This window comes from Pseudophryne corroboree, chromosome 9, assembly GCF_028390025.1.
Source record: "Pseudophryne corroboree isolate aPseCor3 chromosome 9, aPseCor3.hap2, whole genome shotgun sequence".
NCBI classification, from domain to species: Eukaryota; Metazoa; Chordata; class Amphibia; order Anura; family Myobatrachidae; genus Pseudophryne; species Pseudophryne corroboree.
Genome location: NC_086452.1, coordinates 17,472,527 through 17,616,705, shown reverse-complemented (window position 1 = coordinate 17,616,705; position 144,179 = coordinate 17,472,527).

Below are 144,179 nucleotides of genomic sequence, written 5' to 3'. Positions count from 1 at the left end.
AGCTTGAGTCTTTTCAGTTTTCTAGCGAGAGGCTGAGTGCTTCCATCCTCATGTGAAGCTGAACCACTAGCCATGAACATAGGCCAGGGCCTCAGCCGTTCCTTGCCACTCCGTGTGGTAAATGGCATATTGGCAAGTTTACGCTTCTCCTCCGACAATTTTATTTTAGGTTTTGGAGTCCTTTTTTTTCTGATATTTGGTGTTTTGGATTTGACATGCTCTGTACTATGACATTGGGCATCGGCCTTGGCAGACGACGTTGCTGGCATTTCATCGTCTCGGCCATGACTAGTGGCAGCAGCTTCAGCACGAGGTGGAAGTGGATCTTGATCTTTCCCTAATTTTGGAACCTCAACTTTTTTGTTCTCCATATTTTATAGGCAGAACTAAAAGGCACCTCAGGTAAACAATGGAGATGGATGGATTGGATACTAGTATACAATTATGGACGGACTGCCACGGTTAGGTGGTATAAAAAAACCACGGTTAGGTGGTATATATTATAATAATAATACAATTATGGATGGACGGACTGCCTGCCGACTGCCGACACAGAGGTAGCCACAGCCGTGAACTACCGCACTGTACACTGGTTGATAAAGAGATAGTAGTATACTCGTAACAACTAGTATGACACTATGACGACGGTATAAAGAATGAAAAAAAAACCACGGTTAGGTGGTATATATTATAATAATAATACAATTATGGATGGACGGACTGCCTGCCGACTGCCGACACAGAGGTAGCCACAGCCGTGAACTACCGCACTGTACACTGGTTGATAAAGAGATAGTAGTATACTCGTAACAACTAGTATGACACTATGACGACGGTATAAAGAATGAAAAAAAAACCACGGTTAGGTGGTATATATTATAATAATAATACAATTATGGATGGACGGACTGCCTGCCGACTGCCGACACAGAGGTAGCCACAGCCGTGAACTACCGCACTGTACACTGGTTGATAAAGAGATAGTAGTATACTCGTAACAACTAGTATGACACTATGACGGTATAAAGAATGAAAAAAAAACCACGGTTAGGTGGTATATATTATAATAATAATACAATTATGGATGGACGGACTGCCTGCCGACTGCCGACACAGAGGTAGCCACAGCCGTGAACTACCGCACTGTACACTGGTTGATAAAGAGATAGTAGTATACTCGTAACAATTAGGATGACACTATGACGGTATAAAGAATGAAAAAAAAACCACGGTTAGGTGGTAGGTATATAATAATAAATAATACAATTCTGGTCGGACGGACTGCCTGCCGTGTGCCGACACAGAGGTAGCCACAGCCGTGAACTACCGCACTGTACACTGGTTGATAAAGAGATAGTAGTATACTCGTAACAATTAGGATGACACTATGACGGTATAAAGAATGAAAAAAAAACCACGGTTAGGTGGTAGGTATATAATAATAAATAATACAATTCTGGTCGGACGGACTGCCTGCCGTGTGCCGACACAGAGGTAGCCACAGCCGTGAACTACCGCACTGTACACTGGTTGATAAAGAGATAGTAGTATACTCGTAACAATTAGGATGACACTATGACGGTATAAAGAATGAAAAAAAAACCACGGTTAGGTGGTAGGTATATAATAATAAATAATACAATTCTGGTCGGACGGACTGCCTGCCGTGTGCCGACACAGAGGTAGCCACAGCCGTGAACTACCGCACTGTACACTGGTTGATAAAGAGATAGTAGTATACTCGTAACAATTAGGATGACACTATGACGGTATAAAGAATGAAAAAAAAACCACGGTTAGGTGGTAGGTATATAATAATAAATAATACAATTCTGGTCGGACGGACTGCCTGCCGTGTGCCGACACAGAGGTAGCCACAGCCGTGAACTACCGCACTGTACACTGGTTGATAAAGAGATAGTAGTATACTCGTAACAATTAGGATGACACTATGACGGTATAAAGAATGAAAAAAAAACCACGGTTAGGTGGTAGGTATATAATAATAAATAATACAATTCTGGTCGGACGGACTGCCTGCCGTGTGCCGACACAGAGGTAGCCACAGCCGTGAACTACCGCACTGTACACTGGTTGATAAAGAGATAGTAGTATACTCGTAACAATTAGGATGACACTATGACGGTATAAAGAATGAAAAAAAAACCACGGTTAGGTGGTAGGTATATAATAATAAATAATACAATTCTGGTCGGACGGACTGCCTGCCGTGTGCCGACACAGAGGTAGCCACAGCCGTGAACTACCGCACTGTACACTGGTTGATAAAGAGATAGTAGTATACTCGTAACAATTAGGATGACACTATGACGGTATAAAGAATGAAAAAAAAACCACGGTTAGGTGGTAGGTATATAATAATAAATAATACAATTCTGGTCGGACGGACTGCCTGCCGTGTGCCGACACAGAGGTAGCCACAGCCGTGAACTACCGCACTGTACACTGGTTGATAAAGAGATAGTAGTATACTCGTAACAATTAGGATGACACTATGACGGTATAAAGAATGAAAAAAAAACCACGGTTAGGTGGTAGGTATATAATAATAAATAATACAATTCTGGTCGGACGGACTGCCTGCCGTGTGCCGACACAGAGGTAGCCACAGCCGTGAACTACCGCACTGTACACTGGTTGATAAAGAGATAGTAGTATACTCGTAACAATTAGGATGACACTATGACGGTATAAAGAATGAAAAAAAAACCACGGTTAGGTGGTAGGTATATAATAATAAATAATACAATTCTGGTCGGACGGACTGCCTGCCGTGTGCCGACACAGAGGTAGCCACAGCCGTGAACTACCGCACTGTACACTGGTTGATAAAGAGATAGTAGTATACTCGTAACAATTAGGATGACACTATGACGGTATAAAGAATGAAAAAAAAACCACGGTTAGGTGGTAGGTATATAATAATAAATAATACAATTCTGGTCGGACGGACTGCCTGCCGTGTGCCGACACAGAGGTAGCCACAGCCGTGAACTACCGCACTGTACACTGGTTGATAAAGAGATAGTAGTATACTCGTAACAATTAGGATGACACTATGACGGTATAAAGAATGAAAAAAAAACCACGGTTAGGTGGTAGGTATATAATAATAAATAATACAATTCTGGTCGGACGGACTGCCTGCCGTGTGCCGACACAGAGGTAGCCACAGCCGTGAACTACCGCACTGTACTGTGTCTGCTGCTAATATAGACTGGTTGATATTTAAAGAGATATTAGTAGTATACAACAATACTATACTGGTGGTCAGGCACTGGTCACCACTCCTGCAGCAAAAGTGTGCACTGTTAATTAATATAATTGTACTCCTGGCTCCTGCTAGCAACCTGCAGTGCTCCCCAGTCTCCCCCACAATTAATTATAAGCTTTTAATTTATACATTGATGACTGTGCAGCACACTGGGCTGAGCTGAGTGCACACAGACTGAGTCACACTGTGTGACTGACTGTGCTGTGTATCGTTTTTTTTTTCAGGCAGAGAACGGATATAGCAGAGAGAAGTGAACGGATATATTATATTAAATAAAAGTTAACTAGCAACTGCACTGGTCACTGACTGTGGTAAACTAACTCTGTCTGCGACTCTGCACAATCTCTCTCTATCTAATCTATCTATCTCTATTCTAATGGAGAGGACGCCAGACACGTCCTCTCCCTATCAATCTCAATGCACGAGTGAAAATGGCGGCGACGCGCGGCTCCTTATATAGAATCCGAGTCTCGCGATAGAATCCGAGCCTCGCGAGAATCCGACAGCGTCATGATGACGTTCGGGCGCGCTCGGGTTAACCGAGCAAGGCGGGAAGATCCGAGTCGCTCGGACCCGTGGAAAAAAAAGTGAAGTTCGTGCGGGTTCGGATTCAAAGAAACCGAACCCGCTCATCTCTAGTCTATATATTAGCAGCAGACACAGTACAGTGCGGTAGTTCACGGCTGTGGCTACCTCTGTGTCGGCACTCGGCAGCCCGTCCATAATTGTATATACCAGTGACCTAACCGTGGTTTTTTTTTCTTTCTTTTTACATACATACTAGTTACGAGTATACTATCTCTTTATCAACCAGTCTATATATTAGCAGCAGACACAGTACAGTGCGGTAGTTCACGGCTGTGGCTACCTCTGTGTCGGCACTCGGCAGCCCGTCCATAATTGTATATACCACCTAACCGTGGTTTTTTTTTCTTTCTTTATACATACATACTAGTTACGAGTATACTATCTCTTTATCAACCAGTCTATATATTAGCAGCAGACACAGTACAGTGCGGTAGTTCACGGCTGTGGCTACCTCTGTGTCGGCACTCGGCAGCCCGTCCATAATTGTATACTAGTATCCAATCCATCCATCTCCATTGTTTACCTGAGGTGCCTTTTAGTTGTGCCTATTAAAATATGGAGAACAAAAATGTTGAGGTTCCAAAATTAGGGAAAGATCAAGATCCACTTCCACCTCGTGCTGAAGCTGCTGCCACTAGTCATGGCCGAGACGATGAAATGCCAGCAACGTCGTCTGCCAAGGCCGATGCCCAATGGCATAGTACAGAGCATGTCAAAACCAAAACACCAAATATCAGTAAAAAAAGGACTCCAAAACCTAAAATAAAATTGTCGGAGGAGAAGCGTAAACTTGCCAATATGCCATTTACCACACGGAGTGGCAAGGAACGGCTGAGGCCCTGGCCTATGTTCATGGCTAGTGGTTCAGCTTCACATGAGGATGGAAGCACTCAGCCTCTCGCTAGAAAACTGAAAAGACTCAAGCTGGCAAAAGCACCGCAAAGAACTGTGCGTTCTTTGAAATCCCAAATCCACAAGGAGAGTCCAATTGTGTCGGTTGCGATGCCTGACCTTCCCAACACTGGACGTGAAGAGCATGCGCCTTCCACCATTTGCACGCCCCCTGCAAGTGCTGGAAGGAGCACCCGCAGTCCAGTTCCTGATAGTCAGATTGAAGATGTCAGTGTTGAAGTACACCAGGATGAGGAGGATATGGGTGTTGCTGGCGCTGGGGAGGAAATTGACCAGGAGGATTCTGATGGTGAGGTGGTTTGTTTAAGTCAGGCACCCGGGGAGACACCTGTTGTCCGTGGGAGGAATATGGCCGTTGACATGCCAGGTGAAAATACCAAAAAAATCAGCTCTTCGGTGTGGAGGTATTTCACCAGAAATGCGGACAACAGGTGTCAAGCCGTGTGTTCCCTTTGTCAAGCTGTAATAAGTAGGGGTAAGGACGTTAACCACCTCGGAACATCCTCCCTTATACGTCACCTGCAGCGCATTCATAATAAGTCAGTGACAAGTTCAAAAACTTTGGGTGACAGCGGAAGCAGTCCACTGACCAGTAAATCCCTTCCTCTTGTAACCAAGCTCACGCAAACCACCCCACCAACTCCCTCAGTGTCAATTTCCTCCTTCCCCAGGAATGCCAATAGTCCTGCAGGCCATGTCACTGGCAAGTCTGACGAGTCCTCTCCTGCCTGGGATTCCTCCGATGCATCCTTGCGTGTAACGCCTACTGCTGCTGGCGCTGCTGTTGTTGCCGCTGGGAGTCGATGGTCATCCCAGAGGGGAAGTCGTAAGCCCACTTGTACTACTTCCAGTAAGCAATTGACTGTTCAACAGTCCTTTGCGAGGAAGATGAAATATCACAGCAGTCATCCTACTGCAAAGCGGATAACTGAGTCCTTGACAACTATGTTGGTGTTAGACGTGCGTCCGGTATCCGCCGTTAGTTCACAGGGAACTAGACAATTTATTGAGGCAGTGTGCCCCCGTTACCAAATACCATCTAGGTTCCACTTCTCTAGGCAGGCGATACCGAGAATGTACACGGACGTCAGAAAAAGACTCACCAGTCTCCTAAAAAATGCAGTTGTACCCAATGTCCACATAACCACGGACATGTGGACAAGTGGAGCAGGGCAGGGTCAGGACTATATGACTGTGACAGCCCACTGGGTAGATGTATGGACTCCCGCCGCAAGAACAGCAGCGGCGGCACCAGTAGCAGCATCTCGCAAACGCCAACTCTTTCCTAGGCAGGCTACGCTTTGTATCACCGCTTTCCAGAATACGCACACAGCTGAAAACCTCTTACGGCAACTGAGGAAGATCATCGCGGAATGGCTTACCCCAATTGGACTCTCCTGTGGATTTGTGGCATCGGACAACGCCAGCAATATTGTGTGTGCATTAAATATGGGCAAATTCCAGCACGTCCCATGTTTTGCACATACCTTGAATTTGGTGGTGCAGAATTTTTTTAAAAACGACAGGGGCGTGCAAGAGATGCTGTCGGTGGCCAGAAAAATTGCGGGACACTTTCGGCGTACAGGCACCACGTACAGAAGACTGGAGCACCACCAAAAACTACTGAACCTGCCCTGCCATCATCTGAAGCAAGAAGTGGTAACGAGGTGGAATTCAACCCTCTATATGCTTCAGAGGTTGGAGGAGCAGCAAAAGGCCATTCAAGCCTATACAATTGAGCACGATATAGGAGATGGAATGCACCTGTCTCAAGTGCAGTGGAGAATGATTTCAACGTTGTGCAAGGTTCTGATGCCCTTTGAACTTGCCACACGTGAAGTCAGTTCAGACACTGCCAGCCTGAGTCAGGTCATTCCCCTCATCAGGCTTTTGCAGAAGAAGCTGGAGGCATTGAAGAAGGAGCTAACACGGAGCGATTCCGCTAGGCATGTGGGACTTGTGGATGCAGCCCTTAATTCGCTTAACAAGGATTCACGGGTGGTCAATCTGTTGAAATCAGAGCACTACATTTTGGCCACCGTGCTCGATCCTAGATTTAAAGCCTACCTTGGATCTCTCTTTCCGGCAGACACAGGTCTGCTGGGGTTGAAAGACCTGCTGGTGACAAAATTGTCAAGTCAAGCGGAACGCGACCTGTCAACATCTCCTCCTTCACATTCTCCCGCAACTGGGGGTGCGAGGAAAAGGCTCAGAATTCCGAGCCCACCCGCTGGCGGTGATGCAGGGCAGTCTGGAGCGACTGCTGATGCTGACATCTGGTCCGGACTGAAGGACCTGACAACGATTACGGACATGTCGTCTACTGTCACTGCATATGATTCTCTCAACATTGATAGAATGGTGGAGGATTATATGAGTGACCGCATCCAAGTAGGCACGTCACACAGTCCGTACTTATACTGGCAGGAAAAAGAGGCAATTTGGAGGCCCTTGCACAAACTGGCTTTATTCTACCTAAGTTGCCCTCCCACAAGTGTGTACTCCGAAAGAGTGTTTAGTGCCGCCGCTCACCTTGTCAGCAATCGGCGTACGAGGTTACATCCAGAAAATGTGGAGAAGATGATGTTCATTAAAATGAATTATAATCAATTCCTCCGCGGAGACATTGACCAGCAGCAATTGCCTCCACAAAGTACACAGGGAGCTGAGATGGTGGATTCCAGTGGGGACGAATTGATAATCTGTGAGGAGGGGGATGTACACGGTGATATATCGGAGGGTGAAGATGAGGTGGACATCTTGCCTCTGTAGAGCCAGTTTGTGCAAGGAGAGATTAATTGCTTCTTTTTTGGGGGGGGTCCAAACCAACCCGTCATATCAGTCACAGTCGTGTGGCAGACCCTGTCACTGAAATGATGGGTTGGTTAAAGTGTGCATGTCCTGTTTTGTTTATACAACATAAGGGTGGGTGGGAGGGCCCAAGGATAATTCCATCTTGCACCTCTTTTTTCTTTTCTTTTTCTTTGCATCATGTGCTGATTGGGGAGGGTTTTTTGGAAGGGACATCCTGCGTGACACTGCAGTGCCACTCCTAGATGGGCCCGGTGTTTGTGTCGGCCACTAGGGTCGCTAATCTTACTCACACAGCTACCTCATTGCGCCTCTTTTTTTCTTTGCGTCATGTGCTGTTTGGGGAGGGTTTTTTGGAAGGGACATCCTGCGTGACACTGCAGTGCCACTCCTAGATGTGCCCGGTGTTTGTGTCGGCCACTAGGGTCGCTAATCTTACTCACACAGCTACCTCATTGCGCCTCTTTTTTTCTTTGCGTCATGTGCTGTTTGGGGAGGGTTTTTTGGAAGGGACATCCTGCGTGACACTGCAGTGCCACTCCTAGATGGGCCCGGTGTTTGTGTCGGCCACTAGGGTCGCTAATCTTACTCACACAGTCAGCTACCTCATTGCGCCTCTTTTTTTCTTTGCGTCATGTGCTGTTTGGGGAGGGTTTTTTGGAAGGGCCATCCTGCGTGACACTGCAGTGCCACTCCTAGATGGGCCCGGTGTTTGTGTCGGCCACTAGGGTCGCTAATCTTACTCACACAGCTACCTCATTGCGCCTCTTTTTTTCTTTGCGTCATGTGCTGTTTGGGGAGGGTTTTTTGGAAGGGCCATCCTGCGTGACACTGCAGTGCCACTCCTAGATGGGCCCGGTGTTTGTGTCGGCCACTAGGGTCGCTAATCTTACTCACACAGCTACCTCATTGCGCCTCTTTTTTTCTTTGCGTCATGTGCTGTTTGGGGAGGGTTTTTTGGAAGGGACATCCTGCGTGACACTGCAGTGCCACTCCTAGATGGGCCCGGTGTTTGTGTCGGCCACTAGGGTCGCTTATCTTACTCACACAGCGACCTCGGTGCAAATTTTAGGACTAAAAATAATATTGTGAGGTGTGAGGTATTCAGAATAGACTGAAAATGAGTGTAAATTATGGTTTTTGAGGTTAATAATACTTTGGGATCAAAATGACCCCCAAATTCTATGATTTAAGCTGTTTTTTAGTGTTTTTGGAAAAAAACACCCGAATCCAAAACACACCCGAATCCGACAAAAATAATTCGGTGAGGTTTTGCCAAAACGCGTTCGAACCCAAAACACGGCCGCGGAACCGAACCCAAAACCAAAACACAAAACCCGAAAAATTTCAGGCGCTCATCTCTAATGATAATGCATGTTTTACAGTATGTCTACACCTTCCATGGAATCTCGTCAATCTGACCGCGCAATTCAACTGGATACTGCGCAGTTGCATTGCATGCAGTTAAGTGCAGTCAGGTGATGAATACAGTAATACAACAAAGATACTTATGATGACACAGTCTGTGTCATAAATATCTTCTTTACATTATTCTAATCATTTTAAGACATTAAATTAGTTTGGGAGGCACTAATAGCAAGTGCCTCCCATTGACAACGGTAACGGGGATAGAGCGGGTGACAGGGACGGGCTTCCCCTGCCAGCGAGGCACTGGTCCAATCACAGGCGTGCTCGGACCGTGTGGGGGGCGGGCCACGGCGGCTGCGTGATGTCACTCGCAGCCGCTGCGACCCAGGACACAGCGAAAAGTCACCTACCAGCGTAGCGATGCTATGCATGTAGGGACTTACTCGCCGGGGCGTTCGGACGCCATTTTGGGGGCGCAGTCCGGGCAACGCAGGCGTGCCTGGACCGTGCGGGGGGCGGGCCATGGCGGTTGCGTGACGTCACCCGCAACCGCTGCGACCCGGGACGCAGCAAAAAGTTGCCTACCAGCGCAGCAATGCAGGGACTTACACGCCGGGTGCGCTAGCATCGCCGCCGTGTGATGCTATCGCACCCATGCGGCGGGGGGGAGTGCCAGACATGCGGGCGGACTAGCCCTGTGCAGGGCGTCCCCCCGCATCTCAGGGTGGCTGATCGTAGCCGTGCAAAATTTTGCACGGCTACGATCAGGTCTGAATTAGGCCCTTGGATCTTGCCACAGAGCTGGTTAGAGAGGCGGTAACGTACTGTGCAGGGACTGTAATTATGCTGCCAGTGCTATAAGTGCCTATCTTGCCCACAAAAGCATGTGGTATGTTTCATAATATAGCATCATCATTTACTGTAATCGTGCATAAAAACTGTTATAAACATTTCATTTAACTGGAAAAACCCAGAGCAGGCTCGCTTCCAAATTTTTCGACGATATATTTTATTTTTAAGCGAGAATTAATTTTGTCTGGGAATAATGCACACAGTATTAAATAAAGGAAACTCAAGAGCTGAATATCAGACATTTTATCCATCCGCTTAATGTTCTCAATCACAGTAATTTTTATACAGGGTTACGTATATCGGGGGTAATTCCAAGTTGGTTGCAGCAGGAAATTTTTTAGCAGTTGGACAAAACCATGGGGGTCATTCCGAGTTGTTCGCTCGGTAAAAATCTTCGCATCGCAGCGATTTTCCGCTTAATGCGTATGCGCAATGTCCGCACTGCGACTGCGCCAAGTAAATTTGCTATGCACTTAGGAATTTTACTCACGGCATTTTCATCGTTCTGGCGATCGTAATGTGATTGACAGGAAATGGGTGTTACTGGGCGGAAACAGGTCGTTTAATGGGCGTGTGGGAAAAAACGCTACCGTTTCCGGAAAAAACGCAGGAGTGGCTGGAGAAACGGGGGAGTGTCTGGGCGAACGCTGGGTGTGTTTGTGACGTCAAACCAGGAACGACAAGCAGTGAAATGATCGCAGATGCCGAGTAAGTCTGAAGCTACTCAGAAACTGCTACGAGGTGTGTAATCGCAATATTGCGAATACATCGTTCGCAATTTTAAGATGCTAAGATTCACTCCCAGTAGGCGGCGGCTTAGCATGAGCAAATCTGCTAAAATTCACTTGCGAGCGAACAACTCGGAATGACCCCCTATGTGCACTGCAGGTGAGGCAGATATAACATGTGCAGAAAGAGTTAGATTTGGGTGTGGTGAGTTCAATCTGCAATCTAAATTGCAGTGCAAAAATAAAGCAGCCAGTACTTACCCTGTACAGAAACAAAATAACCCACCCAAATGCCTAACTGCTAACAAAATTCCTGCTGCGATCAACTTGGAATTACCCCCATTGGACAAATGATACCAATAAAATTGTCATTTTTTTTGGGGGGGGGGTGTAAAACTCGTGCACCTATGTAGAACCCGTAAGCCAGCAGTAGACACCTGTATATAGCCTGATGGAAGTTGTGGCCGGATTGCTGCTACCTGTACGCTTTGTTTCGTAGTCATCATCGTCACCAACGTGCTTGCATCAGCCCAATTCTTGGTGTAAAAAATCCATCTGAAAACAGGCAGAATTATGTGTATGCGCAATTCTGTCACCATGACCACACTTTGCCTAAGTGATTACGCCCCGTTACAAGTTACACCCAATCAGTCATACGAAGATGGCACTGAATAGTATACACCTATGCACCACCTAAAGCTGCATTCACTTGGTGCATACATGGATTTATAACACGCATGATACTCTCTGCAAATGGACTTGCATTTAACTTTGTAATATCGCCATAGTGTGTCGTATTTTAGAATCTTTTTTTTTTTTTTAATTATCACAGTAGTCGGTTATATGGTCTGAAAACCCGGAGCAAATGCTGACTGCATAATTTAATGCAACTTTTTCCCAAATGTTCAGCTTGGGTCTCTGTGAGGTGGGTGAACACTGACTGATCTTACCTACCGTATAAATATTTCTCTCATTATTTTAGAGTGCATTTGGCACTGGAAATACTTATTTCAGTTACTATAAATTGTGCATACTGTTCTGTTCCTGTGAAGGATCACTGGGTCTGATTCTGATTAGGGATGGCCATCGGCCATAGATGATTCCTATTCATCGATGGTTTATGGCCGATGTCGAATGCTTTTGCTGTGGATGGGAGAGAACCAGATGGTTTCCCTCCATCGATGGCACAGCATAAACACATATATATTTTTTTTGCAAGGTGACGGGACTCGGAGCATAGCTCCGCCCCCAACACATGTGAAGCCCTGCCCCTGGGCTGTGATTGGCCCACGGGTCATACACTGGAATAACAGGGATGCCCATTGATGGGTGAAACCATCGATGGTCTCCCATAGCATAGTTAGTAACCATTCATGGCCACTCACAGTTTACCATCGATGGCGAGCACACAGATGGCCATCCCTAATTTTGAGTTGGAAGTACAGCAAATAAAAAACAAATAAAGACAAGTAACTGTGCACCTGGGTAAAATAATGCTGCACAGCACTGTAGGTGAGGCCAATGGCGTAACTCCAGGAGACAGTGGAAGGGAGGCACAAAGGAGGAAAGACCGAGGGGGCTGCTGAATTAGGATAGAGTTCTCTCCACTCATTTCATACCTAGTGATTTGCTACAGTCACTGCTGGCTGCTGTCCTTGCTTAGAAACCCCCTTTGTAGCCCCCTTGAGCTGAAGTCCTGAAATGTGTGACTGCAGCAGCAGAGTGCGGCACATCACAGTGTGTATATTGGGGGTTATTCAGGTTTTTTAGCAAACCAAAAAAGCACACTAATGGAAAAACCATGTGCACTGCAGGTGGGGCAGATGTAACATGTGCAGAGATAGTTAGATTTGGGTGGGTTATTTTGTTTCTGTGCAGGGTAAATACTGGCTGCTTTATTTTTACACCGCAATTTAGATTTGTTCTCCCAGATGTACCATTGACGACTCGCTGGAACAGGGGCTTCAATAAGAGCAAATCCTGGCGACCACTGAGAAAGACTGCGTAGGTCATGAAATGTGGCCGAAACAGCATAAACTCACCGGCTGGGCTTGCTGCACGCCTCTTAATGCATCACTCTGGCACGGAAAGGGTTACAGTTTTTGTGGGAGGAACGTAAGGAAAACTGCCTGGATTGTGATTGGCTGGATTCTGTATAGGGGCTGGTCTGACATACATATAGTCTTCAGACCTAGGATATCCTGCCTCTTTCCAGTTTTCTCCGTGACACAGCAAGTACACTACTTTACCTACTACCACCAGTGTTTCCTTTAATAAACACTTCTTTTTCTTTCATTCTATCCTCTTTCTCTCTACCCTCCTGATCCATACTTCCTCTGTATCTTCTACTTCCTACCCCTGTTCTACCTCCTTCTATCCTATTTTTCCCCCTTTTACTATTTCTCCAACCTATTATAGCCTGGGGGCAGTGACCTTCTGGGTGTTTAACAGTGGCGCCGGGCGCAGTGCGGGCCTACCTGCTCGGCAACTGGAAACCTCCGTGGTCCGGCCGATTCGGGGCAGGCCTGCTGCGCCTGTGGCGCGTGACTCTCCGGGCATTCGCCGCACTTTCCTCTGGGCACAATTTTGTCTCCGGCCCCGCTGCTGTCTGCGGCGGAGGGTGGAGACGCGGCGCCGGAAGTCCGTGGTTGGCTGAGGCGGACTGCCCGGCCGTGCTTTCAGGCGTCCCTGCTGCGGGGGGCGGGCGCTCCCGCCCAGCAGCGCGGCACTGTAATTCTGCCAGGGGGGGCAGCCCACACAGTGGAGCTCGGTGGCTCAAGAGCCTAATGCAGTAGTCTGCGGTATAGAGGGACCTTGGTGCCCAATGTCACCTAGATGGTTTCTAGTTATTACACAAAAAAAAAAAAGCCACACAGGTGCTGCTCACCCACTCCATTGAACGGACGCAGGGTCGCATGGAGGCCGGCCATGATGGGTTCGGCTGCCGCGCACGCCCTAATGCGTCTTGGCCAGCATCATCGCTGGTCCACGCCAGGGAAGCCCACATGAGGCCTAGTCAGGCAGTGCACGCGTGGATCTTTATGTCCAGGCGCAGGGCTGCTCTGCGGCCACCCACGGTAGGACGGGGCGACGCGCCCATTCTGCTGCTTCTGGGCTGGTGACGCCATCTGCCCTTGCTGAGAGGTCCCTCAGGGAACACGGTCCGGTTGGCCACGCTGGGGTTGATACTTATGTCTCGCAGGGTCGTGGTACGGGTCAACGCGCCGCCCCTGCCGTGGATGGTCCCGTGGCACCAGCCCGTTCTGGGGGTACCCGCACGGGATATGCCGGCCACAGGCTGGAGGCGCAGTTGCAGGTCGGTACACCCCCTAGGAAGCCTGAGTGCACAGGCAGTCAGCGCATTAGCTAGGCCCAGCCGGGGGCGGCCTTCTACTCTGGACGCTGCTGCGAACAGCCCACAGTCAGAACGTGCGCTGCGTCTCTATAGCAGTGACAGAGCTTGGGATAGGAGGAGGTCGCGGCGCCAACGTGCCAGGCTGAACTTGTCGGAGGGGGACGAAGACGCTGCGATAACCGACAGCGAGGGCTTGTCCGGGTCCTTGCCTCCGACGGGTGGTTTGCTAACCTCTCGTCGGTAGCGGGACTCACGTGCAGCGTCGGGGCTCAGAGCGCCGCCAACGGCAGCCGCACCTTTTGTGGATGCCTCCGTTTGTCCGCCGTTTGTGCAGCAGTTGTGTCCGCTGTGGCTCCCCTGTTTTCCACCGTACCCGGTGGACAGGGGCCGGCCACCACATCCTTGGCGTATAACATCACACAAACTCTTACGCCGCTCTTGTCTCCTGGTGTAATGGCCCGACCGCTTCCCCGCTGCTCGCTACGTCTGCGGGTACGGTTGGGGTGCATGGGAATGTCTCTTTTGTCTCCCCAGCCGCGGACGTCAGGACAGGAATGGAGACAGCCGGTACCTCTGCAAGTCGTCTGGAGGGTGCAGGAACGGACGGTGTAGCCTCTCGGGCTGGTGAGTCTTCCTTGGACCCCCACTGGTGCCGAGGGAGTGCGGTTAGCCCCGGTCGCAGATTGGGATCAGGTGCGCAGTCCCACTCCTCTAGCGGGGGTGGAAGTACACGTAGGGGCTCCAGCAAGCGTAGTAGATATGGCGTCGGCGTCGGGGTACAGACTCTTCCCTTGCCTCCGCATCTTCAGAAGGGTATCATCCGACGGCGGAGTGCACAAGGTCAAACGCCGCGAATGGCGCGAGCGCAAGTGTTAGTTCAGTCGGACACCGTTCACTGCGCTCAAATGGCAGTGCAACATGATCTGAGGCCCCGGGACCGGATTCGCAAAGTTCACTACGTCCATATTTTCGCACTCACTAGCGCTGATTGTAAAGCCTTGCTTGCGGCTAGAAACATAGGCCAGGGCAGCAGGGACGCTTTGCGTTCCCATCCGAATTGGGTTAATGACAATGGGCGAAGCAACCTGTCTCTCGTTCTACCGGCTTTCGAGCAGGGTCCGTCGCGCGCGGGGCATGGGAAATGCTTCGCGTTCAATAATGCCCTATGTGACTTGGGAGGACGGTGTCGTTTTCGTCACTCCGGTAATAGGTGTGGCCATGGGATCAAGGACTGCAACAGACCAGGAACAGGAGGTGATTCTGGCCCGCAAACCCTGCAAAGCCGCGTTCCCGGGTCCTAGTTGCTGGCCTCAGCCCCCCCAATTAGACTACCGGCGCTTATACCCTGGCTGCTAGGTTACCTGCGACGGGTGGCCGTGGATTTTCTGCACTCGGGTTTCGTGTCTGGCTTCCCATTATTTATATCTGGTCTCGTGGGTCCCGGTGCGGGTGCGAAACTGCGCTCGGCTCGGGAGTTTCCGGACGTGTTGCGACAGAAGGTTGAGGCAGAGGTAACGTCGGGGAGGATGATAGGCCCGTTTAGGAATCCCCCCTTACAGGACTTAGTGTTGTCACCCATCGGAATAGTACCCAAGACGGCCGCTGGAATATTTAGAATCATGCAACATTTTTTCTGTCCCCTCTGGGCATCGGTACATGATGCTATACCTGAATATCGGTGTAGGGCCATTTACCTGTCTTTCGATTTGGCCATAGCCACCATTAGGTCTTTTGGTCGGGGGGCCTTTATGTGTAAATTGGACATCCAGTCGGCATTTCGTCTTCTTCCGTTGCACCCTTTGGCCTTTAGGTTTATGGGTTTTAATCTGTATGATGGCTATCACATCGATAGGTGCCTCCCTATGGGTTGTTCTATCTCTTGCGTATACTTCAAAAGATTCAGTTCTTTCCTCCCTTGGTGTCTGTAGTATGCATCGGGCGAAGAGGGTATTTCGCACTATTTGGACGATTTCCTATTGATCGGCCCTCCGGACTCCAATCGCAACGCTGGTTTGCTCCAGAGGACATTGGACCTCTTTGCGCACTTCGGGGTTTCCTGTGGCATCTGAGAAGACAGAAGGTCCGTCGGACACCTTCGTTTACTTCGGAATTCCAATTGATACTGTCGCTGGTTTATGTAGGCTCACGGAGGACAAGGTGATATGGCTTCACGATGGTATCCTGTATGCGCTGGCTACGGCCAAGCTTACACTTAAGCAGGCTCAATCGTTATTGGGTTTGTTTAACTTTGCGTGCAAATGGATCCCCATGGGCAGGGTTTTTCTGCAGGAAACTGGAGCCGGCGACAGTTGGGATTTGTCGCCCGCATCATTTTCTTAGATTGTCACTCGAAATTCGGAGAGATTTACGTACATGGGACGAACTTTTACCGATAATGGTCGCATTTGAGTTATGGTGCGATACCCTGCGTACCACGGAGGTACTTTTCTGGTGCGACAACTAGGCAACAATGCACATCCTTACCGGTCCTTCGGGTCCTTGTGCAGATAGTTTTTCTATGCTTGGTGACCAACATTACGTTGCGAGCCAAGCATGCCCCGGGCCTGCGTAACGACATTGCTGATGCCCTTTCCCGTGATGAATGGCAGCGGTTTAGGCGCTTGGCTCCTGCAGCACTGATCCAAGGGGAATTGTGCCCTGATTGTGTGGTTATCCGCCCGGATTGGAGGACTTAGCCTGCAGGTCGTTGGCTCCTGCAACTTTCGCGGCTTGGGAGTGGTGGAGTCGCTACCTTCTGGAGAAAGGCCGTGGTGGTAAGACCTCTCACCAATTACTTATGTCTGGGCTTTTGATACCGACAGGAGATCGCGAGCGTCTGTCGGTCGTGTGCTAGCGGGTATATCATACTTTCTGCGACTTCGAGGGAAGGGGATTTTCCCAAGTCCTTTTTCCTCCGGATGGTGTTGAAGGGATGGTCTTTGTTGAGGCGGATTTTAGGATCCCTGCGGCGAATTTGCTCTTCGGGATATGAAGTATGCCTCTTCATGACGGCCTTTTGCTGGCCTTTCACGGTGCGTTCAGGGTGGGCGAGCTGGTGTCCGTTTTCTCGGACTTCTGCCTTGCCCATGCTGGCGGCCCACGTTGTCATACGCTCCGACGGTTTGTGGTGTAGGATTCAGCGCTCTAAGACTGACGTAGACGGCTGTGGTCAGTGGGTTCGGGTGGGCCGGGCTCGTGTGTGAGGCTTTGTCCAGTTACCGCGGTCCGGTCTTATTCGTCCGTACGGCCTCCCACGCCTGACGGGTGGCTTGTCCATAGTGACGGTTCCCCGTTGACCAGATATCAATTCCGGTCGGTTTTGGGGCGTTGTATTTTATACCTGGGTCTATCTCCGGCCGACTATGGGACTCACTCTTTTCACTTCTTTTGCAGGACGGCGGCTAGATCCGCACTTTATATAGTTTGTCGGCCTTTCCTACGTGTACTGGCTGTCGGTGTCGGCTCTGGCTTGCGACACGATCCGGTTTCCGGAGCTGCAGGCTGTGCGCTGGTTGGGGCATAGAGGCCTCCGCTGGGACGGCCTGCGGGATTGGCTGAGGTCGGCAGTTGGCCGATTCGGGTATCCGTTTTTTTTTTTTCTGGTCCTGCATGTGGGTGGCAATGGTCTGGTATGCCGGGTCTTGAGGTCTGTTTAGCTTCGTGTTCTGTTTTCTTTAGTTTGGGTTGAGTTGAGTTTTCTTCGTGTTATGCTTTGTTTGGTTGAGTTTAGTTTTCGGTTCGGTGGCGGTGGCAGGTTGGTAACCTGGCAGTTGGCCGGTTTCGGAACGGTTATTTTAGTTTAACTTAAGGAGTTTATTGTTAGTAAGTTCGGGTGAACTTTTAGGTATTTTTATAGTCTTATTATTTATTGATGGGCACCACCATACCTGGTGGGCCCATATGATAGATCATGAACATACGTGGATATCGAGGCCGGAGGCCCAATTTTTTACCCCGTAGGGGCGGAGCGTACCTCCGTCCCTACAACTGTTGGCAGGCAGTGGCAGAAGGTCAACCCCTGGCCTTGGAGTTTGGATTTCCGATGTCTGGGATGGAGGCAGGAGACCGATCCAGGAACATCTGGGGCAGAAGGCCCCCTCACACATGTTTTTATTTCTCGGGATGGAGGCAGGAGGCCGATCCCAGAACATCTGGGGCAGAAGGCCCCCTTACACACATATGTTTATTGCTCTATTTTGTCATATAATTATTAAGTTGTTTATCATGCTTAACCGTTCTTCTCCCCGCCACCTTAGTTAGAGAGGGAAGTCTGCATTTTTAGTTTTAGTATTAATAGGCCTCCCTCTCAGTCAAAATAAAAAGCTGACCCCTTTCACGCAAATTACGGTTGTTGTGTCTTTATTTACTAAGATAAGTGTGCTTGAGTGGCGTGCGAATGCATCTGACGTGTGAAGTTTATTAAAGTGACTTCTTCCTCTGCCCCAGATGTGCTATCGCACCTGTTCCGATGGCACCAACTATTGGACTGTTCTTGCCCATACAGAATATAATTGTAGAGCAGCTATGTAAATTGGGCTGATTTTCCAGGGGATGCAAATTATTCTGTAAAATGTTGGCAAATTCTGAATAATTTGCTAATTGATACAACTAATTTAGATTAGACTATAGACCGACGGGTTTATTTGTCACTACACAGTAGATCCTGATTCAACTTGAGAGCAGCAGCATCTACGCCAGTGTCTTTTGGCGGTCGCACATCTGCGACTTTATGCAAATACCACTACAAATTCCTCTCTGGTGTCCACCCGTGAGTCCGAATGTGCTGGGACTGAGACGCTGTATCAGCTTTCATATACGCTGAAATACCTCCTTCTTTTCCTATAGACCTCACCGTCAGACATTTGCAAGGTGCAGATTATGTGTCTGAATATGCGCTCCGATGTGAACGATTCCTCGTCTCTCTACGCAACCCCTATCAGTGACACGCCCGCGACACTCCATGCGTCTGCATTGCCACCTCCCTGTCACCGCTCATCTCCCGCGTGCGGAGAATCTGGATGCGGCGCAGTGCGACTTAGTTGCATGCGCAGAAGAAAGAATCGCTCCATTGTGTCCGACAACACTGTGGCGTCGTGTCAGAATCAGGCCCCAGGTGTGCAGTTGCTGAAATGGTCAGAGTGTGTCTCACGCAACCCGTCCCTTAAAATACCTGTCCTGTTCATTACTGATCTTCACTCTGTTGTAAATTCTTATAAAAAAAAAATTCCGACTCGGATAAAGCAGGAGACACATTTTCATTTATAATAATTGGGACTGTTGCAATGTACTGTATTTGCGGAGTGCGCCTTGTGTGACTCTGCACAGCGGATGAATGCGTCCGCAGCTATGCTAACCCGCGTGCATTGTGGGAAAGGGGTGTTCGCAGGTTGACAAAGTTCTCCACCGTCGCGCATTAATGTAATACAGTATATGGCCGTACAGGTACACAGTAGAACAGGAGCCATAAATAATTTACAAAATAAATAGGATGGGTACAAAATCCAGGCAGTCGGCATTCTGATAGTCAGAAGCGGGGCAGTTGAGAGCCGTGCTGGGCCAAGGTACTTTTCAGTGGGCGTTGCCTTACCACAAGAGGCGTGGCCATGCACCCTTAGAAATAAAATACAGAAAAAAATTGTATTTTAAGCGCCTCCCTGGCCACACTGCAGCATAGCACACAGCGGCGTGTACTGGGCTGAGGGGAGGAGCTGCAGCTGCTGTCAGATAAGGAGGGGGGGAATGTGGGTCCCTCCATCGGACCTGGGGCCCGAGTAATTTGTACCCTCCCCCCATTCTCGGCCCCACTGGTCAGAAGACCAACAGCAGGATCCCAACAGATCGTTCCAAGTGTATTCACCCTATCGTAATCCTAACCCTACCCACCGGCAGCCTAACCCTAACCTCTCCCACCCCCTCAGCCTAACAGTAACCTCTCACACCCCCACAGCCTAACCCTCTCCCTAGTGCCTAACCCCAATCCCAGTACTTATCTCCAAGATCCGTCAGGATTCTGACCATTGGGATCCCTCTGTCGCTCTTCTGACTGTTGGGGTCCTGACTGATGAGACTTTGACTGTATCCCAAATAAACTGGTAATGATGATAATGATGCGAGCAGATAAGAAGTTGTAGTAATGGGATGCAGTTAATTTACCGGCTGTCGGGATCCCGGCGATCGGGAGACCAACACCGGAATCTCGACAGCTGGTGAAATTCTGCTGGTCGCAATCCTGACCACAGCAGCCAATTCCCACTTGGGTAATATAATAGTGTGACGAGCAAAGCAGGCCAGTGAGGGGACACACTGCGCTCGCTGCAGGGATTCCATCAGTCGGGATTCTGGCATCGGTCTCCTGCCTGCTGGGATTCCAACTGCCGGTATTTCATACCGGACCCCACGTGGCAGGGAATGCCAAGGGACAAGTGACATATACACAAGTCTCTGGAGCTTAGGTGTTGCAGAGTAAAACAATGATGAAAAGAGGCACACAGCAGGAAATCCGGTATCCGTTCACATGGTCGACCATGTTATGGTCGACAGTCATTAGGTTGACCACTATTGGTTGACATGGTCGACATGGACACATGGTCGACACACGAAAGGTCGACACATGAAAAGGTCGACATGAGTTTTTTAACTTTTTTTTCTTTTGGGGAACTTTTCCATACTTTACGATCCACATGGATTACGATTGGAACGGTAAAGTGTGCCGAGCGAAGCGGTAGCAGAGCGAAGCACCATGCCCGAAGCATGGCGAGCGAAGCGAGCCATGCGAGGGGACGCGGTGCACTAATTGGGGTTCCCGGTCACTTTACGCGAAAAACGACACCAAAAAAAGTAAAAAAACTCATGTCGACCTTTTCATATGTCGACCTTTCATGTGTCGACCATTTTCATGTGTCGACCATGTGTCCATGTCGACCATGTCAATGTCGACCAATAGTGGTCAACCTAATGACTGTCGACCATAACATGGTCGACCATTCATACCGGAACCAGGAAATCCACAGGGTGAAACAATTCAGTAAAGCAGGAATGCAGGTCCTAGGAATCACAGAGCTGCGTCCTGAAAACACGGAACTATGATCAGCACGTGTGTGGGAGACGCAGCGACACTTAGATATGTGCGGTTCTCCAGAAATCCATATCCGTGCTTAGTGGACCCAAACTATTTTTTATTAATAATTATAAAAAATTTTTATTGATTTTAAACAGAGCCAAAATCCGAATCTGAACCGAAACACTAGAAAATTATGATGAATTAGAACCAAAACTAAAATACAGGGGTCCACACACATCTCTATAAATCATACTTACCGATAGGAGCAGCCAGGTCAGCTCAGCTGGGGGGCGGTGCTGGGGTGTGAGCATCATAGAGGGTGAGTTTGAGGCGGTATGAGGGCGTGGAGACCGCAGCATGTCATTGTAGTCACACCCCCTGCTTTACAATGGCGAGTTTACCGGTATTACACAACAATGGTCGTGGCTACGATGACCCGATTCACCCAGAATCGCATAATCAGCCCCAGACCGCCCCCTTTCCTCACTAAGTGGGTGCCAGGCAGGAGGGTTCTTCTCAATTCGGGAGACTTGCCTGTTCTTCCAGGGGTCTGGCAGGGCCAGACGATTTTCAGGAACCCCCTAGCCATTCCGGGAGAGTAGATAAGCATGCTATAAATACTCCAAACACATACAGATGTGTCCTCATACATCTAGCCTCAATACGCCACACTGCGGGAGATGCCTGGCGTGAGTGAGCGGACAGGTCCCGTGCAACTCCGTTAGCATCGGGCGTCTTTTTTGCTGAAAATGCATCTTATTCGCATCACTATGCGAATATGACACAGACGCTGCTCAATAAAATGATATACAGCATGCCTATATTCTGTGTGTAACTCCAGCTGTATCTGCATACGAACTGATTTCCAGGAAAACTCTGTAACGTACCATTCTGTATGCAGATACAGCCGCAGCCGCACACAGACCTTGGCCCTCATTCCGAGTCGTTCGCTCGGTATTTTTCATCGCATCGCAATGAAAATCCGCATAGTACGCATGCGCAATATTCGCACTGCGACTGCGCCAAGTAATTTAACAATGAAGATAGTATTTTTACTCACGGCTTTTTCATCGCTCCGGCGATCGTAATGTGATTGACAGGAAATGGGTGTTACTGGGCGGAAACACGGCGTTTTATGGGCGTGTGTTTGAAAACGCTACCGTTTCCGGAAAAAACGCAGGAGTGGATGGAGAAACGGGGGAGTGTCTGGGCGAACGCTGGGTGTGTTTGTGACGTCAACCAGGAACGACAAGCACTGAACTGATCGCACAGGCAGAGTAAGGTTGAAGTTACTCAGAAACTGCTCAGTAGTTTGTAATCGCAATATTGCGATTACATCGGTCGCAATTTTAAGAAGCTAAGATACACTCCCAGTAGGCGTAGGCTTAGCGTGTGTAACTCTGCTAAATTCGCCTTGCGACCGATCAACTCGGAATGAGGGCCTATAGGCATGCCGCATACAGTATCATTTTAATCAGCAGAAGCTGCTTGTGCATCTGATGTACATAGCAATAGGAATAAGACGCATTTTAATGGAAAAAGTGGCACACAAAGGTGCTCGGCACTACCGAGTCACGCCATGGCATAACTAGAAGGGATATTTAATTTAACATGACTGCAGCAAGGATGTAGGAGGACACATCTGTAAGTAGCAATTAGAAACTGAGGAGCTACGGTGTTACCCCTGGTCTGGATGTCCAAGAGGCTAATCTTCCTCGCTAGAGGTTTATCGTCTGCAGATCCGCTCTGTCAGTCCCTCCATTGGTTACCTGTATTCTACCGTATTAAATATAAAATACTTTTACTGACATACAAGGCTATTAACCAAACTGCACCAACATAAATCTCCTCAATCATCTCATGATATCTCCCAACCCGACCTCTCCACTCTTCACAAGATCTGCTTCTCTCATCCACACGTATTACTTGCTCACACTCAAAATTACAGGACTTTATCCGGGCTTCACCCACTCAGTGGAATGCCCTCCCACGCACAATAAGACTCACCTCTAGTCTCTAAACCTTTAAATGTTCCCTGAAAACTCACCTCTTCAGACAAGCCTATCAAATTCCAGACCCACCCACATAACCTTCAGTGATTCCCTATCTAATTACATCCTCTCTGTACAGTATACATAACATCACATATTTTGTCTTTCTTTACTTTCACACCCTCCTGACACTTGGCCAACATTGCGGGGTGATCATATCATACAACTAGTGATGTGCACCGGAAATTTTTCGGGTTTTGTGTTTTGGTTTTGGATTCGGTTCCGCGGCCGTGTTTTGGATTCGGACGCGTTTTGGCAAAACCTCCCTGAAATTTTTTTGTCGGATTCGGGGGTGTTTTGGATTCGGGTGTTTTTTTCCAAAAACCCCTCAAAAACAGCTTACATCATAGAATTTGGGGGTAATTTTGATCCTATAGTATTATTAACCTCAGTAACCACAATTTCCACTCATTTTCAGATTATTCTAAACACCTCACACCTCACAATACTATTTTGAGTCCTAAAATTTGCACCGAGGTCGCTGGATGACTAAGCTAAGCGGCCCAAGTGTCTGGCACAAACATCTGGCCCATCAAGGAGTGGCACTGCAGTATCAGACAGGATGGCACTTAAAAAAATTGGCCCTAAACAGCACATGATGCAGAGAAAAGAGAAAAAGAGGTGCACTGTGGTCGCTGGATGGCTAAGCTAAGCGACACAAACACCTCAATATCACAGGAATTATTTGTTCTGATCAATGGTATTATTGGTCCAAATCACTGGAAGAAAATGACAAAATCACTGGAATTATTTGCCAAGATCACTGTAATTAATAATTATAAATCACTGATATTAATTGGTAAAATCTCGCTATCGCCTGCCTAGTGAAGTGGAATCTAGATGGGATTTTGTACCGGGGACACAATAACTTTATTAATTGTCTAAATCCCAATGAACTAATGGCGGAAAACGGGCGCACGTCTAACAGCGCACTGATTATACTGATCACTGATGAAACTACGGAGAACTGACCCTGAGCAGCGAGAACAGCACTGGACTATTGTACTGTAGTATACTGGTAACCACAATGCAGCACTGACACTGAGCCAGATATTAAGCACTGATCAGGATACTAAAAGTGACACGGCGCAGCAAGATAATGCTATGGCCTACTGTACTGTACTACTATATACTGGTGGTCACCACAATGCAGCACTGTACTACTATATACTGGTTCCCACAATGCAGCAAAGATATTGAGCACTGATCCGGAGAATAGAACTGAGTCTGACATGGAGCTGCAAGATACAGCAATGGACTTCTGTACTGTACTACTATATACTGGTGGTCACCACAATAAAGCACTGTACTACTATATACTGGTCCCCACAATGCAGCAAAGATATTGAGCACTGATCCGGAGAATAGAACTGAGTCTGACACGGAGCTGCAAGATACAGCAATGGACAACTGTACTCAGTGGCGTAACTACTGCCCCCGCAGTCCTCGCGGTGGCTTGGGGGCGAGAGGCTGCGGGGGCGCCACTGATTACAGCAGACTGACATGCGGACGAGCGCCCGCATGTCAGTCTGCTTTCTCCTTCCCGCCGCCGCTTGTTGGAGGGACACGGACGGCACAGCGTGTGCCTCTCCTGTGTCCCTCCTGCATCATCTCCGGCGGCCGCGGGTCTAATAGGGGGAAGTGCCGTCCGTGAGCTCTAATTGGCTCACGGACGGCACTTCCCCCTATTAGACCCGCGGCCGCCGGAGATGATGCAGCAGGAGGGACACAGGAGAGGCGATCTGTGCCCTCCGTGTCCCTCCAATAAGCGGCGATGGCGACGGCGGCGGCACTGGGGGGAATATCTGGCACTGGGGGGGGGATGTCTGGCACTGGGGCATATATGGCACTGGGGGGGAGATGTCTGGCACTAGGGGGGATATCTGGCACTGGGGCATATATGGCACTGGGGGGGGGATATCTGGCACTGGGGGGGGATGTCTGGCACTGGGGGGATATCTGGCACTGGGGGGGGGATGTCTGGCACTGGGGCATATATGGCACTGGGGGGGAGATGTCTGGCACTAGGGGGGATATCTGGCACTGGGGCATATATGGCACTGGGGGGGGGATATCTGGCACTGGGGGGGGATGTCTGGCACTGGGGGGGATATCTGGCACTGGGGGGGGGATGTCTGGCACTGGGGCATATATGGCACTGGGGGGGAGATGTCTGGCACTAGGGGGGATATCTGGCACTGGGGCATATATGGCACTGGGGGGGATATCTGGCACTGGGGGGGGGGTGTCTGGCACTGGGGGGGATATCTGGCACTGGGGGGGGATGTCTGGCACTGGGGCATATATGGCACTGGGGGGGGGGGGGATGTCTGGCACTGGGGCATATATGGCACTGGGGGGGGATGTCTGGCACTGGGGGGGATATCTGGCACTGGGGGGGGATGTCTGGCACTGGGGCATATATGGCACTGGGGGGGAGATGTCTGGCACTATGGGGGATATCTGGCACTGGGGCATATATGGCACTGGGGGGGGGATGTCTGGCACTGGGGGGGGATGTCTGGCACTGGGGCATATATGGCACTGGGGGGGGGATGTCTGGCACTGGGGCATATATGGCACTGGGGGGGATGTCTGGCACTAGGGGGGATATCTGGCACTGGGGGGGATGTCTGGCACTGGGGCATATATGGCACTGGGGGGGGATGTCTGGCACTGGGGGGGGATATCTGGCACTGGGGGGGGGATGTCTGGCACTGGGAGGGGGATGTCTGGCACTGGGGGGGATATCTGGCACTGGGGGGGGATGTCTGGCACTGGGGCATATATGGCACTGGGGGGGGGATGTCTGGCACTGGGGCATATATGGCACTGGGGGGGGATGTCTGGCACTAGGGGGGATATCTGGCACTGGGGGGGGATGTCTGGCACTGGGGCATATATGGCACTGGGGGGGGGATGTCTGGCACTGGGGGGGGGATATCTGGCACTGGGGGGGGATGTCTGGCACTGGGGCATATATGGCACTGGGGGGGGATGTCTGGCACTGGGGGGGGGATGTCTGGCACTAGGGGGGATATCTGGCACTGGGGGGAATATCTGGCACTGGGGGCATATGTGGCACTGGGGGGGAATATATGGCACTGGCGGCATATCTGGCACGGGGGGAATATCTGGCACTGGGGGCATATGTGGCACTGGGGGGGAATATCTGGCACTGGGGGCATATGTGGCACTGGGGGGGGGGGGGAATATGTGTACCTGGCACATGGGGGGGCTATATTTGGCACCGGGGGCATGTGAGTACCTGGCACCGTGGGGGAATATCTGGCACTGGGGTCATAAGTGGCACTGGGAGCACAGCCCTAGCAACAAGGACTACCTCCTAGCAACGAGCATGACACCCAGTGCATGAAACACCTGACAACGAGCATGACACCCAGTGCATGAAACACCTGGCAACGAGCATGACACCCAGTGCATGAAACCCCTGACAACGAGAAGGCAATTGAAAAGTAATTAGAAGCCTTACTGTAGGACTTAATGTGTAATGGGCATTACGGTGTGTGGCATAATGTATCACGGACATTGCGGTGTGTGTCATAATGTGTCACAGGCATTACGGTGTGTGGTATACTATATCGCGGGCATTGTGATATGTGGTATAATGTCTCAGGGTCATTGCAGTGTGTGGCATAATGTATCACGGACATTGCGGTGTGTGTCATAATGTGTCAGGCATTACGGTGTGTGGTATACTATATCACGGGCATTGTGGTATGTGGTATAATGTCTCAGGGTCATTGCAGTGTGGCATAATACATAACGGGCATTGCGGTGTGTGGCATAGGGTACAACGGGCAGGGCATTGCGGTATGTGTCACAGGCATTACGGTGTATGGTATACTATATCACGGGCATTGTGGTATAATGTCTCAAGGTCATTGCGGTGTGTGTCATAATGTGTCACAGGCATTGTATGTGCTATAATGTATCAGGGGCATTGCAGTGTGTAGCATAATGTATAACGGGCATTGCGATTCCTGTCATAATGTGTCGGGGGCATTACGGTGTGTGGCATAATGTGTCACAGGCATTACGGTGTGTGGCATAATGTGTCACAGGCATTACGGTGTGTGGCATAATGTGTCGGGGGCATTATGGTGTGTGGCATAATGTGTCATGTGCATTATTGTGTGTGGAATAATGTCTAAGGGCATTGCAGTATGTGGCATAATGTATACTGGGCATTACTATAAGGAGGAAAAATGACAAATAATGTAAGGGGCATGAATCAGGATTATTTTTCTTTCCTGTGGTGGCTAACGTCTGGGCGTGCAGGTTGCAAAACTGGGGTATAAGGTAGTCTTTTCCTGCAATACCACGCCCCTTTATGAGAAACCACGCCCATTCCAACAAAACCACGCCCCTTTTTTGCGGCGCGCGCCGAAGGCGCGCGCATATTTATCCCTTTCTTGCTCCCAATTATGCGGCGGGTGGGGGGGGCGCCAAAGAATTTTTTGGCTTGGGGGAGAAAAATTTCTAGTTACGCCACTGACTGTACTGTACTACTATATACTGGTTGGCACCACAATGCAGCACTGTACTACTATATACTGGTCCCCACAATGCAGCAATGATATTGAGCACTGATCCAGAGAATAGAACTGAGTCTGACACGGAGCTGCAAGATACAGCAATGGACTTCTGGACTGTACTACTATATACTGGTGGTCACCACAATGCAGCACTGTACTACTATATACTGGTCCCCACAATGCAGCACACTGAGCACATATATTGAGCTTTTCAGGCAGAGAATGTAGCCACGTCCTCTCCGCTCAATCGACAATGCACGAGTGAAAATGGCGGCGACGCGCGGCTCTTTATATGGAACCTGAATCTCGTGAGAATCCGACAGCGGGATGATGACGTTTTCCCCCATTCGGGTTTTGCGTGTTAGGCAGGAAGAACCGAGGCTGCCTCGGACCCGTGTAAACCACGTGAAGTTCGGGGGGGTTCGGATCTCGACGAACTGAATCCGCTCATCTCTACATACAACTCATTAAGAACCTAGCAATCTGGTGGACCATTATGTAATAGGTAGCATCTATCCTTGTGTATCAATGCCTATTTCCCTATAGATTGTAAGCTTGCGAGCAGGGCCTTCCTACTAGAGATGTGCACTTGAAATTTTTCGGGTTTTGTGTTTTGGTTTTGGGTTCGGTTCCGCGGCCGTGTTTTGGGTTCGACCGCGTTTTGGCAAAACCTCACCGGATTTTTTTTGTCGGATTCGGGTGTGTTTTGGATTCGGGTGTTTTTTTCAAAAAACCCTAAAAAACAGCTTAAATCATAGAATTTGGGGGTCATTTTGATCCCAAAGTATTATTAACCTCAAAAACCATAATTTCCACTCATTTTCAGTCTATTCTGAATACCTCACACCTCACAATATTATTTTTAGTCCTAAAATTTGCACCGAGGTCGCTGTGTGAGTAAGATAAGCGACCCTAGTGGCCGACACAAACACCGGGCCCATCTAGGAGTGGCACTGCAGTGTCACGCAGGATGGCCCTTCCAAAAAACACTCCCCAAACAGCACATGACGCAAAGAAAAAAAGAGGCGCAATGAGGTAGCTGTGTGAGTAAGATAAGCGACCCTAGTGGCCGACACAAACACCTGGCCCATCTAGGAGTGGCACTGCAGTGTCACGCAGGATGGCCCTTCCAAAAAACCCTCCCCAAACAGCACATGACGCAAAGAAAAAAAGAGGCGCAATGAGGTAGCTGACTGTGTGAGTAAGATAAGCGACCCTAGTGGCCGACACAAACACCTGGCCCATCTAGGAGTGGCACTGCAGTGTCACGCAGGATGGCCCTTCCAAAAAACACTCCCCAAACAGCACATGACGCAAAGAAAAAAAGAGGCGCAATGAGGTAGCTGTGTGAGTAAGATAAGCGACCCTAGTGGCCGACACAAACACCGGGCCCATCTAGGAGTGGCACTGCAGTGTCACGCAGGATGGCCCTTCCAAAAAACACTCCCCAAACAGCACATGACGCAAAGAAAAATTAAAGAAAAAAGAGGTGCAAGATGGAATTGTCCTTGGGCCCTCCCACCCACCCTTATGTTGTATAAACAGGACATGCACACTTTAACCAACCCATCATTTCAGTGACAGGGTCTGCCACACGACTGTGACTGAAATGACGGGTTGGTTTGGACCCCCACCGAAAAAGAAGCAATTAATCTCTCCTTGCACAAACTGGCTCTACAGAGGCAAGATGTCCACCTCATCATCATCCTCCGATATATCACCGTGTATATCCCCCTCCTCACAGATTATCAATTCGTCCCCACTGGAATCCACCATCTCAGCTCCCTGTGTACTTTGTGGAGGCAATTGCTGCTGGTCAATGTCTCCATGGAGGAATTGATTATAATTCATTTTAATGAACATCATCTTCTCCACATTTTCTGGAAGTAACCTCGTACGCCGATTGCTGACAAGGTGAGCGGCGGCACTAAACACTCTTTCGGAGTACACACTTGTGGGAGGGCAACTTAGGTAGAATAAAGCCAGTTTGTGCAAGGGCCTCCAAATTGCCTCTTTTTCCTGCCAGTATAAATACGGACTGTGTGACGTGCCTACTTGGATGCGGTCACTCATATAATCCTCCACCATTCTTTCAATGGGGAGAGAATCATATGCAGTGACAGTAGACGACATGTCCGTAATCGTTGACAGGTCCTTCAGTCCGGACCAGATGTCAGCATCAGCAGTCGCTCCAGACTGCCCTGCATCACCGCCAGCGGGTGGGCTCGGAATTCTGAGCCTTTTCCTCGCACCCCCAGTTGCGGGAGAATGTGAAGGAGGAGATGTTGACAGGTCGCGTTCCGCTTGACTTGACAATTTTCTCACCAGCAGGTCTTTGAACCCCAGCAGACTTGTGTCTGCCGGAAAGAGAGATCCAAGGTAGGTTTTAAATCTAGGATCGAGCACGGTGGCCAAAATGTAGTGCTCTGATTTCAACAGATTGACCACCCGTGAATCCTTGTTAAGCGAATTAAGGGCTCCATCCACAAGTCCCACATGCCTAGCGGAATCGCTCCGTGTTAGCTCCTCCTTCAATGTCTCCAGCTTCTTCTGCAAAAGCCTGATGAGGGGAATGACCTGACTCAGGCTGGCAGTGTCTGAACTGACTTCACGTGTGGCAAGTTCAAAGGGCAGCAGAACCTTGCACAACGTTGAAATCATTCTCCACTGCGCTTGAGACAGGTGCATTCCACCTCCTATATCGTGCTGAATTGTATAGGCTTGAATGGCCTTTTGCTGCTCCTCCAACCTCTGAAGCATATATAGGGTTGAATTCCACCTCGTTACCACTTCTTGCTTCAGATGATGGCAGGGCAGGTTCAGGCGTTTTTGGTGTTGCTCCAGTCTTCTGTACGTGGTGCCTGTACGCCGAAAGTGTCCCGCAATTCTTCTGGCCACCGACAGCATCTCTTGCACGCCCCTGTCGTTTTTTAAAAAATTCTGCACCACCAAATTCAAGGTATGTGCAAAACATGGGACGTGCTGGAATTTGCCCAGATTTAATGCACACACAATATTGCTGGCGTTGTCCGATGCCACAAATCCACAGGAGAGTCCAATTGGGGTAAGCCATTCCGCGATGATCTTCCTCAGTTGCCGTAAGAGGTTTTCAGCTGTGTGCGTATTCTGGAAACCGGTGATACAAAGCGTAGCCTGCCTAGGAAAGAAAAAACAAAGAAAAAGCGCCCTACTGAGCCTAGGTTGAAAATGCTGCCTGCTGCTCTCAAGGGAAAAGGGTATTAGCACACCCTAAACAATTGGAAGAAAAAAAGAAGAAGAGAGAGCCCAAGCAGACTACATGTACATTTGAACAAATTTATTCATAAAATAAGTTAAATCACAATCAGTTAAAAAGTGACATTAGTTAGAACTAATAATATATTCAATTCAACAAAGAATCCACACTCGGCATATGATATATAATAGTCCCACAGTACTAGTGCACTAGTAAATGATGCAATATTCGGTATACGTTCTTTGTTAGAACCAATGATCCATCAGTCTGGTGTGATTAATGGTGGCTGATAATTTGATATGCAAATTTTAAAAAAAATATATAGCACTTTAGAAACAGTTCCAAAATGAATGTTTTCCTTTATTCTATATAGTAGTGATATTCTTGCTATTGGATAAACCGGTTTGGTAAAGGTATCATACTGGAATTAGGTGAAGTAAAGTGCATGAGCTCCGTCTGTCACTCTCTCACTGTGACTATTGTCCGGAGCTGAATTGCTTACCGCTTCCACAGATGTCCCAGCGGTACTGACCATGAACCGGGCGCCGCTCTTTCTAGCGGCTCGACCTCCCGTTCTCCTGCCGGACCAGTATGGCAGGATATCTCTTTCACTGCCGCCTCCAAAACGGATCGACGAGTGCCTGGATCCTTTGAGCCCTGACGCGTTTCTCGACCGACAACACTGGTCGTTTCCTCAGAGGGTTGCCTGGATCAAAGGATCCAGGCACTCGTCAGTCCTACGAGTTTATTTATTCTATACCCTCAATCTCTGCCGGAATTGATTGACCAGCTCCGTAGCCACCTGCATTGGTCCCGCTTGCTATACGGGGACCGTGGCTTTCATTTGATTCATTCTACAGTGCTCAAATCATCTGGAGCACCAGCGATCCGTTTTGGAGGCGGCAGTGAAAGAGATATCCTGCCATACTGGTCCGGCAGGAGAACGGGAGGTCGAGCCGCTAGAAAGAGCGGCGCCCGGTTCATGGTCAGTACCGCTGGGACATCTGTGGAAGCGGTAAGCAATTCAGCTCCGGATACTAGTCACAGTGAGAGAGTGACAGACGGAGCTCATGCACTTTACTTCACCTAATTCCAGTATGATACCTTTACCAAACCGGTTTATCCAATAGCAAGAATATCACTACTATATAGAATAAAGGAAAACATTCATTTTGGAACTGTTTCTAAAGTGCTATATATTTTTTAAAAAATTTGCATATCAAATTATCAGCCACCATTAATCACACCAGACTGATGGATCATTGGTTCTAACAAAGAACGTATACCGAATATTGCATCATTTACTAGTGCACTAGTACTGTGGGACTATTATATATCATATGCCGAGTGTGGATTCTTTGTTGAATTGAATATATTATTAGTTCTAACTAATGTCACTTTTTAACTGATTGTGATTTAACTTATTTTATGAATAAATTTGTTCAAATGCCTAGGAAAGAGTTGGCGTTTGCGAGATGCTGCTACTGGTGCCGCCGCTGCTGTTCTTGCGGCGGGAGTCCATACATCTACCCAGTGGGCTGTCACAGTCATATAGTCCTGACCCTGCCCTGCTCCACATGTCCGTGGTTAAGTGGACATTGGGTACAGCTGCATTTTTTAGGACACTGGTGACTCTTTTTCTGATGTCTGTGTACATTTTCGGTATCGCCTGCCTAGAGAAATGGAACCTAGATGGTATTTGGTACCGGGGACACAGTACCTCCAACAAGTCTCTAGTTGGCTCTGCAGTAATGATGGATACCGGAACCACGTTTCTCACCACCCAGGATGCCAAGGCCTCAGTTATCCGCTTTGCAGCAGGATGACTGCTGTGATATTTCATCTTCCTCGCAAAGGACTGTTGGACAGTCAATTGCTTGGTGGAAGTAGTAAAAGTGGTCTTACGATTTCCCCTCTGGGATGACCATCGACTCCCAGCAGCAACAACAGCAGCGCCAGCAGCAGTAGGCGTTACACGCAAGGATGCATCGGAGGAATCCCAGGCAGGAGAGGAATCGTCAGAATTGCCAGTGACATGGCCTGCAGGACTATTGGCATTCCTGGGGAAGGAGGAAATTGACACTGAGGGAGTTGGTGGGGTGGTTTGCGTGAGCTTGGTTACAAGAGGAAGGGATTTACTGGTCAGTGGACTGCTTCCGCTGTCGCCCAAAGTTTTTGAACTTGTCACTGACTTATTATGAATGCGCTGCAGGTGACGTATAAGGGAGGATGTTCCGAGGTGGTTAACGTCCTTACCCCTACTTATTACAGCTTGACAAAGGCAACACACGGCTTGACAAATGTTGTCCGCATTTCTGTTGAAATACTTCCACACCGAAGAGCTGATTTTTTTGGTATTTTCACCAGGCATGTCAACGGCCATATTCCTCCCACGGACAACAGGTGTCTCCCCGGGTGCCTGACTTAAACAAACCACCTCACCATCAGAATCCTCCTTGTCAATTTCCTCCCCAGCGCCAGCAACACCCATATCCTCATCCTGGTGTACTTCAACACTGACATCTTCAATCTGACTATCAGGAACTGGACTGCGGGTGCTCCTTCCAGCACTTGCAGGGGGCGTGCAAATGGTGGAAGGCGCATGCTCTTCACGTCCAGTGTTGGGAAGGTCAGGCATCGCAACCGACACAATTGGACTCTCCTTGTGGATTTGGGATTTCGAAGAATGCACAGTTCTTTGCGGTGCTTTTGCCAGCTTGAGTCTTTTCATTTTTCTAGCGAGAGGCTGAGTGCTTCCATCCTCATGTGAAGCTGAACCACTAGCCATGAACATAGGCCAGGGCCTCAGCCGTTCCTTGCCACTCCGTGTGGTAAATGGCATATTGGCAAGTTTACGCTTCTCCTCCGACAATTAGATTTTGGAGTCCTTTTTTTTACTGATATTTGGTGTTTTGGATTTTACATGCTCTGTACTACGACATTGGGCATCGGCCTTGGCAGACGACGTTGCTGGCATTTCATCGTCTCGGCCATGACTAGTGGCAGCAGCTTCAGGACGAGGTGGAAGTGGATCTTGATCTTTCCCTAATTTTGGAACCTCAACATTTTTGTTCTCCATATTTTAATAGGCACAACTAAAAGGCACCTCAGGTAAACAATGGAGATGGATGGATACTAGTATACTTATGGATGGACGAGCGACTGCCGACACAGAGGTAGCTACAGCCGTGGACTACCGTACTGTGTCTGCTGCTAATATAGACTGGATGATAATGAGATGAAATCAATATATATTATATCACACTAGTACTGCAGCCGGACAGGTAGATATATTTATTATGTAATGACTGATGACGGACCTGCTGGACACAGTCAGCTCAGCAGCACCGCAGACTGCTACAGTAAGCTACTATAGTAGTATGTATAAAGAAGAAAGAAAAAAAAAAACCACGGGTAGGTGGTATACAATTATGGATGGACGAGCGACTGCCGACACAGAGGTAGCTAAAGCCGTGGACTACCGTACTGTGTCTGCTGCTAATATAGACTGGATGATAATGAGATGAAATCAATATATATTATATCACACTAGTACTGCAGCCGGACAGGTAGATATATTTATTATGTAATGACTGATGACGGACCTGCTGGACACTGTCAGCTCAGCAGCACCGCAGACTGCTACAGTAAGCTACTATAGTAGTATGTATAAAGAAGAAAGAAAAGAAAAAAACACGGGTAGGTGGTATACAATTATGGATGGACGAGCGACTGCCGACACAGAGGTAGCTACAGCCGTGGACTACCGTACTGTGTCTGCTGCTAATATAGACTGGATGATAATGAGATGAAATCAATATATATTATATCACACTAGTACTGCAGCCGGACAGGTAGATATATTTATTATGTAATGACTGATGACGGACCTGCTGGACACTGTCAGCTCAGCAGCACCGCAGACTGCTACAGTAAGCTACTATAGTAGTATGTATAAAGAAGAAAGAAAAAAAAAAACCACGGGTAGGTGGTATACAATTATGGATGGACGAGCGACTGCCGACACAGAGGTAGCTACAGCCGTGGACTACCGTACTGTGTCTGCTGCTAATATAGTCTGGATGATAATGAGATGAAATCAATATATATATATATAATATCACTAGTACTGCAGCCGGACAGGTATATATATTTATTATGTAATGACTGATGACGGACCTGCTGGACACTGTCAGCTCAGCAGCACCGCAGACTGCTACAGTAAGCTACTATAGTAGTATGTATAAAGAAGAAAAAAAAAACCACGGGTAGGTGGTATACAATTATGGATGGACGAGCGACTGCCGACACAGAGGTAGCTACAGCCGTGGACTACCGTACTGTGTCTGCTGCTAATATAGACTGGATGATAATGAGATGAAATCAATATATATATATATATAATATCACTAGTACTGCAGCCGGACAGGTATATATATTTATTATGTAATGACTGATGACGGACCTGCTGGACACAGTCAGCTCAGCAGCACCGCAGACTGCTACAGTAAGCTACTATAGTAGTATGTATAAAGAATAAAGAAAAAAAAAAACACGGGTAGGTGGTATACAATATTATATATATATATATATATATTATATACAATTATATATATATATATATATAACTTGTGGTAGGTCCGGCACTCCAATAACTGAAGAGAATGTGTCCTGTTGCCTTCACTGTCCAAATGGATAAATACAATCAAGCGATGTGCGGCACTCAGGTATTGAAATAAATAGTCACCACTATCTGTCCGTCTTCAACGTTTCAATTTTTACTCAAAAAATTGTCATCAGGAAGCATCATGCTTCCTGATGACAATTTTTTGAGTAAAAATTGAAACGTTGAAGACGGACAGATAGTGGTGACTATTTATTTCAATACCTGAGTGCCGCACATCGCTTGATTGTATATATATATATATATATATATATATTGTAACACTGTAGGGGTGCAAGGCGCCTTTTCCTGGGGAATATGGCCGCACGCAGCAGCTGAGGAACAACACAAGTCCAGTTTCTGGTACAACTGACCCCGGCCAGTTTTATTGAAACAGAAAATAAAACAAACCCCAAAATAAAAATACCTTGCCTGTCCGGCACTAACTAAACATAAGATATTCCTAACTGTCACTAAACAAAACACAGAGTTCTTCAGTACATACTGTATAGCTTACTTGCATCAGAAAGCGTGTCTCTCACACACAGATCCTGCAGCCTTCCCAGGCAGTCTCTCCATACTAATCAGGTTAGAAGCACTATAACACTCTTACACAGCTGAAACCCTGATTAGCCCTCTGTGAGGCCAAAGACCCGAACTGGGCCCAATGTCTAGAACTCGCCTTATCTCTCTCTCAGAGCCTTTACCCAGCTTTTACAGCAAACTGAAAAGGTTCAGACAAAACAAAAAGCATTTTTCCTAGAAGTTAACATTTTCTAAAACATGTAAGACAAGAACCTGGGACAAATATACCTGCCCTCAAACACTATCCCAGTGTTCTTGTCACATATCCCCCTCCCCTGTTTCGACCTAGGGGCCGGAACACTTGTAGCCCCCAAACAGAAGATGCGAGACAATGCATCTGCGTTGGTCAATTGTGTTCCCGGTCTATGTTCGACAGTAAACTTAAAGTCCTGCAACGCTAGAAACCATCTAGTTACACGAGCATTCTTGCCTCTATTTACATACATCCATTTTAAAGGGGCATGGTCTGTCACTAGTCTGAATTGTCTACCCAAGAGGTAATATCTCAAGGTATCTAGTGCCCACTTAATGGCCAAAGCCTCCTTTTCCACAATGGCATACCTTTTTTCATGCTCATTGAGTTTCCTACTCAAATAAATGATAGGGTGTTCGTCCCCATCTCTGGTTTGGGACAGCACAGCACCTATCCCTACCTCTGAGGCATCTGTCTGTACCACAAATTCTTTTGAAAAATCTGGTGTTATCAACACCGGTTGTGAACACAAAGCCACTTTTAACGCTTGGAACGCCTTTTCTGCATCAGGGTTCCATTTCACCACATTTGACTGCTTCCCTTTGGTAAGGTCTGACAACGGCACCGCTGTGGTCGCAAAATTAGGAATAAACCGTCTATAGTACCCAGTAATTCCCAAAAAAGCCCTTACCTGTTTTTTATTCACTGGACGAGGCCAGTTTTGAATAGCATCAACTTTATTCAATTGGGGCCTAATCAGACCTCTGCCTATGGTGAAGCCCAAGTATTTGACCTCCTCCATTGCGAGGCAGCACTTCTTTGGGTTAGCAGTTAACCCTGCCTCTCTGATTGAGTCCAGTACTGCTTGTACTTTAACCAAATGGGACCCCCAGTCTGTACTGTGAATTACCACATCATCCAAATAGGCAGCTGCATATTTTCTATGGGGCCTCAAAATTTTATCCATCGCCCGTTGAAAGGTTGCTGGAGCCCCATGCAACCCAAAGGGTAACATCTTATACTGGTACAGCCCCTCCGGAACCGAAAAGGCTGTTTTTTCTTTGGCGCTATCAGATAAAGGTATTTGCCAGTAACCTTTGGTCAGGTCCAATGTGGTGAGAAACCTGGCTGTTCCCAGCCTTTCTACAAGCTCATCCACACGGGGCATGGGGTATGCGTCAAACTTGGACACCTCATTTAACTTACGAAAGTCATTACAGAAGCGTATGCTACCGTCGGGCTTCGGGATGAGCACTATGGGACTGGACCACTCACTGTTAGACTCCTCTATGACTCCCAGTTCTAACATGGTTTTAACTTCCTTAGAAATAGCTTCTCGCTGAGCTTCAGGAATCCTATATGGCTTTAAATGAACCCTGACCCCTGGTTCTGTGACAATGTCATGTTTTATTATGGTCGTTCGGCCAGGCAGCTCTGAAAATACCTCCCTATTTTGGATGAGAAATTCTTTAACCTGATTGTTCTGATCAGCTGATAATGTCTCTGACACCTTCACTGCGGGAAGCAACCGGGGTGAAGACACCGAAGGGCAAGGCTCCGCTGACAGAGACAACCTATCTTTCCAGGGTTTGATTAAGTTAACATGGTAGATCTGTTCGGGTTTTCTCTTTCCCGGCTGGTATACTTTGTAATTAACCTCATTCACTTTTTCCCTAATCTCAAATGGACCCTGCCATTTAGCTAGGAATTTGCTTTCCACAGTGGGTACCAAAACAAGAACTCTATCGCCAGGAGCAAATTCCCGTATCTTGGCACTCCGGTTATAGACCCTCTGTTGAGCACTTTGGGCCTGTTCCATGTGCTCTCTGACAACAGGTACCACGGCTGCAATCCTATCCTGCATTTGTGTTACATGCTCAATAACGCTTCTATAAGGAGTGGGCTGTCCTTCCCACGTCTCTTTGGCAATATCCAACAGCCCTCTGGGGTGTCTACCATACAACAAATCAAATGGAGAAAACCCCGTAGAGGACTGAGGAACTTCTCTGATGGCCATTAACAAGTAGGGCAACAAACAATCCCAGTTTTTCCCATCTCTCTCAACAACCTTTTTTAACATACTTTTTAATGTTTTATTAAACCTTTCCACCAACCCGTCAGTTTGGGGATGGTAGATGGACGTCCTGAGGTGAGTGACCTTAAATAACTTGCACAACTCTTTCATGATCCTTGACATAAATGGAGTACCTTGGTCAGTCAAAATTTCTTTTGGTATTCCCACTCTACTAAATACCTGCACCAGCTCCCTAGCTATCGCCTTGGTTGTGATAGTGCGTAAAGGGACAGCCTCAGGATATCGAGTGGCATAGTCCATAATTACCAGGATATACTGATGGCCCCGAGCAGACTTTAACAAGGGCCCCACGAGATCCATGGCTATTCTGTCAAACGGGACCTCTATAATAGGCATGGGAACTAGTGGGCTCCTGAAATGGGGTCTAGGGGCATGATACTGGCATTCAGGACAGGAAGAACAATATTCAGACACTTCTTTATAAACCCCTGGCCAAAAGAACCTTTGTAAAACTCTTTCAGTGGTTTTTTCTGCCCCTAAATGTCCTGCGGTAACGTGACTATGAGCTAAATCTAGTACCGTTCTCCGATAAGGCTGGGGAACTACCAGCTGTTCCACCACATCCTCACCCCTTTTGACAATGTGGTACAAGAGCTCATTACAGACGGCCATGTGGGGATACGTAACCCTGTCACCTGGTACCACAGGTTCCCCATTAACAATCTTAACATTCTCTCTAGCCTTTATTAAGGTAGGATCCTTTAACTGTTCAGACGCAAACAGATCCTTCTTTACCTCCAGGTCAGGCACGCTTTCAGTTCTAACTACTATGTCTCTGTTCCCGGCAAGAGGGTCCTCACTGGACTCCCCATCTGTCACTTCCCCAGCCAAACTAGCAAAAGGCAAAGGCCCAGAAAGTTCCGAAGACCCACGTACATCCATGAAATCACCGGTATTATCAACTGGCTTTTTACTTCTCACATCTGTTGATAACCGTGATTCCCACAGTTTCCAAAAATGAGGAAAATCCCTCCCTATTATGGCCTCATGCACCAAGGTAGGGACCAGTCCCACTTTAACCATTGCTGACCCACAACAAGTTTCTATATTCACCTCAGCAGTGGCATAATGTTGGGTATCCCCATGTATGCAAGTTACCCCAATAGGTATTTGCTGGACCTTTAAGGGGTTCACTAACCCAGATTTCACGAGGGTAACTAAACTTCCTGAATCTAGCAAGGCCTCTACCCGGTTACCCTCTAAGAACACATCACACATTTGTTTTTCCAGCTCAGGTGAAGGTACCACAGTACAGGCTAACCTAGCAAAGAAAGACATTCTGCGACATTCAAAGGCAGCATCACATTGCATGGGTTCTTGCGTGACTGGGCAATTGGCAATAACATGACCTGGCATACCACACCTAAAACATTTAACCACACGATTATCAACCCGTTTGGGCAGCATAGACCGTTCTAGCCCCATTGGCCTGTCTCCAGGGCCAGTGATTACAGTCTCTCCAGCCTTGCGTTCTCTTAACCGCCCAGCAACGTTTTCCCACGGAACAGTCTTACCAGTCTTTACTGAAGGGCGCTGTCGAGGATCTATGGGTTGCTGGGTGGTCATCAGTAGTTCCTCTGCTGCCAAATACCTCTCTACCATGTCCACTAATTGGTCAGCAGTACCCGGGTTTCCATGGCTCACCCACTTGCGCAGGACCATGGGCAAAGATCTCAAGTAGCGGTCCATGATGACTCTTTCCACCATCTGGGGACCAGTTAATGTCTCTGGCTGTAGCCATTTTTTTGTTAGCTGAATAAGGTCGTGCATCTGGGAGCGCGGAGGCTTCTCCATGGCGTACAGCCAACGGTGCACCCGTTGTGCTCGTACTGACAGCGTGACTCCCAGGCGGGTCAGGATCTCAGTCTTTAGTTTATCATAGTCCCGAGCCTCAGCAGGGCTTAAATCAAAGTAAGCTTTTTGGGGCTCACCTGACAGGAAAGGTGCCAGCAGACTGGCCCACTGTGCTTTCGGCCAGTTCTCACGCTCGGCAGTCCTTTCAAACGTGGTCAGATAGGCCTCCACATCATCAGCCTCTGTCATTTTCTGCAGGAAGTGACTGGCTCGTATAGAACTAGAGCTGGTTGGAGCACTGACGGCCACATCTCCAACCCGAGCTGCAAGTCTCTGCACCACTTCTGCTAAGGCCTCTCTATCCTGACGCTGTTGCCTGTAAAGTTCATCAACAACTGCCTGCTGTTGTCTCTTATTTTCCTCCATTGCCACCTGCTGCTGTCTTATATTTTCCTCCATTGCCACCTGCTGCTGTCTGTTGGCCTCCTGCTGTAGTCTCCAATTTTCCTCCATTGCCACCTGCTGTTGTCTCCTATTTTCCTCCATTGCCACCTGCTGTTGTCTCCTATTTTCCTCCATTGCCACCTGCTGCTGTCGGTTGGCCTCCTGCTGAGCCGCTGTAGCTTGCAGCAAGGCTTTAAGCAGATCCTCCATGTCGACAGATTTTTCAGGCGGCTTTGTAGCTGCTTTCACCCAGGACATATGTCAGATTGTGTTTGGTCTGTGTCCCCGGAGGGGGCGCTAGTGGGTCAGTGGAGGTAGGAGGAAAGAGACGAGGAGGTTGTAACACGTTCTTGCGCATGAGCGCAATGGTATTTATTCAGCAGAAAGTATAACAGAAATGCAGCAGAAATAATAACAGATGAAAAGTCAATACTTGAAATGATAACAAAAGTCTATGGCAATGGGTGATGGATGAATTGAGAAATCATATCCAGAATATAAACAACGGAATGAAAGTCAATGGAATGATTCCGGTGTGGGAACCAGAGCAGGGTTTAAAACAGAGAACTAAGGCAGATGAAGTATTGCAAACCTGAGCATTAGCAGGAGACCAACTCACAGTGCAGGTGATCAGGCACTGGCAGCAGCAAGCTGTGTCACAGGTGGAGGAATGGACACACCTGGAGTTTAGTCTTCAACCGCAGGCTGAAGCACACAAGGTGGTGATTAGTGTGAAGCCCAATGCAGGTTGCTGGTATTGCTGAGCCTTGAAGTTCCACGGGAGTAAGCAGAATCACCAGGAGTATAAGTTCTAGCAGGAACTCAGGAGAGACAGGAGCTGATCCTTTCATGCAGGTTGTCAGAATGACACAAAGTCCAGGATGCCTGTGAGGTGAAACTGTAGCCTCCTATATACCCCATGGTGTGCAGGGATTGGATGGAAGAAGGAAAAGTGGGTGCGGCCACGCACCGGATTGGCCGCAGCATACTAGCTTGTTTGGAGACTGTCATGGCGGCGCCCACGCCGCGGCCTAGCGAGGACGCGGCGCGCACACGCCTGCTGGTTCAGGAGTACCCCCAGGATCCAGATGATGTCCCATGGCAGGGGCATAGGTGACAGGTGACCGCAGGGAGCCAGGACGGAGTCCGCAGCGGCGGACGGATGCCAGTCTGGTGAGACGATTCCTGACAGTACCCCCTCCTTTAGGGGTGGACACCGAACACCCACGTGGTTTGGAGGGATGAGTGCTGTGGAAAACACGGACCAACCTAGGAGCATGGACATCAGATGAATTCACCCAGCTTCTCTCCTCTGGGCCATAACCGAACCAATCGACCAGGTACTGAAGACGTCCATACCGGCAACGAGAGTCCAGAATCTTGCTGATCTCAAATTCCACGCCCCGCTGAGTTCGAACCTTGGGACCTGCTGGAAGAGTATTCTGGAAGCGGTTTAGGACTAGAGGTCTGAGGAGAGAGATGTGAAAGGCATTAGGAATACGAAGTGTAGGTGGTAACTTTAACTTGTAAGCCACTGGGTTGATGACACTCTCAATAGGGTAAGGACCAATGAAGCGTGGTGCGAACTTCATGGATGGAACCCTGAGACGAAGGTTGCGGGTTGATAACCAAACCCTGTCCCCCGGTTTCAAATGGGGAACCGCACGTCTCTTACGGTCGGCATAGACCTTGTAACGACTGGAGGCTTTCTTGAGAGAAATGTGGATTCTTTTCCAAATGGAGGAAAACTGGGTCAGAGCGGTAGTGGCAGCAGGAACATCTATGTGAGGAAGTTCTTGAAACTCAGGTACTCGGGGATGTTGCCCATAGACTGCAAAGAAGGGTGTCGTGTCTGTAGCAGTGTGGTAACGAAAGTTATGGGCAAACTCGGCCCATGGGAGCAGATTAAACCAATCATCCTGGGAGGATGTCACATATAGCCGTAGGAAAGTCTCTAGTTCCTGATTGACTCTCTCTGTCTGCCCATTCGTCTGAGGGTGGTATGAAGACGAGAATTTCAATTTTATCTGCATGGCAGAACAGAGGGCCCTCCAAAACCTAGCAACAAACTGTACCCCCCGATCAGATATTATTTCGGAGGGTAACCCGTGTAAACGGAAGATCTCCTGTAGGAAGATCTGGGCTAGTTTCGGGGCAGAAGGGAGACCTTGGAGAGGAACGAAATGAGCCATCTTGGAAAATCTATCCACTACAACCCAAATAGTGTTATGTCCCTGAGAAGGTGGAAGATCAGTAATAAAGTCCATTGATAGATGAGACCAAGGACGAGTAGGGACTGATAAGGGTTGCAACTGACCTGCTGGAGACTGACGAGGAGTCTTGTGCTGCACACATTTTGGACAGGATGCCACGAAATCCTGGATGTCCACTTTCATCTTTGGCCACCAATATGAGGCAGAAAGGAACTTGAATGTCTTCAGGACACCAGGATGACCAGTAAACTTGGATTGGTGGGCCCAAGCTAGCAACTTGGGACGGAGTTCTGGGGAAACAAAAGTCTTACCCGGAGGTGGAGCTGGAGAGACTTGAGAGGTAGCGAAAACCACGGGACTCAGGATGGAATGTGGCACAGAGTCAGATGTTCCCTCTTCTGATTCCATGGACCGGGATAATGCGTCGGCTTTCACATTCTGTGAACCTGGGCGGAAATGAAGCCTGAAATTAAAACGTGAGAAAAACATAGCCCACCTAGACTGGCGGGGGTTAAGGCACTGAGCTGCTTTTAGGTATAGCAGGTTCTTATGATCCGTGAAGATGTTAAACGGATGTTTGGCCCCTTCTAGGAGATATCTCCATTCCTCGAGAGCCAATTTGATTGCCAATAACTCTTGATCTCCCACGGAGTAGTTAGCTTCTGCAGGTAGAAACTTGCGAGAGTAGAATCCACAAGGGTGGACTTTCCCATCAGATCCCTTCTGGGAGAGAACAGCTCCAACCCCAACATTAGAGGCATCTACCTCCAACTCGAACGGCCTGTTGACATCTGGCTGTGACAGCACTGGAGCAGACATAAAGGCTAGCTTGATCTTCCGGAAGGCTGCCAAGGCTTCTTCTGACCAGTTGGAATGATCTGCCCCTTTCCGAGTCAGGTTGGTAATAGGAGCGATGAGAGTGGAGAATCCTCGAATAAATTTTCTATAATAGTTGGCAAAACCCAGGAATCGCTGGATAGACTTGAGGGAGTTTGGAATGGACCAATTGGCAATGGCTTCCAATTTTGCCGGGTCCATCTGAAGATCCGATCCGGAGATTATATACCCCAGGAAGGGTATAGAGGGAACTTCGAAGGTGCATTTGGATAACTTCCCGTAGAGACGGTTCTCACGAAGACGTCGGAGAACTTCACAGACTTGTAGGCGATGAGATGGAAGGTCTTGAGAAAAGATAAGAATATCATCTAAGTAAACAACAAGGTACTTATACAGGACATCACGAAAAATCTCGTTCACGAAGTGTTGGAATACCGCTGGAGCATTACTCAACCCAAATGGCATTACCAGGTATTCATAATGGCCATCTCGAGTGTTGAAGGCTGTCTTCCACTCGTCACCACTCCGGATTCTGATGAGGTTATAGGCACCGCGGAGATCTAATTTGGTGAAGATGCGAGCCCCCTTAACTCTATCAAACAGTTCGGTAATGAGTGGTAAAGGATAACTATTCTTGACAGTAATGTCGTTGAGACCCCGATAGTCAATGCATGGACGCAGTCCTCCATCCTTCTTTTTGACAAAGAAGAAACCTGCGCCAGCGGGTGACGATGACGGACGGATGAATCCTTTCTGAAGATTCTCTTTAATGTAGTTGCTCATCGCCTCTGTTTCAGGAACAGACAAAGGATAGGTGCGCCCCCTGGGTGGCTTCTTGCCAGGAAGGAGATCAATGGGACAATCCCATTCCCTATGGGGCGGCAGGATATCAGCAGCCTTTTCGCAGAAGACGTCTGCGAAGTCTTGATAGACTGCTGGGAGACTTGGCTGTGACTTCACTTCGGTGGACTTAAGAGGACACACTTGGGCTAAGCAGGAATGATGACAGTGTGAACCCCATGAGGTAAGCTGCAACGTTGTCCAGTCGAACTGTGGGTTATGTAGCTGGAGCCAAGGCATGCCCAAGACAATCTCCTGGGTGGCTTGAGGAATGACCAGGAACTTGATAATTTCTGAATGGAGAAATCCAACTCCCAGAACCACTGGGGTAGTTTGATGTGAAATGTTCCCTTTGGTGATTCTACTACCATCCACAGCAGTAATGTAAACAGGACAAGACAGTTCACAGGTAGACAGGCAGAATTTGTTTACCGCAGCTTGGGTGATAAAATTTCCTGCAGCACCGCAGTCCACTAATGCTGACGCAGACTGGAGCCCAGCAGAAGTTTCTAGCGTCACTGGAAGAATGAGATCCTGTTGAGAAGGAGCTTGACAGAATGATCCCAACTTGACTCCTTCCATACAAGTCAGGACCTGGCGTTTCCCGAACGCATTGTGCAGGAGTTAATTTGATGACCCGCAGCAGCACAGTATAGGCAGAGCCTCTCTCGTATTCTTCTTGCCCGTTCCTCAGGAGTTAGGCGGGACCTATTTACCTGCATAGGCTCGTCAGAAGAAGAAGAAGGCTGAAACTGTACAGGAGGTATGAACCTTACTCTGCGAGACTCACTCCGAGCGCGTTCATTATTGCGTTCGCGGATGCGAGAGTCCAGCTTTATACACAGGGAGATCAAGTCAGACAGTTGAGCAGGAATGTCACGGGTTGCCAGTTCATCCTTGATCCGATCCGAAAGTCCGTGCCAGAAGGTTGCTACCAGAGCTTGGTTGTTCCATTGGACCTCTGCAGCCAACGTCTGGAACTGGATGACATATTGTCCCATGCTTCGGTTACCTTGACGAATCTGGATCAGGTCTGCCGAAGCTGATGTTGCACGACCGGGCTCGTCAAAGATCCGTCTAAAGGTTGACACGAAGTCAGAGTAGTTACTGATCAGGGGATCAGCACGTTCCCACAGGGGGGACACCCAATTCAGAGCAGATCCAGAGAGTAAGGAAATGATGTAGGCAACCTTGGACCTTGGTGTAGGAAAGTTATGTGGCAATAACTCAAACTGTATTTCGCACTGGTTTAGGAACCCGCGACATGATTTAGGACTGCCATCATATTTGCTCGGCACGGGCAGGTGCAGACGTGACACTGGAGCTGATGCAGCCGACACAGAAGAACTTACAGCACTGGCAGGTGCTGGGGTAACAGTAGGTGAGAGTACACTTGGCAGGGACTGCTGCAGTGTATCCAATCGGGAGGACATCCCTTGTAGAAAGTGAAGCATCTGCTGCTGCGCAACCTCTTGACCATCCAGACGGGAGACCAGATTTTGCAAGGCCTCTGACCCCACACTCCGTCCACCATCCGAGTCCATCGATCCTGGACTTACTGTCAGATTGTGTTTGGTCTGTGTCCCCGGAGGGGGCGCTAGTGGGTCAGTGGAGGTAGGAGGAAAGAGACGAGGAGGTTGTAACACGTTCTTGCGCATGAGCGCAATGGTATTTATTCAGCAGAAAGTATAACAGAAATGCAGCAGAAATAATAACAGATGAAAAGTCAATACTTGAAATGATAACAAAAGTCTATGGCAATGGGTGATGGATGAATTGAGAAATCATATCCAGAATATAAACAACGGAATGAAAGTCAATGGAATGATTCCGGTGTGGGAACCAGAGCAGGGTTTAAAACAGAGAACTAAGGCAGATGAAGTATTGCAAACCTGAGCATTAGCAGGAGACCAACTCACAGTGCAGGTGATCAGGCACTGGCAGCAGCAAGCTGTGTCACAGGTGGAGGAATGGACACACCTGGAGTTTAGTCTTCAACCGCAGGCTGAAGCACACAAGGTGGTGATTAGTGTGAAGCCCAATGCAGGTTGCTGGTATTGCTGAGCCTTGAAGTTCCACGGGAGTAAGCAGAATCACCAGGAGTATAAGTTCTAGCAGGAACTCAGGAGAGACAGGAGCTGATCCTTTCATGCAGGTTGTCAGAATGACACAAAGTCCAGGATGCCTGTGAGGTGAAACTGTAGCCTCCTATATACCCCATGGTGTGCAGGGATTGGATGGAAGAAGGAAAAGTGGGTGCGGCCACGCACCGGATTGGCCGCAGCATACTAGCTTGTTTGGAGACTGTCATGGCGGCGCCCACGCCGCGGCCTAGCGAGGACGCGGCGCGCACACGCCTGCTGGTTCAGGAGTACCCCCAGGATCCAGATGATGTCCCATGGCAGGGGCATAGGTGACAGGTGACCGCAGGGAGCCAGGACGGAGTCCGCAGCGGCGGACGGATGCCAGTCTGGTGAGACGATTCCTGACAACATATATCAAACCCTCAGGGTGAGTCTCAGTAACTTCACACTGGGCTGTATCTGCATAAACCACCGTTTTCTGCAGGCCTCACAAAGCTGCTGCTTTCACTTATGCGCAGAACGGTGTGCTCGCATTCTCCACCAAGTTGTAACACTGTAGGGGTGCAAGGCGCCTTTTCCTGGGGAATATGGCCGCACGCAGCAGCTGAGGAACAACACAAGTCCAGTTTCTGGTACAACTGACCCCGGCCAGTTTTATTGAAACAGAAAATAAAACAAACCCCAAAATAAAAATACCTTGCCTGTCCGGCACTAACTAAACATAAGATATTCCTAACTGTCACTAAACAAAACACAGAGTTCTTCAGTACATACTGTATAGCTTACTTGCATCAGAAAGCGTGTCTCTCACACACAGATCCTGCAGCCTTCCCAGGCAGTCTCTCCATACTAATCAGGTTAGAAGCACTATAACACTCTTACACAGCTGAAACCCTGATTAGCCCTCTGTGAGGCCAAAGACCCGAACTGGGCCCAATGTCTAGAACTCGCCTTATCTCTCTCTCAGAGCCTTTACCCAGCTTTTACAGCAAACTGAAAAGGTTCAGACAAAACAAAAAGCATTTTTCCTAGAAGTTAACATTTTCTAAAACATGTAAGACAAGAACCTGGGACAAATATACCTGCCCTCAAACACTATCCCAGTGTTCTTGTCACAATATATATATTAAACTGGTGGTGACTGGTGGTCAGGTCACTGGTCACACTATCAGCAACTTGCAAGTAGTACTCCTAAGCAGACAATCACAATATATATTATACTGGTGGTCAGTGTGGTCACAATGGCAGTGTGGCACTCTGGCAGCAAAAGTGTGCACTGTACGTTATATGTACTCCTGAGTCCTGCTCTCAGACTCTAACTGCTCCCCACTGTCAGTGTCTCCCCACAAGTCAGATAATATACAGTCACACTATCTATCACTTCAGCAAGTAACTAGTACTCCTCCTAATGCTCCCCAAAATTACTACTGTGTCTCTCTCTACTGTCTCACTCTCTTCTCTATAAACGGAGAGGACGCCAGCCACGTCCTCTCCCTATGAATCTCAATGCACGTGTGAAAATGGCGGCGACGCGCGGCTCCTTATATAGAATCCGAGCCTCGCGAGAATCCGACAGCGGGATTATGACGTTCGGGCGCGCTCGGGTTAACCGAGCAAGGCGGGAAGATCCGAGTCGCTCGGACCCGTGTAAAAAAACATGAAGTTCGGGCGGGTTCGGATTCCGAGGAACCGAACCCGCTCATCCCTACTTCCTACCTCTATGTCTGTCTGGTTTTACCCAGTTTTGTTCTATTACTGTTGCTCCAATTGTAAAGCGCAACGGAATATTCTGTGCTATATAAGAATCTGTTAATAAATAAATAAATAACAGAATCACGGAAGCTCCAGACCATAGTTATAACGCTATGCATCTCTTTTCCCTGGAGCCCTGTGGCTTACCACATATCACTATGATAATCGGAGCAGTATGACCTGTTGGAAGGGGTAGGTGTTGGAGGACAAAGCATTCATCTGCTGTCATAGATATTTTGGCTTCTAGCCCTTCCGCTTACACCCCTGTGCAGCCATTTCAATACGACAAATGCAACGTTCTGTGTCTTAGGTGGCAATACAGCTTTAAGAGACAGACACAAACTTTTGTTCTGTTTTTTTCTTCACGTTGGGTGTTTAGGAATGATGCTGTCCAGAAATCCATTCTACGAGCCCCGTGTGATCTGTGTAAGAAGTCAGTATAGAGCATATAGAGTTTAATTGAAGCTGCAGCTCTCAGTCATCGCTCTGTGAAAACGCTTCTTAGTGAAACACTAGCAGGAGTCTAAAAGGGAACTTTGTTACAGAGTTTACTTTCCATTCTGTCATTTGTAACATGACGCAATGCTAGGAACGTGCGACTCAGCTCTGCTACACTGTTTTCACGTACATAGGATGTCTGGGCTCCATAAAACACGTAATACAATTTAAAAGAGTTCCCTGAAAATCGTGAAGGACGACGGATTGGCGGCGTCTTACTCTGACTGTTACTAAGAAATGTTTTGTTGAGAAAATGTAGCTTATCTGTTGGAAATAATAGAAATTATCATCGTCAGCTTAGCAAATATTTCTGTATCATTTTATTTTTTGGGGGTTGGGTAGAGGCGATCGCATATATGAATAAATATGGTTTAAATTTTCCCAAATATGGTAAAAAGGCCAAAATTATTTTTTTTTTAAAATGCTTTATTTTTATAAATAATACAGGGGTTTCCAAATTTGGTCCTCAAATGAACCTATTGGGCCCTACACTCTGGGCGATATTTAAGAACGATATCAACAATATCGTTCAGAAATGAACGATAAACCGGTCATATCGTTTAGTGTGAAGGCACCGATGATGAACGATGCGCGTCCCCGCGGTCGTTCATCGTTAGTTTTTCATCGTTTTTCAGTTCAAGCCAATGTGGACGATAACGATCATCATTCACATCGATCATCGTTCAAAGCGCACTAATCGTCCAGTGTGTAGGGCCCTTTACAGTCCAGGTTTTAAGGATATCGATCCCTGAGCACAAACAGTTAAATCAATTTGATTGAGGTACTGATTAAGTCACCTGTGCCCAAGCTTGGTTATCCTTAAAACCTGGACAGTTAGGGTGCCTTGAGGACCGAGCTTGGGAACCTCTGGCTTAATACTTCTAAGTTATCTAATGCTACTTCGGAGTGTTCTTTCCTATTTTTCTTGAATAAAGGTACACCAGATGTATGTGCTAATGTACGTAATACAAAGGAGGGCATTCGTCTAAATGTGTCCTGAGAATTCTAACACATTTATTTTTATAATATTTGTTGGAACTGGATTTATCAGGCCTTGGAGATTGATAAATAGCACGGTGATAAAGTACCAACCAATCAGCTCACAATTGTCATTTTTCAAACAAAGCCTGTAACATGGCCATTAGGAGCTGATTAGGTGGTAGTTTATCACCATGCAATTTATCACTCTCCAAGGCTTGATAAATGGGGACCTAAGTACAGTATGGGCAACTAGACAAATACACCCCTGAATGCATTTATCTCCCATGTGAGTCTCGGCACTTGTCACCTCCTGCTATTACACCCCCCGTCACCTCTACACCCCCAACTTCTCTGTTCCTTCTCCTCCAGTACATGACAACCTACATCTCCATTATCCGTCCTTTCTCTTTCTGCTGCACATTCCCATCCTCCTTTATACATGCAATCATCTCACCAGCCACAAGGAGGCGTGTGTGCAATACCGTATAAGTAACATTCTAACGCTTCAGGTGGCATCTGTAGAAAATAGAATCTTCCTGCCAGCATCTGCGATCCGAGTGCCGCGTCCGAATGGAGCATCGGGTCACCATGGATGGTAGCAGCCCTCGTCCAGTGTGTGCAAGCCGAAGCTTACTGACCATCAGAACCCCTCTACTGGGTACAGGAAGTCTGTGTCCGATGAGGTACCCTGGGCTTGGCAAGCCTACAAAATGGGGGAGACATGTACCCATTATGTTAAAACCAGTCCCGGTTGTCGTCACTGCTCTGCCGCACAAATGCTGCAGGAATTGGGGGGGCACCTGTTCTCTCTCTGGCACGGGGCACCAACATGTCTAGTTTAGTTAGGGCTCTGGTTTGGAGCTCAGGAGTAACAGCATGGCATAGCTGCAGTATGATCCTAGCTACAACGTATCCTATTGTAACATTGTTGTTATGGGGATCCTGGAATAGAGGTTATACATGACAATTACTTTACTGTATCTTAACTTCCATTGGATGTGTTGAGTAAAATAGTGCAAATATCCAATGTACAATGGGGCTAATTCAGACCTGATCACTGGTGTGCGATTTCGCACAGCGTGCAATCAAGTCTGAACTGTGTATGTGCCGGCACCGCAGTGCGCCGGCGCATGCCACAGATGCGATCGGCATCTCAGCCCAGTGATCGCCTCTGCCTGATTGACAGGCAAAGGCGTTCTCTGAGCAGGAGGGGGCGGGCTGGCGGCGTTGGGCCACCATTTTGGGGGAGCGGTCCGGGCAACGCAGGTATGGCCGGACCGCGTGGGGGGAAGGTCGTGGCAGCTGCTTTACGTCACATGCAGCCGCTGCGACCCGGAAAGCGACGGGTAGCTCCCTGCCAGTGCGTAGGAGCTGCGCTGGCAGGGAGCTACTCTTCAGGTACAAAAGCATTGCCGCCATGCGATGCTTTTGTACCTGTGCGTGGGGGGAGGGGCAGAGCCAGACATGCGGGGTGGACTAGCCCTGTGCTGGGCGTTTGCCCGCATGTCAGGTTGGCTGATCGCAGCCGTGCAAAATTTTGCACGGCTACGATCAGGTCTGAATTAGTCCCTATAACCCATAGCAACCAGTCGCATATGACCTTTCAGACTAGAAAGACAAAATGTGATTTCTGATTTGCTTTCTGCTCACAACACTGACATCTTAGGTTTGATTCCAACCAATGCCCCTTCTGTGTGGAGTTTGTATGTTTTCGCTGTGCTTGGTGGGTTTCTATTTGCTCTGCTTTGCTCCCAAAATCTAAAAACATACTGGAAGTTAAGTGGCTTCTGAAAAAAAAAAAACCTCTAGTGTATATATGTGATCGGGAATATGGATTGTAAGCTCCACTGGTTGAGGGACTGATGTGAATGACTGAAATATTGCAGAAGAATACGTGTGCGTTATACAATGACTGCTAAGAAATAAGCAAATCATGAGGAAATCTAGTGTTACAATGTAGAGTGTCACACACAGGGTCGGCCTCGCACACAGGTGTACTGGGGAGATCCCCAGTGGGTACCGCACCCTGACGGCCCGTCCATTCCTCTAGGAGTCAGTAATTTGATGTTGTACTGTAGGATCATGGATGATGCTTGGTTTGTTTCTATGGAAACTGCATCACGTTTAGCCCTCCTGCCAATCAAAGTGAGAGGTCCTGGCACACCCTTGTCCCATTTTTTATAATGGCGCCCTGTTCTTTGCATGTCTACCCTAATGGTTGGCCAAGTCCCACTGTGGTAGGTGGCCACATCCCCTTTGATGGCTGGCCACACCCCTTACGCTTTGGTCCCTACCACTGCAATCCATTGTGGGCACTTCCTGTCCCAGTATGACACTGTGGCAGCCAGGGAAAAGGGGTATATAAATAAATACTGGGACTACTTTGGGTCCCCCATATAAATGATTGCAATGGCCCCTCCCTGAATATTATATTTTTGTGTTAATAATGAGTATAATGGGGGTCATTCCGAGTTGTTCGCTCGCAAGCTGCTTTTAGCAGCTTTGCACACGCTAAGCCGCCGCCTACTGGGAGTGAATCTTAGCTTATCAAAATTGCGAACGAAAGATTAGCAGAATTGCGAATAGACACTTCTTAGCAGTTTCTGAGTAGCTCCAGACTTACTCGGCATCTGCGATCAGTTCAGTCAGTTTCGTTCCTGGTTTGACGTCACAAACACACCCAGCGTTCGCCCAGACACTCCCCCGTTTCTCCAGCCACTCCCGCGTTTTTCCCAGAAACGGTAGCGTTTTTTCACACACACCCATAAAACGGCCAGTTTCCGCCCAGAAACACCCACTTCCTGTCAATCACATTCCGATCACCAGAACGAAGAAAAAACCTCGTAAAGCCGTGAGTAAAATACCTAACTGCATAGCAAATTTACTTGGCGCAGTCGCACTGCGGACATTGCGCATGCGCATTAGCGACTAATCGCTCCGTTGCGAGAAAAATATAACGAGCGAACAACTCGGAATGACCCCCAATGAGTAGTGAATTGTGCTAGGCAACAATACTGTCTTCAAACTGTGAAATCAGTGCAAGGAATCCGCTGTGTACGTGAAAAACTTTCTCTTTGCTTTGTGTTTACTTCAGGAAGTGCGTACCATGGGCCCAGCGGATCCAGACTGGCAGCTCCGTGCCCATTAGTTTTATTTACAGAATTACCATCTAGACATAAACCCCTCCGCAGCACGGACTTACCATACGATATCTTTACCAGCCTGCTGCAAGCCTACTGCAGGAATATAACAGGAAACAAATGTACTGTGAAATTTCTCTCTCTAGAAAGAAAATATCTTTTTTTTCCACTTTACATACTGCACAAAGTTAAAAGAAATGGAAATGATATACATTAAATGATTAAAACCTTCAAAGGAACATTTTTATTGAAACGGTATTTATTGTAAAGCAAGAATTATTCGGTAGAAAAAGAAAAACACGTGGACACGTCAAAGACACGTCAGCCCTACCGCTCAACTAACTCATTGGATGGAGATATATACGTCATCAATCCGCTGGTTCAAACAGCATTTCCTACAGACAGTGATCGCTGATCAAGGTTCCTTCACACCACAGGACCATATCCCTGTCTCTCTGGTGTCACTAATGTAAGTGGGAATTAGGGGTAGTGTTTACCAGTGGGGATGTAGTCATAATGGGTCTAATTCAGGTCCTGATGCAAGTGAGCTGCATGTTGCAATATACCGATGTTCTGTACATTACACATGCGCCGGAATCGTATTGCGCATATGTAATATGGGGCCTGCGTCATTGGACGTACTACGGCTGCAGACCGTCAGTGACTGCTGACGTCTGGGGACGGGGATTGGGTGTTGTTTCCCGACATTCTGCACAGGCCAGCAGTAGAGGGTTAGGATACGGGAGGGAAGGATTAGGGTTAGGCGTAGGGGAAGGGTTAGGGGTTAGGGTATAAGTGTTTCATACGGCCATTTTCAGTCTGTGAAAGGATTTGATATTTGCATTAGTTCTGTGCTGGGGAGATTAAGGGGGACATGTACTAAGCAGTGATAAAAGTGGAGAAGTGAGCCAGTGGAGAAGTTGCCCATGGTAACCAATCAGCTGCTCCGTATATGGTTATAGAATGGTTATAGAATGCAAATTATAAATGTTACGTCAATGCTGATTGGTTGCCATAGGCAACTTCTCCACTTTCGCACTTCTCCACTTTTATCACTGCTTAGTACACGTCCCCCTAAGTCTTTCCCTACATTTTTTAAGGACCATTTCAGTGGAAAAGCGCCATCCAAGGCGAAATTTAATAAGAAACTTTAAACCAGCAAAATTGTAATAAGGGCAGTTTCAATGTCCACTCACCGTCTCTAGTAATTTAAGACAAATCGTACAATATTTTTACAAGATAAACCAGATGGTTAACTCAAATGGTGATATTCACATAAACCTAACATAATATGCATTCTACTATACTCTTCAAATCAAATGTCCATTTATCTAATGGAAGATCCTTTAAACCAAATACCAATGTCCACAATACTAAGAAATTTGATGAAGATTCTGCAAAAGAGGTGAATGCTGGTAATCTAGATCACATCTGAGCGTTCATGGGGCCCTTACAGTGTACACACAACATTGCAGCGTGTTATATATATTTCTCTGACGTCCTAGTGGATGCTGGGAACTCCGTAAGGACCATGGGGAATAGCGGCTCCGCAGGAGACTGGGCACAAAAAGTAAAAGCTTTAGACTAGCTGGTGTGCACTGGCTCCTCCCCCTATGACCCTCCTCCAAGCCTCAGTTAGATTTTTGTGCCCGAACGAGAAGGGTGCAAGCTAGGTGGCTCTCCTGAGCTGCTTAGAAGTAAAAGTTTAAATAGGTTTTTTATTTTCAGTGAGTCCTGCTGGCAACAGGCTCACTGCATCGTGGGACTAAGGGGAGAAGAAGCGAACTCACCTGACTGCAGAGTGGATTGGGCTTCTTGGCTACTGGACATTAGCTCCAGAGGGACGATCACAGGTTCAGCCTGGATGGGTCCCGGAGCCGCGCCGCCGGCCCCCTTACAGAGCCAGAAGAGCGAAGAGGTCCGGAGAAAGCGGCGGCAGAAGACGTTCCTGTCTTCAAATAAGGTAGCGCACAGCACTGCAGCTGTGCGCCATTGCTCTCAGCACACTTCACACTCCGGTCACTGAGGGTGCAGGGCGCTGGGGGGGAGCGCCCTGAGACGCAATAAAAACGATATAAAAACCTTATATGGCTAAAAAAAATGCATCACATATAGCTCCTGGGCTATATGGATGCATTTATCCCCTGCCAGTTTCCTGAAAAAAGCGGGAGAAAAGGCCGCCGTGAAGGGGGCGGAGCCTTTCTCCTCAGCACACAAGCGCCATTTTCTTTCACAGCTCCGCTGGAAGGACGGCTCCCTGACTCTCCCCTGCAGGCTACACTACAGAAACAGGGTAAAACAAGAGAGGGGGGGCACTATTGGCATCTAATATATAATACAGCAGCTATAAAGGGAGTAACACTTATATAAGGTTATCCCTGTATATATATAGCGCTCTGGTGTGTGCTGGCAAACTCTCCCTCTGTCTCCCCAAAGGGCTAGTGGGGTCCTGTCCTCTATCAGAGCATTCCCTGTGTGTGTGCTGGGTGTCGGTACGATTGTGTCGACATGTATGAGGAGGAAAATGATGTGGAAGCAGAGCAATTGCCTGTGTTAGTGATGTCACCCCCTAGGGAGTCGACACCTGACTGGATGGTAGTAATTAAAGAATTACGTGACAATGTCAGCACTTTGCAAAAAACTGTTGACGACATGAGACAGCCGACAAATCAATTAGTGCCTGTTCAGGCGTCTCAGACACCGTCAGGGGCGCTAAAACGCCCGTTACCTCAGATGGTCGACACAGACCCTGACACGGATACTGAATCCAGTGTCGACGGTGACGAGACAAACGTAATGTCCAGTAGGGCCACACGTTACATGATCACGGCAATGAAGGAGGCATTGAACATTTCTGACACTACAAGTACCACAAAAAAGGGTATTATGTGGGGTGTGAAAAAACTACCAGTAGTTTTTCCTGAGTCAGATGAATTAAATGAGGTGTGTGATAAAGTGTGGGTTTCCCCCGATAAAAAACTGCTGATTTCTAATAAATTATTGGCACTATACCCTTTCCCGCCAGAGGTTAGGGCACGTTGGGAAACACCCCCTAGGGTAGATAAGGCGCTCACACGCTTATCAAAACAAGTGGCGTTACCGTCTCCTGATACGGCCGCTCTCAAGGAACCAGCTGATAGAAGGCTGGAAAATATCTTAAAAGGTATATACACACATACCGGTGTTATACTGCGACCAGCGATCGCCTCAGCCTGGATGTGCAGCGCTGGAGTGGCTTGGTCGGATTCCCTGACTGAAAATATTGATACCCTGGATAGGGACAGTATATTATTAACTATAGAGCATTTAAAGGATGCATTACTATATATGTGAGATGCACAGAGGGATATTTGCACCCTGGCATCTAGAGTAAGTGCGATGTCCATTTCTGTCAGAAGAACGTTATGGACGCGACAGTGGTCAGGTGATGCGGATTCCAAACGACATATGGAAGTATTGCCGTATAAAGGGGAGGAGTTATTTGGGGTCGGTCTATCGGACCTGGTGGCCACGGCAACGGCTGGAAAATCCACCTTTTTACCCCAGGTCACCTCTCAGCAGAAAAAGACACCGTCTTTTCAAACCCAGTCCTTTCGTCCCTATAAGGGCAAGAGGGAAAAAGGCCGCTCATTCCTGCCCCGGGGCAGAGGAAGGGGAAAAAGACTGCACCATGCAGCCTCTTCCCAGGAGCAGAAGCCCTCCCCCGCTTCTGCCAAGTCCTCAGCATGACGCTGGGGCTCTGCAAGCAGACTCGGGCACGGTGGGGGGCCGTCTCAAGAATTTCAGCGCGCAGTGGGCTCACTCGCAAGTGGACCCCTGGATCCTGCAGGTAGTATCACAGGGGTACAAATTGGAATTCGAGACGTCTCCCCCTCGCCGGTTCCTGAAGTCTGCTCTACCAACGTCTCCCTCCGACAGGGAGGCAGTATTGGAAGCTATTCACAAGCTGTATTCCCAGCAGGTGATAATCAAGGTACCCCTCCTACAACAGGGAAAGGGGTATTATTCCACGCTGTTTGTGGTACCGAAGCCGGACGGCTCGGTGAGACCAATTTTAAATCTAAAATCTTTGAACACTTACATAAAAAGGTTCAAATTCAAGATGGAGTCACTCAGAGCAGTGACAGCGAACCTGGAAGAAGGGGACTATATGGTATCTCTAGACATCAAAGATGCTTATCTCCATGTCCCAATCTACCCTTCTCACCAAGGGTACCTCAGGTTTGTGATACAAAACTGTCATTATCAGTTTCAGACGCTGCCGTTTGGATTGTCCACGGCACCACGGGTCTTTACCAAGGCAATGGCCGAAATGATGATTCTTCTTCGAAGAGAAGGCGTATTAATTATCCCTTACTTGGACGATCTCCTGATAAGGGCAAGGTCCAGGGAACAGTTAGAGGTCGGAGTAGCACTATCTCAGGTAGTGCTACGTCAGCACGGGTGGATTCTAAATATCCCAAAATCACAGCTGATTCCAACAACACGTCTACTGTTCCTAGGGATGATTCTGGACACAGTCCAGAAAAAGGTGTTTCTCCCGGAGGAGAAGGCCAGGGAGTTATCCGAGCTAGTCAAGAACCTCCTAAAACCAGGACAAGTGTCAGTGCATCAGTGCACGAGAGTCCTGGGAAAAATGGTGGCTTCTTACGAAGCGATTCCATTCGGAAGATTCCATGCAAGAACTTTTCAGTGGGATCTGCTGGACAAATGGTCCGGATCGCATCTTCAGATGCATCAGCGGATAACCCTATCTCCAAGGACAAGGGTATCTCTCCTGTGGTGGTTACAGAAGGCTCATCTTCTAGAGGGCCGCAGATTCTGCATTCAGGATTGGATGCTGGTAACCACGGATGCCAGCCTGAGAGGCTGGGGAGCAGTCACACAGGGAAGAAATTTCCAGGGCTTGTGGTCAAGCATGGAAACGTCTCTTCACATAAATATCCTAGAGCTAAGGGCCATTTACAATGCCCTAAGTCAGGAGTGGACAACTGGGAAGCAGACTTCCTCAGCAGACACGACCTCCACCCGGGGGAGTGGGGACTTCATCCAGAAGTCTTCCAAGTGATTGTAAACCGTTGGGAAAAACCAAAGGTGGACATGATGGCGTCCCGTCTCAACAAGAAACTGGACAGATATTGCGCCAGGTCAAGGGACCCTCAGGCAATAGCGGTGGACGCTCTGGTAACTCCGTGGGTTTTCCAGTCGGTATATGTGTTCCCTCCTCTTCCTCTCATACCAAAAGTACTGAGAATCATAAGAAGGAGAGGAGTAAGAACGATACTCGTGGCTCCGGTTTGGCCAAGAAGAACTTGGTACCCGGAGCTGCAAGAGATGCTCACGGAGGACCCGTGGCCTCTACCTCTAAGGAAGGACCTGCTCCAGCAGGGACCTTGTCTGTTCCAAGACTTACCGCGGCTGCGTTTGACGGCATGGCGGTTGAACGCCGGATCCTGAAGGAAAAAGGCATTCCAGATGAAGTCATCCCTACCCTGATCAAGGCCAGGAAGGATGTAACTGCAAAACATTATCATCGCATTTGGCAAAAATATGTTGCGTGGTGTGAGGCCAAGAAGGCCCCTACGGAGGAATTTCAACTGGGTCGTTTCCTACATTTCCTGCAAGCAGGATTGTCTATGTGCCTAAAATTAGGATCCATTAAGGTTCAAATTTCGGCCCTGTCGATCTTCTTCCAGAAAGAACTGGCTTCAGTGCCTGAAGTTCAGACGTTTGTCAAAGGGGTACTGCATATACAGCCTCCTTTTGTGCCTCCAGTGGCACCTTGGGATCTCAATGTAGTTTTAGGGTTCCTAAAATCACATTGGTTTGAACCACTTGCCACAGTGGATTTGAAATATCTCACATGGAAAGTGGTAATGCTGTTGGCCCTGGCTTCAGCCAGGCGCGTATCAGAATTGGCGGCTTTATCCTATAAAAGCCCTTACCTGATATTTCATTCGGATAGGGCGGAATTGAGGACTCGTCCTCAATTTCTCCCTAAGGTGGTTTCAGCGTTTCACATGAATCAACCTATTGTGGTACCTGTGGCTACTAGGGACTTGGAGGACTCCAAGTTGCTGGACGTAGTCAGGGCCCTGAAAATATATGTTTCCAGGACGGCTGGAGTCAGAAAATCTGACTCGCTGTTTATACTGTATGCACCCAACAAGCTGGGTGCTCCTGCTTCTAAGCAGACGATTGCTCGTTGGATTTGTAGTACAATTCAACTTGCACAATCTGTGGCAGGCCTGCCACAGCCAAAATCTGTTAAAGCCCATTCCACAAGGAAGGTGGGCTCATCTTGGGCGGCTGCCCGAGGGGTCTCGGCTTTACAACTTTGCCGAGCAGCTACTTGGTCAGGGGCAAACACGTTTGCTAAATTTTACAAATTTGATACCCTGGCTGAGGAGGACCTGGAGTTCTCTCATTCGGTGCTGCAGAGTCATCCGCACTCTCCCGCCCATTTGGGAGCTTTGGTATAATCCCCATGGTCCTTACGGAGTTCCCAGCATCCACTAGGACGTCAGAGAAAATAAGAATTTACTTACCGATAATTCTATTTCTCGTAGTCCGTAGTGGATGCTGGGCGCCCATCCCAAGTGCGGATTGTCTGCAATACTTGTATATAGTTATTGTTACAAACAAATCGGGTTGTTTATTGTTGGAAGCCATCTTTTCAGAGGCTCCTACGGTTATCATACTGTTAACTGGGTTCAGATCACGAGTTGTACGGTGTGATTGGTGTGGCTGGTATGAGTCTTACCCGGGATTCAAGATCCTTCCTTATTATGTACGCTCGTCCGGGCACAGTATCTTAACTGAGGCTTGGAGGAGGGTCATAGGGGGAGGAGCCAGTGCACACCAGCTAGTCTAAAGCTTTTACTTTTTGTGCCCAGTCTCCTGCGGAGCCGCTATTCCCCATGGTCCTTACGGAGTTCCCAGCATCCACTACGGACTACGAGAAATAGAATTATCGGTAAGTAAATTCTTATTATAAACATATCACCGGGGGCAGATTTAGGGGTGAGTGTGCCCCATGGCACAATATTACCGCCCCCCCCCCCCTCCCCCGCCTAATTTTATTATTTTCATTAATTGGTTGTAAGCTCTCATTTGATGATAACCAATTTAATGGAATAATAAAAGAGACACTATGTCATTTTTTTATTTATAATTACTGTATATATACATATTTACTAAGTGGGACAGTTTACAGGGGCAGTATGTGCACGTCCTACACATTTACATTCCATTCAAGATGGCGTATGGTACAGTACACTGGAAATATTTATCAGTTACTGGTACATTTCAGGCTGACAGTACCAACATAAGCCTCCAAGTGCTACCTCCAAACTAGTGCCGCCCCTAGGCATATGCCTCATGTGCCTAATGGGAAATTTGCTGCTGCATATCACACACTGTTCCAGAATAATAGATGCTACTTCCCCTCCAAAAAGTAAGTACAGCTCTCATGTCAGCAGGACTCTCTGCGTGGAACCACAAGTCTCAGCCAGTCTGCTTGCTGTAGTCTATCAGCTGCTTATCTCGTTATCCGTATCACGATGCTCAGTGGCGTTACCCAGCTCTCCTCTTTCAGCCACTATCATCCATCTATTTTTTTTTAAACAACTTTATTTAAAATAGCACTGGATGTCTGCCCTTTTCTAAAATGGCCTAATCTGAGCAAGATCTCACTGGCCACAAAATGGCTGTCCTTAGAATTGCTGTAAAGTAATACTTTGTGACTACAGCATATTGTCTGTGTGTGGAACAGGTCTTTAAGTGATACCTCTTAGCTGCAGGGTATCACATACTGTATGTGTTACGAATATGACCCAAAGTTGTTACCACTAAACAGCTGAGTGGGGTTTTATTTGTTGGTCTGGGTTGGGTTCGATATATCAGCGGTCAGGATGCCGGTGATCAAAATACTGACCGCATCCCAAAGTTGAGAATCCCGACAAGGGAAAGGTTACTTACATTTCCCCAATGCCCTCCTAACCCTGCCTTCGCACAGCCTAAACCTAACCCTCCCCTTCCCTCCGCCCACAGACTAACTCTAACCCTCCCTGGTGATGCCTAATCCTACCCCCCCCTCAGGCAGCCTAAACCTAACCCTCCCAACCCCCACCCACAGCCTAACTCTATCTACCCTGGTGGTGCCTAATTCTACCCCCACCCCCTTCCTACCCACAGCCAAAACCTAACCCTCCTCATCTTTCCGCAGCTTAACCCTAACCCTCCCCAGGAGTGCCTAATCGTAACCTTCCTCCACGCAGCCTAAACTAACCCCCCTCCTCGCAGCCTAACGCTAACCCCCCCTTCCCGCAGCCTAAACCTAACCCTCCCACCCACCACCCACAGCCTAACTCTATCTTCCCTGATGATGACTAATTCTACTCCCCCCCCCCTTCCTTCCCACAGCCAAAACCTAACCCTCCCCCTCTTCCCGCAGCTCAACCCTAACCCTCCCGGGGATTGCCTAACCTTAACCTTCCTCCCCGCAGCCTAAACTAACCCCCCTCCTCGCAGCCTAATGCTAACCCTCCCTCGCAGGCTAAACCTAACTGTCCCCCCCCCCCCCGGTGGTCCGGCAAACCTCGTTCAGGATCCTGGTGGTTGGGATTCCAGTGCAGGGATTGTGTCCCCAGCTGTGTCAGGATTCCAGTATTGGTATTTCAACTGCCTGGATCTCGACCACCGGAATCCTGACCAGATCCCATTTGTTGTCTTCAAAAAGAGAAGAGGGACATGAAGATGCCACTATGGTGCCCAGAACCCCTCACTTACTCCCCTGGCTACATAGGATTTAGTATAAATTTATTTACAACTGAAACGACTCATTTGTCGTAATAACGGGGGTAATTCCAAGTTGATCGCAGCAGGAAATTTTTTAGCAGTTGGGCAAAACCATGTGCACTGCAGGGTGAGCAGATATAACATGTGCAGAGAGAGTTAGATTTGGGTGGGTTATTTTATTTCTGTGCAGGGTAAATACTGGCTGCTTTATTTTTACACTGCAATTTATATTGCAGATTGAACTCACCACACCCAAATCTAACTCTCTCTGCACATGTTACATCTGCTCCCCCTGCAGTGCACATGGTTTTGCCCAACTGCTAAAATAATTCCTGCTGCGATCAACTTGGAATTACCCCCAACATACGGTATAATTGCATGAGAGCGTTCCACTTACTAATGTGTTACTGTAGGGTGAATAGCTGACACATTAGTATTAGAATATCAGCGATTTAATTTAATATCAGATGTTGTAGCTACATGAAAGTCACTGAAAGCCCGACTGATCGCACAATGCGCGTGTTTATGCACAGACACCCATAGCAAGGAGGCTTCTCTTGTCTACAAAGAAATCATAATAAAGGAAAGATATATCTTTATTTCTACATCTTTCTTCTCTTAATTAATGTTGATCTCTAATTTATCTGCGGCTCCATGAAAGTCAACAATACACGGAGAATGTGAATAACGAAAAAACAATTCAAAGTGAGACGGAGCAGTTACCTAGGAAACCGCTTTGAAAGAGCGAAGTAATTGAAGCGACGTCTCTCACAACTTGTGTGTGTGTATTACTTCGCTTTTGAGAACAGGAAGAAAAAAAAACAACTTAGAAAAAAAAAAAGACTTTGATGAGATATTTTGTTATTAATTTTCTTTTCCATTTTATCTGACACTTTCGGTTATAATTTGGCAGAATAAGCAGCAGGATAATAATTGTCACTATAGAATGATTATGCTAAATATATTTTAGAGGTTGGCATAGCCGTGTCTTTCTACATTGCAGAGTGTGCGCTTCATCTTGTGACGCAAATACCATGGCGAACGCCCCTATGGGGAAGTGTGCCGCACAGGATGCAACATTTTGGTCCTTATGAAGTGAGGCGTTATTAGAACATAGGGCACCTCGTTTAGAGCTCAAAGCAAATCCAGATAAAAGTGTGCAAATTTAGACCCACGCACACAAATCCTGCGACGCAAGAGGTGCAAATTACCTTTTATTTTGCATGCACGGAAAATACTAAATGGTTTTACATGTAGCACATAAGAAATGGGCAGCTTTATATTTACACTGTGGGCCCTGCTAGGATGTAGCCCCTCCCCAACTCTAAACCTGTCCGCACATTGGGGGTCATTCCGAGTTGATCGCTAGCTGCCGTTGTTCGCAGCGCAGTGATCAGGCTAAAAATTGGCATTTCTGCGCATGCGTATGCACCGCAATGCGCACGCACGACGTACGGATACAAAGCCCATTGTGGTTGTGCACAGGTTCTAGCGAAGTTTTCAGTCGCACTGACAACAGCAAGAAGATTGACAGGAAGGGGGCATTTCTGGGCGTCAACTGACGGTTTTCAGGGAGTGTCTGCAAAAATGCAGGCGTGTCTGAAAAACGCAGGCGTGGCTGGGCGTTCGCTGGGCGGGTGTATGACGTCAAATCCAGACACGAATAGGCTGAAGTGATCGCTAGTGCTGAGTAGGGTCAGAGCTACTCTGAAACTGCACAAACTGGTTTTGCAGAGCTCAGTTGCACATGCGTTCGCACTTCTGCTAAGCTAAAATACACTCCCAGTGGGCGGCGGCATAGCGTTTGCACGGCTGCTAAAACTAGCTAGTGAGCGATCAACTCGGAATGAGGGCCTTTGTACAATTTGCCCCCTACCCTCTCATCACAGCACAGTTTTGGTAAGATGCAAATCTACTATTATCCATAATTCTGAATTAACACCTTAATTGGAGAGTGGAGAACATGGAGTCTCAGCAGTGATGCATCTATTTGTACGTTTTACGTGATGCATCTATTTGTACGTATTACGTGATGCATCTATTTGTACGTATTACGTGATGCATCTATTTGTACGTATTAAACATTAGGGGCTCATTTATCAAAGAGTGATTAAACTCGCTGTGAATGATAAAACTCGTTGCCTATGATAAATGGTGCTCCAGCCAACTGTGCTGTGTTCAGCTCCTAACTGTCCTGTGTTTGGGAAGTGACAGTTGGGAGCTGATTGGCTGGAGCATCATTTATTATACACAATGAGTTTCATCATTCACATTGAGTTTTATCACTCGTTGATAAATGGACCCGTAGTTTTTATTTTGCAGGAGGCGGTCTTATGAACCTTACCTCACGCTGTGGAGGGTAAGCGTTTGTGAAGGAATTTCTAGCGCTGTGTTCCCAGATTACACTCGTGAACAAAACAGGGAGATTACTACATCAATGATTAAGGGGCAGTAGTATCAAGTCTTGGAGTGAGTTAAAGTGGAGAAATAAAGTACCAACCAATCAGCTCCTAACTGTCATTATACAAGCTGTGCTAGAAAAATGACAGAAGCTGATTAATGGGCACTTTATCTCTCTCCAAGGCTTGATACAGCTCCCCCTGGAACACATAAAATACAGTAACCCTAATGTCCCCTTATAGGCGTGATGCTCTCACTTATTCTGTCTGTAAGTGAACCCCAGCCAGCACCTATCTTGACTAATAATTGGGCATTGGTTCAGACTACAAGACTGGAGGAGCCTACACACATTATCGATGGTCAATTTTTCCTACACACTGGATGATATTGATGGTCAATCTGGATGATATACATACATCTATATCGTCCAAATTGACTACCACGTATCAACGATGATCGATCAACGAACGATTGCGGGCGCGCGCATCGTTCATCGTTGATGCATCCACACTGAAAGATATGAACGATTTATCGTTCATTTATGAATGATATCCTTCATATCTTTCAAGATATCGCCCAGTGTGTGTAGGCCCCTTTTTAGTAGAATGAAAAGTTCAACTTAATGGTCGTACCGTATGTTACATATCCAACCTCAGTAATTGTGTAACAAGCGTATAATACATAAATAATGGGCAATATGTGTATAAATAAATAAAACTTTCTAGATGGTGAGTTATGACGTCATCACTTTTAATCCGTCAATTCTTACATCACCACTTCAGAGTTTATTTGAATTGTAGCAACAAAGCCTCGCCAGCTGCAAATTATTATAACTACAGTATCAGAGGTCACGGTGGAGATCTGAGACCTTATAAATTTACAAGGCCGAAGGCAACTTATAATATCCTTTTAATTTACAGTAGAGAATATATTATTCTATATACCTAATCTTCGCCGTACAATGCATGCTAGCCTTTATTCACAATCGGTCTCCACGCAAGGAGAGAACGCGTTTCACTGTTGGCAACGCAACGCAGGGTCTAAAAGTCCTCTTGGTAGCAAACTTGTCATAATATGAAAAGCATTGAAAGCCACAGTAATGTGCCCTTGATTTAGTTTATATTGAAAGAGATAATTTACTTCTTTAAAGAAAAAAAAAAAAAAGAATCTATTCTCTGTAACAAAAAAGAAAAGACAAACGGCCTTCTCGGTTCTGAACTTAATACTGAACAATCCCATTAAATCACATGCATTATTCACTTAATCAGATATAGCAACTATTAATTAAGGCATTACACAGATAGCATTTACAGCAGTGTCTTGAATCAGATAGATTGGCCATTACATCATGTCAGTTCTGACTTAAATATATTCCATGTTAAAGAAATACATCACGACCTACTCTACTCCACCAAGATCTATAGCCTGGCATTAAAAATTTACTCCCAGCCAAACAGTTTATTTTAAATTGAACACGTCGACTCTTGAACCTGTTTTTGAAAGTTCTGAAGACAAAAATATATAAATCATCGCGGTAACATCTGATAAATAGGGATTTTCTGCACGCCACGTTCCCTTCACTTAATGAGCCGTCCAAAACAATAGCAAAGTTTAAGTAGATTAGTTATGGGCGATGAAAGCTGATGCGTAATGATTTTATTGCCCATTACAATAAGATAGAGGCTGGTGCCGGTCGGACCTGAAGCCATCAAGGGCTCACGTTGGTCTTTAAATGATCAGAAAATGAATTAATTTTCGTATTCGTTAACTAGTGCAAGACTCAGCTGTCACATACCTTATGTCTGACTCTTCTAATCATTTCCATTGCCTATCTTTATAATATATACAGAGGCTGATATAATAATTTAATGATATGGATGCATGATTTTCACGATGAAGTAAGTCTTTAGCCAGATTAAAAATTTCCCATGTGGCTGCCTTTGGAAAGATACAGTATTTCGTACACAAAATAAATTATCAGTAGATAACTATTTAGGTGCTTACAAACATAATGGTATTATCTTAGAATGCAAAATGCATGTTTTTATATACAGTATGTGTGGATTATTTTGCTTCTTCTACTCCTTACGTGAGTTGTTCTGGTTGTTACACTTTGCTCTAAGGCCCTCATTATGAGTTGTTTGCTCGCTAGCAATTTTTAGCAGCCATGCAAACGCTATGCCGCCGCCCTCTGGGAGTGTATTTTAGCTTAGCAGAAGTGCGAACGAAAGGATCGCAGAGCGGCTACAAAATAATTTTGTGCAGTTTCAGAGTAGCTCCAGACCTACTCAGCGCTTGCGATCACTTCAGACTATTCAGTTCCTGTTTTGACGTCACAAACACGCCCTGCGTTCGGCCAACCACACCTCCGTTTCCCCAGCCACGCCTGCGTTTTTATCTGGCACACATGCGTTTTCCCACACACTCAGTGAAAACGGTCAGTTGACACCCAGAAACACCTCTTCCTGTCAATCACTCTGCGGCCAGCAGTGCGACTGAAAAGCTTCGCTAGACCTTGTGTAAAACTACATTGTTCTTTGTAATAGTACGACGCGCGTGCGCATTGCGGTGCATAAGCATGCGCAGAAGTGCAGTTTTTTTGCATGATCGCTGCGCAGCGACCGAAAGCAGCTAGCGAACAACTCGGAATGACCCCCTATGTGCATAACATCCTTTGGAGCAATTATCAGGTTATGTAAGATGTAAGATCACAGTCCTGTGACATTAGTCTCTATAAATGGCCATTTAGACCGAAACTACTTACATTTTAATTACTGCCGTCGGAATAACTGTAGTAATTTTTGACGCATCGCCATCTATTTCAGTGATGACGGAGTTACATATCTGACTTTCCTTTATACTGTTGGAGATATCTGGCATGGCTCAGCTTCATCTACATGATTGGAAATTTTGATGAGATCCTGACTGTGAGTCTCCAAGTAAGTTCTTTCCTCCTTTTATTTTTGGATATGAATTATTCTGGTTCCCTTCCAAACCCCCGTCTTGTTACATAAGCAGGGATTTATATATTCAGATCTAATTACTTGCTATGCTCAATGGTAATACATTCCCATAATCAAGGCCAGGCCAACCTGGAGCTCTCCAAGTGCCCTGCCACAGTTTGAGCATTTAATAAAAGCAAACGTGTGGCAGGGCATGCTGGGACTTGTAGTTTCACACAAGCTGGAGAGCCACAGGTTGGCTAGGCCTGTGAGCTGTATTATGTGTCCACAGTGTATGGTTGGTCTTCCAATACTACATTTACCCCCATATTTATCAAGCCTTGGAGAGTGATACTTTGCATGGTGATGAAGTACCAACCAATCAGCTCCTAACTGTCATTTTTGAAACAGAGAATGTAAAATGTAAAGCAGAAGCTGATTGCCTGGTACTTTTTCATCCTGAAATTTATATATTCATGCAGTGTGTTGGTATTGATATAAAGAGGCCTCCTTTTCCACATCTATTGCTGTAAGTGTAGAGACACTTAGCCCACATTTGGAGCGCGCACAGTACAAAAAGACACAATGTTTATACGCACTGTAATCTATCACAGCATCGGTGAACTGGAATCTGGTCACACAGAAATGTACTGTAGATCTAGCTCTGATTTTTAGCATAGAGTCCAATATAGACCATACAGAGCCACAGCCTGAAATTACAGATTAAGACCGGTCAAAAATAAACTCATTCCCTCTTCAGGGACAGTGGTAGGTGGGGAGTGCGACTGGGGCGGTACAACGTATTGGCAGATGCCTACAAGTTGGTAGTTACATAGCTGAGGTGAGCAAGGAGGTTTGTACACACTTTGATTCCAACAGACTATGGCCCTCATTCCGAGTTGTTCACTCGCTAGCTGCTCTGAGCAGCCGTGCAAACTAGAGATGAGCGGGTTCGGTTCCTCGGAAACCGAACCCCCCCCCGAACTTCACCCAGTTTACACGGGTCCGAGGCATCCTCGGATTTTCCCGTATGGCTCGGTTAACCCGAGCGAGCCCGAACGTCATCATCCTGCTGTCGGATTCTCGCGAGATTGGGATTCTATATAAGGAGCCGCGCGTCGCCGCCATTTTTCACTCGTGCATTGGAAATGATAGTGAGAGGACGTGGCTGGCGTCCTCTCACTTTGTTTCTGGGAGCTGCATATCTTTATTCTGGGGACCAGCAGTATTATAGGAGGAGTACAGTGCAGAGTTTTGCTGACTAGTGACCACCAGTATTATACGTTGTCTGCCTGAAAAACGCTCCATATCTGTGCTCAGTGTGCTGCATATATCTGTGCTCACTGCTATTGTGGGGACTGGGGACCAGCAGTATTATATAGGAGGAGTACAGTGCAGAGTTTTGCTGACCAGTGACCACCAGTATTATACGTTGTCTGCCTGAAAAACGCTCCATATCTGTGCTCAGTGTGCTGCATATATCTGTGCTCACACTGCTTTATTGTGGGGACTGGGGACCAGCAGTATTATATAGGAGGAGTACAGTGCAGAGTTTTGCTGACCAGTGACCACCAGTATTATACGTTGTCTGCCTGAAAAACGCTCCATATGTGTGCTCAGTGTGCTGCATATATCTGTGCTCACACTGCTTTATTGTGTGGACTGGGGACCAGCAGTATTATATAGGAGGAGTACAGTGCAGAGTTTTGCTGACTAGTGACCACCAGTATTATACGTTCTCTGCCTGAAAAACGCTCCATATCTGTGCTCAGTGTGCTGCATATATCTGTGCTCACACTGCTTTATTGTGGGGACTGGGGACCAGCAGTATTATATAGGAGGAGTACAGTGCAGAGTTTTGCTGACCAGTGACCACCAGTATTATACGTTGTCTGCCTGAAAAACGCTCCATATGTGTGCTCAGTGTGCTGCATATATCTGTGCTCACACTGCTTTATTGTGGGGACTGGGGACCAGCAGTATTATATAGGAGGAGTACAGTGCAGAGTTTTGCTGACCAGTGACCACCAGTATTATACGTTCTCTGCCTGAAAAACGCTCCATATCTGTGCTCAGTGTGCTGCATATATCTGTGCTCACACTGCTTTATTGTGTGGACTGGGGACCAGCAGTATTATATAGGAGGAGTACAGTGCAGAGTTTTGCTGACCAGTGACCACCAGTATTATACGTTGTCTGCCTGAAAAACGCTCCATATCTGTGCTCAGTGTGCTGCATATATCTGTGCTCACACTGCTTTATTGTGTGGACTGGGGACCAGCAGTATTATATAGGAGGAGTACAGTGCAGAGTTTTGCTGACTAGTGACCACCAGTATTATACGTTGTCTGCCTGAAAAACGCTCCATATCTGTGCTCAGTGTGCTGCATATATCTGTGCTCACACTGCTTTATTGTGGGGACTGGGGACCAGCAGTATTATATAGGAGGAGTACAGTGCAGAGTTTTGCTGACCAGTGACCACCAGTATTATACGTTGTCTGCCTGAAAAACGCTCCATATCTGTGCTCAGTGTGCTGCATATATCTGTGCTCACACTGCTTTATTGTGGGGACTGGGGACCAGCAGTATTATATAGGAGGAGTACAGTGCAGAGTTTTCCTGACCAGTGACCACCAGTATTATACGTTTTCTGCCTGAAAAACGCTCCATATCTGTGCTCAGTGTGCTGCATATATCTGTGCTCACACTGCTTTATTGTGGGGACTGGGGACCAGCAGTATTATATAGGAGGAGTACAGTGCAGAGTTTTGCTGACCAGTGACCACCAGTATTATACGTTGTCTGCCTGAAAAACGCTCCATATCTGTGCTCAGTGTGCTGCATATATCTGTGCTCACACTGCTTTATTGTGGGGACTGGGGACCAGCAGTATTATATAGGAGGAGTACAGTGCAGAGTTTTGCTGACCAGTGACCACCAGTATTATACGTTGTCTGCCTGAAAAACGCTCCATATGTGTGCTCAGTGTGCTGCATATATCTGTGCTCACACTGCTTTATTGTGGGGACTGGGGACCAGCAGTATTATATAGGAGGAGTACAGTGCAGAGTTTTGCTGACCAGTGACCACCAGTATACGTTGTCTGCCTGAAAAACCTCTCCATATCTGTGCTCAGTGTGCTGCATATATCTGTGCTCACACTGCTTTATTGTGGGGACTGGGGACCAGCAGTATTATATAGAAGGAGTACAGTGCAGAGTTTTGCTGACCAGTGACCACCAGTATTATACGTTGTCTGCCTGAAAAACGCTCCATATCTGTGCTCAGTGTGCTGCATATATCTGTGCTCACACTGCTTTATTGTAGGGACTGGGGACTGGGGACCAGCAGTATTATATAGGAGGAGTACAGTGCAGAGTTTTGCTGACCAGTGACCACCAGTTTTATACGTTGTCTGCCTGAAAAACGCTCCATATCTGTGCTCAGTGTGCTGCATATATCTGTGCTCACACTGCTTTATTGTGGGGACTGGGGACCAGCAGTATTATATAGGAGGAGTACAGTGCAGAGTTTTGCTGACCAGTGACCACCAGTATTATACGTTGTCTGCCTGAAAAACGCTCCATATGTGTGCTCAGTGTGCTGCATATATCTGTGCTCACGCTGCTTTATTGTGGGGACTGGGGACCAGCAGTATTATATAGGAGGAGTACAGTGCAGAGTTTTGCTGACCAGTGACCACCAGTATACGTTGTCTGCCTGAAAAACCTCTCCATATCTGTGCTCAGTGTGCTGCATATATCTGTGCTCACACTGCTTTATTGTGGGGACTGGGGACCAGCAGTATTATATAGGAGGAGTACAGTGCAGAGTTTTGCTGACCAGTGACCACCAGTATTATACGTTCTCTGCCTGAAAAACGCTCCATATCTGTGCTCAGTGTGCTGCATATATCTGTGCTCACACTGCTTTATTGTGTGGACTGGGGACCAGCAGTATTATATAGGAGGAGTACAGTGCAGAGTTTTGCTGACCAGTGACCACCAGTATTATACGTTGTCTGCCTGAAAAACGCTCCATATCTGTGCTCAGTGTGCTGCATATATCTGTGCTCATACTGCTTTATTGTGTGGACTGGGGACCAGCAGTATTATATAGGAGGAGTACAGTGCAGAGTTTTGCTGACCAGTGACCACCAGTATTATACGTTGTCTGCCTGAAAAACGCTCCATATCTGTGCTCAGTGTGCTGCATATATCTGTGCTCACACTGCTTTATTGTGGGGACTGGGGACCAGCAGTATTATATAGGAGGAGTACAGTGCAGAGTTTTGCTGACCAGTGACCACCAGTATTATACGTTGTCTGCCTGAAAAACGCTCCATATCTGTGCTCAGTGTGCTGCATATATCTGTGCTCACACTGCTTTATTGTGGGGACTGGGGACCAGCAGTATTATATAGGAGGAGTACAGTGCAGAGTTTTGCTGACTAGTGACCACCAGTATTATACGTTGTCTGCCTGAAAAACGCTCCATATCTGTGCTCAGTGTGCTGCATATATCTGTGCTCACACTGCTTTATTGTGGGGACTGGGGACCAGCAGTATTATATAGGAGGAGTACAGTGCAGAGTTTTGCTGACCAGTGACCACCAGTATTATACGTTGTCTGCCTGAAAAACGCTCCATATCTGTGCTCAGTGTGCTGCATATATCTGTGCTCACACTGCTTTATTGTGGGGACTGTGGACCAGCAGTATTATATAGGAGGAGTACAGTGCAGAGTTTTCCTGACCAGTGACCACCAGTATTATACGTTTTCGGCCTGAAAAACGCTCCATATCTGTGCTCAGTGTGCTGCATATATCTGTGCTCACACTGCTTTATTGTGGGGACTGGGGACCAGCAGTATTATATAGGAGGAGTACAGTGCAGAGTTTTGCTGACCAGTGACCACCAGTATTATACGTTGTCTGCCTGAAAAACGCTCCATATCTGTGCTCAGTGTGCTGCATATATCTGTGCTCACACTGCTTTATTGTGGGGACTGGGGACCAGCAGTATTATATAGGAGGAGTACAGTGCAGAGTTTTGCTGACCAGTGACCACCAGTATTATACGTTGTCTGCCTGAAAAACGCTCCATATGTGTGCTCAGTGTGCTGCATATATCTGTGCTCACACTGCTTTATTGTGGGGACTGGGGACCAGCAGTATTATATAGGAGGAGTACAGTGCAGAGTTTTGCTGACCAGTGACCACCAGTATACGTTGTCTGCCTGAAAAACCTCTCCATATCTGTGCTCAGTGTGCTGCATATATCTGTGCTCACACTGCTTTATTGTGGGGACTGGGGACCAGCAGTATTATATAGAAGGAGTACAGTGCAGAGTTTTGCTGACCAGTGACCACCAGTATTATACGTTGTCTGCCTGAAAAACGCTCCATATCTGTGCTCAGTGTGCTGCATATATCTGTGCTCACACTGCTTTATTGTGGGGACTGGGGACTGGGGACCAGCAGTATTATATAGGAGGAGTACAGTGCAGAGTTTTGCTGACCAGTGACCACCAGTTTTATACGTTGTCTGCCTGAAAAACGCTCCATATCTGTGCTCAGTGTGCTGCATATATCTGTGCTCACACTGCTTTATTGTGGGGACTGGGGACCAGCAGTATTATATAGGAGGAGTACAGTGCAGAGTTTTGCTGACCAGTGACCACCAGTATTATACGTTGTCTGCCTGAAAAACGCTCCATATGTGTGCTCAGTGTGCTGCATATATCTGTGCTCACGCTGCTTTATTGTGGGGACTGGGGACCAGCAGTATTATATAGGAGGAGTACAGTGCAGAGTTTTGCTGACCAGTGACCACCAGTATACGTTGTCTGCCTGAAAAACCTCTCCATATCTGTGCTCAGTGTGCTGCATATATCTGTGCTCACACTGCTTAATTGTGGGGACTGGGGACCAGCAGTATTATATAGGAGGAGTACAGTGCAGAGTTTTGCTGACCAGTGACCACCAGTATTATACGTTCTCTGCCTGAAAAACGCTCCATATCTGTGCTCAGTGTTCTGCATATATCTGTGCTCACACTGCTTTATTGTGTGGACTGGGGACCAGCAGTATTATATAGGAGGAGTACAGTGCAGAGTTTTGCTGACCAGTGACCACCAGTATTATACGTTGTCTGCCTGAAAAACGCTCCATATCTGTGCTCAGTGTGCTGCATATATCTGTGCTCACACTGCTTTATTGTGTGGACTGGGGACCAGCAGTATTATATAGGAGGAGTACAGTGCAGAGTTTTGCTGACTAGTGACCACCAGTATTATACGTTGTCTGCCTGAAAAACGCTCCATATCTGTGCTCAGTGTGCTGCATATATCTGTGCTCACACTGCTTTATTGTGGGGACTGGGGACCAGCAGTATTATATAGGAGGAGTACAGTGCAGAGTTTTGCTGACCAGTGACCACCAGTATTATACGTTGTCTGCCTGAAAAACGCTCCATATCTGTGCTCAGTGTGCTGCATATATCTGTGCTCACACTGCTTTATTGTGGGGACTGGGGACCAGCAGTATTATATAGGAGGAGTACAGTGCAGAGTTTTCCTGACCAGTGACCACCAGTATTATACGTTGTCTGCCTGAAAAACGCTCCATATCTGTGCTCAGTGTGCTGCATATATCTGTGCTCACACTGCTTTATTGTGGGGACTGGGGACCAGCAGTATTATATAGGAGGAGTACAGTGCAGAGTTTTGCTGACCAGTGACCACCAGTATTATACGTTGTCTGCCTGAAAAACGCTCCATATCTGTGCTCAGTGTGCTGCATATATCTGTGCTCACACTGCTTTATTGTGGGGACTGGGGACCAGCAGTATTATATAGGAGGAGTACAGTGCAGAGTTTTGCTGACCAGTGACCACCAGTATTATACGTTGTCTGCCTGAAAAAACGCTCCATATCTGTGCTCAGTGTGCTGCATATATCTGCACTCACACTGCTTTATTGTGGGGACTGGGGACCAGCAGTATTATATAGGAGGAGTACAGTGCAGAGTTTTGCTGACCAGTGACCACCAGTATACGTTGTCTGCCTGAAAAACCTCTCCATATCTGTGCTCAGTGTGCTGCATATATCTGTGCTCACACTGCTTTATTGTGGGGACTGGGGACCAGCAGTATTATATAGAAGGAGTACAGTGCAGAGTTTTGCTGACCAGTGACCACCAGTATTATACGTTGTCTGCCTGAAAAACGCTCCATATCTGTGCTCAGTGTGCTGCATATATCTGTGCTCACACTGCTTTATTGTGGGGACTGGGGACTGGGGACCAGCAGTATTATATAGGAGGAGTACAGTGCAGAGTTTTGCTGACCAGTGACCACCAGTATTATACGTTGTCTGCCTGAAAAACGCTCCATATCTGTGCTCAGTGTGCTGCATATATCTGTGCTCACACTGCTTTATTGTGGGGACTGGGGACCAGCAGTATTATATAGGAGGAGTACAGTGCAGAGTTTTGCTGACCAGTGACCACCAGTATTATAAGTTGTCTGCCTGAAAAACGCTCCATATGTGTGCTCAGTGTGCTGCATATATCTGTGCTCACACTGCTTTATTGTGGGGACTGGGGACCAGCAGTATTATATAGGAGGAGTACAGTGCAGAGTTTTGCTGACCAGTGACCACCAGTATACGTTGTCTGCCTGAAAAACCTCTCCATATCTGTGCTCAGTGTGCTGCATATATCTGTGCTCACACTGCTTTATTGTGGGGACTGGGGACCAGCAGTATTATATAGAAGGAGTACAGTGCAGAGTTTTGCTGACCAGTGACCACCATTATTATACGTTGTCTGCCTGAAAAACGCTCCATATCTGTGCTCAGTGTGCAGCATATATCTGTGCTCACACTGCTTTATTGTGGGGACTGGGGACCAGCAGTATTATATAGGAGGAGTACAGTGCAGAGTTTTGCTGACCAGTGACCACCAGTATTATACGTTCTCTGCCTGAAAAACGCTCCATATCTGTGCTCAGTGTGCTGCATATATCTGCACTCACACTGCTTTATTGTGGGGACTGGGGACCAGCAGTATTATATAGGAGGAGTACAGTGCAGAGTTTTGCTGACCAGTGACCACCAGTATTATACGTTCTCTGCCTGAAAAACGCTCCATAACTGTGCTCAGTGTGCTGCATATATCTGTGCTCACACTGCTTTATTGTGGGGACTGGGGACCAGCAGTATTATATAGGAGGAGTACAGTGCAGAGTTTTACTGACCAGTGACCACCAGTATACATTGTCTGCCTGAAAAACGCTCCATATCTGTGCTCAGTGTGCTGCATATATCTGTGCTCACACTGCTTTATTGTGGGGACTGGGGACCAGCAGTATTATATAGGAGGAGTACAGTGCAGAGTTTTGCTGACCAGTGACCACCAGTATACGTTGTCTGCCTGAAAAACCTCTCCATATCTGTGCTCAGTGTGCTGCATATATCTGTGCTCACACTGCTTTATTGTGGGGACTGGGTACCAGCAGTATTATATAGAAGGAGTACAGTGCAGAGTTTTGCTGACCAGTGACCACCAGTATTATACGTTGTCTGCCTGAAAAACGCTCCATATCTGTGCTCAGTGTGCTGCATATATCTGTGCTCACACTGCTTAATTGTGGGGACTGGGGACCAGCAGTATTATATAGGAGGAGTACAGTGCAGAGTTTTGCTGACCAGTGACCACCAGTATTATACGTTGTCTGCCTGAAAAACGCTCCATATCTGTGCTCAGTGTGCTGCATATATCTGCACTCACACTGCTTAATTGTGGGGACTGGGGACCAGCAGTATTATATAGGAGGAGTACAGTGCAGAGTTTTGCTGACCAGTGACCACCAGTATTATACGTTCTCTGCCGGCAAAACGCTCCATATCTGTGCTCAGTGTGCTGCATATATCTGTGCTCACACTGCTTTATTGTGGGGACTGGGGACTGGGGACCAGCAGTATTATATAGGAGGAGTACAGTGCAGAGTTTTGCTGACCAGTGACCACCAGTATTATACGTTCTCTGCCTGAAAAACGCTCCATATCTGTGCTCAGTGTGCTGCATATATCTGCACTCACACTGCTTAATTGTGGGGACTGGGGACCAGCAGTATTATATAGGAGGAGTACAGTGCAGAGTTTTGCTGACCAGTGACCACCAGTATTATACGTTGTCTGCCTGAAAAACGCTCCATATCTGTGCTCAGTGTGCTGCATATATCTGTGCTCACACTGCTTTATTGTGGGGACTGGGGACCAGCAGTATTATATAGGAGGAGTACAGTGCAGAGTTTTGGTGACCAGTGACCACCAGTATACGTTGTCTGCATGAAAAACGCTCCATACCTGTGCTCAGTGTGCTGCATATATCTGTGCTCACACTGCTTTATTGTGGGGACTGGGGACCAGCAGTATTATATAGGAGGAGTACAGTGCAGAGTTTTGCTGACCAGTGACCACCAGTATTATACGTTGTCTGCCTAAAAAAACGCTCCAAATCTGTGCTCAGTGTGCTGCATATATCTGTGCTCACACTGCTTTATTGTGTGGACTGGGGACCAGCAGTATTATATAGGAGCAGTACAGTGCAGAGTTTTGCTGACCAGTGACCACCAGTATTATACGTTCTCTGCCGGCAAAACGCTCCATATCTGTGCTCAGTGTGCTGCATATATCTGTGCTCACACTGCTTTATTGTGGGGACTGGGGACCAGCAGTATTATATAGGAGGAGTACAGTGCAGAGTTTTGCTGACCAGTGACCACCAGTATTATACGTTGTCTGCCTGAAAAACGCTCCATATCTGTGCTCAGTGTGCTGCATATATCTGTGCTCACACTGCTTAATTGTGGGGACTGGGGACCAGCAGTATTATATAGGAGGAGTACAGTGCAGAGTTTTGCTGACCAGTGACCACCAGTATTATACGTTGTCTGCCTGAAAAACGCTCCATATCTGTGCTCAGTGTGCTGCATATATCTGCACTCACACTGCTTAATTGTGGGGACTGGGGACCAGCAGTATTATATAGGAGGAGTACAGTGCAGAGTTTTGCTGACCAGTGACCACCAGTATTATACGTTCTCTGCCGGCAAAACGCTCCATATCTGTGCTCAGTGTGCTGCATATATCTGTGCTCACACTGCTTTATTGTGGGGACTGGGGACTGGGGACCAGCAGTATTATATAGGAGGAGTACAGTGCAGAGTTTTGCTGACCAGTGACCACCAGTATTATACGTTCTCTGCCTGAAAAACGCTCCATATCTGTGCTCAGTGTGCTGCATATATCTGCACTCACACTGCTTAATTGTGGGGACTGGGGACCAGCAGTATTATATAGGAGGAGTACAGTGCAGAGTTTTGCTGACCAGTGACCACCAGTATTATACGTTGTCTGCCTGAAAAACGCTCCATATCTGTGCTCAGTGTGCTGCATATATCTGTGCTCACACTGCTTTATTGTGGGGACTGGGGACCAGCAGTATTATATAGGAGGAGTACAGTGCAGAGTTTTGGTGACCAGTGACCACCAGTATACGTTGTCTGCATGAAAAACGCTCCATACCTGTGCTCAGTGTGCTGCATATATCTGTGCTCACACTGCTTTATTGTGGGGACTGGGGACCAGCAGTATTATATAGGAGGAGTACAGTGCAGAGTTTTGCTGACCAGTGACCACCAGTATTATACGTTGTCTGCCTAAAAAAACGCTCCAAATCTGTGCTCAGTGTGCTGCATATATCTGTGCTCACACTGCTTTATTGTGGGGACTGGGGACCAGCAGTATTATATAGGAGCAGTACAGTGCAGAGTTTTGCTGACCAGTGACCACCAGTATTATACGTTCTCTGCCGGCAAAACGCTCCATATCTGTGCTCAGTGTGCTGCATATATCTGTGCTCACACTGCTTTATTGTGGGGACTGGGGACCAGCAGTATTATATAGGAGGAGTACAGTGCAGAGTTTTGCTGAACAGTGACCACCAGTATTATACGTTCTCTGCCTGAAAAACGCTCCATATCTGTGCTCAGTGTGCTGCATATATCTGTGCTCACACTGCTTTATTGTGTGGACTGGGGACCAGCAGTATTATATAGGAGGAGTACAGTGCAGAGTTTTGCTGACCAGTGACCACCAGTATACGTTGTCTGCCTGAAAAACCTCTCCATATCTGTGCTCAGTGTGCTGCATATATCTGTGCTCACACTGCTTTATTGTGGGGACTGGGGACCAGCAGTATTATATAGGAGGAGTACAGTGCAGAGTTTTGCTGACCAGTGACCACCAGTATTATACGTTCTCTGCCTGAAAAACGCTCCATATCTGTGCTCAGTGTGCTGCATATATCTGTGCTCACACTGCTTTATTGTGTGGACTGGGGACCAGCAGTATTATATAGGAGGAGTACAGTGCAGAGTTTTGCTGACCAGTGACCACCAGTATTATACGTTGTCTGCCTGAAAAACGCTCCATATCTGTGCTCAGTGTGCTGCATATATCTGTGCTCACACTGCTTTATTGTGGGGACTGGGGACCAGCAGTATTATATAGGAGGAGTACAGTGCAGAGTTTTGCTGACCAGTGACCACCAGTATTATACGTTGTCTGCCTGAAAAACGCTCCATATGTGTGCTCAGTGTGCTGCATATATCTGTGCTCACGCTGCTTTATTGTGGGGACTGGGGACCAGCAGTATTATATAGGAGGAGTACAGTGCAGAGTTTTGCTGACCAGTGACCACCAGTATACGTTGTCTGCCTGAAAAACCTCTCCATATCTGTGCTCAGTGTGCTGCATATATCTGTGCTCACACTGCTTTATTGTGGGGACTGGGGACCAGCAGTATTATATAGGAGGAGTACAGTGCAGAGTTTTGCTGACCAGTGACCACCAGTATTATACGTTCTCTGCCTGAAAAACGCTCCATATCTGTGCTCAGTGTGCTGCATATATCTGTGCTCACACTGCTTTATTGTGTGGACTGGGGACCAGCAGTATTATATAGGAGGAGTACAGTGCAGAGTTTTGCTGACCAGTGACCACCAGTATTATACGTTGTCTGCCTGAAAAACGCTCCATATCTGTGCTCAGTGTGCTGCATATATCTGTGCTCACACTGCTTTATTGTGTGGACTGGGGACCAGCAGTATTATATAGGAGGAGTACAGTGCAGAGTTTTGCTGACCAGTGACCACCAGTATACGTTGTCTGCCTGAAAAACCTCTCCATATCTGTGCTCAGTGTGCTGCATATATCTGTGCTCACACTGCTTTATTGTGTGGACTGGGGACCAGCAGTATTATATAGAAGGAGTACAGTGCAGAGTTTTGCTGACCAGTGACCACCAGTATTATACGTTGTCTGCCTGAAAAACGCTCCATATCTGTGCTCAGTGTGCTGCATATATCTGTGCTCACACTGCTTTATTGTGGGGACTGGGGACCAGCAGTATTATATAGAAGGAGTACAGTGCAGAGTTTTGCTGACCAGTGACCACCAGTATTATACGTTCTCTGCCTGAAAAACGCTCCATATCTGTGCTCAGTGTGCTGCATATATCTGCACTCACACTGCTTTATTGTGGGGACTGGGGACCAGCAGTATTATATAGGAGGAGTACAGTGCAGAGTTTTGCTGACCAGTGACCACCAGTATTATACGTTCTCTGCCTGAAAAACGCTCCATAACTGTGCTCAGTGTGCTGCATATATCTGTGCTCACACTGCTTTATTGTGGGGACTGGGGACCAGCAGTATTATATAGGAGGAGTACAGTGCAGAGTTTTACTGACCAGTGACCACCAGTATACATTGTCTGCCTGAAAAACGCTCCATATCTGTGCTCAGTGTGCTGCATATATCTGTGCTCACACTGCTTTATTGTGGGGACTGGGGACCAGCAGTATTATATAGGAGGAGTACAGTGCAGAGTTTTGCTGACCAGTGACCACCAGTATACGTTGTCTGCCTGAAAAACCTCTCCATATCTGTGCTCAGTGTGCTGCATATATCTGTGCTCACACTGCTTTATTGTGGGGACTGGGTACCAGCAGTATTATATAGAAGGAGTACAGTGCAGAGTTTTGCTGACCAGTGACCACCAGTATTATACGTTGTCTGCCTGAAAAACGCTCCATATCTGTGCTCAGTGTGCTGCATATATCTGTGCTCACACTGCTTTATTGTGGGGACTGGGGACTGGGGACCAGCAGTATTATATAGGAGGAGTACAGTGCAGAGTTTTGCTGACCAGTGACCACCAGTATTATACGTTCTCTGCCTGAAAAACGCTCCATATCTGTGCTCAGTGTGCTGCATATATCTGCACTCACACTGCTTAATTGTGGGGACTGGGGACCAGCAGTATTATATAGGAGGAGTACAGTGCAGAGTTTTGCTGACCAGTGACCACCAGTATTATACGTTGTCTGCCTGAAAAACGCTCCATATCTGTGCTCAGTGTGCTGCATATATCTGTGCTCACACTGCTTTATTGTGGGGACTGGGGACCAGCAGTATTATATAGGAGGAGTACAGTGCAGAGTTTTGGTGACCAGTGACCACCAGTATACGTTGTCTGCATGAAAAACGCTCCATACCTGTGCTCAGTGTGCTGCATATATCTGTGCTCACACTGCTTTATTGTGGGGACTGGGGACCAGCAGTATTATATAGGAGGAGTACAGTGCAGAGTTTTGCTGACCAGTGACCACCAGTATTATACGTTGTCTGCCTAAAAAAACGCTCCAAATCTGTGCTCAGTGTGCTGCATATATCTGTGCTCACACTGCTTTATTGTGGGGACTGGGGACCAGCAGTATTATATAGGAGCAGTACAGTGCAGAGTTTTGCTGACCAGTGACCACCAGTATTATACGTTCTCTGCCGGCAAAACGCTCCATATCTGTGCTCAGTGTGCTGCATATATCTGTGCTCACACTGCTTTATTGTGGGGACTGGGGACCAGCAGTATTATATAGGAGGAGTACAGTGCAGAGTTTTGCTGACCAGTGACCACCAGTATTATACGTTCTCTGCCTGAAAAACGCTCCATATCTGTGCTCAGTGTGCTGCATATATCTGTGCTCACACTGCTTTATTGTGTGGACTGGGGACCAGCAGTATTATATAGGAGGAGTACAGTGCAGAGTTTTGCTGACCAGTGACCACCAGTATACGTTGTCTGCCTGAAAAACCTCTCCATATCTGTGCTCAGTGTGCTGCATATATCTGTGCTCACACTGCTTTATTGTGGGGACTGGGGACCAGCAGTATTATATAGGAGGAGTACAGTGCAGAGTTTTGCTGACCAGTGACCACCAGTATTATACGTTCTCTGCCTGAAAAACGCTCCATATCTGTGCTCAGTGTGCTGCATATATCTGTGCTCACACTGCTTTATTGTGTGGACTGGGGACCAGCAGTATTATATAGGAGGAGTACAGTGCAGAGTTTTGCTGACCAGTGACCACCAGTATTATACGTTGTCTGCCTGAAAAACGCTCCATATCTGTGCTCAGTGTGCTGCATATATCTGTGCTCACACTGCTTTATTGTGGGGACTGGGGACCAGCAGTATTATATAGGAGGAGTACAGTGCAGAGTTTTGCTGACCAGTGACCACCAGTATTATACGTTGTCTGCCTGAAAAACGCTCCATATGTGTGCTCAGTGTGCTGCATATATCTGTGCTCACGCTGCTTTATTGTGGGGACTGGGGACCAGCAGTATTATATAGGAGGAGTACAGTGCAGAGTTTTGCTGACCAGTGACCACCAGTATACGTTGTCTGCCTGAAAAACCTCTCCATATCTGTGCTCAGTGTGCTGCATATATCTGTGCTCACACTGCTTTATTGTGGGGACTGGGGACCAGCAGTATTATATAGGAGGAGTACAGTGCAGAGTTTTGCTGACCAGTGACCACCAGTATTATACGTTCTCTGCCTGAAAAACGCTCCAAATCTGTGCTCAGTGTGCTGCATATATCTGTGCTCACACTGCTTTATTGTGTGGACTGGGGACCAGCAGTATTATATAGGAGGAGTACAGTGCAGAGTTTTGCTGACCAGTGACCACCAGTATTATACGTTGTCTGCCTGAAAAACGCTCCATATCTGTGCTCAGTGTGCTGCATATATCTGTGCTCACACTGCTTTATTGTGTGGACTGGGGACCAGCAGTATTATATAGGAGGAGTACAGTGCAGAGTTTTGCTGACTAGTGACCACCAGTATTATACGTTGTCTGCCTGTAAATCGCTCCATATCTGTGCTCAGTGTGCTGAATATATCTGTGCTCACACTGCTTTATTGTGGGGACTGGGGACCAGCAGTATTATATAGGAGGAGTACAGTGCAGAGTTTTGCTGACCAGTGACCACCAGTATTATACGTTGTCTGCCTGAAAAACGCTCCATATCTGTGCTCAGTGTGCTGCATATATCTGTGCTCACACTGCTTTATTGTGGGGACTGGGGACCAGCAGTATTATATAGGAGGAGTACAGTGCAGAGTTTTGCTGACTAGGGACCACCAGTATTATACGTTGTCTGCCTGAAAAACGCTCCATATCTGTGCTCAGTGTGCTGCATATATCTGTGCTCACACTGCTTTATTGTGGGGACTGGGGACCAGCAGTATTATATAGGAGGAGTACAGTGCAGAGTTTTGCTGACCAGTGACCACCAGTATTATACGTTGTCTGCCTGAAAAACGCTCCATATCTGTGCTCAGTGTGCTGCATATATCTGTGCTCACACTGCTTTATTGTGGGGACTGGGGACCAGCAGTATTATATAGGAGGAGTACAGTGCAGAGTTTTCCTGACCAGTGACCACCAGTATTATACGTTTTCTGCCTGAAAAACGCTCCATATCTGTGCTCAGTGTGCTGCATATATCTGTGCTCACACTGCTTTATTGTGGGGACTGGGGACCAGCAGTATTATATAGGAGGAGTACAGTGCAGAGTTTTGCTGACCAGTGACCACCAGTATTATACGTTGTCTGCCTGAAAAACGCTCCATATCTGTGCTCAGTGTGGTGCATATATCTGTGCTCACACTGCTTTATTGTGGGGACTGGGGACCAGCAGTATTATATAGGAGGAGTACAGTGCAGAGTTTTGCTGACCAGTGACCACCAGTATTATACGTTGTCTGCCTGAAAAACGCTCCATATGTGTGCTCAGTGTGCTGCATATATCTGTGCTCACACTGCTTTATTGTGGGGACTGGGGACCAGCAGTATTATATAGGAGGAGTACAGTGCAGAGTTTTGCTGACCAGTGACCACCAGTATTATACGTTCTCTGCCTGAAAAACGCTCCATATCTGTGCTCAGTGTGCTGCATATATCTGTGCTCACACTGCTTTATTGTGTGGACTGGGGACCAGCAGTATTATATAGGAGGAGTACAGTGCAGAGTTTTGCTGACCAGTGACCACCAGTATACGTTGTCTGCCTGAAAAACCTCTCCATATCTGTGCTCAGTGTGCTGCATATATCTGTGCTCACACTGCTTTATTGTGGGGACTGGGGACCAGCAGTATTATATAGGAGGAGTACAGTGCAGAGTTTTGCTGACCAGTGACCACCAGTATTATACGTTCTCTGCCTGAAAAACGCTCCATATCTGTGCTCAGTGTGCTGCATATATCTGTGCTCACACTGCTTTATTGTGTGGACTGGGGACCAGCAGTATTATATAGGAGGAGTACAGTGCAGAGTTTTGCTGACCAGTGACCACCAGTATTATACGTTGTCTGCCTGAAAAACGCTCCATATCTGTGCTCAGTGTGCTACATATATCTGTGCTCACACTGCTTTATTTTGGGGACTGGGGACCAGCAGTATTATATAGGAGGAGTACAGTGCAGAGTTTTGCTGACCAGTGACCACCAGTATTATACGTTGTCTGCCTGAAAAACGCTCCATATGTGTGCTCAGTGTGCTGCATATATCTGTGCTCACGCTGCTTTATTGTGGGGACTGGGGACCAGCAGTATTATATAGGAGGAGTACAGTGCAGAGTTTTGCTGACCAGTGACCACCAGTATACGTTGTCTGCCTGAAAAACCTCTCCATATCTGTGCTCAGTGTGCTGCATATATCTGTGCTCACACTGCTTTATTGTGGGGACTGGGGACCAGCAGTTTTATATAGGAGGAGTACAGTGCAGAGTTTTGCTGACCAGTGACCACCAGTATTATACGTTCTCTGCCTGAAAAACGCTCCATATCTGTGCTCAGTGTGCTGCATATATCTGTGCTCACACTGCTTTATTGTGTGGACTGGGGACCAGCAGTATTATATAGGAGGAGTACAGTGCAGAGTTTTGCTGACCAGTGACCACCAGTATTATACGTTGTCTGCCTGAAAAACGCTCCATATCTGTGCTCAGTGTGCTGCATATATCTGTGCTCACACTGCTTTATTGTGTGGACTGGGGACCAGCAGTATTATATAGGAGGAGTACAGTGCAGAGTTTTGCTGACTAGTGACCACCAGTATTATACGTTGTCTGCCTGAAAAACGCTCCATATCTGTGCTCAGTGTGCTGCATATATCTGTGCTCACACTGCTTTATTGTGGGGACTGGGGACCAGCAGTATTATATAGGAGGAGTACAGTGCAGAGTTTTGCTGACCAGTGACCACCAGTATTATACGTTGTCTGCCTGAAAAACGCTCCATATCTGTGCTCAGTGTGCTGCATATATCTGTGCTCACACTGCTTTATTGTGGGGACTGGGGACCAGCAGTATTATATAGGAGGAGTACAGTGCAGAGTTTTGCTGACTAGTGACCACCAGTATTATACGTTGTCTGCCTGAAAAACGCTCCATATCTGTGCTCAGTGTGCTGCATATATCTGTGCTCACACTGCTTTATTGTGGGGACTGGGGACCAGCAGTATTATATAGGAGGAGTACAGTGCAGAGTTTTGCTGACCAGTGACCACCAGTATTATACGTTGTCTGCCTGAAAAACGCTCCATATCTGTGCTCAGCGTGCTGCATATATCTGTGCTCACACTGCTTTATTGTGGGGACTGGGGACCAGCAGTATTATATAGGAGGAGTACAGTGCAGAGTTTTCCTGACCAGTGACCACCAGTATTATACGTTTTCTGCCTGAAAAACGCTCCATATCTGTGCTCAGTGTGCTGCATATATCTGTGCTCACACTGCTTTATTGTGGGGACTGGGGACCAGCAGTATTATATAGGAGGAGTACAGTGCAGAGTTTTGCTGACCAGTGACCACCAGTATTATACGTTGTCTGCCTGAAAAACGCTCCATATCTGTGCTCAGTGTGCTGCATATATCTGTGCTCACACTGCTTTATTGTGGGGACTGGGGACCAGCAGTATTATATAGGAGGAGTACAGTGCAGAGTTTTGCTGACCAGTGACCACCAGTATTATACGTTGTCTGCCTGAAAAACGCTCCATATGTGTGCTCAGTGTGCTGCATATATCTGTGCTCACACTGCTTTATTATGGGGACTGGGGACCAGCAGTATTATATAGGAGGAGTACAGTGCAGAGTTTTGCTGACCAGTGACCACCAGTATTATACGTTGTCTGCCTGAAAAACCTCTCCATATCTGTGCTCAGTGTGCTGCATATATCTGTGCTCACACTGCTTTATTGTGGGGACTGGGGACCAGCAGTATTATATAGAAGGAGTACAGTGCAGAGTTTTGCTGACCAGTGACCACCAGTATTATACGTTGTCTGCCTGAAAAACGCTCCATATCTGTGCTCAGTGTGCTGCATATATCTGTGCTCACACTGCTTTATTGTGGGGACTGGGGACTGGGGACCAGCAGTATTATATAGGAGGAGTACAGTGCAGAGTTTTGCTGACCAGTGACCACCAGTTTTATACGTTGTCTGCCTGAAAAACGCTCCATATCTGTGCTCAGTGTGCTGCATATATCTGTGCTCACACTGCTTTATTGTGGGGACTGGGGACCAGCAGTATTATATAGGAGGAGTACAGTGCAGAGTTTTGCTGACCAGTGACCACCAGTATTATACGTTGTCTGCCTGAAAAACGCTCCATATGTGTGCTCAGTGTGCTGCATATATCTGTGCTCACGCTGCTTTATTGTGGGGACTGGGGACCAGCAGTATTATATAGGAGGAGTACAGTGCAGAGTTTTGCTGACCAGTGACCACCAGTATACGTTGTCTGCCTGAAAAACCTCTCCATATCTGTGCTCAGTGTGCTGCATATATCTGTGCTCACACTGCTTTATTGTGGGGACTGGGGACCAGCAGTATTATATAGGAGGAGTACAGTGCAGAGTTTTGCTGACCAGTGACCACCAGTATTATACGTTCTCTGCCTGAAAAACGCTCCATATCTGTGCTCAGTGTGCTGCATATATCTGTGCTCACACTGCTTTATTGTGTGGACTGTGGACCAGCAGTATTATATAGGAGGAGTACAGTGCAGAGTTTTGCTGACCAGTGACCACCAGTATTATACGTTGTCTGCCTGAAAAACGCTCCATATCTGTGCTCAGTGTGCTGCATATATCTGTGCTCACACTGCTTTATTGTGTGGACTGGGGACCAGCAGTATTATATAGGAGGAGTACAGTGCCGAGTTTTGCTGACTAGTGACCACCAGTATTATACGTTGTCTGCCTGAAAAACGCTCCATATCTGTGCTCAGTGTGCTGCATATATCTGTGCTCACACTGCTTTATTGTGGGGACTGGGGACCAGCAGTATTATATAGGAGGAGTACAGTGCAGAGTTTTGCTGACCAGTGACCACCAGTATTATACGTTGTCTGCCTGAAAAACGCTCCATATCTGTGCTCAGTGTGCTGCATATATCTGTGCTCACACTGCTTTATTGTGGGGACTGGGGACCAGCAGTATTATATAGGAGGAGTACAGTGCAGAGTTTTCCTGACCAGTGACCACCAGTATTATACGTTGTCTGCCTGAAAAACGCTCCATATCTGTGCTCAGTGTGCTGCATATATCTGTGCTCACACTGCTTTATTGTGGGGACTGGGGACCAGCAGTATTATATAGGAGGAGTACAGTGCAGAGTTTTGCTGACCAGTGACCACCAGTATTATACGTTGTCTGCCTGAAAAACGCTCCATATCTGTGCTCAGTGTGCTGCATATATCTGTGCTCACACTGCTTTATTGTGGGGACTGGGGACCAGCAGTATTATATAGGAGGAGTACAGTGCAGAGTTTTGCTGACCAGTGACCACCAGTATACGTTGTCTGCCTGAAAAACCTCTACATATCTGTGCTCAGTGTGCTGCATATATCTGTGCTCACACTGCTTTATTGTGGGGACTGGGGACCAGCAGTATTATATAGGAGGAGTACAGTGCAGAGTTTTGCTGACCAGTGACCACCAGTATTATACGTTCTCTGCCTGAAAAACGCTCCATATCTGTGCTCAGTGTGCTGCATATATCTGTGCTCACACTGCTTTATTGTGTGGACTGTGGACCAGCAGTATTATATAGGAGGAGTACAGTGCAGAGTTTTGCTGACCAGTGACCACCAGTATTATACGTTGTCTGCCTGAAAAACGCTCCATATCTGTGCTCAGTGTGCTGCATATATCTGTGCTCACACTGCTTTATTGTGTGGACTGGGGACCAGCAGTATTATATAGGAGGAGTACAGTGCAGAGTTTTGCTGACTAGTGACCACCAGTATTATACGTTGTCTGCCTGAAAAACGCTCCATATCTGTGCTCAGTGTGCTGCATATATCTGTGCTCACACTGCTTTATTGTGGGGACTGGGGACCAGCAGTATTATATAGGAGGAGTACAGTGCAGAGTTTTGCTGACCAGTGACCACCAGTATTATACGTTGTCTGCCTGAAAAACGCTCCATATCTGTGCTCAGTGTGCTGCATATATCTGTGCTCACACTGCTTTATTGTGGGGACTGGGGACCAGCAGTATTATATAGGAGGAGTACAGTGCAGAGTTTTGCTGACCAGTGACCACCAGTATACGTTGTCTGCCTGAAAAACCTCTCCATATCTGTGCTCAGTGTGCTGCATATATCTGTGCTCACACTGCTTTATTGTGGGGACTGGGGACCAGCAGTATTATATAGAAGGAGTACAGTGCAGAGTTTTGCTGACCAGTGACCACCAGTATTATACGTTGTCTGCCTGAAAAACGCTCCATATCTGTGCTCAGTGTGCTGCATATATCTGTGCTCACACTGCTTTATTGTGGGGACTGGGGACTGGGGACCAGCAGTATTATATAGGAGGAGTACAGTGCAGAGTTTTGCTGACCAGTGACCACCAGTATTATACGTTGTCTGCCTGAAAAACGCTCCATATCTGTGCTCAGTGTGCTGCATATATCTGTGCTCACACTGCTTTATTGTGGGGACTGGGGACCAGCAGTATTATATAGGAGGAGTACAGTGCAGAGTTTTGCTGACCAGTGACCACCAGTATTATACGTTGTCTGCCTGAAAAACGCTCCATATGTGTGCTCAGTGTGCTGCATATATCTGTGCTCACACTGCTTTATTGTGGGGACTGGGGACCAGCAGTATTATATAGGAGGAGTACAGTGCAGAGTTTTGCTGACCAGTGACCACCAGTATACGTTGTCTGCCTGAAAAACCTCTCCATATCTGTGCTCAGTGTGCTGCATATATCTGTGCTCACACTGCTTTATTGTGGGGACTGGGGACCAGCAGTATTATATAGAAGGAGTACAGTGCAGAGTTTTGCTGACCAGTGACCACCATTATTATACGTTGTCTGCCTGAAAAACGCTCCATATCTGTGCTCAGTGTGCAGCATATATCTGTGCTCACACTGCTTATTGTGGGGACTGGGGACCAGCAGTATTATATAGGAGGAGTACAGTGCAGAGTTTTGCTGACCAGTGACCACCAGTATTATACGTTCTCTGCCTGAAAAACGCTCCATATCTGTGCTCAGTGTGCTGCATATATCTGCACTCACACTGCTTTATTGTGGGGACTGGGGACCAGCAGTATTATATAGAAGGAGTACAGTGCAGAGTTTTGCTGACCAGTGACCACCAGTATTATACGTTGTCTGCCTGAAAAACGCTCCATATCTGTGCTCAGTGTGCTGCATATATCTGTGCTCACACTGCTTTATTGTGGGGACTGGGGACCAGCAGTATTATATAGAAGGAGTACAGTGCAGAGTTTTGCTGACCAGTGACCACCAGTATTATACGTTCTCTGCCTGAAAAACGCTCCATATCTGTGCTCAGTGTGCTGCATATATCTGTGCTCACACTGCTTTATTGTGGGGACTGGGGACCAGCAGTATTATATAGGAGGAGTACAGTGCAGAGTTTTACTGACCAGTGACCACCAGTATACATTGTCTGCCTGAAAAACGCTCCATATCTGTGCTCAGTGTGCTGCATATATCTGTGCTCACACTGCTTTATTGTGGGGACTGGGGACCAGCAGTATTATATAGGAGGAGTACAGTGCAGAGTTTTGCTGACCAGTGACCACCAGTATACGTTGTCTGCCTGAAAAACCTCTCCATATCTGTGCTCAGTGTGCTGCATATATTTGTGCTCACACTGCTTTATTGTGGGGACTGGGTACCAGCAGTATTATATAGAAGGAGTACAGTGCAGAGTTTTGCTGACCAGTGACCACCAGTATTATACGTTGTCTGCCTGAAAAACGCTCCATATCTGTGCTCAGTGTGCTGCATATATCTGTGCTCACACTGCTTTATTGTGGGGACTGGGGACTGGGGACCAGCAGTATTATATAGGAGGAGTACAGTGCAGAGTTTTGCTGACCAGTGACCACCAGTATTATACGTTCTCTGCCTGAAAAACGCTCCATATCTGTGCTCAGTGTGCTGCATATATCTGCACTCACACTGCTTAATTGTGGGGACTGGGGACCAGCAGTATTATATAGGAGGAATACAGTGCAGAGTTTTGCTGACCAGTGACCACCAGTATTATACGTTGTCTGCCTGAAAAACGCTCCATATCTGTGCTCAGTGTGCTGCATATATCTGTGCTCACACTGCTTTATTGTGGGGACTGGGGACCAGCAGTATTATATAGGAGGAGTACAGTGCAGAGTTTTGGTGACCAGTGACCACCAGTATACGTTGTCTGCCTGAAAAACGCTCCATACCTGTGCTCAGTGTGCTGCATATATCTGTGCTCACACTGCTTTATTGTGGGGACTGGGGACCAGCAGTATTATATAGGAGGAGTACAGTGCAGAGTTTTGCTGACCAGTGACCACCAGTATTATACGTTGTCTGCCTAAAAAAACGCTCCAAATCTGTGCTCAGTGTGCTGCATATATCTGTGCTCACACTGCTTTATTGTGGGGACTGGGGACCAGCAGTATTATATAGGAGCAGTACAGTGCAGAGTTTTGCTGACCAGTGACCACCAGTATTATACGTTCTCTGCCGGCAAAACGCTCCATATCTGTGCTCAGTGTGCTGCATATATCTGTGCTCACACTGCTTTATTGTGGGGACTGGGGACCAGCAGTATTATATAGGAGGAGTACAGTGCAGAGTTTTGCCGACCAGTGACCACCAGTATTATACGTTCTCTGCCTGAAAAACGCTCCATATCTGTGCTGCATTGTAGTATATAGTAGTGATGAGCGGGTTCGGTTCCTCGGAATCCGAACCCGCCCGAACTTCAGCTTTTTTTACACGGATCCGAGCGACTCGGATCTTCCCGCCTTGCTCGGTTAACCCGAGCGCGCCCGAACGTCATCATGACGCTGTCGGATTCTCGCGAGGCTCGGATTCTATCGCGAGACTCGGATTCTATATAAGGAGCCGCGCGTCGCCGCCATTTTACACGTGCATTGAGATTGATAGTGAGAGGACGTGGCTGGCGTCCTCTCCGTTTAGAGAAGAAATAGATAGGAGAGTGAGAGTGAGACAGTGACACTTCATTTACTGGAGCTTAGGAGGAGTACTCAGACAGAGAGTGCAGAATTTTGCTGATAGTATTAGTTAGTTATACTAGTGACAGAGTGAGACAGTGACACTTCATTTACTGGAGCTTAGGAGGAGTACTCAGACAGAGAGTGCAGAATTTTGCTGATAGTATTAGTTAGTTATACTAGTGACTGACCAGTGACCACCAGTGCAGTTTTATATTATTTAATATAATCCGTTCTCTGCCTGAAAAAACGATACACAGTGACTCAGTCACATACCATATCTGTGCTCAGCCCAGTGTGCTGCTGCATCATCTATGCATAATATCTGACTGTGCTCACACAGCTTAATTGTGGGGGAGACTGGGGAGCAGTTAGGTTATAGCAGGAGCCAGGAGTACATATTAAAATTAAACAGTGCACACTTTTTTTCTGCAGGAGTGCCACTGCCAGTGTGACTGACCAGTGACCTGACCACCAGTATATAGTATACTATATTGTATTGTGAATGTCTGCCTGTAAAAGTTAAACACACGTCGTGTGACTTGTGTGGTGTTTTTTTATTCTATAAAATAAAAAACTCATTCTGCTGACAGACAGTGTCCAGCAGGTCCGTCATTATATAATATATACCTGTCCGGCTGCAGTAGTGATATATATATATTTTTTATATCATTATTTATCATCCAGTCGCAGCAGACACAGTACGGTAGTTCACGGCTGTAGCTACCTCTGTGTCGGCACTCGGCAGTCCATCCATAATTGTATACCACCTACCCGTGGTTTTTTTTTTCTTTCTTCTTTATACATACTACATCTCATTATCATCCAGTCTATATTAGCAGCAGACACAGTACAGTACGGTAGTCCACGGCTGTAGCTACCTCTGTGTCGGCACTCGGCAGTCCGTCCATAATTGTATACCACCTACCCGTGGTTTTTTTTTTCTTTCTTCTTTATACATACTACATCTCATTATCAACCAGTCTATATTAGCAGCAGACACAGTATGGTAGTCCACGGCTGTAGCTACCTCTGTGTCGGCACTCGGCAGTCCATCCATAATTGTATACCACCTACCCGTGGTTTTTTTTTCTTTCTTCTTTATACATACTACATCTCATTATCATCCAGTCTATATTAGCAGCAGACACAGTACAGTACGGTAGTCCACGGCTGTAGCTACCTCTGTGTCGGCACTCGGCAGTCCATCCATAATTGTATACCACCTACCCGTGTTTTTTTTTTCTTTCTTCTTTATACATACATACTACATCTCTTTATCAACCAGTCTATATTAGCAGCAGACACAGTACGGTAGTCCACGGCTGTAGCTACCTCTGTGTCGGCACTCGGCAGTCCATCCATAATTGTATACCACCTACCCGTGGTTTTTTTTTCTTTCTTCTTTATACATACATACTACATCTCTTTATCAACCAGTCTATATTAGCAGCAGACACAGTACGGTAGTCCACGGCTGTAGCTACCTCTGTGTTGGCACTCGGCAGTCCGTCCATAATTGTATACCACCTACCCGTGTTTTTTTTTTCTTTCTTCTTTATACATACATACTACATCTCTTTATCAACCAGTCTATATTAGCAGCAGACACAGTACGGTAGTCCACGGCTGTAGCTACCTCTGTGTCGGCACTCGGCAGTCCATCCATAATTGTATACCACCTACCCGTGGTTTTTTTTTCTTTCTTCTTTATACATACATACTACATCGTATTATCAACCAGTCTATATTAGCAGCAGACACAGTACGGTAGTCCACGGCTGTAGCTACCTCTGTGTCGGCACTCGGCAGTCCATCCATAATTGTATACCACCTACCCGTGGTTTTTTTTTCTTTCTTCTTTATACATACATACTACATCTCATTATCAACCAGTCTATATTAGCAGCAGACACAGTACGGTAGTCCACGGCTGTAGCTACCTCTGTGTCGGCACTCGGCAGTCCGTCCATAATTGTATACCACCTACCCGTGTTTTTTTTTTCTTTCTTCTTTATACATACATACTACATCTCATTATCATCCAGTCTATATTAGCAGCAGACACAGTACAGTACAATAGTCCACGGCTGTAGCTACCTCTGTGTCGGCACTCGGCAGTCCATCCATAATTGTATACTAGTATCCATCCATCTCCATTGTTTACCTGAGGTGCCTTTTAGTTGTGCCTATTAAAATATGGAGAACAAAAATGTTGAGGTTCCAAAATAAGGGAAAGATCAAGATCCACTTCCACCTCGTGCTGAAGCTGCTGCCACTCGTCATGGCCGAGACGATGAAATGCCAGCAACGTCGTCTGCCAAGGCCGATGCCCAATGTCATAGTACAGAGCATGTCAAATCCAAAACACCAAATATCAGTTAAAAAAGGACTCCAAAACCTAAAATAAAATTGTCGGAGGAGAAGCGTAAACTTGCCAATATGCCATTTACCACACGGAGTGGCAAGGAACGGCTGAGGCCCTGGCCTATGTTCATGGCTAGTGGTTCAGCTTCACATGAGGATGGAGGCACTCAGCCTCTCGCTAGAAAAATGAAAAGACTCAAGCTGGCAAAAGCAGTAGCACCGCAAAGAACTGTGCGTTCTTCGAAATCCCAAATCCACAAGGAGAGTCCAATTGTGTCGGTTGCGATGCCTGACCTTCCCAACACTGGACGTGAAGAGCATGCGCCTTCCACCATTTGCACGCCCCCTGCAAGTGCTGGAAGGAGCACCCGCAGTCCAGTTCCTGATAGTCAGATTGAAGATGTCAGTGTTGAAGTACACCAGGATGAGGAGAATATGGGTGTTGCTGGCGCTGGGGAGGAAATTGACCAGGAGGATTCTGATGGTGAGGTGGTTTGTTTAAGTCAGGCACCCGGGGAGACACCTGTTGTCCGTGGGAGGAATATGGCCGTTGACATGCCTGGTGAAAATACCAAAAAAATCAGCTCTTCGGTGTGGAACTATTTCAACAGAAATGTGGACAACAGGTGTCAAGCCGTGTGTTCCCTTTGTCAAGCTGTAATAAGTAGTGGTAAGGACGTTAACCACCTCGGAACATCCTCCCTTATACGTCACCTGCAGCGCATTCATAATAAGTCAGTGACAAGTTCAAAAACTTTGGGTGACAGCGGAAGCAGTCCACTGACCAGTAAATCCCTTCCTCTTGTAACCAAGCTCACGCAAACCACCCCACCAACTCCCGCAGTGTCAATTTCCTCCTTCCCCAGGAATGCCAATAGTCCTGCAGGCCATGTCACTGGCAATTCTGACGATTCCTCTCCTGCCTGGGATTCCTCCGATGCATCCTTGCGTGTAACGCCTACTGCTGCTGGCGCTGCTGTTGTTGCTGCTGGGAGTCGATGGTCATCCCAGAGGGGAAGTCGTAAGACCACTTTTACTACTTCCACCAAGCAATTGACTGTCCAACAGTCCTTTGCGAGGAAGATGAAATATCACAGCAGTCATCCTACAGCAAAGCGGATAACTGAGGCCTTGGCATCCTGGGTGGTGAGAAACGTGGTTCCGGTATCCATCATTACTGCAGAGCCAACTAGAGACTTGTTGGAGGTACTGTGTCCCCGGTACCAAATACCATCTAGGTTCCATTTCTCTAGGCAGGCGATACCGAAAATGTACACAGACCTCAGAAAAAGAGTCACCAGTGTCCTAAAAAATGCAGCTGTACCCAATGTCCACTTAACCACGGACATGTGGACAAGTGGAGCAGGGCAGGGTCAGGACTATATGACTGTGACAGCCCACTGGGTAGATGTATGGACTCCCGCCGCAAGAACAGCAGCGGCGGCACCAGTAGCAGCATCTCGCAAACGCCAACTCTTTCCTAGGCAGGCTACGCTTTGTATCACCGGTTTCCAGAATACGCACACAGCTGAAAACCTCTTACGGCAACTGAGGAAGATTATCGCGGAATGGCTTACCCCAATTGGACTCTCCTGTGGATTTGTGGCATCGGACAACGCCAGCAATATTGTGTGTGCATTAAATATGGGCAAATTCCAGCACGTCCCATGTTTTGCACATACCTTGAATTTGGTGGTGCAGAATTTTTTAAAAAACGACAGGGGCGTGCAAGAGATGCTGTCGGTGGCCAGAAGAATTGCGGGACACTTTCGGCGTACAGGCACCATGTACAGAAGACTGGAGCACCACCAAAACTACTGAACCTGCCCTGCCATCATCTGAAGCAAGAAGTGGTAACGAGGTGGAATTCAACCCTCTATATGCTTCAGAGGTTGGAGGAGCAGCAAAAGGCCATTCAAGCCTATACAATTGAGCACGATATAGGAGGTGGAATGCACCTGTCTCAAGCGCAGTGGAGAATGATTTCAACGTTGTGCAAGGTTCTGATGCCCTTTGAACTTGCCACACGTGAAGTCAGTTCAGACACTGCCAGCCTGAGTCAGGTCATTCCCCTCATCAGGCTTTTGCAGAAGAAGCTGGAGACATTGAAGGAGGAGCTAACACGGAGCGATTCCGCTAGGCATGTGGGACTTGTGGATGGAGCCCTTAATTCGCTTAACAAGGATTCACGGGTGGTCAATCTGTTGAAATCAGAGCACTACATTTTGGCCACCATGCTCGATCCTAGATTTAAAGCCTACCTTGGATCTCTCTTTCCGGCAGACACAAGTCTGCTGGGGTTGAAAGACCTGCTGGTGAGAAAATTGTCAAGTCAAGCGGAACGCGACCTGTCAACATCTCCTCCTTCACATTCTCCCGCAACTGGGGGTGCGAGGAAAAGGCTCAGAATTCCGAGCCCACCCGCTGGCGGTGATGCAGGGCAGTCTGGAGCGACTGCTGATGCTGACATCTGGTCCGGACTGAAGGACCTGACAACGATTACGGACATGTCGTCTACTGTCACTGCATATGATTCTCTCAACATTGAAAGAATGGTGGAGGATTATATGAGTGACCGCATCCAAGTAGGCACGTCACACAGTCCGTACTTATACTGGCAGGAAAAAGAGGCAATTTGGAGGCCCTTGCACAAACTGGCTTTATTCTACCTAAGTTGCCCTCCCACAAGTGTGTACTCCGAAAGAGTGTTTAGTGCCGCCGCTCACCTTGTCAGCAATCGGCGTACGAGGTTACATCCAGAAAATGTGGAGAAGATGATGTTCATTAAAATGAATTATAATCAATTCCTCCGCGGAGACATTGACCAGCAGCAATTGCCTCCACAAAGTACACAGGGAGCTGAGATGGTGGATTCCAGTGGGGACGAATTGATAATCTGTGAGGAGGGGGATGTACACGGTGATATATCGGAGGATGATGATGAGGTGGACATCTTGCCTCTGTAGAGCCAGTTTGTGCAAGGAGAGATTAATTGCTTCTTTTTTGGGGGGGGTCCAAACCAACCCGTCATATCAGTCACAGTCGTGTGGCAGACCCTGTCACTGAAATGATGGGTTGGTTAAAGTGTGCAAGTCCTGTTTATACAACATAAGGGTGGGTGGGAGGGCCCAAGGACAATTCCATCTTGCACCTCTTTTTTCTTTTCTTTTTCTTTGCATCATGTGCTGTTTGGGGAGGGTTTTTTGGAAGGGCCATCCTGCGTGACACTGCAGTGCCACTCCTAGATGGGCCCGGTGTTTGTGTCGGCCACTAGGGTCGCTTATCTTACTCACACAGTCAGCTACCTCATTGCGCCTCTTTTTTTCTTTGCGTCATGTGCTGTTTGGGGAGGGTTTTTTGGAAGGGCCATCCTGCGTGACACTGCAGTGCCACTCCTAGATGGGCCCGGTGTTTGTGTCGGCCACTAGGGTCGCTTATCTTACTCACACAGTCAGCTACCTCATTGCGCCTCTTTTTTTCTTTGCGTCATGTGCTGTTTGGGGAGGGTTTTTTGGAAGGGACATCCTGCGTGACACTGCAGTGCCACTCCTAGATGGGCCCGGTGTTTGTGTCGGCCACTAGGGTCGCTTATCTTACTCACACAGTCAGCTACCTCATTGCGCCTCTTTTTTTCTTTGCGTCATGTGCTGTTTGGGGAGGGTTTTTTGGAAGGGCCATCCTGCGTGACACTGCAGTGCCACTCCTAGATGGGCACGGTGTTTGTGTCGGCCACTAGGGTCGCTTATCTTACTCACACAGTCAGCTACCTCATTGCGCCTCTTTTTTTCTTTGCGTCATGTGCTGTTTGGGGAGGGTTTTATGGAAGGGACATCCTGCGTGACACTGCAGTGCCACTCCTAGATGGGCCCGGTGTTTGTGTCGGCCACTAGGGTCGCTTATCTTACTCACACAGTCAGCTACCTCGTTGCGCCTCTTTTTTTCTTTGCGTCATGTGCTGTTTGGGGAGGGTTTTTTGGAAGGGCCATCCTGCGTGACACTGCAGTGACACTCCTAGATGGGCCCGGTGTTTGTGTCGGCCACTAGGGTCGCTTATCTTACTCACACAGTCAGCTACCTCATTGCGCCTCTTTTTTTCTTTGCGTCATGTGCTGTTTGGGGAGGGTTTTTTGGAAGGGACATCCTGCGTGACACTGCAGTGCCACTCCTAGATGGGCCCGGTGTTTGTGTCGGCCACTAGGGTCGCTTATCTTACTCACACAGTCAGCTACCTCATTGCGCCTCTTTTTTTCTTTGCGTCATGTGCTGTTTGGGGAGGGTTTTTTGGAAGGGCCATCCTGCGTGACACTGCAGTGCCACTCCTAGATGGGCCCGGTGTTTGTGTCGGCCACTAGGGTCGCTTATCTTACTCACACAGTCAGCTACCTCATTGCGCCTCTTTTTTTCTTTGTGTCATGTGCTGTTTGGGGAGGGTTTTTTGGAAGGGACATCCTGCGTGACACTGCAGTGCCACTCCTAGATGGGCCCGGTGTTTGTGTCGGCCACTAGGGTCGCTTATCTTACTCACACAGTCAGCTACCTCATTGCGCCTCTTTTTTTCTTTGCGTCATGTGCTGTTTGGGGAGGGTTTTTTGGAAGGGCCATCCTGCGTGACACTGCAGTGCCACTCCTAGATGGGCCCGGTGTTTGTGTCGGCCACTAGGGTCGCTTATCTTACTCACACAGTCAGCTACCTCATTGCGCCTCTTTTTTTCTTTGCGTCATGTGCTGTTTGGGGAGGGTTTTTTGGAAGGGACATCCTGCGTGACACTGCAGTGCCACTCCTAGATGGGCCCGGTGTTTGTGTCGGCCACTAGGGTCGCTTATCTTACTCACACAGCGACCTCGGTGCAAATTTTAGGACTAAAAATAATATTGTGAGGTGTGAGGTATTCAGAATAGACTGAAAATGAGTGTAAATTATGGTTTTTGAGGTTAATAATACTTTGGGATCAAAATGACCCCCAAATTCTATGATTTAAGCTGTTTTTTAGGGTTTTTTGAAAAAAACACCCGAATCCAAAACACACCCGAATCCGACAAAAAAAATTCGGTGAGGTTTTGCCAAAACGCGGTCGAACCCAAAACACGGCCGCGGAACCGAACCCAAAACCAAAACACAAAACCCGAAAAATTTCCGGCGCTCATCTCTAGTATATAGTAGGAGTACAGTGCATAATTTTGCTGACCACCAGTATATAATATATAGGAGTACGGTACAGAAGGCCACTGCTCTACCTACCTCTGTGTCGTCAAGTATACTATCCATCCATACCTGTGGTGCATTTCAGTTTTGCACAGTTTGCTAACCACCAGTTTATAATATATAGCAGTACGGTACAGAAGGCCACTTAGCTTAGTCACACAGCTACCTCATTGCACCTCTTTTTTTCTTTGCATCATGTGCTGTTTGGGGACTATTTTTTTAAGTGCCATCCTGTCTGACACTGCAGTGCCACTCCTAGATGGGCCAGGTGTTTGTGTCGGCCACTTGGGTCGCTTAGCTTAGTCACACAGCTACCTCATTTCGCCTCTTTTTTTCTTTGCATCATGTGCTGTTTGGGGACTATTTTTTTGAAGTGCCATCCTGTCTGACACTGCAGTGCCACTCCTAGATGGGCCAGGTGTTTGTGTCGGCCACTTGGGTCGCTTAGCTTAGTCACACAGCTACCTCATTGCGCCTCTTTTTTTCTTTGCATCATGTGCTGTTTGGGGACTATTTTTTTATTTTATTTTAAATATGTTTATTGGGGGAAAAAAAAAAGAGGTGTAACACAAATTTTTCACGATAATTGCACAGCAATAACAATATCAAAGACAATATCAGAGCTAAGGTTGTGTAGGAATGTACAACATTACATTTGTTCAATAACAATCACATATGATAATAAACGGATGATAATAAAAGGATATAGAGGGTAGCACAAAACACATAGTAGAAAACGGTAACGTCTCGGTGACATTAACAGTGTAAGTAAGCCAAAAAATGTGATCATGAAAACAAGAAAGTTAAGGTTAAAAGGGCGGTGATCCCCTCGTAAGCATCTTGGTATTGTACCATGTAGTATGCTTAACTACTTTCCGTATGCTATCACAAATTGGTTGTGGCAGAGTTACCACATAGGGCAGCTATATTGCAAAGAATTTGGAGGAGTTGGATTCCGCTCTAAGAGAGCATTCTATCCAGTACATTTGGTAAAGATATGTCAGTCTAGGGAGTAGAAGAGTTATGGGTATAGGGGTACTGTGTATCCACTGAGACAGAATGGTCTTTTTTGAAGCTGCCGCAATCCGTGCTAATAATAATTTATTACCTGGAGATACTGAACAGCAATCATGATCATACTGATTCCAGAAAGCCCAGATTAAAGTAGGTGTGAGAAAAATATTTAAAGTCGTTGTAACGTAGTTACAGACATCTTTCCAAAACAATTGTATTATAGGGCATGACCAGAGGCAATGGATAATGTCGGCAGCAGGTGAGGAGCATTTGAAGCAGTGGGAGTTATCAGAGATGCCCGTGAGATATCTGAGACGAGGAGTATAATATGCCCTGTGTAAAATTTTTAAATGCATTTCTGCATAGGAAGAAGAAACCAAATATTTATTGAGTAATAAGTGCCAATGTATTATGGTTTGCAGAGGAATGCCCGGCAAGGTGGTCGACCACTTAGCTAGGCCAGTGGTTTGACAATCTAAATCAATCTTACGTCTGGTATGTGCATAAATAAAGGATGTAGGATAGGGAGAATGAGGAGTTAAGCGCAGTTGGACGTCTAGGGGAGAGTTAAAGTCCGTTGGCCGTAGGCGTGATATCAATCGCGTTGCAAAACTGCGGACTTGAAAGTATGTGAATAGTGGTATATGGAGGTTCGGAAATGTAAGTTTTAATTGGGACATGGTGAGCACTTCGGTACAGGTGACATTCAAGAGTTGATACACTAAACGTAAGCCGTGAGAATACCTAGTCTTGATAAGCACATCGGCGTCCCCGCCTTTAAAGTCTGGGTTATTCAGGAGCGGTTGGAATAAGGAGCAGGTTGTTGTCAGCCCCATGCGTTTTCGAAGGTGTTTCCATGCTTTGCACGGAGAGAGCAATAATGGATTCGAATGGAGGGACGTCAGTGTGGGGAGGTCCGGAAAATGTAATATGGTAGACAGGTTACCGTGGGGTAGCATAGACTGTTCCAGAGACACATTAGCGTAACTAGAAGAGCCCCTAACCCAGTCAATGGCATATCCATAATTAGCGGCCAAAGAGTAGTCTTCCGGACATGGCAAATTCACGCCACCCAGCATAGTCGGTTGTTTCAATTTAAAAAGGGCTATGCGTGGGCGCTTGTTTGTCCAAATGAAAGTACTAAGGGCTTTATTGTTTGAACATCTCGTTTAGTCAGAAGAAACGGGAGCATTTGGATCGGATATAGCAAGCGGGGGAAGGAGATCATTTTGTACAAGTGGCATCTACCCAAATATAAGATTGGTAAGCTTTGCCAGCGCGTAAAATCGTCTATCATTTTATTAATAGCGCGTGAAAAATTCAGTGTATATAGTTCGGCTAAAGTAGGTGAAAAACGTAAGCCCAAGTAGGTTATAAAGCCAGCTGCCCATTTAAAGGGAAACCCGGAGCCCCAATTTCGTGTAGCTTTGGGGCCTAGAGCCAATGCTTCCGTTTTATAAAAATTTATTAAAAAGCCCGAGATCAAGTGGAAATCATTGAGCACGACCAGTAAAGAAGGGAACGCTTTTATGGGATCATTAAAATAAAGTAATAGGTCATCAGCAAAAGCCGACACCTTCACTGGCTGTGAGCCAATTTTTATCCAGTCCCAAGTAACATCTTGCACGCAGGTGCGTATCAGTGGGTCAAGAGCTAAGTTAAAAAGCAGGGGAGATAGGGGGCATCCCTGGCGCGTACCTCTATGTAAAGAGAAGGCGGATGTGTTCAATCCATTAATAGTTAGGTGTGCTTGTGGATTAGAATAAAGCATACGGAAGACTTTAATGGACTCCCCTCCAAATTGTTGAGTATGAAAAATTCTAAGTAAGTGTGCCCATGATACACAGTCAAACGCTTTGTCAGCGTCACAACTGACCACAAGTGCTTTAGATGTTGTGGAGTCCTTGACACTATGTATTGCTGCTATCAGGGTACGTACATTATGTACTGATGTTCTAGTTTTCACAAACCCCGTTTGGGCAGGATGTAGAATGCGTTGTAGTATCGGTTGGAGGCGAGTGGGCAATAATTTGGTGAATAGTTTCAGGTCCTGATTGAGAAGGGATATGGGTCGATAAGACTGGACATATGAAGGGTCTTTACCCGGTTTAGGGAATACTACTATTCTAGCTTCGGTGAATCTCGGAGGGGGAGGGGATCCGTTCAACAGTGAATTAAACAATGTTAACAAATAAGGCAGTATATGGGGAGCTAGCATTTTATAGTATACTGCCCCGAACCCATCCGGGTCCGGCGATTTCCCATTATGGAGTGATTTAATAAAAAACAGCAGCTCTGTGTCTGTTACGGGGCTCGTTAATGACTCCCGTTCCTCCTCTGTCAATGTGGGTAAGTCAGCTCTATCCAGAAACATCATACCCTCAGTGGGGCTATCTAAAGGTGCCGCGTATAAATTTGTATAATATTGTAGGAAGGTTTCTGACATAGTTTGTGTGTCCATGGTTGAGGAAGTTGGGTCAGTGTGTAAGCTAGTTATGCGAGAAGGGACTGTAGATGATCTCACTAAGTTGGCCAGCAATTTACCCGACTTATTACCACCTCGGAAGAATTTATTCCGTTGAACATCATAGGAGAAACTAGCTCATTCAGTGTAAAGCGCGTCATAAAGATGCTTTGCGTCAGTGTAAGTCCGTCTGTTGTCTGGGTAATCATTTAATATCATTGCGTTATACGCTGCCGTTAAAGCCTTGCTCAGATCACACAACTGGGCGTTCAAGTGTTTGCGTTTTCTGGAAACATATTCTAGTATTTGTCCACGGACAACCGGTTTAGAAGCCGACCAAAACAAATTGATGTCGTTCTCATGAATCTTATTATCATCTATATAGTTAAGGAAGGCTTGAGTAAGAAATTGACTGAAGTCCAAGGAAGTTTCCAAATAAGCAGGGAAACGCCAATTATAGGATCTAGGCAAGGGGGTATCTAAAGTGACCGATATCCAAATTGGGGCGTGGTCCGAGAGTGAGATTGGCTCAATTTTAGCATCCACTATATGATGCAAAAGAGAATCAGTGATTAACCAATAATCTAATCTAGAGGAGGAGTGGTGAGGCTGGGAGTAGAAGGTATATTCGCGAGCGTCTGGGTTACGAATTCTCCATGGGTCAGACAGTCGTAAAGAAGAGGTGAGCAGTGTGAGTGAAGGTGGAGTGGCAATTGCGGGCGTACCAGAAGTGGATGTCTTGTCAAGACCAGCTGACTGTACACAATTAAAGTCTCCTACCATGATAATTTCTCCCTCTGCCCAACCCTGCAAGTTCGAGTAGATATCAGAGAAAAAAGATGCGTTAGGGCCATTAGGGGCATAAATATTGGCTACCGTATAGATCGTATGTAATATTTTTAGTTTCAGGAAAAGGAATCTACCCTCTTGGTCGACCAAACTATCTAAAATAGTGGCAGGAAGTGATCTATTGAGAATAGTTAGGACGCCTCTGCGTTTGGACGTGAAAGAGGCTGCTCTATACTCTCTCACCCATGTATCCCGGAGTACATTTGGATCCGAGATCCTCCAGTGAGTTTCCTGCAATAACACTATATCGGGTTTCAGCCGTTTCAAATAGGTGAGGACCTTTTTCCGTTTAATAGGGGTATTAAGTCCCTCTACATTCCATGATACTAAACAAAATCGTGACTGTACTATTGTGGGAGAATCATGGGTCGACGACATTCAGCCGATACCAACCCTAGGCCAACATCGGGATACAATATACCATAACCGTTGATCCCAGCCCGTCCCAGCGAGCGGCCCGTAATGGATCAGTGATGAGAAATAATAAAGATAAAACATCAAGTACATTCCTATCACAATACATGAATTATGTGTGTGTACAATATCAAAATTATGAACCAAGTTACAAAACAATTTTAACATTTTAAGAACCCATGTGAGCGCCCTATTAAGTGACGTCGACCTCCAAATGGAGAACAGTAAAACATATGAGGAGGGTATCCTCAAACATAGTAACCAAGGACACCATAATCCTAAACAGTATGACAAAAGATGAGAGAAGGGGGAGAGGGAAAGGTAGAGTAGCCATAGAAAGAGTAGATGAGGCAATGGCAGGGGGGAAAAGAAGCATAGAGAAAAGAATAGAAGAATATAACCAATATAGTACTGTCGCACTGCAGCCTGCATCAAGCTCCAGCAGCGACAGCAAACCATCGTCACAGTGCAAAAATAAAATCGAATCAACTTATCAAACAGAAAAGTATCTTTTGACTTAATCATGAATGGGCCAACCAAAGGTGGCAATCAACCAACTGGAAAAGGATATATAGAGTCAATCAGCATCATCTGTACCAGAAAGGAGAACTGTATCCAAAGAGTTCACAAAATTTCTGGCCTCTTGTGCGGTTTCAAAGAAGTGGGTTTTTCCAACATAGGTGATTCTCAGATTGGCCGGATACAACAACGCAAACCTGTGGCCTAGCTCAAATAGACGTTTACAAACAGGTGAGAACTCCCGTCTTCTCGCAGCAACCAGATAAGAAAAGTCTTGAAATAGTAGAATCTTGGAGTCCTGGTATCAAGATCCGTGTATTTCCGATAGGCGTCCAGCAAACGGACATTATCGGCGTAGTTGAGAATTCTCATAATGATCGGTCTGGGTCTATCTCTGCCGGACTGACAAATCAGGACCAATACGATGGACACGTTCAGCCAGAATGGAACCCGTGGCCGAGACGCATCACAGCTCTCTAGGCAACCACTGGGAGACCAAGGTCATGAGTTTGGAAGATTTCACCGATTCTGGCAAACCTATAAGACGTATATTATTTCTTCTATTCCGATTTTCTAAATCTTCTAATTTGTCTTGCAGAGACACCACCAGCTTGTCGTGCTCCATCTGGGTTGATTTAGCTGCAGATAAATCATCCTCTAGATCAGAAATTCTTTGCTCAGCCTCGGAAATACGTTGATCATGGGCTGTGAGTTGCGCGAGTGCCGAATCTAAAGAATCCTTTAGGGGTGCCAGTTTTTGATCCAGCAGAGATGACAGTATATTCGTGATTTCACTCGTGGTGAAGGATTTGGATGATTCCATATTTGGTGCAGGTTGGGATTGCCCCCTAGGACTAGAACCTTGACTATACGTCGGGGAAACAGGAGCACTGCTAGCGGGATTTTCACGATTTTTGCCTTTACCCGGCTGAGCACCCCGTGAGTTACGTAATGATTTAGACATGAATTTGTCCATAGCAATAATAGACCCAGGGAGATCTAGAAAGTGGTCTACAGAACTGTGATGAATGGCCCCGTAGGGAGAGTGTCCTGGTCTGGACCCGCCACAACCAGAGTACTGACAGGTGAGATGTGCAAGGGTGGAAATGTGGAGACGATTCACTAAAGGGGGTCTTCAGGGAGCTTGAGTGTGTAATTAAAGCACACAGGTGGAGACGTAGAGAAGGCTCCGATGAAGCGTCACACAAAACCCAGTGCTGAGAGCCGGTGAGAGGAACAACTGAGGTGAGTTGAGTTGTGGGGGTCGGTATCCACAGAGTGTTCCTCGAATCCTCTCTCCAATCTGCACGTCTGGCCCACAGATTGTGGAGGATGTTAGGCTTGTGCTCTTTTTTTTTTTTTTTTTTTTTAATGAGAGTGTGAGGATGCATAAGAGCAGGGGGGGTCAGGTGGGGGGAGACAAATTTCTCTGCTGGTGCTTCAATGAACCCCCACTTTAATTACATGCCCCCTAACAGGTGCTCCGTCATCTGACTGACAAACAAGGCCTTCCAGCGGGTGAATTGCGGGCCCAGGCTGAGGCTCCGGCGGCTGCCTCCCCCGTGTCCCGTTGGTTGCCTAGCAACCGCTGTCCGGCTCCCGCGCTCTCCGCAGTGCCTCCCCGTGTAATGCGGGCTCCCGGCAGGTGAGAAGGGTCCTCTGGCACCTGGCAGGCGCGGGGGTGCAGCCGCGCACACTTCCCCGCGGGTGAGCGCGAAGTCCCGCCGCTTGTGGCCAGCGCTCCACCCCGAGGTCCCGGCGCCGGCGGCAGAAGCAGGTCTCGGTCTGCGATCGCGCCCGCCCACCACTAGCGTGCCGAGTCTCCGGGAGCAGATCGCTATCAGCAGGTGCGGGGAGAGTATAGCGCCGGGGTCAGACGCACTTCCGGTCAGGCTCTGTCAGAAATCGAGGTCCCGGCTTCTTGCTGATGGTAGGCCGCCGGTCCCACGATCCTGCCCCACACTGAAAGCAGGTCTGGAGTGGGCAAAGTTGTAGGGCTGTCTGGGGACTATTCTTTTGAAGTGCCATCCTGTCTGACACTGCAGTGCCACTCCTAGATGGGCCAGGTGTTTGTGTCGGCCACTTGGGTCGCTTAGCTTAGTCACACAGCTACCTCATTGCGCCTCTTTTTTTCTTTGCATCATGTGCTGTTTGGGGACAATTTTTTTAATCTGACATCCTGTCTGACACTGCAGTGCCACTCCTAGATGGGCCAGGTGTTTGTGTCGGCCACTTGGGTCGCTTAGCTTAGTCATCCAGCGACCTCGGTGCAAATTTTAGGACTAAAAATAATATAGCGAGGTGTGAGGTGTTCAGAATAGACTGGAAATTAGTGTAAATTATGGTTATTGAGGTTAATAATACTATGGGATCAAAATGACCCCCAAATTCTATGATTTAAGCTGTTTTTGAGGTTTTTTTGTAAAAAAACACCCGAATCCAAAACACACCCGAATCCGACAAAAAATTTTCAGGGAGGTTTTGCAAAAACGCGTCCGAATCCAAAACAAGGCCGCGGAACCGAATCCAAAACAAAACACAAAACCCGAAAAATTTCCGGTGCTCATCACTAGTGCAAACGCTAAGCCGCCGCCCTCTGGGAGTGTATCTTAGCTTAGCAGACATGCGAACGAAAGGATCGCAGCGCTGCTGCAAAAACAATTTCTAGCAGGTTCTGAGTAGCTGCAGACCTACTCCTAGCTTGCGATCACTTCAGACTATTTAGTTCCTGTTTTGACGTCACAAACATGCCCTGCGTTCGGCCAGCCACACCCGTGTTTCCCCAGGCACGCCTACGTTTGTATCTGGCACGCCTGCATTTTTCAGCACACTCCCTGAAAATGGTCAGTTACCTCCCAGAAACGCCCACTTCCTGTCAATCACTCAGCGATCAGCAGTGCGACTGAAAAGCTGTTATGCACACCAGTGCCTGCAGGAAAGTACTGGTGTCAGAACTGTTATGCACTACAAATGGACTCACAGACAGACTGGGGAATATGACATAACGTACACAGAAGGTGATAGGGTAACAAAATACACACAAGGTGAACAGAGAAGCCCAGAGGCTAAGGAACTGGGTATCTTCCTTGTATTAGAACTGCTCAGATGGGAAAAGCAAGATGTTGTGTTTTAATATGTAGAGAACCCGAAATGCTGTTGCTAAGGGCAACAGCAAAACCCTAAAGGGTTACCAACGGGTGTGGCAGTAAACTCCTTGGTCAGAGATGGAATGATAGACACAAGGAGAGTCTCCACAATCCTAATTCTCACTTGCAGTGCACAGGTTCAGCTTACTGCCACTAAACTGACCCCTGACACCTAGCACAGTGAGACAGGATTAGACAGGCAAGTCTTAGAATACAGCCGCAAACTTGCTAAGTTCACAGAGTAGTAACAGAACCCCAGCAAGCTAAACGACTGACTCCAGTCTTACTGCTAGGTCTGGATTGGCAGAGTGTAATACCAAATCCCCAGGCCTATTTGCAGTAAGCAACAAACAAATACAAAGCTACACAGTACTGGTTAACTTTCAGGAACTGATTAACCAACAAAGATTCAGCAGCATCTGCTTACCCTGAGAAGAGGCCTTATAAAGCAGGTGCTGTCCACGCCCCACTCAGACCTCACAGACTGTGAGCACAAAAACCAGCACCGGATCCCCTGCCGTGCACAGAGCCTATAACCACTGCACAGCAAAAGACCCGAACCGGAGTATCAGCTGCGCTCAGGTTACTCCGCTAGCACTTGTCTCCCGGTTGCCATGACGACGTGGCAGCACAGGGCAGGAGACCCTAACAGTACCCCCACTCTGACGAGGGGTCAAAGAACCCCTACCACCGGGTTTATCGGGGAACTGCGAGAAGAAAGAGCGTATCAGTCTGGGGGCATGAAGATCACAACTGCGCACCCACGACCGCTCCTCCGGGCAATACCCCTTCCAGTGCACCAAAAATGACAGCCGACCCTGAACCACCTTGGAGTCAAGAATCCTTTCAACAACAAACTCCCTCTGGCCACGTATCAGAAGAGGGGAAGGTCTTCCACTGGAAGAAGGATTACTAATCGCCCGTTTTAAAAGGGAACAATGAAATGTTTTATTGATACCCAATGAACGGGGCAGATCTAACTGAAATGCCACCGGATTGATAACCCTGGTGATCTTATAAGGGCCGATGAACCGGGGACCTAACTTATGAGATGGCTGTCTCAACTTCAAATTCTTGGTAGACAACCAGACGAAGTCTCCTAATTTGAAGCTGCAGGGTCTTTTCCGCTTATCAAAAACCCTTTTGGTCACTAATGACACAGACACAAGGGCTTACTTCACTTTCCGCCAAATACCTCTAAGGACCGAAACCACAGAGGAACCACCAGGCGTGGAGTCCAGGGGGTCAAAAGAATTGGCCTTAGGATGATGCCCATACACACAAAGGAAGGGAGAGATCCCTGTAGCAGAGTGAGCCGCGTTGTTATAGGCAAACTCCGCCATGGACAGATGAGCAACCCAGTCAGTCTGACACTTGGAGACATAACACCTGAGGAACTGCTCCAAGGACTGGTTCACCCTTTCAGTCTGCCCATTAGACTGCGGATGGTAGCCTGACGACAAGCTGACAGAAATCTGGAGATCGGAACAAAATGCCCTCCAGAATTTGGCCACAAACTGGGATCCGCGGTCAGAGACCACATCAAGTGGCAACCCGTGGAGACGCACAACATGCAGCATAAATAATTCAGACAGGCGTCTGGCCGATGGCAGCCCAACCAGTGGAACGAAGTGCGCCATCTTCGAAAACCTGTCAACGACAACCCAGATGGCTGTCATCCCCGAGGATTTGGGCAAGTCCACCACAAAATCCATTGAAATGTGGGTCCATGGCTTAGATGGGATAGAGAGTGGATGTAATGGGCCAACAGGAACCCCTCTAGGAGTCTTATTTCGGGCACAGATGTCACATGCCCGAACCCACTGATCCACATCCTTAGCCACCGAGGGCCACCACACCGCCCTAGATAGCAACTCCCGAGTTCTGGCAATACCCGGGTGACCTGCCGACTTCTTGGCATGGAATTCCAGGAACACTCGCTGTCTTAACCTAGGAGGCACAAACAAAAGACCTACCGGAAGGTCTGGAAGAGCCTGCTCCTGTGCTCTAAGGACTAATGATAAGAGGTCCTGGGTAATGCCCACTTTAATACATGATGGGGAAACAATGGGCAACGGCTCCTCGGTGGTCTCCTGGATTGGAGCAAAACTCCGCGAGAGCGCATCAGCCTTGATGTTTTTTGACCCAGGGCGATATGTTATCAAAAAATTAAAGCGAGCAAAAAACAAAGCCCATCGTGCCTGCCTGGCATTGAGACGCTTTGCTGACTCTAAATATGCCAGATTCTTATGGTCAGTGAGAATTGAGACCACAAACTTAGCCCCCTCAAGCCAGTGTCTCCACTCCTCGAGTGCATCCTTAATAGCCAACAATTCCCGGTTACCCACGTCATAATTCATCTCGGCAGGCGAAAATTTACGGGAAAAGTAAGCACAGGGATGAAGGCGATTATCAGACACTCCCATCTGAGAAAGCACTGCCCCAATACCCATCTCAGAGGCATCCACCTCCACCACAAAAGGATGCTCTGGATCTGGGTGTCGCAGCACCTTGGCCGAAACAAATGCCCTTTTGAGACGGGCAAAAGCCGCTTTAGCCTCACAAGACCAGTGAGCAACATCCGCCCCTTTCTTAGTGAGTGCCACCAAGGGCGCCACTATAGACGAAAATCCAGCGATAAATCGTCTATAAAAATTCGCAAAGCCCAGGAAACGCTGAAGCGCCTTCAAACTAGTGGGCTGCACCCAATCCAGGACTGCCTGTACCTTGGAACCCTCCATTTGGAAACCTTCTGGGGAGATAATATATCCTAGAAATGCGATTTGCTGAACTTCAAATTCGCACTTCTCCAGCTTCGCCCCAAGCCGGTGGTCTCTGAGTTTCTGGAGGACTAAGCGTACATGCTTCTGATGTTCCTCCAGGGAATGGGAGAAGATTAGGATGTCATCTAAGTATACAACTAAGAATCTATCCAAATATTCCCTGAGCACATCATTCATGAAATCCTGGAAGACTGCCGGGGCATTACAGAGCCCAAAAGGCATCACCAAATATTCATAATGCCCTGAGTGGGTATTAAAGGCAGTCTTCCATTCATCCCCCTCTCTTATTCGGATTAGATTGTACGCACCGCGTAGGTCAATCTTAGAAAAAATGGTGGCAGTACGAAGCTGGTCAAACAAGACCGAAATGAGAGGCAGTGGGTATGAGTTTTTAATCGTGATACGGTTCAATTCCCTGAAGTCGATGCAGGGTCGCAACGAACCGTCCTTTTTACCCACGAAGAAGAACCCCGACCCAACTGGAGACTGTGAAGGTCTGATAAATCCCTTAGCCAAGTTCTCCTGAATGTACTCTGCCATAGCCTGAGTCTCAGGACGTGACAGGGAGTACAACCTGCTCTTGGGAAGCTTAGCATTTGGCAACAAATCAATGGCACAGTCATAGGGGCGATGGGGAGGTAGTACCTCTGCAACTTTTTTTGGAGAACACGTCCGCAAAATCTGCATAACACCCTGGCAATCCTGGCAAACTTAGCTGCGAGAGCCTGACTGGAAGGCTCAAGCAACTCCTGAAACAATCAGTACCCCAACTAAGAATCTCCCCAGAGACCCAGTCAAATTGAGGATTGTGGGCCCTTAACCAGGGTAACCCCAACACCAATGGGGCAAAAGTACAGACAGTCACATAAAAGGACAATTTTTCAGAGTGTGTGGCTCCAATAAACAAAGAAATCTGGCTAGTGCAAGAGGTAATTTTACCTTGGGATAATGGTTCCCCGTTTAACCCACAAATCTCAATTTCCGATGCCAAGGGTACTAAGGGAACAGAGTGTTTCAGGGCGAATTGGCGGTCCATAAAAACCCCGTCGGCCCCACTGTCCACAAAGGCCTCAGTCTTGACAGTTTGACCGAGGATCTTCAAGGTCACCGGAATGATAAAAGTCTTCTTGGGAAATTCTGACTTCTGGCCTGACAGGATATTTCCCATCACCCTCAGGCCCTGAAGTTTTCCGGCTTTTCTGGGCATGATACTACCACATGACCTTTATTCCCACAGTACAAACACAACCCCTGCTGTCTCCTCCGCGTCTTCTCACGCAAGGAGAGGCGGGTAGCCCCAATCTGCATAGGCTCCTCGGAAAATTCCTCAGAGTCTGAGGTTCCCTTGGGAAGGAAGGAAATCTCAGTCTCCCTTTCAAGCCTACGCTCTCTCAGCCGTCTATCCACCTGGATGGATAACTGCATGAGCTGATCCAAGCTATCAGGCAAGGGATATTGTACCAGTTGGTCCTTTATCTGGTTAGAAAGACCTCTTTGGTACTGGTGTCTCAGGGCTGGGTCATTCCACTGGGTATCATGGGCCAACCTCCGAAACTCCGTACAGTAAACCTCAACTGGCCTTCGCCCTTGCTTAAGGATCGAAATCTGAGCCTCGGCTGAGGCCGTCTTGTCAGGGTCATCATACAACATGCCCAGTGCCGTAAAAAAAGCATCAACACTTTTAAGCGACGGACAGTCAGGCTGCAACCCATATGCCCAGACCTGTGGGTCTCCTTGTAGCAAGGAAATCACTATGCCCACCCGCTGAATCTCCGACCCAGAAGACTGAGGCCTAAGCCGGAAGTATAGCTTGCAGCTCTCCTTGAAACAAAAGAACTGCGAGCGATCTCCAGAAAAACGATCCGGGAGATTTACTTTCGGCTCCTTAACCCCTGCAGGTGCTGCTGCTGCGGGAGCTCCGCCAGCAGCCTGGGAGGTTTGCATTTTAATGGACAAATCATTAAATTGTCGAGTCAGGACCTGCACCTGATCGACCACCTGTTGCAACGTATTTTGAGGGGTATGCTCCATATTCCCACAAAATTTCAACAGGAGTATTAGGCTGCTGAATATGTTATGCACACCAGTGCCTGCAGGAAAGCACTGGTGTCAGAACTGTTATGCACTACAAATGTACTCACAGACAGACTGGGGAATATGACATAACGTACACAGAAGGTGATAGGGTAACAAAATACACACAAGGTGAACAGAGAAGCCCAGAGGCTAAGGAACTGGGTATCTCCCTTGTATTAGAACTGCTCAGATGGGAAAAGCAAGATGTTGTGTTTTAATACGTAGAGAACCCGAAATGCTGTTGCTAAGGGCAACAGCAAAACCCTAAAGGGTTACCAACGGGTGTGGCAGTAAACTCCTTGGTCAGAGATGGAATGATAGACACAAGGAGAGTCTCCACAATCCTAATTCTCACTTGCAGTGCACAGGTTCAGCTTACTGCCACTAAACTGACCCCTGACACCTAGCACAGTGAGACAGGATTAGACAGGCAAGTCTTAGAATACAGCCGCAAACTTGCTAAGTTCACAGAGTAGTAACAGAACCCCAGCAAGCTAAACGACTGACTCCAGTCTTACTGCTAGGTCTGGATTGGCAGAGTGTAATACCAAATCCCCAGGCCTATTTGCAGTAAGCAACAAACAAATACAAAGCTACACAGTACTGGTTAACTTTCAGGAACTGATTAACCAACAAAGATTCAGCAGCATCTGCTTACCCTGAGAAGAGGCCTTATAAAGCAGGTGCTGTCCACGCCCCACTCAGACCTCACAGACTGTGAGCACAAAAACCAGCACCGGATCCCCTGCCGTGCACAGAGCCTATAACCACTGCACAGCAAAAGACCCGAACCGGAGTATCAGCTGCGCTCAGGTTACTCCGCTAGCACTTGTCTCGCGGTTGCCATGACGACGTGGCAGCACAGGGCAGGAGACCCTAACAAAAGCGTCGCTAGACCTTGTGTGAAACTGCATCGGCTTTTGTGAAAGTACGTCACGCGTGCGCACTGCGCCGCATACGCATGCGCAGAAGTGCCGATTTTTAGCCTGATCGCTGCGCTGCGAACAACGGCAGCTAGCGAACAACTCTGAATGACCCCCTATAACAGGATACAGGTAATAGAAGGTTAACAGCATTCAATATGATAAGTTATCAATATGTCCTGGGATATGTGTTGCATGGCTGCAATAACACAGTGACAGGACTAGGCACATTCAGTCTCTTTTATAGAGCCAAGTAAACAGCATGCACCTGCAGTCTAATCAGCCTGAATTTTAAGTCTGGTGACTCAGACATGTGATGTTATTGTGGCTAACAAATCATGAGAGACAGCTTGTAGCATTCAACCATTTAACCACATCTCAACAGACCTCTCCACTGTAAAGTAGTGATGAGCGGGTTCGGTTCCTCGGAATCCGAACCCGCCCGAACTTCAGCTTTTTTTACACGGATCCGAGCGACTCGGATCTTCCCGCCTTGCTCGGTTAACCCGAGCGCGCCCGAACGTCATCATGACGCTGTCGGATTCTCGCGAGGCTCGGATTCTATCGCGAGACTCGGATTCTATATAAGGAGCCGCGCGTCGCCGCCATTTTACACGTGCATTGAGATTGATAGTGAGAGGACGTGGCTGGCGTCCTCTCCGTTTAGAGAAGAAATAGATAGGAGAGTGAGACAGTGACACTTCATTTACTGGAGCTTAGGAGGAGTACTCAGACAGAGAGTGCAGAATTTTGCTGATAGTATTAGTTAGTTATACTAGTGACTGACCAGTGACCACCAGTGCAGTTTTATATTATTTAATATAATCCGTTCTCTGCCTGAAAAAACGATACACAGTGACTCAGTCACATACCATATCTGTGCTCAGCCCAGTGTGCTGCTGCATCATCTATGTATAATATCTGACTGTGCTCACACAGCTTAATTGTGGGGGAGACTGGGGAGCAGTTAGGTTATAGCAGGAGCCAGGAGTACATATTAAAATTAAACAGTGCACACTTTTTTTCTGCAGGAGTGCCACTGCCAGTGTGACTGACCAGTGACCTGACCACCAGTATATAGTATACTATATTGTATTGTGAATGTCTGCCTGTAAAAGTTAAACACACGTCGTGTGACTTGTGTGGTGTTTTTTTATTCTATCAAATAAAAAACTCATTCTGCTGACAGACAGTGTCCAGCAGGTCCGTCATTATATAATATATACCTGTCCGGCTGCAGTAGTGATATATATATATTTTTTATATCATTATTTATCATCCAGTCGCAGCAGACACAGTACGGTAGTTCACGGCTGTAGCTACCTCTGTGTCGGCACTCGGCAGTCCATCCATAATTGTATACCACCTACCCGTGGTTTTTTTTTTCTTTCTTCTTTATACATACTACATCTCATTATCATCCAGTCTATATTAGCAGCAGACACAGTACAGTACGGTAGTCCACGGCTGTAGCTACCTCTGTGTCGGCACTCGGCAGTCCGTCCATAATTGTATACCACCTACCCGTGGTTTTTTTTTTCTTTCTTCTTTATACATACTACATCTCATTATCAACCAGTCTATATTAGCAGCAGACACAGTATGGTAGTCCACGGCTGTAGCTACCTCTGTGTCGGCACTCGGCAGTCCATCCATAATTGTATACCACCTACCCGTGGTTTTTTTTTTCTTTCTTCTTTATACATACTACATCTCATTATCATCCAGTCTATATTAGCAGCAGACACAGTACAGTACGGTAGTCCACGGCTGTAGCTACCTCTGTGTCGGCACTCGGCAGTCCATCCATAATTGTATACCACCTACCCGTGGTTTTTTTTTCTTTCTTCTTTATACATACATACTACATCTCTTTATCAACCAGTCTATATTAGCAGCAGACACAGTACGGTAGTCCACGGCTGTAGCTACCTCTGTGTCGGCACTCGGCAGTCCATCCATAATTGTATACCACCTACCCATGTTTTTTTTTTCTTTCTTCTTTATACATACATACTACATCTCTTTATCAACCAGTCTATATTAGCAGCAGACACAGTACGGTAGTCCACGGCTGTAGCTACCTCTGTGTCGGCACTCGGCAGTCCGTCCATAATTGTATACCACCTACCCGTGGTTTTTTTTTCTTTCTTCTTTATACATACATACTACATCTCTTTATCAACCAGTCTATATTAGCAGCAGACACAGTACGGTAGTCCAAGGCTGTAGCTACCTCTGTGTCGGCACTCGGCAGTCCATCCATAATTGTATACCACCTACCCGTGGTTTTTTTTTTTCTTTCTTCTTTATACATACATACTACATCTCATTATCATCCAGTCTATATTAGCAGCAGACACAGTACAGTACGGTAGTCCACGGCTGTAGCTACCTCTGTGTCGGCACTCGGCAGTCCATCCATAATTGTATACCACCTACCCGTGGTTTTTTTTTCTTTCTTCTTTATACATACATACTACATCTCATTATCATCCAGTCTATATTAGCAGCAGACACAGTACAGTACAATAGTCCACGGCTGTAGCTACCTCTGTGTCGGCACTCGGCAGTCCATCCATAATTGTATACTAGTATCCATCCATCTCCATTGTTTACCTGAGGTGCCTTTTAGTTGTGCCTATTAAAATATGGAGAACAAAAATGTTGAGGTTCCAAAATTAGGGAAAGATCAAGATCCACTTCCACCTCGTGCTGAAGCTGCTGCCACTAGTCATGGCCGAGACGATGAAATGCCAGCAACGTCGTCTGCCAAGGCCGATGCCCAATGTCATAGTACAGAGCATGTCAAATCCAAAACACCAAATATCAGTAAAAAAAGGACTCCAAAACCTAAAATAAAATTGTCGGAGGAGAAGCGTAAACTTGCCAATATGCCATTTACCACACGGAGTGGCAAGGAACGGCTGAGGCCCTGGCCTATGTTCATGGCTAGTGGTTCAGCTTCACATGGGGATGGAGGCACTCAGCCTCTCGCTAGAAAAATGAAAAGACTCAAGCTGGCAAAAGCAGTAGCACCGCAAAGAACTGTGCGTTCTTCGAAATCCCAAATCCACAAGGAGAGTCCAATTGTGTCGGTTGCGATGCCTGACCTTCCCAACACTGGACGTGAAGAGCATGCGCCTTCCACCATTTGCACGCCCCCTGCAAGTGCTGGAAGGAGCACCCGCAGTCCAGTTCCTGATAGTCAGATTGAAGATGTCAGTGTTGAAGTACACCAGGATGAGGAGGATATGGGTGTTGCTGGCGCTGGGGAGGAAATTGACCAGGAGGATTCTGATGGTGAGGTGGTTTGTTTAAGTCAGGCACCCGGGGAGACACCTGTTGTCCGTGGGAGGAATATGGCCGTTGACATGCCTGGTGAAAATACCAAAAAAATCAGCTCTTCGGTGTGGAACTATTTCAACAGAAATGCGGACAACAGATGTCAAGCCGTGTGTTCCCTTTGTCAAGCTGTAATAAGTAGGGGTAAGGACGTTAACCACCTCGGAACATCCTCCCTTATACGTCACCTGCAGCGCATTCATAATAAGTCAGTGACAAGTTCAAAAACTTTGGGTGACAGCGGAAGCAGTCCACTGACCAGTAAATCCCTTCCTCTTGTAACCAAGCTCACGCAAACCACCCCACCAACTCCCTCAGTGTCAATTTCCTCCTTCCCCAGGAATGCCAATAGTCCTGCAGGCCATGTCACTGGCAATTCTGACGAGTCCTCTCCTGCCTGGGATTCCTCCGATGCATCCTTGCGTGTAACGCCTACTGCTGCTGGCGCTGCTGTTGTTGCTGCTGGGAGTCGATGGTCATCCCAGAGGGGAAGTCGTAAGACCACTTTTACTACTTCCACCAAGCAATTGACTGTCCAACAGTCCTTTGCGAGGAAGATGAAATATCACAGCAGTCATCCTACAGCAAAGCGGATAACTGAGGCCTTGGCATCCTGGGTGGTGAGAAACGTGGTTCCGGTATCCATCATTACTGCAGAGCCAACTAGAGACTTGTTGGAGGTACTGTGTCCCCGGTACCAAATACCATCTAGGTTCCATTTCTCTAGGCAGGCGATACCGAAAATGTACACAGACCTCAGAAAAAGAGTCACCAGTGTCCTAAAAAATGCAGCTGTACCCAATGTCCACTTAACCACGGACATGTGGACAAGTGGAGCAGGGCAGGGTCAGGACTATATGACTGTGACAGCCCACTGGGTAGATGTATGGACTCCCGCCGCAAGAACAGCAGCGGCGGCACCAGTAACAGCATCTCGCAAACGCCAACTCTTTCCTAGGCAGGCTACGCTTTGTATCACCGGTTTCCAGAATACGCACACAGCTGAAAACCTCTTACGGCAACTGAGGAAGATCATCGCGGAATGGCTTACCCCAATTGGACTCTCCTGTGGATTTGTGGCATCGGACAACGCCAGCAATATTGTGTGTGCATTAAATATGGGCAAATTCCAGCACGTCCCATGTTTTGCACATACCTTGAATTTGGTGGTGCAGAATGTTTTAAAAAACGACAGGGGCGTGCAAGAGATGCTGTCGGTGGCCAGAAGAATTGCGGGACACTTTCGGCGTACAGGCACCACGTACAGAAGACTGGAGCACCACCAAAAACTACTGAACCTGCCCTGCCATCATCTGAAGAAAGAAGTGGTAACGAGGTGGAATTCAACCCTCTATATGCTTCAGAGGTTGGAGGAGCAGCAAAAGGCCATTCAAGCCTATACAATTGAGCACGATATAGGAGGTGGAATGCACCTGTCTCAAGTGCAGTGGAGAATGATTTCAACGTTGTGCAAGGTTCTGATGCCCTTTGAACTTGCCACACGTGAAGTCAGTTCAGACACTGCCAGCCTGAGTCAGGTCATTCCCCTCATCAGGCTTTTGCAGAAGAAGCTGGAGACATTGAAGGAGGAGCTAACACGGAGCTCTCAACATTGAAAGAATGGTGGAGGATTATATGAGTGACCGCATCCAAGTAGGCACGTCACACAGTCCGTACTTATACTGGCAGGAAAAAGAGGCAATTTGGAGGCCCTTGCACAAACTGGCTTTATTCTACCTAAGTTGCCCTCCCACAAGTGTGTACTCCGAAAGAGTGTTTAGTGCCGCCGCTCACCTTGTCAGCAATCGGCGTACGAGGTTACATCCAGAAAATGTGGAGAAGATGATGTTCATTAAAATGAATTATAATCAATTCCTCCGCGGAGACATTGACCAGCAGCAATTGCCTCCACAAAGTACACAGGGAGCTGAGATGGTGGATTCCAGTGGGGACGAATTGATAATCTGTGAGGAGGGGGATGTACACGGTGATATATCGGAGGATGATGATGAGGTGGACATCTTGCCTCTGTAGAGCCAGTTTGTGCAAGGAGAGATTAATTGCTTCTTTTTTGGGGGGGGTCCAAACCAACCCGTCATATCAGTCACAGTCGTGTGGCAGACCCTGTCACTGAAATGATGGGTTGGTTAAAGTGTGCATGTCCTGTTTATACAACATAAGGGTGGGTGGGAGGGCCCAAGGACAATTCCATCTTGCACCTCTTTTTTCTTTTATTTTTCTTTGCGTCATGTGCTGTTTGGGGAGGGTTTTTTGGAAGGGCCATCCTGCGTGACACTGCAGTGCCACTCCTAGATGGGCCCGGTGTTTGTGTCGGCCACTAGGGTCGCTTATCTTACTCACACAGTCAGCTACCTCATTGCGCCTCTTTTTTTCTTTGCGTCATGTGCTGTTTCGGGAGGGTTTTTTGGAAGGGCCATCCTGCGTGACACTGCAGTGCCACTCCTAGATGGGCACGGTGTTTGTGTCGGCCACTAGGGTCGCTTATCTTACTCACACAGTCAGCTACCTCATTGCGCCTCTTTTTTTCTTTGCGTCATGTGCTGTTTGGGGAGGGTTTTTTGGAAGGGCCATCCTGCGTGACACTGCAGTGCCACTCCTAGATGGGCCCGGTGTTTGTGTCGGCCACTAGGGTCGCTTATCTTACTCACACAGTCAGCTACCTCATTGCGCCTCTTTTTTTCTTTGCGTCATGTGCTGTTTGGGGAGGGTTTTTTGGAAGGGACATCCTGCGTGACACTGCAGTGCCACTCCTAGATGGGCCCGGTGTTTGTGTCGGCCACTAGGGTCGCTTATCTTACTCACACAGTCAGCTACCTCATTGCGCCTCTTTTTTTCTTTGCGTCATGTGCTGTTTGGGGAGGGTTTTTTGGAAGGGACATCCTGCGTGACACTGCAGTGCCACTCCTAGATGGGCCCGGTGTTTGTGTCGGCCACTAGGGTCGCTTATCTTACTCACACAGTCAGCTACCTCATTGCGCCTCTTTTTTTCTTTGCATCATGTGCTGTTTGGGGAGGGTTTTTTGGAAGGGCCATCCTGCATGACACTGCAGTGCCACTCCTAGATGGGCCCGGTGTTTGTGTCGGCCACTAGGGTCGCTTATCTTACTCACACAGTCAGCTACCTCATTGCGCCTCTTTTTTTCTTTGCGTCATGTGCTGTTTGGGGAGGGTTTTTTGGAAGGGCCATCCTGCGTGACACTGCAGTGCCACTCCTAGATGGGCACGGTGTTTGTGTCGGCAACTAGGGTCGCTTATCTTACTCACACAGTCAGCTACCTCATTGCGCCTCTTTTTTTCTTTGCGTCATGTGCTGTTTGGGGAGGGTTTTTTGGAAGGGACATCCTGCGTGACACTGCAGTGCCACTCCTAGATGGGCCCGGTGTTTGTGTCGGCCACTAGGGTCGCTTATCTTACTCACACAGTCAGCTACCTCATTGCGCCTCTTTTTTCTTTGCGTCATGTGCTGTTTGGGGAGGGTTTTTTGGAAGGGCCATCCTGTGTGACACTGCAGTGCCACTCCTAGATGGGCACGGTGTTTGTGTCGGCCACTAGGGTCGCTTATCTTACTCACACAGTCAGCTACCTCATTGCGCCTCTTTTTTTCTTTGCGTCATGTGCTGTTTGGGGAGGGTTTTTTGGAAGGGACATCCTGCGTGACACTGCAGTGCCACTCCTAGATGGGCCCGGTGTTTGTGTCGGCCACTAGGGTCGCTTATCTTACTCACACAGTCAGCTACCTCATTGCGCCTCTTTTTTTCTTTGCGTCATGTGCTGTTTGGGGAGGGTTTTTTGGAAGGGACATCCTGCGTGACACTGCAGTGCCACTCCTAGATGGGCCCGGTGTTTGTGTCGGCCACTAGGGTCGCTTATCTTACTCACACAGTCAGCTACCTCATTGCGCCTCTTTTTTTCTTTGCGTCATGTGCTGTTTGGGGAGGGTTTTTTGGAAGGGACATCCTGCGTGACACTGCAGTGCCACTCCTAGATGGGCCCGGTGTTTGTGTCGGCCACTAGGGTCGCTTATCTTACTCACACAGTCAGCTACCTCATTGCGCCTCTTTTTTTCTTTGCGTCATGTGCTGTTTGGGGAGGGTTTTTTGGAAGGGCCATCCTGCGTGACACTGCAGTGCCACTCCTAGATGGGCCCGGTGTTTGTGTCGGCCACTAGGGTCGCTTATCTTACTCACACAGTCAGCTACCTCATTGCGCCTCTTTTTTTCTTTGCGTCATGTGCTGTTTGGGGAGGGTTTTTTGGAAGGGCCATCCTGCGTGACACTGCAGTGCCACTCCTAGATGGGCCCGGTGTTTGTGTCGGCCACTAGGGTCGCTTATCTTACTCACACAGTCAGCTACCTCATTGCGCCTCTTTTTTTCTTTGCGTCATGTGCTGTTTGGGGAGGGTTTTTTGGAAGGGCCATCCTGCGTGACACTGCAGTGCCACTCCTAGATGGGCCCGGTGTTTGTGTCGGCCACTAGGGTCGCTTATCTTACTCACACAGTCAGCTACCTCATTGCGCCTCTTTTTTTCTTTGCGTCATGTGCTGTTTGGGGAGGGTTTTTTGGAAGGGACATCCTGCGTGACACTGTAGTGCCACTCCTAGATGGGCCCGGTGTTTGTGTCGGCCACTAGGGTCGCTTATCTTACTCACACAGTCAGCTACCTCATTGCGCCTCTTTTTTTCTTTGCGTCATGTGCTGTTTGGGGAGGGTTTTTTGGAAGGGCCATCCTGCGTGACACTACAGTGCCACTCCTAGATGGGCCAGGTGTTTGTGTCGGCCACTAGGGTCGCTTATCTTACTCACACAGCTACCTCATTGCGCCTCTTTTTTTCTTTGCGTCATGTGCTGTTTGGGGAGTGTTTTTTGGAAGGGCCATCCTGCGTGACACTGCAGTGCCACTCCTAGATGGGCCCGGTGATTGTGTCGGCCACTAGGGTCGCTTATCTTACTCACACAGCTACCTCGGTGCAAATTTTAGGACTAAAAATAATATTGTGAGGTGTGAGGTATTCAGAATAGACTGAAAATGAGTGTAAATTATGGTTTTTGAGGTTAATAATACTTTGGGATCAAAATGACCCCCAAATTCTATGATTTAAGCTGTTTTTAGGGTTTTTTGAAAAAAACACCCGAATCCAAAACACACCCGAATCCGACAAAAAAAATTTGGTGAGTTTTTGCCAAAACGTGGTCGAACCCAAAACACGGCCGCGGAACCGAACCCAAAACCAAAACACAAAACCCGAAAAATTTCCGGCGCTCATCTCTACTGTAAAGCAGACTACTAAGCAGGGCCATCTAGCATAGTCCCCTGAGCTGCTCTGGCTGGGCCACCACTTGACACTTATATTAACATTTTGTATCACTTTGGTTTTTATATATGTCAATTTTCTTACACAAGTTTTACTTTTGTGACACTCCTAACACTGAGCAGATGCTTTCACTAATCTGATACTGTATAATACTGCACTGCTCGCTTTCATTCATGTAGTGCCCTGGGGGGAGGGTTGCTGGGGTGATTTGTGGGTGCCCTGCGCCCCAGGCGTGAACCCCTGAAAGTTAGGGACTTGCCCGGTAAAGAAGTGACCCGGAAGTTTGTGGGCAAACCCATATCATCAGCACTCAAAAATCACAAAGCTTGATTAATGTTACACGTGGGAGTGGGATTGATGTTATATGGGGATGGTTTTAATGTCATAATGGGGTATTGATGTGATTTGGAAGGTTAATGTGGGAGGGATTTGTTATGTGGAGGTTACAATGTGGGGTACATATGTTATGTGGGGGCTGGTGAAGTGTTAATGTTATATTGTATCTCTTTATTAAATATGACAAGGTAACAATGTTACGCAGAGGCTCATTATCTAATTGGGGCTGTTGATGTTAGGTGGGGCTAGTGGGCTATTAAAGGTGGTATGTGGCCAAGCCCCATTTTCAATACTGGTAGCATCTGTGCATGCTGTACTGAGTATGGCCACGCCATGTTGAGGGCATGAGTGCACCTACCTGAGCTCTGGTACTTTGTATCAATCCCACCTCCTTCTTAGTGTCCTAGGTAGGAAATAGCATCAGCTCCCCAGAACCACCAATCCAAATAATACAGCACCAGAGGAAGCCAGGTATACAGTATACACCAGCTGTAGGTGTTTTGTTCATATGTTTGTAAATCCAGTCATCAGGACACAGAGACATGTGAGTTCACTGCTGTGCTGTTTATTCCATCACCAACTCCAGACACACTGCACACTGGACCACCCACTTCCCAGCATCCCCCTGGTCCCAGGGACCATCACTGAAGATTCAGGCTTACACAGATTAGTAAGGGAGTGTCTACAAATATAAGCATTCTAATACACTAACATCACAGTAGGTTTTATTGCAACACGCCTATTCCAAGCTCCACAGCAAAACTTGGGGTAAGCCAAGCAATTCCAAATCACCCTCCCAATCTGCTTGATCAGGGAAGTTAGGACTTGATGTGCATGCGGTGACCCTCTGTGTGCTCTGTAGATATGCAGGAGCCTTGGAAGGGTGGTTCGGTCTTGTCAAACCCCTTCACCACTGGTCCTGTTGCAGATGCAAGTCCTGATGTTTCACCAGTTGTATATTATTATGTATTGCCTGCTCTATATCTTCTTCAAATATGTAAAACCAATAAGAGCAGGGCCATAATGAGAGATGTGTGACTGGTGCCACTACCCAGAGCACCATGGTGAGAGAGACAGCCTTTTCCACCTTTGCCTAGAGAGGCACCCCACTCCACCGCAATGTGCAGGGGGCTTTATAAAGGTGGGTACTAACCTGGGCGACTTGACGGGTGATAGGTTGTTGGCAGGGCAGCTTTAAGAAATTGTAGGGCCCGGGACTGACAAAATAGACAGGGCTCCTCCCCCTTGCTCCACCTCTATGTGATGTCATACATTGTAACGTTACATATAGGTGGAGCATTGCGGACCTACAGGAACTGTTCACGGGGAAGGCTTGTTTTAAGAAATCCTTCCTGCACATCAGCCCACTGTTGTTTCACAGACTGGTGCACCTCTCCTGGTATTGGCGGTAGGAGCCGGGGGTGGGCCCATCTCTCTGTAAGGGCCCGGGACACCCGATGGCTGCCCTGGCTGTCGGTCACAGACATATAGGGTGTACACACCTGCCAACCACCTCCCGATATATTGGCTCCTCGCTAGAATGGCCAACATATTACCCAGTGTGTACCTAGCATTAGTATATGCCCCCATCTACCTTCCTGCTTCCAGTGCTTCCCGCCACTCCCGGTTGCGTGACATCACGATGTCACACGCACCGGGAGCGTGGTTGCCGGCCCACGGAGCAGAGGTGCCATGCTAGTGCAAGGACAGTGCATTGAAAGCGGACAGGTGTGGCTAAGCCTTCAAACTACCTCTAAAACTGTGGTAGGTGGATGACATCAGGAAAAATGTAAATCATTATAGAAACTACTTAAGTGCAGAAATATATATAGTTCTGCTGCTGCAGGGACAAATTAATAATTTATTATTTATTTTATTGTATACATAGATTCCAGTGTTTTGTTTTTTTTGTTCTATTTTATTTTGCTAAAGGCTTCTTTAGAAAACTCCTCCCACCTGTCATTCTGCTGGTACTAAAGGGGAAGCAGATGTAGGCTTAGTCAGGTAATTAACAAGTATCATATTTATATTAAAATGACACAAGACGCCTCTTTGTATTGAATGAACCTGTATTCTAGATTTGTGGCCCAATCTATTTCAATATAATAAAGTGTAATACATATGCAGACATTGAAGAACTAATCTTGGACACTGCACATATCCAATCAAAGAGATTTCTGCATCTTTCTGGCGTTGCCATTCTTTTCTCCATCGCAACGTCTGCCTTCAAAGTAATTGCTATCTCCCCTAAAATGAATGTATCTTATTGTTATACATGTTTACTGAAGTTTCCAGCACTGTCACGGCGGGGAGCGTACTTTAGTTCATAACTGCCTTTAGGGTAAAGAAAAAGATATTTCAGTAGAAAAGATTGGATCTTTCTCTTTTTTTAAGTCTTAAAGGATCATCTTGTAATATACTGATAGCTTTAGGAGTAAAAAAATACTCCCCGCTAATTCCTTTTATCACTATCATGTTTTTCCAGCAAAATATCATGTGTAGCATTTTAAGTCTACATCTGTTAATACATCCCCCCAGAGTGAACTGCATCTCTGAATGGAAAAGGTCGGCTTTGGAAAAAGAAAAAAATAATAGTTTTTGTGAGTTTTTCTTTTCTTTGTAGGTTCTGGGCTTTTGGAATGCTGTGGGTAAAATTAGGAACATCATTAGCACAATAATCGTGGCTCTGCAGTATTTTTAATTAGTGAGGTTTGGATCTAGTCTTTACGGTATGTCTCTATCGGGGATGAGCAAGCTCGGTGGGATGGATCGCGTCTGCTCCATGTGTGGAAGGATAGGACGATTATAGATCACTAATTGTTTTACTTGAAATGATCTACTTTGGAAAATAGTCATTTTGAGTTGTTATGGCTTGCTGGCCCACACAGAGAGGAAACTTGGGTGTGATACTGTATACGGGCAGTTGGGTATTCTTGCCCCCCCCCCCCCCAACCCCTCTAACCCTCCCTTTATACAGCCTAACCCTAACCCCCCCTTGCCCCTCAGCCTAACCCCAACTCCCCCCCCTCAGCCTAACCATAACCCTCCCTTCCCCACAGCCTAACTTTAACATTTCCTGGGGTGCCTAACCCTACCCCCCCCTTTATGCAGCCTAACCCTAACACCCCCCTCCCCTGCCCCTCAGCCTAACCCTCCCTTCCCCACAGCCTAACCTTAACATTCCCTGGGGTGCCTTAACCTACCTCTCCCTTCCAGCAGCCTAAACCTAACCTCCCCCACCCCTCAGCCTAACCCTCCCTTCCCTACAGCCTAATCTTAACATTCCCTGGGATGCCTAACCCTACCCCTTCATTCCAGCAGCCTAAACCTAACCCCGCCCCCCACCACCTCAGCCTAACTCTAACCCTCCCTTCCCCACAGCCTAACCTTAACATTCCCTGGGGTACCTAACCCTACCCCTTCCTTCCAGCAGCCTAAAACTCCCCTCCCCCCCACTGCCACAACCTAGGACTCCGCTGTATACTTACGTTTAGGATGTCGGCGGTTGGGATTCTGGTGTCAGCATTCCAAGTGATGTCGGAGTTCCAGTGCCAGCATTTTAGCTGTGCATCAGGATTCTGGCACCGGGATTTCGAGCACCTGATCACATTCTGGAAACTTGGAGACAGTTATTGTTGTTGTAACAAATAAAGGGGGTCAATTCAATTGCAGGTGATGTGGACTATACCGGTGATCTAGTACGTACATTTGCCACACCTACAGTAGCCCCGGGATCACACATCTTCATGTATACCTGTATGGGATTGTGAACAATAATACACAAGTTTATGGCAAAAGTAGGGTAATTTGGAGGCAATTTGGGATGCCAATGATAGCATTACATAAATCTTTGCTTTTGTTCCATCACATCACCATACCGGCCAAGAGATCCAATTTTGTTGAACAGACCCATATTTTTGCCATTCAGGGAGCGTATGACCAAGTGTAATTTGGGCAAATCTTGAAAGTGTCATGATTTGCCTGATTTTGCATTTAGGGGCATTGGCAAATGCACATAAATGGCTGTGGGGTTGGGAGTAAGAAAACACAACCAGGGTGGACAGAATAATTACAAATAAGTTATTAGCTGATCCCCGCCAGTCTGCGCTGCAAACTGTCCATGATTTATGGGAGATCTATAAAGTAAATGTCCACATTTCAACTGTAAAGTATCACCATGAAGGATCATGGCTAATTACTGGGTAGCTGTCCAAGCAAGAAGCCCTTCATCAGTGCCAAGAACAGGAGAGCAAGGCTTGCTTTTACCAAGGTGCACCTGATCTGGACGGTTACTGGATGGTCCAAGATGTTTTGGAGCGATGAGAACAAATTTAATCTGGTGTGCTCTGACAAAACAAAGTATGTCCATCGCTCTAAAAATAAATAAATGATACAGTACAAGGTAATGTATCAGGCACCCGCCATGAAACATGGTGAAGGACATGCCATGGATTAGGGATGTTTCTCTAGCTATGGTGTCGGTCCTCTACATTGCGTAGAAGGAATCATAGACGTTTTTTTTTTAAAAGAGCTCTTTGGTATACAAATGCTACTGTTTGGGAAAGAGAACATGCCCCAAACATGGATCATCCAGAAACTCAACTATCCATATTAGTGTTCCTAAATGATTCAGGATGAGTTCCACAAAACCCATTGAGCACTTGTGTGAAGAGCTAGACAGGCTTGTAAGGATCTGAGAGTAATTAGACAGGGACAAAGGGAATGGATAAATATTCCAAAGGAACTCAATCTTGTTGAATCTATGCCCCGACAATGCCAGACCGTAGCATGTGTGCAGCAAAGTACTAGATATGTTGTCTTGAAGTATTCCATTTTGTATTGTTATTTTGTTGCAGGCCATGAATTTAATGAAAGTTTTTATTTTCAAGGCATCAATGGACATCAGTATTTTGTGTTTTCTGTATTGTTATGCACACACAGGGTACAGTTCTAGTGAACAAGGTTTTGGACAGACTGTGCTCCCTGTGAGGGTACGTGTTGCACTGTTGGTCTGCACCTGTGGGGAGGTAGGGTAATCTTCAATCCCTACTATATGTGGAAAACTGTGCAAAGGGAAAAGTTGCCCTAGCGTACGGTACGACTAGCAGTAACACAGATGGATATATTTTACACAAAACTCTTTAAAGATGTACGTATAAACAAGTAGAATATATGTAATTGATTTTTTTTAAATTAAAAATAAAAAGATATAGCATTTATGTACATACAATGATCATTAAAATATTCAGGATAATACCGGTATACTATACAGTACACGGGTGGGGGTGGTGGAAAAAATAGAAACAAAAGAGGTCAAAAAAAAAAATGGATGGTATAATATATATATATATATATATATATATACCCCCATTCCATGAAGAAGCCTCAGAAAGGAGAAACGCCTTGGTGGGAGTACTTGCTGCAGGGTCCTACCTACCCACAGGTACCAGCACCCATATTTTGTGGCAAAACCTACTCTGCACCCTTTTCCTTGATCTTAAAGGTACTTTTGTGAAGGACATATAGTGAGTTAAGACTCATCTTTTCAACCAGAAACCCCCACCTGTTACCACCAGTAATTGGACTCCATTTGTGATACATATCTTAATTTACGCCACATATGGGAGAGTGCTCCCTGCACCATTTTTAATGTTTTCTTTCTCTACATTTTTCCCTACCGCTTTCATTTTCTTTTTTCCCAGTCCCGGTAGTGCAGGACTGAGCCAACAAGCCTGAGCGACTACTATGATACCACTCCGGGCATTAAGCCAGCCCCCCCCCCCCCCCCCCCCGCACAGCATGTAACAAGACTACCTGGACCGAAACAGTAGCTGCGTGTACAGAGCAGCAGACAACCAGCGGAGCCGACAATACAGTAGCTAGGGAGAGGACAGGGTGAGGTTTTTCTACCCTGCACAGCTCACGCAGGCACCTGCTACAAAGAGGCCTATAAACATTCACATTAAATTAACTTATTGATACTTTTTATATACAGTATTTAATTTCCATTTGTTGGTTACAATTTGTGTTCTTTTTGTATCTTCATTTTTCTAATTTTTTTAATATTATTTTTATCATTCTGTTTTATTTATTATTTATTATTATTTATATCTCCATGCTTTCTATTTGTTGCCTCTATAATTTACAATTTACTGACATACGTGCTTTTTCACCATTTCACTGCCTTGCCCGGTCACCCTTTCTTGTCACTCACTGCCTCTCCAATTCCCACTATAGCTCACCATCACCTTTCTCTCCTGTCACCCACTGCCTCTCCTCATCATTCTCTTTGTTACCCACTGCCTCCCCTGGCATCACTCACTTCCTGCCCATTACCCATTCCCTGATATGTCACCTACTACCTCCCCCTGTCACCCATTCCCTGGCCTCACCTACTGCCTCTCTCTGTCACCCTCTGCCTCTCCCTGTCACCCACTGCCGCTCTATCTCCCACTATCTCTCCCTGTCACCAACTGCCTCACCATTACCCTCTCTCTCCTGTCACCCTCTTCCTCTCAAAGGCATTACCTTCTCCCCGTCATTCAGATATGGCATTCAATTTGAGGCCACACCCCTTATTGTCAGACCATGCCCACTTTTCAGAGAGTGCATGCATATGTCTCTCCACCCCCTCTTCCCCTGTCATAGTGCCCTCCCCCCCTGTCATTTTGTTCTGGATCCGCCCCTGCGTAGTGGAATGGATCTTGTCATGCTTTTTGCTGGCTGCCTTATTTAGCTTCACCTGTCCCCTGATACCCAGCCTAATGTGACCCCTGTATTCCTCATTCAGTCACAGAAATGATTTGTAGTGTATGCGTATTGTGCACTTTAAAAAACAAACGTATAATGTCGTTTTTAAGCTTTAGTAGATGTCGCAATAAGGTAAATATCAGTAATTTATTAAATGCACGTCCTATCACTGCTTTCCCAAACATGATTATTAGGTGGCTGCCTCGGGAGCCAATGCTACAACTATGGTGGTCATTCCGAGTTGATCGCAGCCAGCAACTTTTTGCTGCTGCTGCGATCAACTAGTCCACGCCTATGGGGGGGGGAGTGTATTTTAGCTTAGCAGGACTGCGATCACTTGTGCAGACCTGCTAAGCTAAACATTTTTCAAGCAGAACATGACCAGCCCTATACCTACTAACCCTGTGCGATGGATCCAGCGATGATGGGCTCAGCTTTGACGTCACTCCTCCGCCCTCCGTTCTCCTGGACACGCCTACGTTTTACTTACTACTTCCCGAAAAAGGCTCCAAACGGTCCGGATCCGCCCTGGAACGCCTCCTTCCTGTCAATCTTCTTAGCGGTCGGCTGTACGACCGCTTCCATCGGTACCAACCCGGCGACCCCTGTCGCTGGGCAACGTCGAGCACTGCGCTCTCCGCGCATGCGCATTCTGCACCCGTTCGCACCGCAGCGATAAGCTGCTGCGTGCGAACGGGTTAGAATGACCGCCTATGTCACCTACAGTAGGTGACCACATAGAGCACAAAGTTTTAGGGAACAGTAAAACACCATTGCATAAATGTAATGGCCAGAGTGCCCCTGCCTGGCTCGTCTCAGAGTAATGACTCCGGCTGTATACTTCATTTATCCTGTTCACTGCATTTCAGTATATCAGTGCAGGAGGAACAGATAAAGTAGAGGAGAATGCACTGCTGCTGGGGGAAATAGCTGTTGTTTCTCCTACGCAGCTCACTGTTTGTGTGTCAGTGGAACTTTGCACATTACAATGCAAATTAAGTGTTTGTCTGTGGGGGACTGGGGCAATTATGTATGTTTTATTTTGTTCCTGTGGGGGCCGATGTGTTTTATTTTCTCCTGCAGGTTGAAAGTGTTCTGGAAGCACAGTGCCTACCAGCCAGCCCACCAGGGGGGTGAACTTACCCACTGTCACGGTGGCACAATACTCCGCTGCATGTGTGTATGGGTTGGGTATGCGTTACCGTCGCTGGGGAACCCAGAGGTCAGCATACTGTCCGCAGTATCCCGGTGGTGGCCGCCGGTCACATAACTACATCCCGTGTGTATATATAAAGATGACTGAAAATACAAAACCAGGCACGTCCTTTAAATGTACGGCATCTCAGGAAAGAAGAGCATATACTGAACGCTTTCTGTAACTTGTGTACTGTGCTTGATATTTCACTTTTTTCAGGAATTAAAGAGCTGGATGTTACTTATACCCTTTATACCTCTCCAGAAAGTTTCCTTCTCACTAACTCCTGACATTCAGATAGTTCACAAGGCGAGAAGTTCCTGCAGAAGACAGACGTCTGGGCTGTGAGTGATGTGGCTCAGTGTTGGTGACTCGCCTCACGTTACCTGGTACTCAGCAGGAGATGATGACCTGTCTCCACACAGTCCATTCACAACTTAGAACACGATTCCTTTTCCACTCTCCCGCTGCGCTAACCTAATGTGACATGTGAAAATGAGGAATTCTCTCACTGGGTGATCTATCTGCAAGGATCTAACCTGCCTGGGCCGAGGCACCGCTGCAGATCTGCCAGTAAGATGCTATCAGCTAGTGCTGAATAATTAGCTTGCAGCTCCTGTATATGGCGTGGCTGCGCCCGTCGTCTGTCACAGCCAACTGCCATCTAGATGGAGGATTCACTAAGACTCAAGAACCTGTGTAGAAAACTAAATGGACAAATTAAGTTTTAAAAAAAATAAATCTTTTTATACAGCAATGCACTGTATGGTACCCATAGGTTTCAGAACAGAGGCGATGGAGCAGACTGCGAGTTGCAAAGAGGGTATTATAGGCCTGAAGCATGAACGGCGAATCGGTGCTGTTTTTGTGACAGATATAGATGTGTCCACGCTCATCTTAAAAGCTAATGGTGTGCCTGCGGCTATTCGTGGGCACGTGCGTTCATAGGAATGCATGGAGCGCATGCACAATGCAATGCGCAAACTGCAACTGCAAGATTAAATAGGACGCATCTGTACAATGGCCCTCATTCCGAGTTGTTCGCTCGCAAGCTGCTTTTAGCAGCATTGCACACGCTAAGCCGCCGCCTACTGGGAGTGAATCTTAGCTTAGCAAAATTGCGAACGAAAGATTCTCTAAATTGCGATTAGAAATTTCTTAGCAGTTTCTGAGTAGCTCGAGACTTACTCTGCCACTGCGATCAGTTCAGTCAGTTTCGTTCCTGGTTTGACGTCACAAACACACCCAGCGTTCGCCCAGACACTCCTCCGTTTCTCCAGCCACTCCCGCGTTTTCCCCAGAAACGGTAGCGTTTTTTCACACACTCCCATAAAACGGCCAGTTTCCGCCCAGAAACACCCACTTCCTGTCAATCACACTACGATCACCAGAACGATGAAAAATCCTCGTTATGCCGTGAGTAAAATACCTAACTGCATAGCAAATTTACTTGGCGCAGTCGCAGTGTGAACATTGCGCATGCGCAATTAGCGGAAAATCGCTGCGATGCAAAGAAAATTACCGAGCGAACAACTCGGAATGAGGGCCTTTATTAGCTGTGCATGACCCAGTGTGTCAGGAACCTACATTAATGAAAACAGAACTATCTTATGTGACCGCATTTGCTGAAATAATACCTGCTGAACCTGTGGACATTTCGTCACGCGCAGATGGCGTATAGTTTAGTGGAACATTCAGAATGTAGACACAGTAAGTGTAGGTAATATGGCTACATACCGTTTCTGACATATCTCTTGCAGCTAGCGTGGGGCTGGAGCAAGTGCAGATACTAATTACTGTCAGCTGCGGCGGATCGCGTACAATCAGTGTGTGGCCTGGATTTCCACTTGTACACGCACGATTTCTAGGGATGTGCAGCGGGCATTTTTCGGGTTTTAGGTTTTGGTTGTGGATTCGGTTCCGCAGTCGTGTTTTGGCAAAACCTCCCTTAAGACTTTTTGTCAGATTCGGGTGTGTTTTGGATTCAGGTTTTTTTTTTTTTTTTAAACAGCTTAAATCATAGAATTTGGGGGTCATTTTGATCCCAAAGTATTATTAACCTCAATAACCATAATTTCCACTCACTTCCAGTCTATTCTGAACACCTCACACCTCACAATATTATTTTTAGTCCTAAAATTTGCACCGAGGTCGCTGGATGACTAAACTAAGCGACCCAAGAGGGCGGCACAAACACCTGGCCCATCTAGGAGTGGCACTGCAGTGTCAGACAGGATGGCACTTTAAAAAATACTCCCCAAACAGCACATGATGCAAAGATAAATAAAAAAGGAGGTGCAAGATGGAATTGTCCTTGCGCCCTCCCACCCACCCTTATGTTGTATAAACAGGACATGCACACTTTAACAAACCTAGGTAATTCATTGCGCCCTATGGGCGCTCTTCACACCATCGTAAGGGGCTACGGCCCTTTAACCCTTGCACACCCTTGTGGCGTGCAATATTTTTATTATATGGAGTATTACATCCAATCATAATTGTGTGAGTGGTTAAATATTGCATGGACAAAGGGCGTGCAATGGTTAAGGGGTCGAAGCCCCTTGCAACGGCGTGAACAGTGCACGCAGAGCCTGATGAATCACCTAGTAGATGCTTTGGTTGGGGGAGTGGCAGGTGCGGAGAAGATGCGGATGGGACCCTGGGGTGCCGCGGGAGGGGCGGTTGCGGTATTGCCATAGGTGGGGGAGGGGCTGGTGCGGTGGTGCCACAGGTGGGGGAGGGTGTGTGGGTGGTGGTCCGGAGCCACTGCAGGTGGGGGAGGAGCAGTTGCGGGGGTGTCCCGGGTGGGGGAGAGGCGGATGCAATGGTGCGGCGGGAGGGGCGGGTGCGGGGTTGCTGCAGGTGGGGGAGGGGGTCCGGAGCTACCGTGGGTGCTGAAGGGGGTGTGTGGGGGTGCCGAGGATGGGGCCCAGAGGTACTGCGAGTGGGGGAGGGGTGAGTAATGCTTATCCTGCTTCTCCTGTCAGCAGCTAAGCTCTCCCGGAGACTCGCACAGCAGCCAATCACTATTGTTAGCGCCGGTGTCCCAACGCTCCGCATTACAGGGAAGAAGATGCACTCAATAAACTACAGCTCCCAGCAGCTCTAAGGGGCGGAATGCTTTGGCGCTAAGGTTTGCTGGGAGCTGTAGCTTTTTTAGTTCGTCTATTTCCCTGTAATGCGGCGCGTTGGGACACTGGTGCTAACAATAGTGACTGGCTAGCAGAACTGAGTGACTGGCTGAATCACTGTAAAAGGTGAGAGTGCTGTGCAGTGTCAGTGACACTGCACACAGGTCCGGCGCTAGCCGCTCAGCAAAGGGATGCAGTGCAGGGAGGCACCAGGAAGGAGAGGCTTTCTCCCTACTCTGCATCCCTGTGCTGAGCTGCTGCTGCTATCCCTGCTGCTGCTGCCGGGTGCTGTCACACATGCAGCGGCGCCGGCAGCACAAAACCTCCTCTCCCCCTCCCCTCCCCTGTGTGACATTCAGTGGCCGGAAGGGAGGCAAAGTGGGCGGGGCTAGATGGGCGTAAGGGGCGGAGCTACACGGGACCATGCTGCAACAGGAGGATGAGCTGCTACAGCTTCAGCCAGCCAGACTTCATTAGATAAGTGTCTGGAAAGAGAGTGAGTGTGTGTGTGTATATACAGTGTCTGTGTATACTGTATATATGTGTGACTGTGTATGTAATGTATGTACAGTATGTGTGTGTGTGTGTGTGTGTGTTTGTATATATATATGTGTCTGTTTTGTGTGTGTATGTGTATGTGTGACTGCTGCATAATGTGTGTAACCATCACTGGTACAGGGGGCATTACGTGTCTAAGCGGCACTGTTACAGAGGGCGTTATGTGTGTAAGCGGTACTGGTAAAGGGGGGCGTTACGTGTGTAAGCGTCACTGGTAAAGGGGGTGTTACGTGTGTAAGCGTCACTGGTACAGGGGGCGTTACGTGTGTAAGCGTCACTGGTACAGGGAGCGTTGCGTGTGTAAGCGGCACTGGTGCAGAGGGGGTAATGTGTAAGCGTCACTGGTACAGGGGGCGTTACGTGTGTAAGCATCACTGGTACAGGGTGCGTTGCGTGTGTAAGCGTCACTGGTACAGGGGGCGTTACGTGTGTAAGCGTCACTGGTAGAGGGGGCGTTACGTGTGTAAGCGTCACTGGTTGAAGGGGCGTTACGTGTGTAAGCGTCACTGCTACAGGGGGCATTACGTGTGTAAGCGTCACTGCTACAGGGGGTGTTACTTGTGTAAGCGTCACTGGTACAGGGGGGGGGGCATTACGTGTGTAAGCGTCACTTGTTCAGGGGGCATTACATGTGTAAGCGTCTCTGGTACAGGGGGCATTACATGTGAAAGTGTCTCTACTACAGGGGTCATTATGTGCGCTGTGCATTTGTAAAGTATGCTCGGGGTGCAAATTTATAGTTTGCAGGGGGGCAGCGAACACTCTAGCAACGGCCCTGACTGCACACCCACTGCACTGCACAGCACTGTCACCTTTTACATTGATTCAGCGTCCAGACATTACCCTCCGTGATATCACCCACTGGTACAGAGGGCGTTATGTGTGTAAGCGGTACTGGTAAAGGGGGCGTTACGTGTGTATGCGTCACTGGTAAAGGGGGTGTTACGTGTGTAAGCGTCACTGGTACAGGGGGCGTTACGTGTGTAAGCGTCACTGGTACAGGGGGTGTTACGTGTGTAAGCGGCACTGGTGCAGAGGGGGTTATGTGTGTAAGCGTCACTGGTACAGGGGGCGTTACGTGTGTAAGCGTCACTGGTACAGGGTGCGTTGCGTGTGTAAGCGTCACTGGTACAGGGGGCGTTACGTGTGTAAGCGTCACTGGTAGAGGGGGCGTTACGTGTGTAAGCGTCACTGGTAGAAGGGGCGTTACGTGTGTAAGCGTCACTGCTACAGGGGGCATTACGTGTGTAAGCATCACTGGTACAGGGAGCGTTGCGTGTGTAAGCGGCACTGGTGCAGAGGGGGTAATGTGTAAGCGTCACTGGTACAGGGGGCGTTACATGTGTAAGCGTCACTGGTACAGGGGGCGTTACGTGTGTAAGCGTCACTGGTAGAGGGGGCGTTACGTGTGTAAGCGTCACTGGTAGAAGGGGCGTTACGTGTGTAAGCGTCACTGCTACAGGGGGCATTACGTGTGTAAGCGTCACTGCTACAGGGGGTGTTACTTGTGTAAGTGTCACTGGTACAGGGGGGGCGTGACATGTGTAAGCGTCACTGGTATAGGGGGCATTACATGTGAAAGTGTCTCTACTACAGGGGTCATTATGTGCGCTGTGCATTTGTAAAGTATGCTCGGGTGCAAATTTATAGTTTGCAGGGGGGCAGCGAACACTCTAGCAACGGCCCTGACTGCACACCCACTGCACTGCACAGCACTGTCACCTTTTACATTGATTCAGCGTCCAGACATTACCCTCCGTGATATCACCCACTCTATCCGTTACATTAGCCATCTCGGCGCTTCCAGGCCGGCAGCCCAGGTGCTGTGTTGCGGAGTCGGGGCCTCTGGGGATCTGGGCGCGGCTATGGCTGGGAGGCTCTTCTGTGACATCACACGCAGAGCAGGCTCCGGGGCTCAGAGATTATGCGGCGCAGGGAGGCCTAGGAAAGCCTTCCGCTGCGTCGCTTTCATACACATCTATGCCGGTGGCCGCAGCAGCTTTTGTTCCACCTGCGGCGCGGCTAGTGAGTGGGGATTGTTGATGCCGGAGGGGGCAGGCGGACTGGCAGCAAGACATTGGTGGTCATTCCGAGTTGATCGCTCGCTAGCAGTTTTTAGCAGCCGTGCAAATGCTATGCCGCCTCCCACTGGGAGTGTATTTTAGCTTAGCAGAAGTGCGAATGAAAGGATCGGAGAGCGGGTACAAAAATATTTTGTGCAGTTTCAGAGTAGCTTCAGACCTACTCTGCGCTTGCAATCACTTCAGACCATTCAGTTCCTGATTTGACGTCATGAACACGCCCTGCGTTCGGCCAGACATTCCTGCGTTTTTCCGAACGGTCCCTGAAAACGGTCAGTAGACACCCAGAAACGCCCTTTTCCTGTCAATCACTCTGCGGCTGCCTGTGCGACTGAAAAGCATCGCTAGACCCTGTGCAAAATTACATCGTTCGTGTAATAGTACGCTGCACGTGCCCATTGCGCTGCATACGTGTGCGTAGAAGTGCCGAGTTCTTGCCTGATCGCTGCACAGCGAACGAATGCAGCTATTGATCAACTTGGAATGACCCCCATAGGACGCTGCTGTAAAAGGATGTTTTCCCCTATGTACAGCGCAGAGACTTGCTGCAGATGCAGTGGCATACCCTCCAGCTGCACCTTTTTGGCAGGTACTGTCCCTTTTTTATGGTCTGTACCATTTTTTGACTCTCCAAGCTTCCATTGAAAGTATAGGAAAAGGGGCGTGACCACGCCACTTTACCCGTGGCCACGCCCCCTTTTCGATTTTCCATCAATGTTTATGTGTACATTTTTGGAGGGTATGTTGCTGCAGATGCAGGGGGACTATTTTGGGGTGTGGGGCTGGAGCTGCAGCTCCATCAGTCCCATTGCTAATCCTGCTCTGTGAAAACACAGCAGGCAAAGGGCAGAGCCTCCCATTGGATCTAACCTGTGTGGGAGGGCGTTTCTCGCCCAATCAGCCTTGGACTGGGTGTGATAGACCTGCCACTAACCCAATGAGAGCTCCTAGCCACGCCCAGCGTTAGAGACCCAGGCACAGAATCACAGGGCTATTATATAGGAGATAGTAACATAGTAACATAGGCCCTCATTCCGAGTCGTTCGCTCGGTATATTTCATCGCATCGCAGTGAAATTCCGCTTAGTACGCATGCGCAATATTCGCACTGCGACTGCGCCAAGTAATTTAACAATGAAGATAGTATTTTTACTCACGGCTTTTTCTTCGCTCCGGCGATCGTAATGTGATTGACAGGAAATGGGTGTTACTGGGCGGAAACACGGCGTTTCAGGGGCGTGTGGTTAAAAACGCTACCGTTTCCGGAAAAAACGCAGGAGTGGCCGGAGAAACGGAGGAGTGTCTGGGCGAACGCTGGGTGTGTTTATGACGTCAAACCAGGAACGACAAGCACTGAACTGATCGCAGATGCCGAGTAAGTCTGAAGCTACTCTGAAACTGCTAAGTAGTTTGTAATCGAAATATTGCGAATACATCGGTCGCAATTTTAAGAAGCTAAGATTCACTCCCAGTAGGCGGCGGCTTAGCGTGTGTAACTCTGCTAAAATCGCCTTGCGAGCGATCAACTCGGAATGAGGGCCATAGTATTTGAGGTTGAATAGAGGCAAATTGCCCATTGTGTTCAACCTGTTTTAAGTTGTGATGATTCTACATACTTGCTGAATAATGTTTTATGACTAGTTAGCTACTATAACTCATGTTACCCCTGGATTAACCACGTTGATATTTTAAGTATTATAACCTTGGATAGCTTTTTCATTAAAAAATTTAACCATTCCTTTTTTAAATCCAATTACAGAGTCCGCAATTACCACCTTCCCTGGCAGGGAATTCCACATCCTGATTGCCCTAACAGTGAAGAACCCTTTCCTCCGTTGCGTTCTGAACTTTCTCTCCTCCAGTCGCAGCGAGTGCCCACGTGTCCTAAACTGTGTTCTTTTAATAAGTAATTCCTCTGATAACTCTTTGTGATGTCTCTTTACATATTTGAAGATATTAATAATATCTCCTCTTAGACGCCTCTTTTCTAGTGTATACATATTCAGCCTAGTAAGTCTTTCCTTATAGTCCAGTCCTTCTAGGCTTTTAATCAATTTAGTAGCTCGCCTTTGAACACTTTCAAATTCACTGATGTCTTTTTTATACAATGGTGCCCAAAACTGAACACAATATTCCAGGTGTGGACGTACCAATGCCTTATACAGCGGCATGATTACATCCGAGTCCCTTGTCTCAATTCCCCTTTTTATGCACGCTAGCACCTTAATTGCCTTCTTTACTGCGTTTTGACATTGTGTACGGTTATTAAGCCTATTATCAATGAATACCCCCAAATCTTTTTCCAACTCTGTTTCCCCTAGGTGTTCCCCATTTATTATGTAGGATGCAAGTTTGTTTTTAGTCCCAAAATGCATAACCTTGCATTTGTCTGTATTGAACCTCATTTTCCATTTAGACGCCCAGAGTTTAAGTTTAGATAGATCATTCTGCAAGGACTCCACATCCAATTCTGAATTAATTACCTTACACAGTTTAGTATCTTCTGCAAAGATTGACACTGTGCTTTCCAGGCCTATTTCTAGGTCATTGATAAATATGTTGAACAGTAGTGGTTCGAGTACGGACCCTTGTGGTATTCCGCTGACTACTGGGGACCAGGTTGAGGACTTCCCGTTGACCACTACTCGCTGTACCCTGCACACTTTAACAAACCCATCATTTCAGCGACAGGGTCTGCCACATGACTGTGGCTGAAATGACTCGTTGGTTTGGGCTCCCACCAAAAAAGAAGCAATCAATCTCTCCTTGCACAAACTGGCTCTACAGAGGCAAGATGTCCACCTCCTCCTCATCGTCCGATTCCTCACCCATTTCACTGTGTACATCCCCCTCCTCACAGAGTATTAATTCGTCCCCACTGGAATCCACCATCACAGGTCCCTGTATACTTTCTGGAGGCAATTGCTGGTAAATGTCTCCACGGAGGAATTGATTATAATTAATTTTGATGAACATCATCTTCTCCACATTTTCTGGAAGTAACCTCCTACGCCGATCACTGACATGGTTACCGGCTGCACTAAACACTCTTTCGGACTACACACTTAGGTAAAATAAAGCCAGTTTGTGCAAGGGCCTCCAAATTGCCTCTTTATCCTGCCAGTATACATATGGATTGTCTGACGTGCCTACTTGGATGCTGTCACTCATATAATCCTCCACCATTCTTTCAATGGTGACAGAATCATATGCAGTGACAGTAGACGACATGTCAGTAATCGTTGGCAGGTCCTTCAGTCCGGACGAGATGTCAGCTATCGCTCCTGACTGCCCTGCATCACCGCCAGCGGGTGGTTTTGGAAATGTTATCCTTTTCCTGGCAGCTCCAGTGGCGGTAGAAAATGAAGGAGGAGCTGTTGGCAGGTCACGTTCCGCTTGACTTGACAATTGTCTCACCAGCAGGTCTTTGAACCTCTGCAGACTTGTGTCTGCCGGAAAGAGAGATACAACGTACGCTTTAAACCTAGGATCAGTGGCGTAACTACTGCCCCCGCAGCCCTCGCGGTGGCTTGGAGGTGCAGGGCTGCGGGGGGCGCCACCACTGATTTAGCGCAGATTGACATGCGGACGACCTGTCCGCATGTCAATCTGCTGGCACCCTAGCCGCTGCTGTGAAGGAGGGACACGGAGGGCACAGCGTGCGCCTCTCCTGTGTCCCTCCTGCGTCTCCGGCGTGTCTTTTGAATGAAGTGCCCATTCGTGAGCTCTGATTGGCTCACGAACTGGCACTTCATTTAACAGATACGCCGGAGACGCAGGAGGGACACAGGAGAGGCGCGCGCTGTGCCCTCCGTGTCCCTCCTTCACAAAACAGGGGGGGGGGGCTGTACCTGGCACTGGGGGAGGGGGAGCATATTTGGCACTTGGGGCATATGTGGCACTGGGGACATATGTGACACTGGGGGGTATATGTGTACCTGGCACTTGGGGGGGGGTTATATTTGGCATTGGGGGCATGTGTATACCTGGCACTGTGGGGGGATATCTGGCGCTGGGGGCATATGTGGCACTAGGAACACAGCGCTAGCAACAAGCATTACCCGCTAGCAAGGAGCATGACACTCAGTGCATGAAACCCCTGGCAACGAGCATGACACCCAGTGCATGAAACCCCTGGCAACGAGCATGACACCCAGTGCATGAAACCCCTGGCAACGAGCATGACACCATGAGCATGAAAACCCCTGGCACCGTGCATGGAACCAAGAGCATGAAACCCCTGGCAACAAGAATGACACCCTGAGCATGAAAACCCCTGACACCATGCATGGAACCAAGAGCATGAAACCCCTGGCAATGAGCAGGTAATTTAAAAGTAATTAGAAGCCTTACTGTAGGACTTAATGTGTAATGGGCATTGCGGTGTGTGGCATAATGTATCACGGATATTGCGGTGTGTGTCATAATGTGTCAGGCATTACGGTGTGTGGCATACTATATCACGGGCATTGTGGTATGTGGTATAATGTCTCAGGGGCATTGCAGTGTGGCTTAATGTATAACGGGCATTGTGGTATGTGTCACAGGCATTACGGTGTGGCATACTATATCACGGGCATTGTGGTATGTGGTATAATGTCTCAGGGGCATTGCAGTGTGGCTTAATGTATAACGGGCATTGCGGTGTGTGGCATAGGATATAACGGGCATTGTATGCGCTATAATGTATCATGGGCATTGCAGTGTGTAGCATAATGTACTGTATAACGGGCATTGCGAATCCTGTCATAATGTGTCACAGGCATTACGGTGTGTGGCATAATGTGTCAGGGGCATTACGGTGTGTGCATTATTGTATGTGGCATAATGTCTAAGGGCCATTGCAGTATATGGCATAATGTATACTGGGCATTACTGTAAGGAGGAAAAATGACAAATAATGTAAGGGGCATGAATCAGGATTATTTTTCTTTCCTGTGGTGGCTAACGTCTGGGCGTGCAGGTTGCAAAACTGGGGTAGTCTTTTCCTGCAATGCCACGCCCCTTTATGCGAAGCCACGCCCATTTCAACACAGCCAAGCCCCTTTTTGTGGCGCCTGAGATTTTTTTGGCTTGGGGGAGAAAAAATTCTAGTTACGCCACTGCCTAGGATCCAGCACGGTGGCCAAAATGTAGTGCTCTGATTTCAACAGATTGACCACCCGTGAATCCTGGTTAAGCGAATTAAGGGCTCCATCCACAAGTCCCACATGCCTAGCGCAATCGCTCTGTTTTAGCTCCTCCTTCAATCTCTCCAGCTGCTTCTGCAAAAGCCTGATGAGGGGAATGACCTGACTCAGGCTGGCAGTGTCTGAACTGACTTCACGTGTGGTAAGTTCAAAGGGTTGCAGAACCTTGCACAACGTTGAAATCATTCTCCACTGCGCTTGATTCAGGTGCATTCCCCCTCCTTTGCCTATATCGTAGGCAGATGTATAGGCTTGAATGGCCTTTTGCTGCTCCTCCATCCTCTGAAGCATATAGAGGGTTGAATTCCACCTCGTTACCACCTATTGCTTCAGATGATGGCGGGGCAGGTTCAGGAGTGTTTGCTGGTGCTCCAGTCTTCGGCACTGGTGGCTGAATGCCGAAAGTGGCCCGCAATTCTTCGGGCCACCGACAGTATCTCTTGCACACCCCTGTCGTTTCTTAAAAAATTCTGCACCACCAAATTCATTGTACGTGCAAAACATGGGACATGCTGGAATTTGACCACAAGTAATGCACGCACAATATTGGTGGCGTTGTCTGATGTCAGAAATCCCCAGGAGAGTCCAACTGGGGTAAGCCAATCTGCAATGATGTTCCTCAGTTTCCGTAAGAGGTTGTCAGCTGTGTGCCTCTTATGGAAAGCGGTGATACAAAGCATAGCCTGCCTAGGAATGAGTTGGCGTTTGCGAGATGCTGCTACTGGTGCCTCTACTGCTGTTCTTGCTGCGGGAGGCAATACATCTACCCAGTGGGCTGTCACATTCATATAGTCCTTAGTCTGCCCTGCTCCACTTGTCCACATGTCCATGGTTAAGTGGACATTGGGTACAACTGCATTTTTTTAGGATACTGGTGACTCTTTTTCTGACGTCTGTGTACATTCTCGGTGGTATTTGGTATATTTGGTACCGGGGACACACTACCTCAAGCAATTCTCTAAATCCCTGTGAACTAACGGCGGATACCGGACGCACGTCTAACACCAACATAGTTGTCAAGGCCTGAGTTATCCGCTTTGCAACAGGATGACTGCTGTGATATTTCATCTTCCTCGCAAAGGACTGTTGGACAGTCAATTGCTTACTGGAAGTAGTACAAGTGGTCTTCCGACTTCCCCTCTGGGATGACGATCGACTCCCAGCAGCAACAACAGCAGCACCAGCAGCAGTAGGCGTTACACTCAAGGATCCATCGGAGGAATCCCAGTTAGGAGAGGACTCATCAGACTTGCCAGTGACATGGCCTGCAGGACTATTGGCGTTCCTGTCTAAGGAGGAAATTGACATTGAGGGAGTTGGTGGTGTGGTTTGCAGGAGCTTGGGTACAAGAGGAAGGGATTTAGTTGTCAGTGGACTGCTTCCGCTGTCACCCAAAGTTTTTGAACTTGTCAATGACTTCTGGTGAATGCACTCCAGGTGACGTATAAGGGAGGATGTTCCTAGGTGGTTAACGTCTTTACCCGTACTTATTACAGCTTGACAAAGGCAACACACGGCTTGACACCAGTTGTCCACATTTCTGTTGAAATAATTCCACACCGAAGAGGTGATTTTTTTTTAATTTTGACCAGGCATGTCAATGGCCTTATTCATCTCACGGACAACAGGTGTCTCCCCGGGAGCCTGACTTAAACAAACCACCTCTCCATCAGAATCCTCCTTGTCAATTTCCTCCTCAGCGCCAGCAACACCCATAGAATTAGACGGTGGTAATGTCTGGAATTAGATACCACTAGATAGATACCAGATGCCACTGTGACTGGAATGATGATGACCTATGCACAGTGACAGGACACTACCACAGCACCCTACAGCAGCAAGATGCAGCACAAGACACTGGACTTTTAGTCACCACAATGCAGCACTGATACTGAGCATAGATATTGAGCACTGTTCAGGATACTAGAACTTACACTAGGCAACGAGAACAGCACTGGACTACTGTACTGTACTACTATATACTGGTCACCTCAATGCAGCAATGATAATAATGAGCACAGATATTGAGCACTGTTCAGGATACTAGAACTGACACGGAGCAGCAAAATACAGCAATGGACTACTGTACTGTACTACCATATACTGGTCACCACAATGCAGCAATGATAATAATGAGCACAGATATTGAGCACTGTTCAGGATAATAGAACTGACACTGGGCAGCGAGAACAGCACTGGACTACTGTACTGTACTACTATACACTGGTCAGTGGTCACCACAATGCAGCAATGATAATAATGAGCACAGATATTGAGCACTGTTCAGGATAATAGAACTGACACTGGGCAGCGAGAACAGCACTGGACTACTGTACTGTACTACTATATACTGGTCAGTGGTCACCACAGTGCAGCAATGATAATAATGAGCACAGATATTGAGCACTGTTCAGGATAATAGAACTGACACTGGGCAGCGAGAACAGCAATGGACTACTGTACTGTACTACTATATACTGGTCACCACAATGCAGCAATGATAATAATGAGCACAGATATTGAGCACTGTTCAGGATACTAGAACTGACACGGAGCAGCAAAATACAGCAATGGACTACTGTACTGTACTACCATATACTGGTCACCACAATGCAGCACTGATACTGAGCACAGATATTGAGCTGATATTTAGCTGATATTGGGCTATTCAGGCAGAGAATGTAGCCACTTCCTCTCCGCTCAATCTACAATGCACGAGTGAAAATGGCGGCGATGCGCAGCTCTTTTTATGGAATCCGAATCTCGTGAGAATCCGACAGCGGAATGATGACGTTTTCCCCCATTTAGGTTTTGCGAGTAAGGCGGGAAGAACCGAAGCTGCCTCGGACCCGTGTAAACCACGTGAAGTTCTGGGGGGTTCGGATCTCGACGAACCGAATGTGCTCATCTCTAATGATTTCCCACAGATACTGGCACCAGCATAAGGTACTATACTGTGCGTGCGACTCAGCCCCTGATCAGATCTAGGGCCCTATTTATCACATCTGAGATTTCCGGGCCAGTGCGCAAGCCCAGGAAATGTGTTCGCATCACAGTGAGTCCCAGGCCATCCAGAATGCGGGCGAGTCTGTGACATTTTCGGAGCGGCCTCGTGATGTCACATGCAGCCGATACAATGGGAAACATGGCTGCTCTGTGTCTGCCTTCGTAGCCAGGCTACACAGGCAGGGGGCATCCATTATTTTGCCTCGCTGGCCTCCATTTGCTTGCTGGGCGCCATTTCCCTGTGCGGTCGCCCCCCAGCATGTGATCGCAAGCAGTTGCAGTTTTGCTAATTTAACAAAGCTGCAAGTGATGCTATAAGAGGGCCTTAGTCACTGCCGCACACTGGCCCTCATTCCGAGTTGATCGCACGCTAGCTACTTTTTGCAGCCGTGCAAACGTATAGTCGCCGCCCACGGGGCAGTGTATTTTTTGCTTTGCAAGTGT